Source organism: Malaclemys terrapin, chromosome 4 (genome assembly GCF_027887155.1).
Source record: "Malaclemys terrapin pileata isolate rMalTer1 chromosome 4, rMalTer1.hap1, whole genome shotgun sequence".
Lineage (NCBI taxonomy): Eukaryota > Metazoa > Chordata > Testudines > Emydidae > Malaclemys > Malaclemys terrapin.
In genome coordinates, this window is record NC_071508.1 from 38,501,296 (window position 1) to 38,617,128 (window position 115,833).

Sequence of the window (115,833 nt, forward strand, 5' to 3'; positions counted from 1 at the left end):
GCTTTTCCAGTGGGGGGGGAGGGAACCCAGAGGGCCAAAGGGTTCCCACCTATGCAAAAGATATATAAAGGGGTGGAAGAGAACAAGGAGAGAGAAGAGCCATCATGAAAAATCCAATAGGTACCACCTAAGCTGGAACAAGAGCTGTACCAGGGGAAAGAATTGTGCCCAGGCCTGGAAGGTGTCCAGTCTGAGGAAAAAACTTACTGAAGCATCTCTAAGGGTGAGATTATCTGTATTTAGTTTGATTAGACATAGATTTGCACATTTTATTTTATTTTGCTTGGTGACTTACTTTGTTCTGTCTGTTACTACTTGGAACCACTTAAATCTTACTTTCTATATTTAATAAAATCACTTTTTACTTAATACATACTCTGAGTTAATTAATAATACCTGGGGGAGCAAACAGCTGTGCATATCTCTCTATCAGTGTTATAGAGGGCTAACAATTTATGAGTTTACTCTGCATAAGCTTTATGCAGGGTAAAACGGATTTATTTATTGGGAGTTGGGCATCTGAGTGCTAAAGACAAGCACACTTCTGTGAGCTGTTTTCAGGTAAACCTGCAGCTTTGGGGCAAGTAATTCAGACCCTGGGTTTGTGTTGGAGCAGATGGGAATGTCTGGCTTAGCAAGAGAGGGTGCTGGAGTCCTGAGCTGGCAGGGAAAACAGGGATAGAAGTAGTCTTGGCACATCGGTTGGCAGCTCTCAGGGGGAGTTCTGTGATCCAACCCATCACACTTTCCTTTTTGGGAATAGCACTAGATTCTGTTCCAGGTTAAAAGGAATAAATTACTATAATGAAGAGATACTGCAGAGTTTAATTAACAGTGAGGAAAAATGGTCTACGCAAGCCACGGTGAGACATTAGAACTTACATTTACCAAAGGAAGAGATGAGCAAATACAGAGGGCTTTGCAGAGAGCAGGTGTTATGTGTACCGTAGGAATATCATAAATGCTTACAAATTTGGGCAGTGCCGGCTAGAAAGGTTTACAAAGTGCTCCAGTTGGGCAGAACTACATGCAGCTCAGACATCGGGGATCTCAGGTTCTGGGAAAGGATTGTTAATATCCAATGCTGGCACCCGCAGCAAGTACTTGGTTTTATGGATCTCTGGAAAGTCTCTCTCTGTCATTCCTATTTCCCACTTGCGAAAATCCGGTGCGGCCTTCAGCCATAAGTCTTCCATGGGGCCTTTTGCAGTGAACCACCACTCCTAGGGAAAACAAAAGGGAAACGAGATGCCAGAATGAGACTGGATCTTCAGAGACAGCATTTCCAAGATGGTCAGGAAGGGGAGTAGTCTGACAAGAGCCCCCTATTCTTGCTATTGATTGCTATCTATCCCACACTGCCCCACCAGCAAGCCAGGGAACAAACGGATTACGAAAGTTGCAATTTAACCCTTGCTTCCCAGCTGGCTTTGGGGAAGGAAGTATTCTGCATCACGCCTAAACCAGGCACAGATCTCTTCCCCTTCCATGCTGGCTCAGCACTGCTGGCTGGTGTGTTGGATTCCCTGCTCCTATGTAGGAAGGGAAGTAGGACCCCATTGAAACTACTCAGCTCCCCATGTTGTGACCCACGATACAGATAGCCCACACAGGGATGTTGAGGCCCCTTAAGCCCCCTTACTTACGGCCTTTTAGGGTGTAAGGTGAATGGTTTTCATTTGATGATTTACTCCTGCTTCACGCTACAGAGGCGCTATACTGGAAGTGTAAATATTGTAGTGACTTATCTTTCTACAAAAGACTTTATTGCAATAAAGCAGGCCAGCTGCCTTTACAATGATGACACCAGAACAGAACCATCAAACCACAGAACTGTCCTCCAAGATAATAAAAATGCATCTTGCTAGGGGAATTGTTCTCTCAGTTTGCCACCAGGGTGGAATTTCACAGGCTAGGCTGGCAGAGCCTGTGGTTGGAAAGGCCGATTCCAAACTCAAGTCTTCCACATTTTGTATGGCAGAGTACTGTAAACAAGGAGCCGGAGAAGGATCTTACGCAGATGGTTAGAACTCTACCTGTGTCCATTTGGGTCTGGAAAAAGTTCTCAGACATCCATATTTCAAATCCCCTCTCTTCCTGGGGCATGTCCTTCTGATGAAAGTAGGTAGCCATGGTTTATATGCCATCCTAGCTGAAGATTTCCCATACTTTTTTTCCCCCTTCTCCTCCAACTGTGATTGGACCAAGCATATTTCTGGCCAATGTCTTTTTAAAAGGCCAATAGCAGGTGCTTCCTGGCCCCAAAGCTGTCAGCCTGTCTATTAGTATTATTATTTTTTATTTGTATTGCCTCATTGTGCTCGGTGCTGAACAAACAGAACAAAAAACCATCCCTGCCCCAAGGAGCTATCAATCTAAGACAAGAGTCAACAGTCCAGACGGGGAGCACAAGAAAACAGTGAGACAATATTGGTCAACATGGTCGACTGTGGTCTCAAAGCACTTGGCATCATGGCAAAGGAGAGTTTTAACTCCAGTGCCCACACTGGCCTTTGTTGTCTTGGTCCAAAACAGAACTGTGCACCTGGGGCCATGGTAGAAGGTCCTGTTAAGACAAGCCAAGTAGTTTTGAGTTTGTGTCCATAGTAAGCCATCACACCTTTCTTAGCCTAATACTGTACTTTCAAGGGATGAGACAAATGTAGCCATTTTGCTTAACTTCTAAATTCCAAACTATACACCCCAGCCATTTGCTCCAATCAGCTCCCTGGGCAAGAGAAGAAAATAGGCTCTGTCAAGAAACGCAATAGCTACATTAGAGCACTGACTTTGAGATATTTTCTGACATTACCTCACAAGAGTGGGCTAAAATTAGGTCAGAAACTAACACGGTCAATGGTAATTCTCTTCCAGTAAGAATGCTTGTCATTGTTATATGTCCATTGTTCCTGTGGTTGCCTTCACTTGTTCCATGTCCTGTCTATATGAGGAGTGTACCATGAAAACGCATATTACTGTGCACTGATTTTCATGCATTGCAGGCATGCTACCATCTGGCAGTGTGTTCCAATTATACCAGCCTCTTTGCAGGTGCTTCAGGGCACATGGCCCAGCAGATACGTTGTCATATAGGTGTCTTGGCCAGACTGCACTAGATCTTTAGTAATGCTCCTGTTTTTAAGTCTTTCTGCATTGCTGCTTGTGGGCATTTTACATTTTTCTCTGCTTGTCTGACATCTGACAACAGCCAGCTGTTGTTCATCAGGGACTGGGCGTTTCTGTCCCTACTGGGAACAGTAGGCCAGGCAACCAGAAGGTGTGGGGTCAAGAAAGGGAAATTGGGGTGGGGACTGGGTGTGCTGGGACCTACTGACCATGCAATGGAGGTGTAGGAAGGAAGGAGGGAAAGAGGGGAAGGGTGGCTTGTGCAGGGCTCTGACAAACACACACTCAGGAGAACCTGGGAATGCATTCCCTTCCCAATCCAAATCAGACCCCACTGGTACATTTTCACAACTAAAAAGTAGCTTACCAGATCTGAATGGCATTTCTCCTGCTCTCCAGGTTGAACCTGCAGCTGTCTCAGGAAGCACTTCATCGGATTCCTCTTCCCCCTGGCATTCAGAGGCCTTCTCCTCTATTGCTCTCATAATGCAGTCTCCAGTACAGGGAATGTCCATCTCTGCCAGATGCTGGGAAATGCTATCATACTATACACCTTCCCTGATTGCTGTGATCATATGGTACCACAGGCTCTGGCCCTGTCTGTAAGGCAGTGAGCATGCTGATGTCGGTGCTGGTCAGCTGGCAGCCCGGTCGGATGATCCAATGAGGCATTGTAGAGATCAGATCACAAATCAATCACCAGAAGAAGCCTGCCACTGTGGAAGCACTGTGCAGCTAGGGGCCACCCACGTGTGGTGCATTGTTTGTACAAGTAGGTGGGTCCTGGCGAGGCTGACTCCTGGACAGTGGAATGCAGACAAGTGTCCAGACAGGCCACCTCTGCCGTATGGGATTGCACTGGGAGGTCCATTTGCACTCTTTGGGCTAACACAACATTGCCCTCTGCTCACCATGACACTGACAATGACCGAGGCTCGACCTCAAAGCACAGGTGGGTCAGCACAGTCAATAGCATAATAGAAACCCAAGTGTGTGTGTAGATGTGGAGCATGTTACGGCCATAGAATCATAGAATCATAGAATATCAGAGTTGGAAGGGACCTCAAGAGGTCATCTAGTCCAACCCCCTGCTCAAAGCAGGACCAATTCCCAGCTAAATCATCCCAGCCAGGGCTTTGTCAAGCCGGGCCTTAAAAACCTCCAAGGAAGGAGACTCCACCACCTCCCTAGGTAACGCATTCCAGTGTTTCACCACCCTCCTAGTGAAATAGTTTTTCCTGATATCCAACCTGGACCTCCCCCACTGCAACTTGAGACCATTGCTCCTTGTTCTGTCATCTGCCACCACTGAGAACAGCCGAGCTCCATCCTCTTTGGAACCCCCCTTCAGGTAGTTGAAGGCTGCTATCAAATCCCCCCTCATTCTTCTCTTCTGGAGACTAAACAATCCCAGTTCTCTCAGCCTCTCCTCATAAGTCATGTGCTCCAGACCCCTAATCATTTTTGTTGCCCTCCGCTGGACTCTTTCCAATTTTTCCACATCTTTCTTGTAGTGTGGGGACCAAAACTGGACACAGTATTCCAGATGAGGCCTCACCAATGTCGAATAAAGGGGAACGATCACGTTCCTCGATCTGCTGGCAATGCCCCTACTTATACAGCCCAAAATGCCGTTAGCCTTCTTGGCAACAAGAGCACACTGTTGACTCATATCCAGCTTCTCGTCCACTGTGACCCCTAGGTCCTTTTCAGCAGAACTGCTACCTAGCCATTCGGTCCCTAGTCTGTAGCAGTGCATGGGATTCTTCCGTCCTAAGTGCAGGACTCTGCACTTGTCCTTGTTGAACCTCATCAGGTTTTTTTCTGCCCAATCCTCTAATTTGTCTAGGTCCCTCTGTATCCGATCCCTACCCTCTAGTGTATCTACCACGCCTCCTAGTTTAGTGTCATCTGCAAACTTGCTGAGAGTGCAGTCCACACCATCCTCCAGATCATTAATAAAGATATTAAACAAAACCGGCCCCAGGACCGACCCTTGGGGCACTCCACTTGAAACCGGCTGCCAACTAGACATGGAGCCATTGATCACTACCCGTTGAGCCCGACGATCTAGCCAGCTTTCTATCCACCTTACAGTCCATTCATCCAGCCCATACTTCTTTAACTTGGTGGCAAGAATACTGTGGGAGACAGTATCAAAAGCTTTGCTAAAGTCAAGAAATAACACATCCACTGCTTTCCCCTCATCCACAGAGCCAGTTATCTCATCATAGAAGGCAATTAGGTTAGTCAGGCACGACTTCCCCTTCGTGAATCCATGCTGACTGTTCCTGATCACTTTCCTCTCCTCTAAATGTTTCATAATTGATTCCTTGAGGACCTGCTCCATGATTTTTCCAGGGACTGAGGTGAGGCTGACTGGCCTGTAGTTCCCCGGATCCTCCTTCTTCCCTTTTTTAAAGATGGGCACTACATTAGCCTTTTTCCAGTCATCTGGGACCTCCCCCGATCGCCATGAGTTTTCAAAAATAATGGCTAATGGCTCTGCAATCTCACCCGCCAACTCCTTTAGCACCCTCGGATGCAGCGCATCCGGCCCCATGGACTTGTGCACGTCCAGTTTTTCTAAATAGTCCTGAACCACTTCTTTCTCCACAGAGGGTTGGCCACCTTCTCCCCATGCTGTACTGCCCAGTGCAGCAATCTGGGAGCTGACCTTGTGCGTGAAGACAGAGGCAAAAAAATCATTGAGTACAATAGCTTTTTCCACATCCTCGGTCACTAGGTTGCCTCCCTCATTCAGTAAGGGGCCCACACTTTCCTTGATTTTCTTCTTGTTGCTAACATACCTGAAGAAACCCTTCTTGTTACTCTTAACATCTCTTGCTAACTGCAACTCCAAGTGTGATTTGGCCTTCCTGATTTCACTCCTGCACGCCTGAGCAATATTTTTATACTCCTCCCTGGTCATTTGTCCAATCTTCCACTCCTTATAAGCCTCTTTTTTGCGTTTAAGATCAGCAAGGATTTCACTGTTTAGCCAAGCTGGTCGCCTGCCATATTTACTATTCTTTCTACACATCGGGATGGTTTGTTCCTGCAACCTCAATAAGGATTCTTTAAAATACAGCCAGCTCTCCTGGACCCCTTTGCCCTTCATGTTATTCTCCCAGGGGATCCTGCCCATCTGTTCCCTGAGGGAGTCAAAGTCTGCTTTTCTGAAGTCCAGGGTCCGTATTCTGCTGCTCTCCTTTCTTCCTTGTGTCAGGATCCTGAACTCGACCATCTCATGGTCACTGCCTCCCAGGTTCCCATCCACTTTTGCTTCCCCTACTAGTTCTTCCCTGTTTGTGAGCAGCAGGTCAAGAAAAGCTTTGCCCCTAGTTGGTTCCTCCAGCACTTGCACCAGGAAATTGTCCCCTACACTTTCCAAAAATTTCCTGGATTGCCTGTGCACCGCTGTATTGCTCTCCCAGCAGATATCAGGGTGATTAAAGTCTCCCATGAGAACCAGGGCCTGTGATCTAGCAACTTCTGCTAGTTGCCAGAAGAAAGCCTCGTCCACCTCGTCCCCCTGGTCTGGCGGTCTATAGCAGACTCCAACCACGACATCACCCTTGTTGCTCACACTCAACTTTATCCAGAGACTCTCAGGTTTTTCTGCAGTATCATACCGGAGCTCTGAGCAGTCATACTCCTCTCTTACATACAACGCAACTCCCCCACCTTTTCTGCCCTGCCTGTCCTTCCTGAACAGTTTATATCCATCCATGACAGTACTCCAGTCATGTGAGTTATCCCACCAAGTCTCTGTTATTCCAATCACATCATAGTTCCCTGACTGTGCCAGGACTTCCAGTTCTCCCTGCTTGTTTCCCAGGCTTCTTGCATTTGTGTATAGGCACTTAAGATAACTCAACGATCGTCCCTCTTTCTCAGCATGAGACAGGAGTCCTCCCCTGTTGCGCTCTCCTGCTTGTGCTTCCTCCCAGGATCCCATTTCCCCACTTACCTCAGGGCTTTGGTCTCCTTCCCCCGGTGAACCTAGTTTAAAGCCCTCCTCACTAGGTTAGCCAGCCTGCTGGCGAAGATGCTCTTCCCTCTCTTCGTTAGGTGGAGCCCGTCTCTGCCTAGCACTCCTTCTTCTTGGAACACCATCCCATGGTCGAAGAATCCAAAGCCTTCTCTCCGACACCACCTGCGTAGCCATTCGTTGACTTCCACGATTCGACGGTCTCTACCCCGGCCTTTTCCTTGCACAGGGAGGATGGACGAGAACACCACTTGCGCCTCAAACTCCTTTATCCTTCTTCCCAGAGCCACGTAGTCTGCAGTGATCCGCTCAAGGTCATTCTTGGCAGTATCATTGGTGCCCACGTGGAGAAGCAGGAAGGGGTAGCGATCCGAGGGCTTGATGAGTCTCGGCAGTCTCTCCGTCACATCGTGTATCCTAGCTCCTGGCAAGCAGCAGACCTCTCGGTTTTCCCGGTCAGGGCGGCAGATAGATGACTCAGTCCCCCTGAGGAGGGAGTCCCCGACCACCACCACCCTCCTCCTCCTCTTGGGAGTGGTGGTCGTGGAACCCCCATCCCTAGGACAGTGCATCTTTTGCCTTCCAATCGGTGGAGTCTCCTTCTGCTCCCTTCCCTCAGATGGGCCATCTAGTCCACTCTCCGCATTAGCACCTGTAGAGAGAACATGGAAACGATTCCTCACCTGTATCTCCATTGCTGGTGCATGGACGCTCCTCTTTCTTCTTCTGGAGGTCACATGCTGCCAAACCTCCTCACAATCCTTCTGTCCCTGCTGCGCCTGCTCTGAATCTTCAGAACATTGTGGCCGTAGAAGCATCTCCTGACGTCTGTCCAGGAAATCTTCATTTTCCCTTATGCAACGCAGAGTTGATACTTGTTTCTCCAGCCCTCGAACCTTCTCCTCCAATATGGAGACCAGCTTGCACTTTGTACAGACAAAGTCGCTTCTGTCCTGCGGAAGAAAGACAAACATGGCACAACCTGTGCAGGTTACAACAGCTGATCGCTCACCTTCCATATCTCCGTCCTCTTAAGAACTTCCTCAACTGTTGCAGGAACTACTCGGAGAAACCTGCAGATGAAAGCCTCAGTGCGCTCTCCCTAGGCGAACTCCCAGGCAAACTCCCGCTGTTAGCCTCTGCTGTTCGCCGCTGACTGCCCTTATATACCAGTCAGGCCCACTCAAGGCCCAGCAACACAGCCCCCCTAATGCAGCACTTAGCGTACCTCCTCTCGGACAGCTCCCAGGCAAACTCCCGCTGTTAGCCTCTGCTGTTCGCCGCTCAGCTGGTTCGCTGCTGACTGCCCTTATATACCAGTCAGGCCCACTCAAGGCCCAGCTGGAACAAAGCACTCCCAATTCACACTTTTCAAACAAACAAGCAAGCAATCAAGCACACGGTCAAACTGACCAACTGTCCCAGCAGCAGACACTCAGATACTCACCAACACAGCCCCCCTAATGCAGCACTTAGCGTACCTCCTCTCGGACAGCTCCCAGGCAAACTCCCGCTGTTAGCCTCTGCTGTTCGCCGCTCAGCTGGTTCGCTGCTGACTGCCCTTATATACCAGTCAGGCCCACTCAAGGCCCAGCTGGAACAAAGCACTCCCAATTCACACTTTTCAAACAAACAAGCAAGCAATCAAGCACACGGTCAAACTGACCAACTGTCCCAGCAGCAGACACTCAGATACTCACCAACACAGCCCCCCTAATGCAGCACTTAACGTACCTCCTCTCGGACAGCTCCCAGGCAAACTCCCGCTGTTAGCCTCTGCTGTTCGCCGCTCAGCTGGTTCGCTGCTGACTGCTCTTATATACCAGTCAGGCCCACTCAAGGCCCAGCTGGAACAAAGCACTCCCAATTCACACTTTTCAAACAAACAAGCAAGCAATCAAGCACACGGTCAAACTGACCAACTGCCCCAGCAGCAGACACTCAGATACTCACCAACACAGCCCCCCTAATGCAGCACTTAGCGTACCTCCTCTCGGACAGCTCCCAGGCAAACTCCCGCTGTTAGCCTCTGCTGTTCGCCGCTCAGCTGGTTCGCTGCTGACTGCCCTTATATACCAGTCAGGCCCACTCAAGGCCCAGCTGGAACAAAGCACTCCCAATTCACACTTTTCAAACAAACAAGCAAGCAATCAAGCACACGGTCAAACTGACCAACTGTCCCAGCAGCAGACACTCAGATACTCACCAACACATGCTGTTCGCATGCTAGGGAGAAGATGCTATGTTAACCATGACAAGTTGGACCAAGCCATGATAGGCAGGCAGGTGTAGACAGACGCATGGACAACATGAAAAGGAGATTTAATTTTGCAAATATAAAGTTTGCGCTAGAGAGAAAACCACTGGCCCCTAAAAATGATGCTCCTCTAGATCTTCCATCAAAATGTTCTCCAAAGCACAAGTTCCAGGAGGCGCAGAGCAGGAAGCAATGTTATTTTGGAATGGTTGGTCGTGTACTAGAAATGGTCCCAAACCTGTTAAATGTTTTGAATGGGATTTTATGCTTCTTAAACCATAGCCCTGAGAACCGTCCAGTGACGTCAAGATAAGTGCTGTTCACACAATACTGAGTGAGACACTTGGGTTGAAATCTCAGGCTGCATCTCACTCCCCAGCTTGGCAGATGTGGGCTTGTCTACATTTACCGGGGGATCGACGCACGGCGATCGATGCATCAGTGATCAATTTCGCAGGTCAAGACCTGCTAAATCGACCACAGATTGCTTTCCCGTTGACTCCTATATGCCACCAGATCAAGTAAGGGGAGTCGATGGGAGAGCATCTCCTGTCGACATTGCGTAGTATGGACTTTGTGGTAAATAGATCTAAGCTACATCGACTTGAGTTACGCTATTCACGTAACTTAAATTGCGTAACTTAGATTGACTTTTCCCTGTAGCGTAGACAAGGAGTACTGCAGAGTAACTCTGGCAAGAGCTGGGAGCCTATTTGTTGGGTTTTGTAAATAGTCACCACTGCAGGGTGAGCAGTAGCACAGTTAATGGAGTCCTTGAGAGATTCTGTTCCATTCTGTTGGAGGAGAGTTCTGATGATGGGGGTGGGTGTGGACGTACACAACAGGGTGAAGGATCAGGTGCTGCACATGCTCCTCCCCAAGCCTTGTCCCCAAATGTCATGCCAGCCCCAGGCTGTCTGAGAATATACCACAAATGTTAGTGGAAGTTAGAAGTTAGGTGGGCTTGGGGTGTATGTCACAGTGGTGTGGCAGTTCCCCGCCCCTGTCAGGAAGGAGTTAAAGAGCTCCTCCAGCACAACCAGGCTCAAGCCAGTGCAGCTGTAAGCCTTGTCCAGCCTAGGTATGGGGCGGGGGGGGCTTAAAAAGGAGGATCCCAGCTCAGTTTGGGGCAGCACTCTGAAGGAGCAGGACTGCAGTGCCGCGGTCCCTGACTCCCAGAAGCAGGGGTTGCTGACTGGAGGAACAGCTAGAGAGCCTTGCCCACCCAGGCCCTTGCAGAAAGGAGAAGGGCTGATACTTTTGTTCTTTTTTGCTCTCTTTTTCTTTGACTTCCCAAACTGTTTGTTTGGGCTACTTTAATTCCCCCTACCCCTGGGCAAGGGGGCAGAGGCTATGAACAGCACTGGACTCTGCCACAGGAACAGGTCCCATCCTTTCCCCCAGGGGTGCTAGGGAGGTACAGCCTACTGCAGGTACCCACCCGCTCCATCCAGGATTTCGATCATTTGCCCTCACAACACCGCCCCCCCCCCCGCCCCTTGACTTTATCTATATTGCAGCCATTGACCTGCAGCCAGCTCCACTTTCTTCTAGGGAATCCTAAATCCCTTCCCAGAGACCAGCTCATCTGGTGCTCAAAGGAAAGAGCTTTCAGATTACCAGCTCTCGGGACTTACGTTGCTGATCTCCAGCCAGGATTTCTCCAGGAGGTTTCCATATACGTCACAGAGTTGGAATGCTTGGGATAGGTAGATTTGGCTCTGTTCTTCATTGCCCAACACCAGGAGGATATAGGCTTTCAGGTGGTAATCCCGAGGGTAACAGATAGGGCTTGTGGAGCATCGAGAGAGAACCTGGTCCAAGTCCTAACAAGAGAACAATTGAGATTCATGTCAGGATGACATCCCAGAGCTTTGAGATCCCTTTGCAGGAATACAGTATGCCTGAGGAGAAGAGCCAGCTAGAAAGAAAAAGGAAACCTGCAGAGAGATAGAAAGTAGCAGGGGTGAGATAAAAACCAGGAAGATTCAGACTGTATGAACTCATCTTGAACATGCACTTAGGCAGCACTCACTAATTTGGCTTTGCAATAGTCTCTTATCCGACCTATAGGACAAATCCTCTTTGGGAATTGTGCACTGTATGTGGCTGATTTCTCTTCTACCTCCTGTCCAGAGGCCACTCTGAGAGGATCCTAAAGATATGTTTCTTGCAAAGTGAGTGGGATGGGGACAAGGGGACATCTGTCACAGCCTTAATAGCATCTTTTTCTGCATCCTCACAATGTCCGAATAATCTGTCATGGTTCTCTCACCCCACAAATGTGCATCAATTACTGGCCCTGGAAACATATCGTTGAAGGGCTATGATAATGAAATACTGCTGTTTGATCAAGGGTTGCCCCCACTTTCTGAATCCTTCCACTAGCTTCCTGCCTCTTATTGCATCAAATTCAAGTTTCTCTGTCTCCCCTACAAACTCTATAATGTAGAAATAAACCTAGCTGCACAATGCAAAAATGTCAATGCCTTCTCCCCTCCTCCCTTGCACAGCTGGACACATACAAATATAGAACATCACTTTTGACCAGTTTCCATGTTCCATGCCAAAAATAGAAGTGTCTCTGTATGCTTTGGGGGCACTTCATTTTGTCTGGGGATTTCCCCTCCTCTCCATTGTAGTGTATTATGGGGAAAAAAGAGGTTTTGCAATTCTTGCCATCAATTTTGGGATGAATCAACTGGAAAGAAGCAAAATGATGATCAACCTTCCCCTCCACTTGTAATAGCTTTGCATTGGTTATTGCTCATGCGGAGTGTAGTGCAGCACTGAAGGGATTTCAAAACCAACCCACCACCTGAACAGCCATTAAAACAATCCCAGGGGCCCGAACAGGGAACTAGGTAATTCAAGGGAGGAGACTGAGGCTAGCAGAGCTGAGTAGATACACAGGGCTGAAGAGCTGCAGGTGTCAGGACCCTGGTATTGAATCCAAGTCCATTGGGTCCCTAAAAGGGATCCCCAGTGTCCGCGCCATGGCAGCATGCTGAACCACTACCCCTGACTGACGGCCTTGGTGCTAAAGACCTACAGCCCCACAACCCCTGATTGGCTGGACTGACAGCATTCTCACTAGGCACCTGGACTATATAAAGACCCCAACAGGAAGAGGAAGCTGTCTGAGCAGTAGGCCATTACTGCCTGGACCACCTTGCTGCCCTGCTGTTTCGCCTGACCTTGCCTTGCTGCTGTACTGTCTCACCTGACTCTGCCTTGCCTGACTGCACCTACCTATCTTGCCAACCCAAACCCTTCGATTGTATCTCCTGGCGACAGACCCCCCCTGCGAGAACTGTAACCATTGCCCCGGACTGCCTGGAATACCAATTGTCCTCCCAGTTACCAGACCACCCACACACCACTAGATGACGACTCTGGACTCCCCTAGTCTGCCCATCCTGACCTATCATAATGCCCAGTGTCTGAAAGAGAGGCGTGCAGGGAAACGTGATAGATGGCTGCTCCCAGTGGGCCTGATTCAAAGCCCATTGAAAGACTCCCATTGACATCATGGGCTTTGGATCAGGCCCTCCATGTCTAGCAGCCATCAGGAGATATCCAGCCGCCATTTGCAGATGTATTGCATTTTACAGTCTTTCCACATAATGTGGACATCTCCTTCTCCCTCTCACCTTTAGCGTCTTAGTACGAGTCTCCCGGACCAATTCAGGCCTTTCCTCAAGGTGTTTCCGTAGCATAAGGATCTCACACTCCAAGAATCTACAGAATCCACTGGTAGCAAAGAATGAGGCGCTAGTTCTCCTCAGCAACCTTCTGGCCTTTTCAAAAGGCTCCTTGAAGTTGCCCCACTGCTGAAGTCTGGCAAACCTAGATCACCAAGAGAGAGATCCACATAAGATTTGCTGTAGGGGATTGGACTATTGGACCAGCCAGTGGCACCGACCTATATATGGAAAACTCACGCTGCATCTAGCTACCTGCACAGTGCTATACAATGGGCAGAGGAATTCTTCCTAATGCACGCAGCAAAGCATGAGATAGGATTACCACCAACTTAGATTGTACTTTGGGGGCAGTGACTGTCTCGTTATTCTGTGTTCGTACAGCGCCGAGCACAGCAGGGTACTGGTTCATGACTAGGACTCCTAGGCACAATGATGTTGATTATAATAATTTAATGCAAAATAAAGATGTTTTCACTAGACCTAAAATTATCCATCCGAGGTATGTGCCATGATGACAAAAACTTTTCAGCCACCCCCCCAGCTAGGGTGGCCTTAAGGCTCATGAATACCCCATTCAGTCCTCTAGTAGAACTGGCCCAGTTCTGCCACCCTTACTCATATTGAGAAGTACCTGATCCGCCAAGTAGTCACACTGATTTCAACAGGACTCATGGACTAAGGAGCTATTCAACGTGAGTACGGACGGCAGAATCCGGCCCAAAGTTTCTGAATTCCGACCCACCATATGGCAAAATAAAGATTAAACCAGTAACACAGCAAAGCAATTTTGAGGAGACTTTGTATATTACCAAATGGCCACGGATGAATACAGCCCCAACATGATGCTGTTCTGAGACATAAGGATGCAGTTTTTTTCATTGCGTTGTATGAATTCCAGGCACTCTTTAAATGACTTAAATGAAAATCCTGTAAAAGAAATTTGCATTAGAGAAGCTGTTTCCCCTTCTGGTGGGGGTGTATTTCCCTATTCTAAAACTACCATAAGTACAAAGATCATCAAGAGGGATCTTGGAAGTAGCTGAATCACCTGGCATAAAAAATCCTTAGATCTCAATGAAAGTCTAAAAGAAATGTTGCAAGATTTGAGTTTTAACTGAGCTCCTTGGGGCTGTCACAGGCTCTGTATCAGTGGTCTCTAGTGCAAGGGGAGAAACCCCATACTGGGCAGAAAAAATGAAAGCCTCATCACCCAAGCATGCAGTTCACTTTAAACTGCCCGTGTTTCTGTAACACCGACAGACTCCAATTGTCAGCAGCTGGGATCGAATCTGAGACCTCAGCAGCTTAGTGCATGAGCCTCTACTGAATGAGCTAAAAGCCAACTGCCTGTTAGCTAAGGTTGTAGAGCAGACTCATACTCTCGCTCTAAGCGGTCTCAGTGCCACTAGATGGGACAGAACCCCACACTCAGCAGCATAGGAGTGCGCATGGGGTGTGCCAGGTGTGCCCAGGCACACCCTAATATAGGGGTGGGCAAATGGCCCCTCTCTCCCAGCGCGGCAAGCCACAGGGTCTGCGCTCCCGGGCCCCCTCCCCTGGAGCCATGCCGCTGCGCACGCAGCGCTTTGGGGGCCGGGGTTGTGCACTCCCGCAGGGCAGTGTTTGGCTCTGCAGGGAAGCTAGGAGCCTCATCTCATGTTAAGGGGTCTGGGGCCAGGAGGGTTGGATAAGGGGTGGGGGCAGTCAGGGGACAGGGTGGGTTGGATAGGGGGTGGGATCCTGGGGGGTGGCTAGGGGTTGGGGGAGGTCTCTGGAGGGGGCAGTCAGGGAGCAGGGGGGGTTGGATGGGGCATGGGAGTCCCGGGGTCTGTCAGGGGGCGGATAGGGGTCAGGGCAGTCAGGGGACAGGGAGTAAGGAGGGTCCTGGGGGGCAGTTAGGGTGGGGGGGTCTATGGAGGGGGTTGTCAGGGGACAAGCAGCTGTGGGGGATTGGATGAGTCGGGAGTTCTGGGGGGGGCTGTCAGGAGGCAGGGGTGTGGAGAGGGGTTGGGGGAGGCAGGGAGCACGGTGGTTGCATGGGTCGGGATTTCTGGGGGTCCTGTCTGGGGGCGGGGAGCGGTTGGATAGGCATGGGAGTCCTGGGGGGTCTGTCTGGGGACGGGGGTGTGGCTAAGGGTCGGGGCAGTCAGGGGACAGGTAGGGGGTATGGTCCTGGGGGGCAGTCAGGGGACAAGGAGCAGGGAGGCTTAGATAGGTGGTGAGGTACTGGGGGGCAGTTAGGGGCAGGGGTCCCAGGAGGGGGTAGTCAGGGGACAAGGAAAAGGGGGGGTTGGAGGTTCTGAGGGGGGAAGTCAGGGGGCGGGAAGTAGGAGGGAGTGGATGGGGGCAGGGTGGGGGTGGGGCTAGGACGGGGCTCACTGGGTCCACACCCTAATGAAATGGGCTGTGCATGCCTATGCTCAGGACGTGTGTGAGTTACATTTGTTCTCCACAATGGATGCAATGCAGGGATGGGCAAAGCAATTCCTATGTTGTGGAGCAGCAGCAGTCCTTCCATAAGGAAGGTTGCCACTTGGGTCCCATTATCCATCCCTCTCTTTCTAAAAGGTGTTTTTGAAAGAGGACCTCCTTAAACTATAGAGCAAAAAGAGAGTTTCAAATTCTTCCAACTTTTTTGCCACTTTTGTAGGGGAAAAAAACAGATAACCACAACCAAAAACCCAAAGAGAATTGGCTTCAGCAGATCACTGCCTTTGAGCACGATTGTGAGAGTAACCTACAATACATTATTAAACATGTTTAACAGATACTCCAAGGAACAGACATTCCTACACTGGCTAGCTTGGTGTTGCATGTAAAAGGATTGCTGGAGCCCTAGACTTTCACTGCAAGGAAAGTCTCTAGCCCTTTCCCACGCAGAAGCGGAGCTCACAGCATAGTCAGATCAGTAGAGAGGCTAGACTTGTCAAAGAAAAAGGTTTCCCACCGCCAATCAAAGGTTCACAAGGGAGTTCTCCCCTCTTGCAGACCTCCGGAAACCCACTGTAAGGTGGTGTGAAGTGACCACCTAATCTCCCAGCCAAGCCCCCTGTTCTCACCCAGTCCCCTCACTTTGTGGGCTTTCTGAAGTCTGTATGAAGGGAGCTGTGGTCCTGGAGACCTTAGGCCAGGTCTACAATTCAATGTTTTACCGGCCTAGTTAAGTCAGTTCGGGGAGTGATTTTTTTTAATGAGATAGCTGTGCCAGCCAAAGCCCTAGCACGTAGCAGCTATACTGGGTGGGGAAAGGGCTTTTGCCAGTACAGTTTATGTCATTCACAAAACTGGTATAAGCTGTACCAACAAAATAATTTTTTTGCTGGTATAACAGCATCTCCATTAGCAGGGTTTTGCCAATTCAGCCATACTGATATAGTTATACTTGCAAAGGTTTTAAGTGTACACAAGGCTTTAGATGTGCGGAGTGCCAGGGGGCTAAAAGGAGCAGGGTGATTGGGGTAGAGATGAGGGGAATTCCTCCATGCCGGCTGAGTGAAGTCTGCAGAACCCCAGTTAGCCTTGTTGGCCAACTTTACAACCTCCCACCTCCCAGTATAAGGCTCCAGATTTGTATGAGAATATCCCAAAAGCGTCAACGTTCACACAGATATCAACATCCCTTCATCGGAGCTACAACCAGGGCCGGCTCTGGCTTTTTTGCCGCCCCAGGCAAAAAAGCCGCCGGCCGCCCCCCCCTCCCCCCGCGGGGGGGGAGGGGGGGAGGGCGGCCAGAGCCCCGGCGGGGGCTCCGCTCTCCCCCCGGCGGCCAGAGCGCAGGGAGCAGGGCGGCGAGCCCCAGCCAGGGCGGCCGGGGGGGAGGGCACCAGGGGGAGGTCCGCGAGCCCAGCCGTGGCACGAGCTTGGTGGGCTGGTGCCTGGAGCCGGCCCTGGCTACAACCCCTTTTCTGTTAAATCTTTTAGCTCTCTTCTTTAAAAGCATATCAATTGCAGTTTAACCATAAACGAGATGCCAGAATGGCGCCACCGTTTTCTGGCAGTGTTGACATGGCAACCGTCCCTGTCCAGGAGTGTCTTTGCAAAGCACGCCTTTATCTGTTGTCCTCATTACCCAGTACTTACCAGCATAAAGCAAGAGTTCTAAACAGTAAGAAAAGAAACAAGCCATCCCAATGATTGTCTCCTCCACAACAGCCAACTGCTCCAGCCAGCTCAGTACTTGCACACAATCTTGGTACCTAGACATCATGGAGAATTATTGCACGACTCATTTTATTCTGAGGTGTTTCTCCCCTATCCCTTTATTTCCTTTCCTCTTTCCATGTCTCATTCTCTATCCTCCCATCCATCATTCCACTCCTATTTTTCTCTCCAAGGATCTTTGGTCAACGAGCTTATGGAGAAGGGCTTTAAGGATGCCTGACAAGACACTGAGTGGATAGAGACGTTCCACTGTGGTCCTTCCCAGGTACGCAAAGTATCCCTATGTGCATATAAGTGTCTGCAAGGTCCACTGTGGATAGCTAATTGCCTTTCCAGCTGGTCATTGACAAGGAAAAGCACCAGGAGCAGTGCATATAGAAGCCAGGTGGCCAACCTACTACTACAGACAAACATGCCCCAGCAGAAGGAACAGTTGTGAGAACAAGTGTGTTCAGGAAGCCACTGTGGCTCAGAGAGAGTTCTTATAGACTGATGTCTAATAAGAGACAGACCAGTCTTTTAATCTGCCAGGGGTGGGAGGAAATAAGGCTGCCACATGACTCCAGTTGACACTTCTGAGCCATGTGACAGAGGTACCTGCATCCCAAGTATGGGGATCCAAACTGCCTCCTCATGAGGAAGAAATTCACTTCAGAAGAAAAGTACCAGCCAACCAAAGCAAAAAGCCAAACTTAGCCTGTCCATACTTCCTCACTTCCTGGCTCTATAGACCAGGGAGGTCCTTGGTCGCCCTCATAATGTGCCTCCCACCTCTTTCTGACAAGGGCACATTGTTATCATCGATAGTAATTCACATTAAGAGCTGTTAGGTATGGCTCAGTATTATCCCTCCATCTCCTCCTTGGTCAGCCATGAGGTCAGACACCATAAATAGGGCCCTGTGTAAATCACATTTTTGTGGAGGACATGGAAATCGAGAAAATGCCCCCAAACCGTGATCTTTTACATATTTTTCCTTACAATTGACTAAATGTACTTATCAAATTCATTCCTTGCAAACTGTCGGGAATTTTCTTAAAAAAAAAAAAATTTGATTTATACAGGGCCTTAAACATGATGTCCTTCCTAGAGACACTTCCTAGAGACACTGGTCTGTCTTCTGTCATTGTAACCACATGCCTTGCCCACTGAAGTCATTGGGATTTCTTTATATTTACTATACTTGTGTCTCCATCGACCTCCCACAGTTCCCTGTTAGATTTCTTCTCCATACACCATTCTCCTTAGCCCATCCATATGGGAACATAAATTTGCATCATACCTGGTGCTCAGAAAGAGAGCTTTGAAGAGCATGCAGAGAACCAGATAGTCCAGCTTCGGTTTCTTCAGACGCACACACATTTCATGGGCTCGATAGCCTGTGGAGAAAACAAATGTATTAAGTGTCTCTCCCTTAATACTGACACCTTCTCTTCACAGTATACGATGAAAGCAGACTTACCTAATTGAATAGATAAGGGCAGGTTACCCAAGCAGAGCTTCATAGAGGCCAATGACTGTGCTAATTTAACTGTTGTTAATAGCCCTCCTCCGATAACCCGGAGGTGAGAGCTACGCTGGATGGCCATCAGCTCATATTTCATCCATTTATCTTCGTTACCCATCATCTGGCAGCAGAGTGAGAATTCCGAATAGGATGAAATGATCTAAAATGTTCAAAACAAGAGCCTGAAACTGTTGACTGAATCGTTATCTGGTATAGGCTCAAAAGGGACACACGGATGAACCAGAAACCCCCACATTTCTTTGTTCCTTTTTCTCTTACAACACTGACCATTAAAAAAAATTAGGATTATTAATATTAATGTTTATTATGCTCATGTCTAAAGGCTCCAGTCAGGATTCCCCCCCTGTGCTAGGTGTTGTACAGACACAGAATATAAACTAGTGTACATGAAATTAGCAATAGCTTAAAAATCAGAACCAACCTAAACTGTTACAATAAAACAAATGAAACTGAACCTCAGATCAACTCTTTTGGGAGGCTTAAAAAGCTCAGTGAACTTTGTTTGTCATTTCACCACATCTCTGCCTCCCTAGTTCTTACCGGAGGCAGAAGTGCTGCACCATGACAAGGAAGACCATGGGCATGTTTTACCAGCCAAGACAGAAAGAAGCAAGGCATGCTGGAAATCTGACAAGAAAGCTGGTTTTCCATGAGATTTCCAGCCCCAGAGGCTTAGACAGTGTGAATGAGGTTCAGAAAAACATCAGAACATTGGGATGATTATCCAAAGCCAGCTTTTACAGGTCAACCCATTGTTTGTTGAAATCGGACATCTGCTCCATAACAGTCAGGACTCTTCAATCCCCTTTGGGCAGGGTGTGTCCTGTCACCACAGTTATTTCCAGTGCTGCTAGTTACTTCCTCTTCTTTGGGGGCAGGAGGAGAGGGTTCCCAGTGGCGAAGGTGGACCCACCTGGCTCTCATCCTCTGATTCCTCTGCTGAGTTCACCTTCATGAGTGCTGCCAGGTGACAGAACTTCTTGCTGTTTGTAGCAGTGTCCAGGCTGAAAAGTTGCCACAATAAGGAAAGGCAGTGGCCCTGCTGGTACAGGAAAGCTAATTTCTTCTCCCTGTCACACAAGAGACACATCTTTAGCCAGAGCAGATCACAGCAGCACAAAGATCTCACTATTACTACTAATTAAACAGAGAGCAGCAGTGGGAGGAGGAGGGATCCTGAACTGGACATTTCTTCCTCCTCCTAGGAGAGGAGGCATGGAGGATTCCAGGGGCAGGAAAGGGGAAAGGAAGAAGTAGCAATCGGATGATGGGGTACCAGTTGGGGGAGGGTCAGTCAATGGAGGGGTGGCATTGTGGGGGAGGTGGATGTAGCAGCAGGGAGGTTGAGGGTACCTGTGGGCATTGGGAAGGACGGGAGACATCTGCTCCCCCACTTTGGCTGGCTGCAGAAGGGAGCAGCACAGAAGAACCTGAGGCTGCTTTATGCAGCAATGCTGAGAACCCTCCCCCTTCCCTGGCCACTACAGATCAGCTTTTAGGCTCCAGCCGGGGGGATTAGCAATTGTAGCCCTGTGCCAGCAGGGGTTGCTCTGTCAGCAGAGGGGAGCAGGAGGGGCTTGGCCAGGGCATGAGGGAGCACCATTGGCTGGGTCAGACGCTTCTCCCCCACTATCCCGCAAGCATGGGGGGGCACAGTTATGGGGAGCATCACAGGGGATAGCTGTGAGGGGGATATGGGGAAAGCCATGCTGTCAACTCTCGTGATAGATGGCATTTTTCCTAAAGCCCCAGCTCCTGGAGTCATGGGATCACAGGAGAACCTTGGCTGCCATTTATTATTTCAAAAGAACAAGGTTCATGTTGTGAAGAAAAGCTTGAGAGACTGGTGATCTTCGGGGAAGGAAAGAGAAGCCGGAAGGGCTGGGAGAGAGGAAAGAGACTGGGGTGGGAGGCTGTTTGGGGCAGAGAGAACAAGAGGGCTATTGGGGAGTCTGGACGGATTTCACATGGAGAGAAGCCTGGAGCGGGAAGGAGGGTGAAAACTCAGCTCACCATCTGGAGATTGCTGCAGGGTAGGCTGGGAGCCTGCCACTGGGGACACTGTAGGGGGAGGCCAAAGTAGATGTTGGTGTTTTATTGAGGGGTATCGGATGAAAGGCAGTTGTGCTAGGACATTTTGGTGATCCGGGAAGGAGGGTTGCTTCGTGGCAGAGAATTACTCTGTCCATCTCCCCCACCAGTGGCTGTAAGAGTGAATGTAATGGGGGGAAGAGGGGAGTTGCGGCAGCAGGAAGGGGGTTCCAGCGGAGATGGGGAAGAAGGTGAGCAGAGGAGGAGGGTGGCAGCAGCAGGGGAATATGATGAGGTACATTGGGGATTCCTGGGGGAGAGGTGAGACAGCCTGACTCCCCCCTGGTGCCTCAACCCAAACTCCGTCATCCCACCCCTCAGGGCCTCACCTACCCCTCCTGGAATCCAGCCTTTTCCTGCTCACTTTTTTCCCCACTCCTGAGATCCCCCTGCTGGACTGTCCATCACTTCTACCTATCCTCACTACCTCACCTTCACCCCCAAGCACCCCATCTTCAGGCTCCCCTTCTCCCCTCCTACCTTAACCCTTCACCTCTGCACTTTCTCCTTTCCACTGCCTTAACCCTCACCGCCTGGTACCCCGGGCTGCCTCACTGACCTCAGCCACCAACCCCTCCCCTGCTGTTCCACCACTGCCTCCCTCCACCGGGGCTCCCTCATCTCCCCCAGCTTCCTCCTCCACAGCACCTCCCCCATTATGCACCCCACTCTGATATCTCCCCTTCCTGGGTACCTCCAGCCCCTCATGCTGATACCCCCACCGCCTCATCTCTCTCTCTGCTTGAATCCCCAGCAACACTATCCTGCACGGCCCAAAGGGTCTCTCCATAACACCAGATGCTTTTCCTTGCTCCCTCTGCCCCCGTTGGCCCCAAAGCCCATGGCTCCCAAAAGAGCTTCTCCTAATCTCAGGTGCCCCTTCACCTAGGACATCCCTGAACCACTAAGATGATGACTTCTTGCTCCACAACCTAAAAGAATGCTCGTAAACACATTACGCAGCCATGCAGTAGCATACATTCTGTTAAAGCATTGGCACTGTTCAAGTAGATTGTTTATAGTGCAAATAAAAACCTTAAAACTTGTTTAGATATGTTGCACCCATTTTTATCACAAACGGGTAAATTGAAGCACTGTTCCCAGACTGAAATATGAGCATTCCCATGACGAGGCTGGTTAGCAAGGACAGGCCAACATTTGGAAATAATGCCTTCAGCAGTAGCAGGGAGTATAAAAATATTCTCAAAAGCAAATGCATTTCTTTGCAATCGATTCCTGTTTTCCAAAATAAATGCCTTGCTTTAAAGTACTGTACCATTGGGAATGCACATATCTGTAATTCCCTCTTCCCTACAGTGTGTAAACACCATTTTTTAAAACCCCCACTCTTCACATGCTTAATTTGAAGCATGCAAGTTACATGCTTCATATTAAGCATGTGCTTAAGTGTTTGCAGGATCGAGGTCTAAATGACAACCAGAGACTAAAGTAAAATCCACCCAACTTGGTTTTACTCCAGTTCTACTTCCTACCCTTTACTGCGACTATACAAGAATTGCTGCTTCTTCTGGTGAGACGTGTGCTTTGACTCTTCCATCAGCGTCTTAAAAAAGACTTCAATCAAGGTAAATGGGAATCTTCTGTTTAATAAAATCAAAGCCTTCCTGATGAATTTCTTTGCCAAATTCATTTGGCCCATGTTATAACAGACCTGCAGAGGGGAAGCGAGAGTGAGACAAAGACCGTTGGTTATCAGTCAACTGCATGTTCCGAAATGGTGGGGCTCTCAGCTGCCATTTTCTAGCATGACATCAATGCTGGAGCCAAGGGCGGAGGTGGGGAGTAGAGAGTGGGTTGGGTTAAACCTCATTGAAACTGTTGTGTCCTCCACTCCTCATTTAAGATAGCTGTGAGAGACAACTCAGTGGCCCCACCTAAGGCAAAGGGGGCATGCGAGCCCATCCAGTAGTTTGGACTTTTAGTTTCGGATGAGGTTGTACGGACATAGGAGGGAGACACAGGAAACCTGCAATCATCTTCCATAGATGGCCCCAACCAGATACATAAAGAGGTTCCTCAATGTCTTGCTGTCTCCTTACCTCACCCTTCAGTCTGTAGAAGGTAGCTTCCTCAAACTGGTTAATTACAGTCGCTCTGAAGTCCACCGATTTGATCAGATTCTCTGCTGTATTCAAATTGCAAAAGGCCTTAAGCAAAACAAACCACAGAGAAGGGTAGGTGACCATCTGTGCCGCACACTTTCTCCAACCCCACCACCAGCTGAAGAGAAACGGCTGGATTCTCTGGTCTGCTACGGCCACTGCAAGCAGCAGGAGATGGCCAGTGGAAGAATCCCCTCTGCACAGGTGGAGACAGCAATGTGTCTCCTGCCCCCCTCCTCCCACACCCTGTGGCAGAGGAAGGAGGGAGTGTTCTGAGGGCAAGGTGTGAGCAGAATGGGGTCATAGCAAAGCTTTATGCCTGATCTTCCACTGCTGGAAGCCTAAGCTAGGGTTGCCCTCATGCAGCTATCGCACGCCAGGGCAACATGGCACTGAATCACGGAGCTGCGGCTGTGCATCCCGTCTCTTCGCCACACTAGCTGTGCTCACACAGGAGTGAATCAAGCCACAAAGCAAAGGGAGCTCTCTTCACTCTGTCTAGGACAGCAACATTGCTTTCTTTCCCCTTGGAGTAACCCAGGAGCTGCCTGCAGAGCTGGGACATAATGCCCATGGGTTTCTTTGGCTGAATGTATGGAGGAAATGTAGTACTCAAGGACTGATGGCACTGAGTCCCAGTCACCCTTCAACCCCCCCTCACCCCCCACACAGCCCTGCCAATGACCTTATTCCTGACCTGCGTACCGCCTCCTCCAGGCTATTCCAGTTGTGGGCACCTTCCACAGCTCGGTAACATACTCTAATTCTGACTAGAAGCACCCTATCTCTCCCATGAGCTCTCCATGGTAGAGATTGCTAATTCATATGATGATTTTTGTCATATGACTAAATGTCACCGAGAGACTATGATGGGCCTCCCAAAATCATGTCCCTAATGATCTCCTTATCTTCCCCACCCCCTGTGCCCCAGCCTCTAGAGGACTGGGGCTAGTGCCCTAAACCACCATGCCTTTAAACATTCCTCACTCCCCTCCCACTACTATATTCACTATACTGAGGGGTTGGGTGAAACCGCCTTGAGGCTGGTGCATGTGATAGCTGGCCTTCACTCCGGACAAATGTGTGAGGCACTCACCTCTTTTCTGGAACAGACAGCCAAAGCGATAGGAACCTCCCCCCAAAACACAGGCCACGGGCAAAGCTGGAGCAGGAGTTGATCCATGTGACCTAAGCAGTTTCCTGGGAGTCTGATAACAAACATAGGGCTTGGGATTGACTGGACTGCACAGGCGTGTATGGGTGAGAAACACCACAGAAAGACCCAGAGAAGGCAGAAGAAAGCCAGGAGAGCCACAGAAGGACTTGTAGCATGACCCTGAGAAAAAGGTGCAAGAGCGAGAGCGTTGGGGCAGAGTGCTGTCTCGAAAGAAACTTGGATCTGTGAGCAATTAACTGTCTCCAGCTGTTTGAGTCCTACAGTGTTCAGGGAAACAGAACTTTATGTACATTCCTTGTAAATCAAGAGGATTGCATCAATGAAATGGCTGACTTAGTTTTTCCTTCTAACAGAAACAACCCACAGGATCCCAAATTTTGACTTAAAGCTCAGGTCAAAAGGGGTAATAATATTAAACTGTATGTATGCTTGTAATCGCTCATGTGCTATGTCTGTGACATTAAAATCCTGCACCACAGCTCAGGGTCTCTAGCAAAGTAGGAAGGAGAGGCAAGGAAAATGTAGGGCCTAACACTACAGTCTGAAAGAACCAAAGAACGTGTGTTCCTAGATGAAATCTGGGGTAGCCTGCTAATATGGCGAGAAGTAAAAGGGAGACCAACGGAAAGGACGTGAACTTGCATGGGATCAAGGAAGCAAAGCAGCTCACCATGTAGTTGTTTGACAGATGTAAGTAAGCCGCTGCACACTCCAACAAGTAATACAAGCCTCTGGTGTATTCTCCCATCGCCATGCAGTGCCGGGCCAGGGGCACAAAGACAGACTCCACGATGTCTTCACATTCGCAGGATCCCAAGCGCTTGATCTTCTCCCAATCCCTGTCAGACTGATGAATGATCTCGTCCAGCCTTTCCAGAAACTCCTTCTCTATCTCTTCAGCTCTGCCGGAGACAAGATGGCAGAGAAGGGGCAGGATTCCCATGTCACAAGGCTTTCTTGTATATCTGTGTTTGGCAGAATTCACAGTTCTAATTCCCTGGTGCTGTTTTTATGTTGTTCTTGTGACCCAGGGGATGGTGCTCTCTGTCCCTAAACTCCTAGCCCCTCCTGTGCCTTTATGGCACTGTACTGGAGGAAGACTATGGTATTCCTTTATGCAGGGCAAGGTTAAGGCAATCTGCGACTCTTGGCACACCCCACATGGGGTCTTGTGGCCACTAGAGGATGGACATGTGGCAATGCTCCCCCACCCCCACCTCCACCAGACATGGCAGAGCCCCCCTTCTCCCTTGGCCCTGCCCTGTCTGCTGTGGTGTGGGCTCAGGCAGCATCCTCCCTAGCTACAGTGGCTGCTGTTCCCCTGCAGACTCAGGCAGACGTCACATCCCTGCATCAGTTACTCTCCCTTCTGTTTTTTCAAGTTCTTTTTCTTTGCAAGATCTGGAAACAGATTTCTTAAAAATGAAAGCTGAGATGCAGACGTCATTGCAGGATTTCTGGAGGGAACCCAGGCCCACGGCACAAGCCTGTGACATTAGCCAGCCTTGGCACCCTGTGCTTTTGGCCAGGATGCAGGCAGCCCTTTCCCTGCCTTGCTTGAGAAGACAGAACTCCATCGCCTCTGACAGCACCAGCACCTAATCCCTCCTAAACAGAATAACCGAAACCATTTCAGCTTGGAGAGCTTCCTGTCTCTTAACACGCCAGAGAGAAAGCGGAGCACAAAAGTTGGCTAAAATGTACCTGACTGAACAGCGGCTCTACAAGATAACTTTGTAAGCAGGCCTGAGTACCTTCCTTTGGATAGAAAAGAAATGTGACCTAATTGATTAATCTGTATCTCCTGCCCTTGGCTCATCTGCAGCAGGACTGTGAACCATAGCTGGCCCAGACAGCATGCAGCTTTCATGACTGTCTGTCTTTCCCGAGCAGGACCTTGAAAATGTGAATTGAATGTAAACAGATGGAGAGATGCCTGCCTGAGTCTGCAGAGAGCCTGAAACCATCATTCTGAGAGTGTGTTCTGCCGCATCCATCTCAACCAGGGCTCCATCAACTCTGATCTTCCATGGCTGCACAAGTTGCCATTTTTCCAGGATGCCACAGAAACCACCATTTCTGCCATGGAATTCACTGTTTTGCTGCATTCAGGCACTCACCGTTTTATCTTCCTGACCTGCCAGGACCTCTTGCTCTGCAGATTTCCTCACAACAGAGAGTTATTTCAGTGCATGCTCCCTGCATGGTTCCATAGAGCCAGGGAGTAGGGAAAGCACCAACTCCATGGAACAACACAGGTTGGTGAGCTAACCAGGCTGAAGAATGGTACAACAGCCAAGGTCTGAAAAGATGAGCCACTAAGCCAGCTCCCAGCTTCCCACTTCCCTGGCATCCATTGGGGAAGAGGGCTCTGGGCCAGGCTGGGGCAGGAGCTAAGGTTTGGGGTGTGGAGCCAGGCCACCCAGAGGGTGTAATGAAAAATCCATTCTTGGACTGTTGAAAATAAACAAATTCTACTGCAAGAATGTTTAGCTATGAGCCACGGGGGCGTGGGAGGGAGAGTGAGTGGGAATGAAGGGCATTTCCCAGAGAGAGAGAGAGAGAGAGAGTAAATCAGGGTCAACAACTTTTCAGAAGTGGTGTGCCGAGTCTTCATTTTTTCACTCTGATTTAAGGTTTCGCGTGCCAGTAATACATTTTAACATTTTCAGAAGGTCTCTTTCTATAAGTCTATAATATATAACTAAACTATTGTTATATGTAAAGTAAATAAGGTTTTTAAAATGTTTAAGAAGCTTCATTTAAAATTAAATTAAAATGCAGAGCCCCCCCGGACTGGTGGCCAGGACCCGGGCAGTGTGAGTGCCACTGAAAATCAGCTTGCATGCCGCCTTCGGCACACGTGCCATAGGTTGCCGACCCCTGGAGTAAATTAATGCTGCTGTAGAATGTAGGAGTCCCATTGTGCCATGGAATGCATGGGGCCCTGACAGTAGGGATGTTCCATTCTGAGAGAGTCCTTCACACCCTCCAAACTCCCAGTCTCCATGGGTATCTTGCCCCCCATCAGGTAATGTCTTCCCCCACAGGTAGCAGCCAAATGCATATATTCCACTCACAACCTCTGGAGCCCCTAGGAATCTATTTCATTGTAAAGTGGTCTGGTGAATGAAGACCTTGTTCCCATACTTAAGATTTTCCTCTGGCAACATCTTGTGTTTCTTTAGTGCCTCTGGCAACATCTTGTGTTTCTTTAGTGCCTTTTCAGTCTCTGGAAAGAAAATCAACCACTGGGTTCAATGCAACATCATATGTCCTGGACTAAGAGCCGCTTTTTACCATTCTCTAGCACTAAGATAATGAGATGAAATTCCATAACATAGGAAATGTCTTCACTGCAGACTTAGTGTGTGACATACGAGGCCAGGAAACTCCAAAGGCCACAGTTAATGGGAAGATAGGGTTATCATATTTAAAAAATAAAAAAAGAGGACACTCCACAGGGCCCTGGCCCCGCCCTTTCCCACCCCGGCCCCGCCCCAACTCCGCCCCTACTCCGCCCATTCCCCAAAGTCCCCGCCCTAACTCCCCCTCCTCCCTCCCAGCCACGCGAAAAGGGCTGCCCAAGCGCTACTGGCTTCACGGTTTGCTGGGCAGCCTCCAGACCCTGCACCCCCAGCCGGCACTTCCCCAGCACAGCTGGAGCCCAGGAGGGGAAGCGCCCAGCCGGGGGCGCAGGGTCTGGAGGCTGCCCGGCAAACTCGTGAAGTCGGTAGCGCTCGGGCTTTGGGCAGCCCCTATGCCTCCGGACCCTGCGCCCCCGGCCGGGCACTTTCCCTCCCGGGCTCCAGCTGCTCTGCTCCTCCCCTGACTCTTCGGCTCTGTTTAAGAGCCAAGCTGCCCGAGCCAGTGCTACCGGCTTCGGGCGGCCCCCTTGCCTCCAGACCCTGCGCCGCCGGAGCAGAGCAGCTGGAGCCCGGGAAGGGAAGTGCCCGGCCGGCGGCTCGGGGTCCGGAGGCACGGGGGCTGCCCGAAGCCGGTAGAGCTGGCTCGGGCAGCTTGGCTCTTAAACAGAGCCGAAGTCTGAGTCAGGGGAGGAGCAGAGCAGCCGCAGGAGAGGAAGTGCCCGGCCGGTATTTTTTCTGGACATGTTCGGTTTTTTGGCAATTCCCCGCGGACGGGGGTTTGATTGCCGAAAAGCCGGACATGTCCGGGAAAGACCGGACGTATGGTAACCCTACGTGACAGGTGCCCGGGGCCGGGGGCGCAGCTCCAGCCCCGGGGGGGACGCAAATCCGGACAGTGCCGGCTCCCCGCAACGCGCTGGCATCCACAACCCCCCCGGGGGCGCCCCCCAGCCCTGCGATGGCTGCCGAGCGGCGCCCAGAGACACCCCCCACCCAAAGGACAGGGGCCCGCGCCCCCCTCCCCCGATGGCTTGCTGCCTCACAGGGGCAGGTTGGTCGCGTCGCAGGGGCCGCTGGGAATTGTTATTCTAGGCCGCTCCCCTCTGCCAGCTCTCCCTGGAGCGTGAGGCCCGGCGGGACTACAGCTCCCAGCATGCCCTGGGCAGGAGCCGAGTGTAGCACCGAGATGATGTCACAGCGGGCAACCCACACACATAAATTCGGAGTTCCTAGCCTCCCTATTTCCCCGGACATGTCCGGCTTTTTGGCAATTCCCCCCGGACGGGGATTTGGGGACCAAAAAGCCGGAGATGTCCGGGGAAATCCGGACGTTTTGTAAACCCTATGGGAAGAATCCCACCCACCCAGAAATCCTCCAAATGCCAATAGCTTAAAGAGAAGAAACACCCACTACTCTCAAAAATGTTCTTTATGGTCCAGATCTTTAGCTGGTGTAAATCAGCATAGCTCCATTGATGTCAGCACAGCTATACCCACTTACACCAGTATATGATCTAACCCAGTGGTTTTCAACCTATTTACCATTGTGAACTGCATATGTAGCCCACAATGTGTTATGTGGGCTACATCCAATACTACCTCTGCGGCCCTGAGGATGTCACATGGGCCGCAGCTCTGTGCGGACTGGGCCACAAGCAGCCCACGGGCCGCAGGTTGAGAACCACTGGGTGGGTTTTTTGCCCAAACCTGTTAGTCCATAATGCACTTCATCAAACTGTTAAAGGTTCTTTTCAGTGCAGCATTTTAGGTTTTGGCTACACTAGCACTTTTGTTGGCAAAACTTTTGTTGGTCGAGGTGTGTGTGAAAAACCACGCCCCGACTGACATAAGTTTCACCATCAAAAGCGTCGGTGTGGACAGGGCTATGTTGGTGGGACAGCATCTCCTGCCGACATAGCTACCATTGCTTGTTGGGGGTGGTTTAATTATGCAGATGGCAGAGCTCTCTCCCCCCAGCATAGAGCGGCTACATGGGAGACCTTACAGCAGTGCAGCTGCAGCGGTACAGATGTGCCGCTGTAAGGTCCCTAGTGTAGACATAGCCTTAGTTAGTCAGAGGGAAGGGGGAGAAATTCAGTTCCCTCTAGTCACCTATTTTTGTTTGTTGCTTTCTTTTAAACAGTGTTTTTCACTCCTGAATTTTTCAGGCTAATATATGATACTGAGGAGGCAAATTTTGCTCTCCGTTACAAAGATGCAACCCCCATTGAAATCAGTGGAAGTCCTATATCTAATAAAGCTGTGATTTGAGCTAGACAAGCACATTTCTGTTTGGGTTAGAAGCTGTTATAGTCAAGCATGAATTTGGTCTTTAATTTCTCACTGCTGCACTGACTGAGTCTAAAAAAGAACCCATGGCTCGTCTGTTACATTCCAGGAAGATAAGCTTGAATTTACCTTTCTCAATGTCTTGTGGAAGTAATAACTCTAACTTCTTGGAGAAAGTAGAGGTAGTGATGTCTGAAATTCAGAGAACAAGGGAGAAGGCATATCTAAGAGTGCTTGCTGCACACATCCTTTGTTAAAGACAAATGGTTCTCATAAATGCTGCCTACATAGAGAATAATCTTTACTGGCATTGGGGATCATGAAAATTTCAGGAGATGGTTGCCTGGACACAGAGATCCTAGTCAAGGGTGCACCCGCTCAACATGAAAAAGAATCAAAGAATAAAGTTCCTCTGAAAAGCAACCTTAGAGTCATCACCTGCCTTTGCTTATTGGAAAGAGAGTGTGATGAACTTTCATCGTGACCCCACCTGCAGTCTGCAGCTGAGAAAGAGAGTGCTGCCTCCATGAAAGTGGCTACCATCCCAATAGACTTGCCATTGGACATTAGGCATTTTCTGTTGTACTCTTTTGTACATGACGACTTGAACGCTCCCTTCCTTTCTTTCTGTAAAAGGACCACAACCAACATAGCATGACTGTCTTTTGTATGACATATTAAACTCAGGTACTGACCATTCATGGTCATGAAAGATTTCATAGCACTTTTCTCAAAAGTTAGAGGTGGCAACCGTGATGTCCTGACCTAATTTCTTTGTGGAAATGTACATTCGGCTTCATAAACACTTTTTGGAGTGTCATTTGAAATGGTTATTCCTTCCCTCCTACTCCTTAAAACACCCTGTTGGGTAATGTTGCTGACACAGAGTAGTTGCAGTACTCCACCCCAGAGATGGCTGCATTTCTTGGTGGGTGAGTAATCCATGTTTAAATAAACTGTAAAACATGACGCCATTGAAAGACACTGTATAAATACTGTAGGAAGTTTTACTGTATTTTCAGTGCCCTGTTTGGCCCTATTTTATTACCACAATAAGCGTAATGCCCCTACTCCATTTGTTACATTCTTAGATCTGGTGCGATGAACAGCTCAGTGGTGTAGGGGAGAATATATAGAGAGAGGTTTAATTATTATCACAAAACACCACCACAGACGGTAGCTTTAATCCACCTAACTCCTCTTTTCATTAAGAACTAAATGTCCAGTTCTTTCGCAGAATCTGTGCAAAGCTGTACGTTCTCATAAATTAACATACTAGGTCAAATTCACTTTAGTCCAACTCCACTGAAGTAAGCTTACTCTTCTCTTAAATTATTTGCAATAGGTTTGGTACATATTGCACATATTTTCCTACTCGTACTGTGACCAGCAGCATTCTTTCGAGAGAGCCAATGTTTCAACATTCAGCCTGAACTGAAGCAGGCTGAAAGAAATGACCCAAACTGGAACTTGATCAGAACACCTGGGCTTGGATCCTTCTTCTTGCCTCACTTACCGTAGGATCTTACAGAGCTCAAGGTTACATTTCATCTGAACAATGGGAAGTCTCCAGCCGGGCAGCAATCCCTAGCACCATGGTAGGGCACTGGTTCAGTACTGACTCAGGGGACTAGGCCTCAACGGTATTTAGGCACCGAGCTTCCATTGAAATCAATGGGAGTTAGATGCCTAAATACCTTTGAGGGGCTGGGCCACAGTCAATTGCTCCCTGCAGGGCCGGCTCCAGGCACCAGCCGAGTAAGCTCGTGCTTGGGGCGGCAGATTGTACGAGGCGGCAATCCGCCCAATCCTAGAGCGGCACGGCCGCTTTTTGTTGTTGTTGTTGTTCCGCTCCGGCCGCCCCCTCCCCCCTGGGGCACATCTGCAGTGCTGGGAGTCCCCCTGCACCCTGGCTCCGGCCACGCCGCAGGTTTTTTTTTTTTTTTTTTTTTTGCTTTGCCGGTTTTTGCTGCCCCGTTTGTTTTCTTTTGTTTGTTTGTTTTTGTTTTGTTTTTTTGCTTGGGGCAGCAAAAAAGCCTGTGAGGGGGCTTTCTCCCCATCACCTGCAAGGCAAGGGAAAGAACCCCAATTAGTCATACTCCACACTTGGGAGTGATTAACTAATTGCCGCCTGGCCAGAGGAAGCAGAGCAAGACATTTTAAGTAGACTGAGGGTGCTCAGGTGGGGACAGACTACAGTGGACACCGGTTTCTGATGGAGCAAAGCCCTAGCAGCAGGGTTAACAGACAGGAAGCACCAGAGGAAGAACTCTACAGGAGTGGGTTAGGCCTCTGCAGGAGAAGTCCTGAGGCAGGGCCAGCAAGGGAACTACAGTGGACCCTGAGGCTGCAGAAGAGGTATTAGTTTGAAGATCTGATTGGCCTTTCATTTGGACTTCTTCATGTTATCCCTGAAAGGGGTTTAAATTTCCATGTGCCTTGGTCAGATGGCCATGCCACAGCGTACCCAGAAGGGGCGAAGAGGAAGCCTGAGAAAGGCCATTGAAGGGCAGGGAGTGAGCCCAGTAGGTGAGGCCAGAGACAAGGACCCCGTGCAAGGCAGCATGAGGGGTGCCCACTAGGTGAGTATGTGCTACTAGTACTACACTGCCCTTGAATCCTTCTCCACTCTCCATACCAATACTTTACCTGCCTCTTTCATTTTCTTTTTTGTGCTCTGTCTCATACCTTCACCCATACTATTTCACTCAATCTCTCCCCCTCTCAGCCACTTCCTTTTTCACCCCTCTTTCTCTCCGCAGCTCCCTGGGTTTGAGTGTGGTGGTCTTGCCTCGTTCCCTCCAGGTTACTGTGAGTTCTGTATCTGATGGGACATTTACCTTCACTTGTCATCTGGACACTTTCAGGGGAGCACGTGCTGCTTAGGGAAGCCTCGGCTGTCACAGCTTTTCTCTCCATCCCTGCCAAATCGGAGAGAGAAACACATATTAATAAAGAGCTGTAGAACAACTTCTCATCACTATCCGCATGGCAGTGGCCAGCGGAAGCTAGTGAGCCATTGTGCTAGGTGCTATACTGACACAGACTACAAAGATGTTCCCTCTCCAAAAGCACTTAAAATCTAAACATTTAAAAGACAAAACTCTAAAGGTTAAGTTCTTACTGGCCGTGAAAAACGCATCACGGGCCGTGAAATCCCTTCTTCCCCATGAAATCTGGTCTTCTGTATAGTATAGGGTAAAAGTACACCAATTTTACAGGGGAGACCAACGTTTCTCAAACTAGAGGTCCCAACCCAAAAGAGGATTGTGGGGGGGGGTCACAGTATTGCCACCCTTACTTCTGCCCTGCCTTCAGAGCTGAGTGGTCGAAGAGCAGCAGCAGCTGGCCAGGTACCCAGCTCTGAAGGCATCACCCCATCAGAAGCAGCGCAGAAGTAAGGTTGGCAATACCAAAACCCCCCTACAATAACCTTGTGACCCCTCCACTCCCCCTTTTGGGTCAGGACACTTGCAGTTACCACACCATGAAATTTCAGATTTAAATATCTGAAATCATGAAATTTATGATTTTTAAAATCCCATGATCATGAAATTGACCAAAATGGGACCGTGAATTTGGTAGGGCCCTACCTGTGGGGGTTACACAGCCAGTGCCCGTTGTGCTCTGTGGAACAACTATTATTTGCATTACCATAGTGTCCAGGAGACCCAGCCACAGATCAGGACCCCCCTGTGCTAGGGGCTGTACAAGCACAGAACAAAAGGTCCCTGCCTCAAAGAGCTTGCAGTGGACCAAATTCTGCAGCAGAACTCCCAAATTCCACCAACAGGGTGAATTCCTTGGAAAATTCTATGGCTGCTGAAACAGTCCACAGGGTCCTGATTGAGATGAATGGGACAGATCACACCTCTCTCAGCCATTTTTCCTCAAAGCCATTGTTTCAGGCTCTCTGCAGACTCAGGTAGGTGACACTGCATCTGTTTCCATTTTCTCCATCATCAGAAAGCCTATAAACATATCTGTTCCAACAGGAAAATTCAGATTATGAAGAACAGTTCTGGGGCAAGGACTCAGTTCCCCAGCAAACCCCACAGCCTGGAATTGTGGAATACCCTAGACCCTGTGTCTAGCTGTAGCTGAAGGCAGAATTTGGGCCAGCCCAGGTTCCGCCTTCACATATTACCAGCCCAGCTAACATAGCCTCCTTCCCTGCACACAGTCCTTCCACTCCACACCTCTGCCTGCTTCTCACGACTCCTTCACAGCCCCACGCTGCCCCCACCACAGTCCTTGACATTCCCCTACCCTTCAGCTCCTGACACCAGACCTAAAGGATGAGCAGAAATGTGAGGGGGCATGGAAAGGTTACAGCATATGTGGGGGTTGAGGGGTAGAGAGTGGGATATAGGAAAAACTAAGGGGATTGGGAGAGCCTGGAAAGGGGGCCAGGATGCCTCTCCAGATAGATTTCCCCTAGGGTGGGAGAGGATACAAAGCAGACAGGGCTACTGGAAGTGAAGGAGAAGAGAGCAAGGGACTTGGCAAAGGTGTCTGGTGCATCCAACCAGCTGAGAGCAGAAGATGCCCAGAGGTACACTTGGTCACACCCACTAGGCCCCATGTCTCAGAGAACGCGGAAGCGCAATACACTCCCGTGCAGTATTGGGATGCAGAGCTGCGTTGAGGACTGTGCAGTCAGTGCATTGCCTGCATAGCCCCAGTCTCTGCAGCAGCGAGCAAAGGCCTGTGTGTAAGATTCTGCCCCCTCCCGACAGCATGGTCCCTTGGGGAGCCCAGTCCTGGGAGTGCTGTGGAAACAAGGGCTTCCATTTACCTTCAAATGAAGGACCCTCAAGCCTTTTCAGGGTTGTGCAAATGATCAGTGAGGCTGCTTCGCTGAATGGGTATTCCTGGTGCTGCTCAGAAATGTTTTCCTGAGACTCGATGCTCTCCAGCATCATTTCCACGGCGTGGCGGTGAAATGAAATGAAGTCCCCTTCTCCGCAGCATCTGCATTTGTGAGCCTGCCCTTCTAGATAGCTCGCACACTTCAGATGTAAGGCTTTCTTCTGGCTCTTCAGCCAGCACTCGTAGGCCGCTTCCTGCCGCATTGGCATGCAAAACGCCATGACGCCGCATTGTATCACCAGCTGCTCTTGCTTGATTCGGTTATAAGCAGAAGAGCGGATATCTGAAAGATAACGTGGATTTATCCATCTCCTCTCAGCAAGGCCAGCATTTGAGCACACAAGGCTCTGTTTCTGCTGCAGCCACTGATGCAACTGTCCACACTAAAGGTGTAACACGGCCCTGGGGGGTGGGTCATTGGTGGTCGGGATCAAACCTAGGACCACCAGATCTGAAAGCATGAGACATTACTGCCTGAGCTAAAAAATTCAGTCCTTAGCCATGGATATAGCAGGCTCCTCAACCACCAGATTTGGGCCAGAGTTCCACACTGTATGAATTATCACCACTTGGCTATACACCAGCAGACGACAAAATAACCTCATCCACTTTAATTCACGCCTGTTGCTATTGTTGGTGCCAGACTTGCACCGAAATAACAAAAGATGTGAAATAACAAAAGATGTGTGGTGATTTCTGTGCCAATCTGTGTGTAGACAAGCTCTTAGACACTGTAGGGAGAGTTTGGTGGAATCTAGGTGAGGTAGAAGGAGAATAGAACAAAATAAAAAATTCAGGTAAGACATATTAGCTCATACCAGCCCGTTTTGACCTCTGTTCGTCCTCACAGTACGTTAGGGGTTTTTGAATGACTATATTTTAGTGCTTTAATGTATATGCTGCCACATCATGGTTATTATTGTTTGTCTTAAAGTAATTCAACAGAGATCTCAACTGAAATGAGGGTTACATTATCCTGGGACTGCATAAATGCGTAATAAAAGAAAATCCCTGCCCCAATGAGTTTATAATCTACATCTGAGTCAGAAAAGTGGGGGACGGGAAACTGAAACACAGAGAGCTGAAGTGACTTGCAGGTCAGTGGCAGAGCCAGAAGTAGAGCTTAGGTTTCCTGTATGTGTCAGGCCAGTTCCCTATCCTCTGTCTCTCTCTAGATACCGCAGGAGTGACTTGAATGCATTTACAATAGCATTCCTAATGCTGCAACATTATTGTACAGAATTTTCCTTTATTTTTTTAAAGAAAAAAGGCATTGATGATTACCCTGAAACAGATGCTTCTCAGGAGTTTATTTCAAAGTGTGATGCGAGAGTCCATTGTGTAGGCTGTGACTGTCAATAGATACATTTAAGATGTAAGAAAGTACTAAAAACTACAGGCAAAAAAAATCTAATGACCTGTACAGTTCCTTCCTACTAGAGACAGCCCCTGCACTTTATGCATGTTAACAAGAAGGATTCACAGAGCACTCTGGAAAGATCACCAAGAACACAGACAAGGAGCAGTGGGATTTCAGCACACTCTGATGCCCCCAGTCTCTGGCCAGCTCCACGTACCTGACACTTGTCCAATTGGTCTCACCATCCCGGGGCAAACAAGTAACTCTGTGGAGGGCATTTCCTGTGACTGTGCTTTCTGGGAGTCCTTTCTTTTATGAAAACACTTGAAGATGTGGGAATCCACCAAGGCTGCAAGCGTCTGATTCATCTTCCTCTTGGTCCATTCGGGAAGGATGTGGAGCAGCAACTCAGTCGTGAAAGTCAGCCCGATGATAGCCGCACATTTCACTACCATCTGCTCCGAAGAGTTCATGTTGTCTAACTCAGCCAGTGCGATGCCTACCGAAAACAAGTCATTCAGTAAATCATCACTTCTCCATGCTGGGTGCTCCCGAGAGACCAAGACAGTAAGATTACAGTGGTTAGCTTTAGCATTGGGAGTGAGAGGAGGATGGATGTCCTGTCTGGATCCTGTCCTTTTTACCCTACAAATGAACTGACCTGAGGAAGCTAACACGTCAATTATCTCTTCTGAAAGCTGCCTTCACCAGCAACTACTGATAATGGGCAGTTACAGGGAATTCACACACTGGATTTTTGTACTGACCATGAGTTGATCCAGGAGCCACCATAACTGCTCAGTACCTTGATTTGACTGTAGAATTTATTAGGAGGGCTGTGTTTATATTAATTCTTAATAGTTTGTCATTTAAATGAGACTTAAAGCGGCTTCCCACAACAGCATCAGAACTCTGCTGCACCGAGCTAGAGTGCCAACTACTGAACTCGAGGCCTGGCATGACTCCAAGAGCAGACCAGCGTATTCAGGGATTAGATTGGGGCAAAAAGAGGGGAGAACCTTTTACAGTACAAATGCCAGAAGAATGCCTGTTAAGCAGACTGTAGTGAGACTGAGTGGCCTCCCTCAAAGCTGGAGAGCAAGGGACCACTACACTCCCCCTAGTGGGCAGGGCTAAATCTGCCACTCCCCCCTCACCAGAAGTCCTGGGGCGGGACAGAAAGTATAAAAGGAGAATCCCAGAGCTCAGTTGGGGCTGGAACACTGGAGGGAGCAGCAGATGTATTTTAAAGAATCCTTATTGAGGTTGCAGGAAAAAAGATCCCGATGTGTAGAAAGAATAGTAAATACGGCAGGAGACCAGCTTGGCTTAACAGTGAAATCCTTGCTGATCTTAAACACAAAAAAGAAGCATATAAGTAGTGGAAGATTGGACAAACGACCAGGGAGAAGTATAAAAATATTGGCATGCAGGAGTGAAATCAGGAAGGCCAAATCACACTTGCAGTTGCAGCTAGCAAGAGATGTTAAGAGTAACAAGAAGGGTGTCTTCAGGTATGTTAGCAACAAGAAGAAAGTCAAGGAAAGTGTGGGCCCCTTACTGAATGAGGGAGGCAACCTAGTGACAGAGGATGTGGAAAAAGCTAATGTACTCAATGCTTTTTTTGCCTCTGTCTTCACAAACAAGGTCAGCTCCCAGACTGCTGCACTGGGCAGCACAGTATGGGGAGGAGGTGACCAGTCTCAGTGGAGAAAGAAGTGGTTTGGTTCAGGACTATTTAGAAAAACTGGACGAGCACAAGTCCACAGGGCCGGATGCACGGCATCCAACGGTGCTAAAGGAGTTGGCGGATGTGATTGCAGAGCCATTGGCCATTATCTTTAAAAATCCATGGTGATCGGAGGAGGTCCCAGATGACTGGAAAAAGGCTAATGTAGTGCCCATCTTTAAAAAAGGGAAAAAGGAGGATCCGGGAAACTGCAGGCCAGTCAGCCTCACCTCAGTCCCTGGAAAAATCATGGAGCAGGTCCTCAAGGAATCAATTCTGAAGCTCTTAGAGGAGAGGAAAGTGATCAGCAACAATCAGCATGGATTCACCAAGGGCAAGTCATGCCTCAGTAACCTAATTGCCTTCTATGAGGAGATAACTGGCTCTGTGGATGAGGGGAAAGCAGTGGATGTATATTCCTTGACTTTAGCAAAGCTTTTGATACGGTCTCCCACAGTATTCTTGCCGGCAAGTTAAAGAAGTATGGGCTAGATGAATGGACTATAAGGTGGATAGAAAGCTGGCTAGATCATCGGGTTCAATGGGTAGTGATCAATGGCTCCATGTCTAGTTGGCAGCTGGTTTCAAGCAGAGTGACCCAAGGTTGGTCCTGGGGCCGGTTTTGTTCAATATCTTCATTAATGATCTGGAGGATGGCGTAGACTGCACTCTCAGCAAGTTTGCAGATGACACTAAACTGGGAGGAGTGGTAGATACGCTGGAGGGTAGGGATAGGATATAAGAGGGACCTAGACAAATTAGAGGATTGGGCCAAAACAAACCTGATGAGGTTCAACAAGAACAAGTGCAGAGTCCTGCACTTAGGATGGAAGAATCCCATTCACTGTTTCAGACTATGGACTGAATGGCTAGGAAGCAGTTCTGCAGAAAAGGACCTAGGGGTTACAGTGGACGAGAAGCTGGATATGAGTCAACAGTGTGCCCTTGTGGCCAAGAAGGCTAACGGCATTTTGGGCTGTATAAGTAGGGGCATTGCCAGCAGATCGAGGGACGTGATCATTCCTCTCTATTCGACATTGGTGAGGCCTCATCTGGAGTACTGTGTCCAGTTTTGGGCCCCACACTACAAGAAGGATGTGAAAAAATTGGAAAAAGTCCAGCGGAAGGCAACAAAAATTATTAGGGGGCTGGAGCACATGACTTATGAGGAAAGGCTGAGGGAACTGGGATTGTTTAGTCTTCAGAAGAGAAGAATGAGGGGGGATTTGATAGCTGCTTTCAACTACCAACCTGAAAGGGGGTTCCAAAGAGGATGGATCTAGACTGTTCTCAGTGGTGTCAGATGAGAGAACAAGGAGTAATGGTCTCAAGTTGCAGTGGGGGAGGTTTAGGTTGGATATTAGGAAAAACTTTTTCACTAGGAGGGTGGTGAAGCGCTGGAATGGGTTACCTAGGGAAGTGGTGGAATCTCCTTCCTTAGAGGTTTTTAAGGTCAGGCTGGGATGATTTAGTTGGAAATTGGTCCTGCTTTGAGCAGGGGGTTGGATGACCTACTGAGGTCCCTTCCAACCCTGATATTCTATGATTCTATTTCTCTTCTAGGGAGCTGGAATCTCAACATGATCCCAGACTAGCAGGGCCGTCCTTAGGCATAGGAGGCTACTTAGGGCACCTGAAAATTTAGGGCACCACTGGGTCTTAGTGTCCCCCTCCTGCCTCTTCCTATCCCTGTTCTGACCCTTCCTGCAGGCTCCCATAGCTGGCTGCTGAAGCCTGGTGACTCTTACTCCGGAAGGGATCTAGTAACTTAAAAGTGAAAATGTCTTCCACCCTACCAGACCTATTAGCACAACACTGAAACTGTTAAAGAGCCATTCAAGTGGTAATGAACTCATTTAACAGGCATTTGGCAACCCCTACATATATATTGTCAGTTTCTGAATTTGCTGACAAAACCAGTTGTGCATTACTGTAATATTTACTCAGAAAATGTTAGTCTACAGGACCTTAGTTTAAAATTTGCTTTAAAAATATTTCATTAGTGAGTTGGTGAAGATTCATAGATTCTAGGACCTGAAGGGACCTCGAGAGGTCATCGAGTCCAGTCCCCTGCCCTCATGGCAGGACCAAATACTGTCTAGACCATCCCTGATAGACATTTATCTAACCTACTCTTAAATATCTCCAGAGATGGAGATTCCACAACCTCCCTAGGCAATTTATTCCAGTGTTTAACCACCTTGACAGTTAGGAACTTTTTCCTAATGTCCAACCTAACTTCAGGGCATATCAAAAAACCTGTGACTGACATTTTTTTATTTCCAAGTTTAGTGCTTTTAATTAGGTACCTTCTGCATGTCCAGTCTTCACCATCTGGCATGCAGTGGAAAACATGCCCCATTTTCTTTAGAAAGAAATTGCAGAAGAGTGTTTTTTTCAAATATCATTTGCTTCATTTGGGTTCAGGGATTTGACTGGAAGGGGGTGAGCACGATGGGGGAGGGAAGAGAGGAGGGAGACAATGGGGAGAGGGTAGGGCCTGGGTGGAGTGGGGCGGGGCCTGGAGCAGAGCAGGAGTGGAGTATGGGTGAGGCCACAGGCAGAAGAGGTGGGCTGGGGAGCTAGCCTCCCCAAGGGGCAGCTTCACCCACTGCCCATGACAGGAGGTAAGAGCGGGTTGGCTCCTGCACACCCAGTGCGCACTGCAGTCTCCTTAGGCAGGGGCTGTATTCACAGAGCCAAATGTGCCAGCACCACGCATTCTGTGTGAGGGAGAGGGTAAGGGGGTCTCTGCGGGGAACTGTGACTCTCCACCACTGTGAGGCAGGCCGGTGGGGCAGGTATCTTTTGCTGCCTCGTCCCTAACCTCCCCCTCACCCCCGGGCTGCCGTCGGGCATAGGGGCACCAGTTTAATAATACTGCATAGGGCCCCTTAAATCCTAAGGACGACCCTGCAGACTAGGCCCTGAGTGGAGCTGCGCCCTGTGGTCGGAGGAGACAGACGAGAATCCCCAAGGATTCCCCGACACCAGGGCCAGCTTTAGGCCAATTCCCCGGAATCGGGCCCCGCGGGTAAGAGGGCCCCGCACCCGCGCCTAAGAGGGCCCCGCGCTTTAGGCTCACACGGTGGTGGTCCGCTCCGGCGGCATTTCGGCGGCGGGGGGTCCTTCAGTGCCGCAGAAGATGTGGAGCGGACTCCTCCGCCACCGAAGACCCGGACTGCGGAATCGGGCCCCGCAGGTCCTAAAGCCGGCCCTTACTGCCACCGTTAGGGCCCTGGGCTGGGACCCAGTGGAGTAGGGTGGGCCTGGATCTCCCTATCTACTGCTGCCAACCCAACCCCTGGTAGGGTGACCAGACAGCAAGTGTAAAAAACCGGGACAGGGGGTGGGGAGTAATAGGAGCCTATATAAGAAAAAGCCTCAAAAATCAGGACTGTCCCTATAAAATTGGGACATCTGGTCATCCTAACCCCTGGGGAGGCAGTCTACCCACCTTAGCAGTGGCGGCTCCAGACAGCAGCGCACCACGCACGTGCCTGGGGCGGCAAGCCACGGGGGGCGCCCTGCCGGTCCCTGCGAGGGCGGCAGTCAGGCCGCCTTCGGTGGCTTGCCTGCGGGAGGGCCGCCGGTCCCGTGGATTCGGCGACAATTCGGCGGCGGGTATGCCAAAGCCGCGGGACCGGTGGACCTCCCGCAGGCAAGCCGCCGAAGGCAGCCTGTCTGCCGTGCTTGGGGCGGCAAAAAAGCTAGAGCCGCCCCTGCACCTTAGGCCGGATGGTCTGCGCTTGCCTGCTTTTGCTCTGCCCCAGCCAGGAGGTTGTGGGCCATAGACTGTTAATTGCTGTCTGCTCCAGTCAGGAGGTTGTGGGCCATAGACTGCCTGTGCTCTACCTTCCCCCTCTCCCTCTCCCGCGCCAGAACTTCCCCATAGACTATTGATTACTACCTGCCTGTAGTGAGGCCGGGTGGCCTCCATCCCCACTTGAGAGTGAGGAACCACTACACATACTTCTTGCCTAATTGGGAGGTCTGGCCTATTCTGCAGAGCTCAGACTCGTGCTACTCCGCTTTGCTCCAAAGTTCAGACCTGCGCTGTCTGCCGCATTCAAGCTCCCAGGCCCTCTTTAACTGCTGCCCTTAAGGAACAGAAACATTGTGTCCCCACTGGCGGGAGACATCAGGATCAGACCCTCACCTTTTAAGGTAGGGGGCAGCATAATATTTTGCAACTTGACATTCTGGCGAATGGTGCAAATGTACAATTCGTTGTCTGAGCTGGAAGGCGATTCCGTTTTGGAGGGGATGGCATTGGCTGCACGGAGAGAAAGAGGAGAAAAAACAATTACAAGAACTCCCATTTTAATTTGTTTGCTTTTTAAATCTATCCAAAGCAAAACAATACTTGTCAAGATCTAATGGGAACAGCCATTATAACCATTTGGGTGTGAGAATAAACTCTATCACCCAGAATGCAAAACAGGTTCCATTGCATTTCTACTTAATCACAACATTCCGAGGCTGGCTCTTCTGGGGGCCAACTCTTTGGTGTCGCCTAGATTTCCCAGACTAAATCAGATCAATGGCCTATCTTAGGAGGAAACCGTAACTCTTCTTCCCTTATGGAAATTTGGCACTAATATATGGGGAAGTACTAGCCTAATCCCAGGAAGTAAATGGCTGGTTTATGGCCTGCAGGAGCTGGGCTGCTCTTTTTCTCTTCCCCCTTATTTATTTAGGAAGTTTTAAAAGGCTTACAGAATCATTGCCATGGAATTATTATCATTTTGTTTTTGATATTTACAACAGCTTTTATTTAAAGAAACATTATACAATATAATCATCAAATCTCTCTGTTTAACAGGGTGTTACCTTTGCACTATGCAAGACGTTTTGTTTCTGGTGATTGTATTATTCTGATTACCCATTTATCAAGCCAGGCATGTCCATCAAATGTTAATAATCAAAAACATGGACAGATGTGCTGGGTTTGTTTTTGTTTTCAGGCAAATGTATTTTGTCTGCATATTGAACAACATATCTAAGAATCTATCCGCTACATTTCTCATATCTTAGCTAGTATAACTGCAAGTGATACCATTCCCATAAATATCAAAATCTTTTGGTTGGAAGATATTTGTCACCATAATATCTTGTATCAATTAGTCCACAGATTAACTGTGTGGTGAGTAGGAAAGTGTTTCCTTTAATGTTTTAAATATGTTGCTTTTTCATTTCACTGGGTGGCAGCATATTCTATTATGGAAAACTATAACTGTTCACTATTAGAGGGGTAGCACATAGAGGAAACCTGTTAAGGTTGCTAACAAATTGCATTATAACCTTTTTTCAGTGACTTATACCTTTGTTAGGCATTAAGCTTTGGGACTGAAATTTTCCATGCTTGGTCTCTGCCTCAGATTTGGTTTTTTGAAAAGCTAAGACTTAAAATGGTTCAGCAGTTTTGTCAATGTTAAAAAAATGCGTATTTTCCACCTGCCCTCTTTTTGAGCAGCTTTAGTGTCCCAAAGATTTGGAGCAGGAATAGAAATTTCTCAGGGACAAATAGCATCCAAGAGTTCTAACTCAGTCCCATGCTTTAATCACTCAACCTCACTCCCCTCCCAGAGACAGGAATGGAACCCTGCAACCCAGCATTCTACTGCTGAACGTCCACCACTTACCCTCTCTGCTGCCTCCCCTGGCCCCAGTCTTGCCTCCTTTCCTAGCCGGTTCAGCTACTCTTTCCATTCCCCTCAGCACATCTCCTCTTTGCCCCTTGCACTCTCCTTCCTTCCCTGAATTCCAGCAGCCAGTGCCAGGCCGACAAACATTCCCAGAAAGATGAGAACAGCCTGGGAGGGTGAGTTACTATACACTATACAGTGGGCTGTGGCATTTAAGAACATAAGAACCTGTCTTGCAACAGTGGCCAATGCCAGGTGCTTCAGAGGGAATGAACAGACCAGGTTACCAAGTGATGATGAGTTAATGACAAGTAGCTTACTGAAAAGGCCTTTCCACTCATCATCTACTTCCTCCTCCTCCTCCCAAAGATGGAAGATGAGCATGTTCTTTAAATGGAGGTTCCGCAGCAACTCCTCACAGTAAAATGGGATTCCATGGCTTCTCTGGATCAAGAACCTAAAGAGAGACAAAACTATCACTGACCATTAAAATAAGGGACTGTTATTCTCCTTGGGCGATGTTGGGGATGGTAGCTACATAGATACCATGGTGACAGGTGCCTTAACAACATCTAAGGTTGCAGTTGAAATGGACGAGGCTGCATCAAGTGTCCTGTATGCCTCCTACGTGGTAGATTGCAGGGCTGTACTGAAGATACAGAGTGTGTCGTGGGGTGAATGAGCAGCAGGGCAGGGGATCAGGTTCATATTCAAATGACAGTCAGGTGTAAATCAGCACTTAACGTAGCTACGGTCGTTTACAACAGCTGAGGATCTGGCCCCATGTTTGTTTTTAAATGTTACTAATAGCAACTAGGTTACTAAAACTGGACCCATGTCAAGCCTAAATATTCTCTGCTAACTCATCACATAGGTGTCACCACCTTCCTGCAGAGTTCCAACCTGTCACAGCCAGCCTCTTCCTTAAACACCTTCCTCCTTTCTCCCATAAAGCCCTATCAGTCGCAGAAAAGCTCTCTGGCAAAGTCCATCTAGTCCCCACCTTTTCCTTCTTCAAATCCCTCCTTAAAAGTCACCTCTGCCTGTATGCCTGCAAGACACTGTCAGTTGACATTGGCAAGGCAGATGGCAAGCCATAAGCACTGTTCATTGTGCTAAAATGTACTTGTTTGACTAAGGGTAGGTCTACACTTACCTCCGGACCCGGAGGTAAGCAATCGATCTTCTGGGATCGATTTATCACATCTTGTCTAGACGCGATAAATCGATCCCGGATCGAACCCGGAAGTGCTCCCTGTCGACGCCGGTACTCCAGCTCGGCGAGAGGAATACGCGGCATCGACGGGGGAACCTGCCTGCCACGTCTGGACCCGCGGTAAGTTCGAACTAAGGTACTTCGACTTCAGCTACGTTATTAACGTAGCTGAATTTGCGTACCTTAGTTCGAAGTGGGGGGTTAGTGTGGACCAGGCCCAACACTCACCCTCCCATTCCCACCACCACCACCACCACCACCCTCTTTGGCTACCTGTTGTAACCTACAGTCTCAGTGTTTTTAGGGCAGTGACACTGGAGCCCGCATCCTGACTGGCACCCTTAGGTGTTATGCATCCGAAGAAGTGGGCTGTAGTCCACGAAAGTTTATGCTCTAATAAATTTGTTAGTCTCTAAGGTGCCACAAGTACTCCTGTTCTTTTTGCGGATACAGACTAACACGGCTGCTACTCTGAAACCTATAATATAAATAAATGCCAAGATTTTCAAAAATGGGAGCCTAAAGTAAGACTCTTAAATCCATATTTGGGCACTTAAATAAATTGCCTGATTATTTCAAAAGTGCTGAGCACCCAGCAGCTCCCATTGACATCACCCATACAACTTTAACTGTGCATACACACTATGATTCAATCTTTAATTAATTACTGTCCTCCTCTCCCCCACGGGACTTCTTGCTTCAGTCAATGCACACAATGGAATCTAGGATCCTATGGTTACACCAGTGTGGGGGTCACATAGGAGTCCTTGGAGTTATTTTAAGGGTCCCTTCTACAGTTCTTATACAAAACCAGGAGGAGGGTAAGGAGATTCGCTTAGGCACATACAGCAGTTAGGCATCTAACTTCCGGTTGCTCTTTTGAAAATCTCTCCATTTTATACCAGGCTTTTGATTTGCAATGTTTAAAACAGGCTCGGCCAATCTCTGTTGACCAGTTGCTATGACATTTGCGGCCTCTCAGCCACTTGAATTGCAAAGACTCAAAATGTCAGTAAAGCTTCCTTTGGCAAAATATCTCCCAAGTCCGCTCATTACCTGATGTTTCATTGATTCACAGATTCTAAGGCCAGAAGAAACCACTGTGATCAGCTAGTCTCACCGCCAGTATAATACAGCCCATAGAATTTCCCTGAAATAATTCCTGTTGAAACTAGAGCATATCTTTTAGAAAAAACATCCAGTGTTTTCGTACCATGCTTAGCTTTAGTATCTTAGCAAATATGGAAACAGTACTGGCATGGCCATCTGCATTACAGTAGTAAAATGGAAAAACCAATAAGGATAACATTTTAAAATGCACTGTGCAGGGTTTTTTTTAGTTGATTGCTTTTAGCTGAAAGCAGGTATCAAATAAGGTTTAATGAATTTTTAGCCTTGCAATTTGAATGGGTGAAAGGGCAACCTGGAGCTAGACGTTCGCTAAGTCTGTTTATAAAACTGGAGATGGAAGCCTGGTACAGACTGGGTTTTACCTAAGCAAAAAGGGAACTGCTGATACAACGCTGAGGACTCTCAGCAGGTCACAAATGGATATAGAAATAGGTATAAAGAGTCTAGAACTGGAAGGAGTTGCCCAAATTTGAGGTACTGGCAGCTGTGTTCAGCTGGCTGGAATAATGAAGATAGATGGGTGGGTAAGTCACCACCTGCCCCCTGTGGGACATGTTGAGAAGAGGTGTAGGAGCCACTGGCACTTGATGGCTGGGGGGGTTACTCCAGAAAGCTTATGCTTTACTTTGATGATTTTACCTTTGTTTGTGGGCTCTGGGAATTACTCTGAGGACATCCAGGCTTCACCCAGACTTTGGGCCCCATCACTGGACCAACTGGATCCCAGACTGCCCAGGGATGGGAGACTGAAGATTTCGGTTGGTTTCTTCTCCCTCACCTGTCCCCGCTCCCTGATTCTATGCTCCTCCTCAGCTTCCATCCAACCAACTCTGAGGCTGATGGAACCACATTGCACCATCATGACAGGCCGAGACACCCTCTCAAGCTCTGCAAGCCAGACATGCCACCACTGAACCTGTCTGGAGCTGCCCTGCCTGCATTGATTCCTGGGACAACCCCAGACAGAAAACCGCATTTCCCCAACCTTTGCTGCCTCACCTTCCCTCCCCCTCCTGTGCCAACCCCTTTGCCTAAAGAGCTGGAATAATCTCTGACCATGTTGACCTGAAACCCAGCAGCAAACCTAGCCTTTCTTTCCTTTCCCCAAAGGGGTAGGCCCTTTAATATCAGCAAAGAATTCTGACCACCTTCCCTCTAAAGGACTCTGATAAACACTCCAGTCAGACTAGTTCCAAGGCAGAGCCACTTCCCCGTCAGAACTCAAACAGCTCAGACTGTATTTTCCCTCTTTGCGTTGAGTGAGTAGTGGAAGGAATTTGGACAGGGCTGTTGCTGGACTAAGGTGCACTCACACCTGACTGCTGAATGGTGGGGCAGGAAACAAAGGTCAAGTTAACATCTTAGCCTTCTGCGCTCACCACTCTTCACCACAACAGAAGGGATGAATGGTACCACCTTAGCTCTCTGCCTAGGAGCAAACTGATTGAGAGATCCCCCAAGCAACTACCCTGGGATGTATTTGCAAACCAGAACATTAGAAGGCAGTGACAAGCCAAGAGCGATATGTTAATAACAATAATATCTGGACTTTCTATAGTGCTTTTCATCAGTGTTTTTTCAGAGGCAGTATAATCAGCTTCATTATACAGATGGGGAAACTGAGGGACAGAGAAACAACGTGATCTGCCCAAGGTCACCCAGTAAGACAGTGATAGAGCCAGGAATAACCCTCAGTCCCAATCCAGTGCTCTATCCACTAGGCTACAGTGAATCTTTGCCAAGCCCTAGATGGAATAGCATACAGTTAGGACCAACCAGGTTTTACTAGGTGCTAGGCTATTGGGCTGTTTTGACCCTGCTTTCATGGACCCTACAGAGTCAGTCACTTGACCATGAGCCATTTGGTTCCTCCTTTATGGACCTGCTCCCCTCTGTTTTGCGGAGAAAGGTTGGTTTGCAGCTAAGAGCACAGATCAGGTGCCTATCACTTACATTTCTAGCTCCCGGGAGACGCTGACCACCCCAAGGTCCTCGCAGGCTTTTTGCAGGATCACAGAGGGTTTTAGCTCCCGCAGCTGAACATAGGTGGTCTTTGTGCTGTTAATGATGTTCGCAGCAGAGACACAAGTAGGCCATGCTTGGCGGCCGGGAGGAGATAGAGACATGACCATAAACACAGGGATGCTGGAGAGCAAGTCGTCCAGAAATTCCCATGATGCAGGATCAATGAAGTGGGCTTCATCAATAACAAAAATGAGAATGTTTTTCTCCACTACCTAAAAAAGGGCAAAAAATCGCCTGAATAAGGTGTTGCTTCAGTTACGTATATCTTGCCTTCAGGCCAGGGCCAGGGGTGTCATACCCCCACCCCCGTGACTGCTACTCCAACCTATGGGGTGGAAGAGCAGCTGCAGCTCCTTTGTGTTGGTTAGATAGGATATGGGGATCTGCACAGTAGCATAGCTTGGGGGGTGCAGGGGAAGCAGCCGCTTCCCCTCAGCACATTTTTCAAAAGTGGCGCCTGCCGGGCCGGCGCTGGGCTCCTGCAGGCAAGAGGGGGCAGCATGGCCGGAGGAGCCATTGGGGGGGCGGGCGCGGCCGGAGGAGCGAAGGGGCCGGCTCCTCGGCCATTGCGCCCCATGCTCAGCGCGGCCCCAACATCGCCGCAGCCGCCTCCTGCGGCGGCTCAGGGCTCAGCGGCCGAGCGCACCCCGCCCCTGGATGCGGCAGCAGCAGCATCTCCTAGCAGCGGCTCGCAGCCCATTATACAGTGCAAAGAGAGGCAGGGATGGGAGAGGGGACGAGAAGCCCCAACACGTCTAATGTCCCAAGCGCCTCCCGGAAGCGATTGGGGGACAAATATCAGGAAGCAGCAACAGGCTTCTTCTCCGGGTCCAGTGCTGGGCTGCCAAGCACACCCGCCCGGGCCAAGGGAAACAGGAAGCTGCCGGAGAGAGGTGGGGATCTGCCCGCCTGCCAGCTGCTGCCCACCCCACTGCTCCGCTCCCCCACAGCCCCCCCGGAGAAGCAAGCAGCGCCCGGCACCCCTTCCCCGCGCCCGCAGCCTCCAGCCCGGCCTCAGGGCAGGGGGGCAGCCCGCACCGCCTGGAGTTTCCCGCGAGTCTCTTCCCTCCCCCTCCCGCGGCGGCCGCCCAGCGTGGTGTCATGTTTTCCTCCGAGTCCGAGGTCGCTCGGCAGCTGGTGAGTCCCACCTGGGGGCACGTGAAACTTTCTCACCTCTTCTCCCCCACTTCTCCGACCGCACCCTAAAAACTTCCTCGGCCGGGCCAGGCAGTGCCATGCCCAGCCCCCTCCCCCCGGACTGAGCCCCTCCGAGGGGGGGCGCAGCATGGCCACAGAGTGGCCGGAGGAGCCAAGGTGGGGGAGACGCGGTACGGCTGGAGGAGCCAGCTAAGGGGGGGGGGGGCGCGGAGCGGCCAGAGGAGGAGCCAATGGGGGGGCGCCTTTTTTATGTTTGCTCCCCCTGCACTTAGAACCTGGCTACGCCACTGGGTCTGCATACACATGGATCCATGGCCCCGCCCATGGCCTGACCCCCCGACCACCTCTAACGTGATCTTCTGTGCTGACTAGGGAGGAGACAAGGTCCAGAGCTTTCCTCCCAGGCAGCTTATCCCACTTCATTCATGCACGTGTAAGAGGGCTGTGTCCCTGCACACCGTGGGCAATGTCACCCAAGATGATTACACTCTTTTGGAAAGAGGGGTTATTTATGTTTTTCCACTCTGGGGGTATAGTCCCTGCATTTTGGGAGGAGATCCAAGCTTTGGGACAAAGCGTGAGCCAGTTTCATGGAGAACCCATCCCATAATCTGAATCTGAGAAGGGCCAGAAAGTGCACTCGGTGGTACAGAAAGACATAGTTCCTGCCCTCTAACTTTAGACATCACACAGTGAGTGCAGGTAACAGGAATTAGGATTGAGGAGGGATATAGAGGATAAGGCCATAAGGAAAATGACCGGAGTACACCGTATTCCCAGCCTGCTAACCAGCTGCTCATTAGCAGAATCTGCAAGTCCAGTGCAGTCTGGGGAATCATTTCTCTCCGTTTCACAATAAAGAGAGTGGTTCACCTTCTGCAGTATTTTCACAAGAATTAGTTCCATCTCCTCTGTCCTTGTTTCATGATCCATTTCGGAAACCTCGGGAGAGGTGGGAAACTAGTCAGAAAAAAATGAGAACAGTAAGCAGAAGAGGCAGCGTTCCTGTTCATGATATACACATTCATGGGAAAAGCCCTGATTGAAATGTCCAGCCTAGTGAGATGCACATGTTCATCTCAGTGTCTATCCTTTCCATACAGGGTTTGCATCATCTAGGGCATGTGTACATGAATATACCAAGGCCTCTGCTTCTAGATCCTCCGTCTAAGTCCAGCTGAACAATTAAACTACCATCTGACAGCTCTTTGGTGACCTATGTGAAATAAACTGTTGGTCTTAGTCCTGCTCTTGGTAGGACGGTGCTGACAGCAGAGGAACTATGGGTGAAATCCTGGCCCCACTGAAGTCAATGGGCATTGACTTCCCTTGTGATTCCGTTGACTCTGGTTGACTGACAGTGGACAGGCTGGATACTGGAGGGGCTGTGATAGCTGAACTGCCTTCTCACCCAGAGAGGTGGTACTTTCAGAGCAGAGGTGGGAAGTTGTGTGTGTACAGCAGGCTCACTCCGCCATTATGGGAATTCTGTGGATAAGGAGAAGGGTTTCGTTCTCCAGGGCTGCCGAGCCTGCACATTTCACCCAGCTTCCATTTTTGAAGCCTCACCCTCCATGACACCTTTTTCCCCTTAGGCCTCTTTCGAAATTTGATGTTTCCATGCTGTGCAGTGACAGGCAGCAAAAGCAAATCTTTGAAGTGTGGAGAACAAGAAATGAACTCCCCCATTTACTTTTATGGCAACCAATGCAGCTACCAGGGCAAATCTTTCCCTCCACATTCAACTTTTCTCCACTCCTGTTCCCCTTGAAAAGTCAAATGCAACTTCTCATTGGAGGGGGTCCTCTTACCATCACTGATTAGTATCCACCCATTCTCTTAACTGCTCTCTAAGTGCCCTGAGCCCCCATCTGAACCTCCAACTCCCCAAGCGCTGCCTTCGAAGTCTTTCCTGGGATGACTAAGGGCTATTTCTTGCAATCTCACAAGTCTGTGAGGAATTGCTTCCCTTCCTTCTGTGTAGCTGCAGATGGCCGACATTCTGTGAATATCCTTTCGAATGTATAGGAACAAAGTCCAGGGTGTGTGCACAGACTAGGATTCAGGCTCACCAAACAGGTCAGCATCATGACCGCAAGAAGGCCACTCCCAGAATAAGAGTGAGGAAGTGGGACAGGTGAAGTGGATGGCATCCGATCGACAGCATCATGCCAATAATTCTTCCATGCAGATCTAGGAGCAAACATTTCTGCAACCATACCCAGCACCCTGTATATCCCAATTATAATGACGGTGTTGAATTTCATGAGCATTCACACCTTTGAGCCAGTGTGCAATTTCAGGGTAAGAATAAAAAATGCTGAGATGCTGAATTGGTGTGAAGCCAGGTAAATAACAGAACCCAATTCCACAGACATGCTTTTCCCCCAGAGAGTGAGGGCTTTCTCCATTACCTTGACAAGAAAGATGTTATTCAGGAGGCAATAGTAGGACTCTTCTACCACACTTCGGAGTTTGTCTTGGAGGATTTTCTGTCTTTCAGCATCAGATTTACAGGCCTCAATCCCCAGAAACATGGCCATGAGTGTCTGGATGACAAAAAAATTCTGCTGCACATTTATCTTCGTCAGCTCCATAGCAATAACCCTGCATGGTGAAAATGAAGAGAAATTATAAGGAAGTTCTAATGGGGAGTCAAGAAGAGCCAGGACATTCTGAGAAAGAATTACAGAAACACAAACCTACCACTTACCACATGGACATCTAGACACATAGAAAAAGCTTCTAAATGAAGGAGAAATAATGGAACCAGGGTTTTTCAGCACTTTCTGATCGACCTCCAAGTCAACTACAAGACATTTCAGCACCTGATTTTCTTTATGGATAAATGGCTGAGGATCAGCAAAGGATTTGAGCAATGTCTCCTGGTCTCTGTTTCCTCCATGGCTGGTACAAAACAACCTAACCCCAGAGCTCAGCCTCTCCATTTTTCGCTTTTGTTTGTGGGACACAAAAGATTAACAGCCTTGAACTGCTCTCCAACCACCTTTTCTAACCACACCCCTTTGGGTTACTGTCAGAGTCCAGACTGATCAGTCTGTTTATTGTCTTCTGGAGAACACACCCTTGTCAAAAGCACCTGGCTGCTTTCAGTTCAGTTCCATGCATTCCCCTGGACTCTAAAGTCATCCTGCATTGAAAGACATGCAACCAGACATACCCGTGAGCATCCATCCCATTAGAACTGCTCTCATTGCCCTATCGCATGCATCCAAAAATGCCTTTTCTTAGTGATGGACCATCTCCCAGCCCTTCACTAATGACCTTTTTAAAGTTTGTCCATTTCTCTTGGGGAAAAAAACCCCGCACACTTATGAGCTTTCATCCACAGTTCAAAAGTTGCATTAGCCCACGAAAAGCTGAACAAAACCTTTTGAAATTTCAACATTTTTAATGTTGAAATTTGAAAGGTAAAAAAGGACTTTTTTTTGTTAATATTGTCAATTTTCATGGAAATCTTTCCCCAGCTTTCAACCAAGTATTGAGCTGATCAAAATATTTCAAATTTTGAATTTTCAAATTAAATGGGGGGAAAATGAGGGGAGACTTAATAAAACAAATTTGCAAAATGCCCCCAATTTATTTTTTAGCAGCTCTCCCATCTACACTGTCTTGCTAGACATGTTTCCTCTTTAGCATCTCAGTCGAATAGCACTGAAACATGAATCTGACTTGATCTGGGTCAAGGAATCTCTCATAGGATGGATGGGAGAGCCATCTCTTTTTGATGCGTTTTCATGCCCTGCTAGTTTTGAGGTTCCCAGAAATCACACTTCCCATATGTTGTCAGAAAACAGATGGACGGCTATTCCTCCGGATTCATGGGAGGTGGATAGCTCAACAAATCAACTGGACAAGAAGCCACAGTTAATCAAAGAGCAGGTGAGGTTAATCCTTTGAATCACGGAAGGACCCATCCAACCGTAAGTGAATCTTTCAGATTGCCTCATTTATTAAATGACGAATCAGAGCAGCAGGCTGGCATTGATAGGGATGATTGCACCACTGGTTGTTTCATCGCTCCTGTGACTGTGCTGGCTATTTCTGTACGTGAAATAATAGTTGTACTAAAGGAGGAAGTTACTAAAAGCTCCTCTCCCCCAGGCAGGGCTCATTTAAGCCATTAGAGGTCAGCTTTCAGCCAATTAGCCAGGCATTTGGCCATCTCAATCTGTGCCAGCCTCACACAGCCTCCATACCATTTGGCATTACTGCAATCTCTGGAGGAATGTTACAGCGCAGGATCACGATGCAAGGGCAGAGGTGTGTGGGGCACAGGGGGTCAGGGGTATCAAAGTGAAGTTAAAGACACTTACTTGTGGCCAGCCTCCTGGCCTAAGTAGGCAATTTCAGCAAGTAACTTGCTCTTTCCATAGCCCATAAGGCCTTCATATATTATGACGCGGCCTACTGTAGACCCCACAAATCCTTTCAACGAAGAGTTATAGATTTCAAGCTCTTTTTCCCGACCTAAGAAACATGGAGTGACTTTAAGAAAGCAAAGACCAATGCACGTCCCTTTCCCTCTTTGCTTAGCAGTGGCAGCATGTCTCCACCCATATCGGAAATGCATACATAAGTGTCTGGTTCATTTCCACCTCTGCTGCAATCCTTATCTATCCCTTTCTCCCCACTCATTTTGATAATTGCAGCTCCCCTCTCTAGCATATTCCCAAACCCGACTGTCCAGATTCCAGCACACCGCTGCTACCCTCCCCACCACACACACAAAGAAGTGTGACCACATTATTCCTATCATCACACAACCACTTGTTCATTCCAAAACCTGGTGTCACTCTTCAGATTTGTATCCAGTCTCCTTTACAGACCCTGAGCTACATTCACTGGAGCTGGCACAGGGAAGTATAATTTACATCTCTCCTTATCAGCCTGCCAACCAGGAGATTCATCAGCTCCTACAGGGCAACAGGATTCAAATTTAGAGATGCGGTGGGGCTCACCTGGTATTTATCTCATAGAAATGGAAGGGACCTTGAAGGTCATCAAGTCCAGTCCCCTGCCTTCACTAGCAGGACAAAGTACTGTCCCTGACAGGTAGGTGTTTTTTGTTTTTGGTTTTTTTTGGTTGTTTTTTCCCCAGATCCCTAAATGGCCCCCTCAAGGATTGAGCTCACAACCCTGGGTTTAGCAAGCCAATGCTCAAACCACTGAGCTATCCCTCCCCCCATTGGAGGTATTGGGGTGCTGGAATCTAGCATTTTGTTTCAACCCCATTTGTCAGTAAAGTGAAAAGATGCTAATCAAAGACACAAAGGGAGTGAATATGAGGGGTAAGAATGCGCATGTATTCCTTCGAGACAAGGTGGTGAGTATGAGGAATATCTTTATTGGATCAACTTTGGCTAGTGGAAGAGACAAGCTTTCAAGTCTCACAGAGCTACTCGTCAGGTCTGGGGAAGGTAACCAGAGTGTCACAGCTACACACAGATGGTTAAGCGTAAGGAGATCACACATGTTGCCTGAGACCACTTAAAATGAAGTGGGCAGTTAACACCTCTGCTGGAAACTTTGTTTCTTCCACCAACAGGAACTAGTCCAATAAAAGCTATTCTCTCACCCACCTTGTCTCTCTCCTCTCCTGGGAGCAATACGGCTACAACAACACGGCAAACATGTATTCCACATTCTTGTCTGACCATGGATAGATCCTGTGGTCCATAGCACCATATAAGACCTGCAGGATCAGGCACCACAATGTCAGTGTAAAGGCCCTGTATCTTTAAGAGCATCCCGAGCACATCTCAGAGCTTTACATTTCTGAATGATCCCAAGGGTCAGTCACTTAATATCCTCAAGTAGTGGGTCCCCCTGAGACATTTCCCCCCACATCCATCGCTTCCTTGGGCATCCTCTTCCCAGCAGCAACAACTGCTCCACAGGTTCCGAATGACAAACCAACTGGAGTTCCGAAGAGCTCTGTCCACCTACCCAGTAAGTGGTAATACTCAGACCTCTCCTTGGTGAGCTGCGCTTGGCCAATCATTCTGCAAGGAGGAAGAGAAAGGAAAGCTGCAGTTAAAGAGTGAAAATACTCCTGGTCAAACTGAGTGGGGGCGCAGCTGGGCTGCCCACTCTCTCTGAATCCAAGCACTGCTTCCAAGAACGGTTTCATTATTCTTAGCCTCCTGCCCCCAGACGCTCAAGTTGAGCTGGAGTGAAGTAGTGTCATGGGGTTTCCCTTCAGAAGAGCGCTAAAGGAACATCAATAAGTAAGGAGTCTAATGTGCCGGGTGTAATGGGAGGGTGTATTAATATCCATCGGTGAGAACTGGAGAGCTAAGAAGGAAATGAGGCACAGCAGTCTATGATTTCTCTAGTAAAGAACAACGCAATGCAATGCCTATTAGCCTGGCTTCCTGAAGCTGCTCAAGGATCTGAAGGTACCAAACAATTCTGTATTGCAAATGGGTGAGAGATGAGAGACACGTAGGAATAGACAGATTCAATAAAGCTTGCAGAGGAAAAGATAAGGAAAGCAAAAAAAGCAGAATGAGTTCATACTAGGCAAAGGCTGTAAGGGGAATAAGAGTTTCTATAAACATGTCATGGGAAAAAGAAAGTAAAGCCATTAATAAGTAAGAAGGTGAATGAAATCGATGATTACTCTGAGCTCCTGCGCTGCTTTTTAAAATCTCTCTTTAGCAAGCTATACATTAACAATGGCCCAACTCCTGCAAATTGCTCCCCACATACAGACTCCCATTGACTTTAATGGGGCTCCCTCCACATAGAAGAACTTGTAGGACTGGAGCCTTCGATTTGGACAATGAGAGCAAGGCAGATATTGTATAAACAGTTGTTGATGAAGGAGGTATCAGGATATATGAAAAAACAGAACACATGCAAACTTGGTCTCTGAACTCAATACTAGCTAGCTACACCACAATTGCTATGAATTTGGGGGCGGGGGGGGATTGTACTGCACCTTTACATTTCTGACAGCACAGCTGATGCAGCATGTTCCAAAGAAGGGACCCAAACTGCTCCCTCATGGAGACTTTACTTTTGTTCTTTCTTAGTTTGCTGTGCCCCTTAATCTGAACTGAAAGTCATTTGGACTGAGTCTAGAGGGCTGTCTAGGTGTATGGAGAAATATTGAATGCTTCTACATTTCCATGGTGCAGTTCCCAGTCTCCTAGTAGCTGGAGCTGATGTGGAAGTGGGAGAGAGATGCAAATGAGACACTATAGTTACCCATTCTCTCAAACATGAGGATTAATTAAAGATATGCCAGTTGAAGGTATTTTTACACTGAGCTATTTGCTGTCCAAGCAGCTGTTTGTCTCCTTGACTAAGTTGCCTTGAGTTGATCTTGTGTGGGGAAGTACAGGACTTTGGAGATGAAATTCCCTAGGCCAGCTGTGAGATGATGCTCTGGATTCAGGCAAGGTTGATGCACATTGTGGCTTTGAACAGACAGGACAGCACACACCCCTTTTGTGCTGATCAAAGGAAATTTGCCCTTTCATCACCCTTCCTCCTCCCCCATTGTAAAATGGGGGTGTGACTCTTGGAGCCCCTCAGTGCCAACTAGCAGAGGGCCCCCCCTACTGTAACTCACATCAGGTCTGACACACTCATTGTCCCAACACACTGTTGTCATGATATATATCTCAAAGGTGTCATGAAAGATATCGTATGTAAACTGGTGCCATGCTGGTCCCAAAAATCATTGTGTGATCTATGTACAGATTGGGTACAAAGAGTTATAGATGTGTGCTGGAAATATATTCATGAAAAGTGTTTGAGAAGTAGAGCATAAAATCCAGCCTGCCCTAGGCAAAGGCATGTGTATTTACCTGTCTGACCAGCTGGGCTACCAGCAGAGGACAATGGAAGTATATTTACATATAAGGAAAACAAAGACATCAAGCTAAACAAACGGGGGAGAAGACTCTGGACTTTGAGTAATAGAAGGGGAACAAAAAGACCTTGTAGTTCTCTGTCACTGCAGGGAGAGTAGAGTACAGCACCTTTGGAGCCTATGAAAGAGCTGCTGGAAACATGATGTAAGTGAGAAACTGCTTAGGCAAAGATTGCAACTTGCTAAGATTCAATTTTCGTCATTAGAAAGTGTGTTTTGTTTTGTTTTGTTTGTGGCCTTGCCTGTCTCTTTTCCCCTTGCTTAGCATCACTTAAACCCAAGGGCTTTGTGAATAACCTTTGTCTTATTTTATTACAAACCCATCTCAGTGCTGTGTATTAAAGTGAAGTGTGAGGCTTCAGCTAACCTAACAGGCGGGTGTGTGCTCTGTCTCTTTGGAGGCCGTGAGCGTAAAGTGAGAGGGACTGGATGCTGCAGGGAGACGTTTCTGGGGAACTTGGCAGCTGGGACTCACTGATTGTTACTGGCAAGCCCACATTTAGACTGGCAGAGTCTTGAGGAGTTTGCTGGCAGGGCAGACAGACTGGTGTGTCAGGGACTGGCCACACAGCTTAGCAGCCCCAAAGCTCTTGCTCTTGCTAAGGCAGCGTGGTAACCGTGGCTCACGGTTCTGAGGGTTCTGAGCATGACGTCCCAGGGGACACTTACGGTTTCTCACTGATGCCAAGATAATGATAGACCACGCCGGGATTCACAACTCCTTTCATCTCAGCCTGGGGGAGCTCTTCAAAGAAGCAATGAGGCAGCCTGGAGTTGGCATAGGTCACTGCATCACAGGACACTAACCCCGGATAATACATCATCATCCGGGCAGCGAGATTCACCTTCTGGCCAATGACTGTGTGGTGGAGAGAGCAAGAAAATGGGCACTGAAAAGTTAACTGAACTCCCGCTTATCCTCCTGTGAACAGCTCCATATGTATCCATGCATACATACCCCTCCACCAGCAAAAATACGCAGCCTATACACACACTCTGTGGGTACCCAGGGGATACCAAACATGCACAGGACCAGAGAAACAGACTGTACCTGTGTATTCGTGCCTTGCATGATGGCCAACTATTCCGCAGAACACTGACCCGCTGGTAACCCCGATGGAAACTATCCTAGCAAGCAATGAGAGCAACATGGAGTCAGCAATCCAAAATGTCCAGTCCCTCTTGCCACATCTGCTCATGCACCCTCTCCCCACCCCCACTCCTGTAGTGCTAATTTGTATTGACTATCCCCACATCAGCCAGCTAGGTCTCCCAACAGCCTGTGTGCAGCTCTGTGCGTGTGCAAAAGGGATGGAGAAGAGGGCAAGGAGCTTCCCTCACGCACGTCCCCATGTAATGACAGTTCTTGTGCTTCCCAGAGTGCAGAATGCCATGAGCTGGCATTGCTGTTGGAACTAGCCTCCCCAGAGAGATGGGCCACAGCCCCACCTGCTCTCCACCCCAGCTAGCCGAGCTGACTCCAGGCCAAAGGGAGCCCATGTCCATCCTTTGCAAGTGTGCCACAGAGGCCGCATTCCTTAGGCAACTCCACAGGCACAATGTCTCTTTGACCTCCCCATGGGTGGTGAGTCCCTGTTCTCCCTGTAATGCAAAGCCACAACTGAACCCTCATTTCCTGGTGTGGAACTGGAGGTGAAGCCCTGGCTGAAAGTTCAGGGAAGTATTCACATTTTCTGAACACATTCATCTGCCCACAGTAGAAATCCTGCATGCTTAAAATGCTTCCATGGGTGGGGGAGTGGTGAGATGGGTGTAGAGTTTCAGCCCTCCCACCTTGCATCATCCAGCTGTCCAGTCTGTTATACCACACCCACTGCTATGGTATGCGTATGCCTCCCGTATTTATAATGGGTGCACACAGCAAAAAACTGCTTAACTGTAATTGTCCCTGGACACTGATCTCGCAGGGTACTCACACCTGGAATTTAATTCTCTCACGTGTGACTGGTTGAATTTCCCTGGCTCTTCATGGTTTGCATGCCCCTTAAAAGGAGTGGCTACTGGGCAAAGCACAAGACACACACACCCCTTACTGGCTATCACGCACTATTCCCGGCTGAATATAAATGCTGCCCTCTGAGTGTGCCAGTCTGAATTCTCCTTGCTGAGAGTCAGGAGCTGGAGGAACGTCCCAGCAGAAAAAGGGAGTCAGGTTACACAAAAACTTAACAAGGTAAGTGCCAGTGGTGTAAAAAGGGAGTGGAGTTTGGATTGGTTTTGACATTTATAGACACAAAAGGGGACAAAGGCTCTGGTCCCACAAACATGCAGGAGTTTTATTTGAAGCCTCGGTGAAGTCAGCAGTGCCTGCGTGCCAAGCCACAGGCCTCAAAAATTCAGCAACCGGACCAGAGCATGCTGGAAGATAGCAGAGGGTGAAGGGCTCTCTCCAAGCACTGCTGGAGTCCTGCTAGCTGACAGGCCTCGGGGTCCCCTTCAGCAGGGAGCTCCTCCACCGACTGCAGTCAAGAAGGACTTGATGGGTCCTTCAGAGGCCAGTGGGATGGGGGGTGACAGTCAATAGGGGTTTGGCTCATGCTCTTTGTCCTGTTACCAATGCTCTCAAGGGGAAAAATGCCTTTAGAGATCAAAGAATTGGCCATTCTCACGCAAATGGAGCTGAGAATCCTGCCCAGCTGGCGTCGTTAGTCTTTTACTCTCTCTTTTCTGCAGGGACTGGACTTGTGGGTTGGAGTTTCTTGGGCTGTTGTGGGAGAGGTCAGTGAAGGTGGTTGGCTTTGCATTTTGCTCTGAATGATGCTGAGGTTCACGGTCATCCTGAGCAGGTTCCAGATTCATGGCCAGTCACCACAAAAGCGCCATCAGCCGCACCCACCAGTATCACCTCTGAGGCTGAGGTTCTACTGCTCCAGTGGCACATAGCTGTCTTAGGAGGTCTGGGTCATGTAGAGTGAGGGGGAGCCCAGGGAAACTGGACTAATCCCAAATTTTGTCTCCCAGCTGTCATGTCACTGCCTCCTGCCCACTAAGGGGGCCCTCCTGTTGGGACGAGGGAGTTTCGATGACAAACAAGCCCATTAGCACTCCTGTAGGCAACATGGAGAACTACACCTTCCTGCTTACTTTATTTTCATGGACATCTTAGAACAGAAATTGAAGATTTTAAATGCGCTGTCCAAGGCGTGGGCGCTCTCGTCAGCCTGCTTATCCCCAGGGAGCCCGAACACACACAGGAATGTGCAGCCCTGCCAGGGAGGGGAAAGAAAACACCAGAGGGGTGAGGGTTTTTTCCAAAGAGCAAATCAGTATCAATGTCTGTGGCAAACAGTTCCACTGTGCTCCAGCTCTCCCACCCACCCTGTTAGAGTAGTGCTGTCATACAGTACCCCCAAAATGCTCTGGGAGACCCCACCACCGCCTCAGACTCAGTCTCTTCAGCACCAAGCTTTTTATCATTCCTCCTGATCCCTGCCCTCCTCCTCCCTTCTCTATCCCTAATGACAGTGCCACTGTCCCTCCTGCCTCCTACTAGTCCCGGAGTCTCAGGGGAATGTTTGCCAGCTCCAGCTGCCCAACTGGAATGGCCTTGAAGCTCTGACCCACTTTGTCAAACATAAAGACTTTGTTGATTTTGCCGCTGAAGACGTGGATGATGTTTGAGATCTTCACACTGACATCGTGGATGACCTTGCACAGATCCAAGGTTCTGACGCTTTTGTCAAACTGCAGGTTCACAAAGACAATTGTGACCGGCCGAAGCTCAGATAAATATTCTAGAGGCTGGTTGTCGTCGATCTGAAAGAGAAGAGCCAGATGTACTCAACAGTCCGTACTGCTGGTGAGCGGGAAGCATTCACTAGTTCATACACCCCTCCTCCAGCTGGGCTGACTCTGCTCTCAGCTACAGGTGCTAACTCCACGAGGGCAAAGATGTTTGATCAGCTATTGCCATAGGAAGGAGGGGGCCCCCATCAATGGGAAGCACTCTCCAGTCTCAGGACGATGATCCTTTCAGGAGGACACAGGAACTCAAAGGGGTACAGGGCAGGGGCCCCCATGTGCAGTCCATTCACCCTCTCACATTTACACTGACGGAAAACAAAGGAATTCCAGCCTGCCGTCTCCCTGGGGTCAACACAGTAGAAGGAAGAGGCACTCACTGTTATTTTCACCCGTGGGGTAGTGCTGTAGGTATTCGGTACATTTCCAGAAGAACTCGTCGAACTCAGTCTCAGAGATGTTCTTTATGTATCTAGCCTAAAGGCACACAGAATTAAAGGCGTCTGTCAGCTTCCACAAGCCTAGTGCAGAATTATTCAATAAAACGCACTCCCATCCTTCACTGTCACCTCCATCATCAACCTCCCTGTCAACTGGATGGAGGACACAGCAGTAATCAGAAAAGATTTTTTGGCTGGAGCAAAACAAGTGACGACCCTCCCAACGAATGCAACAAAAAGATTCTGCAGCCTCCAAAGCTGCGGTGAAAAGCCTTCCAATTCCACAATCTTTCTCCTGCTGGGTATCTGTGCAAGCCCCCAGTCCTGCAAATGCTTACATACGTGCTTAACTTGAAGCACCTGATTGGCCCCACTGATTTCAATGGGCTTACTCAGATGCAGGTGCAGAACTGAAGCCCAGCTTCTTCTCATGACACCTGTCACTGAACTATCTCAGTGCCTCCAGAAAGATACTAACTAAAATCACAATAGGCCCACGGTCTGATTCTCCTCCCCATTCTCACAGCTGCTCTCCAAGAACTGATGCAAGGTGTAAGAGGGGGGTGCTCAAAATACCTGGTGGGCTGCAGGTAGCAATGCTCCCACTTCCACTCCCTGGCAGGTTGGTCGTATTTTCAGAGTTTAAAGCGGGGACACCAGGATTGGCGAGGGGGATGGATCAGGGAATTGGGTATTATCCTGTCAGGATGAGTACTTGGGGCCTTTTACAGGAAAAGGCAGGGCAAGTGAGAACAGTATTTACCCTTCTGTGACCCCTTTCTTGTTCTCTCCTAGCCCTAATATCTCCCATTCCAATCTAGCTGTACCCTACCACCCCCCGACCACCCCCTCCACAGTCACTGATTCACCCACACCCTCAACCGACTCCATCAACCTTCCCACTCAACTCTTCCCTCAGCTCCCCACCTGCTGAGAAACACGCCCGACAAACATACCCTTTCCCCCAGGCTGAGATCCTCCCTCTTCCTAACAGACCTCCACAGCTCAGGCCCACACCCTCAGCTCTGAGCCCTGGCCACCAGACAGCCGCAGGCTCAGAATGCCCCCACACATCCCTCCAGGTCTAGCAAATCCATCCCCAGGCTCCAAAATCTTCCCCCTCCTACCTGACACCCATCACCACCAATCTCAGATGCCCCACAGGTCGGAACCCTGCCCCCTGCTCAGAAAGCTCTGGTATTCGCTGCTCTGCACCTCCTCCCTCTGCCACTTGCATCCCTTCTCTTGCAGAGACTCTTGCAGGGGCTGGAGGCTGCAGGAAGCATGGGTAAAGAGCCCCATACTCTGGCTCTGTGGCTCTGTCCCCTGCACTACAGCAACTACACTACCCAGTTCTGAGATCACTGGTGGGGCTTACCCCCCTTATTCCCTAACGACCAGCCACTCCTGGCAAGAGGAAGCCAAAGTTAAGTCCACATTCTTCTATGCCTTCTTACTTCATCACCACTTTCAACTTTCGCATCACCATCCCTCTCAGCCCCCTCTGCCCAGCTGGTCCATTGGATACAGGCCCAATAACAGATATTCACACAAGCATACGTGTGAGGTTGCATCCAGCAGAAGACAATGGGGCACGTAAACACACCCCAGCCTAGATAACAAAGCAATACACACGCCACTGGTTATGAACAATTGTTGCACACTCCACATTGCCCACCTTAACAGATCTTTGATCTTTAATTGTTTCTATTTCTATCATGTTCCTGTTACAGAGTTCCCAGCAGTTCGGCGATAGAATAACCTCGCTTGCTTTTGCTAGGTTTTGGGCCAACCGAACTTCATCCACTGCTCGGCCAAGTACCAGAAAATATTGGTGCTTATTGTCTCCAACAACAACTTTGGAGATGTGACCTGCAGATAGCCCTGACAAGAGAAACAAGATTGTTATGGAGGGCATTTTTACTTTACCATTTGTAATATATGTATCTCAATGATCTTAGAAGCGGATTTTGGAGGCCAACCTATTTTTTGGGGGGTGGGAGGTTTGGATCAGTTCTTGACAATATGTGATATTTATTCCAGGAATCTGAGGATTTCTAGAACAACACTCTCCAATGAATTAAACAGCATGTCGGTTAATAAATAATAATAATGCACACATAATTATAAGGGTCACACGGTAGCATCTGTTATATAAGGTTACAAATTGGTTTCCATTATAACAATCTGTTTATATCTGAAGAAGAAAGCAGTGTGCTGTAATCTTGGGCTCCCATTCAGACAATATCTGGATCTATGAGATTTGTAACAAGCTGTGTTACTCTCTGTGACGTTGCAGTCTATATGGTTTTATAAAAATATGTTAATGAGTGAATATAATGTAATTGGAATATGCTTTATGCAAAAGGTCTCTTGTAAGGTATCATTACAAAGCTTATAATCTACTGAGTGTGATCATCCTATTTGTATAAATGTACCACTCTTGTATCTGAAACTAGAAATATGAAATATAACTCTGAGGGCCTATTGTAATTATGTAAAGTGTGGGCCATTAATGGTGGTTTGGAATCTTGATGACTCCCATTAACCAGGACAATTGACTGCAGATGGCTGTGTTTTACCTGTAAGTCTTATTGTATACGTGTGTGCTGGCAAGTGGGCAATGAAGTCTTGCAGTGACATGTGATCATGTCACCTGAACTGGAATCCATCTTTAACCTGGTGTCTTTCCATTGAGAAGGAGGGGGTGGGAACCCGGAGAGGGACAAAGGATTCCCGCCTTATGCAAAAGATATATAAAAGGGTGGAACAGAACAAAGTGGAGGAGCCATCATGAAGAATCCCTTAGCTACCACCTGAGCTGAAACAAGAGCTGTACCAGGGAAAGAATTGTGCCCAGGCCTGGAAAGTGTCCAGTCTGAGGAAAAAACTTACTGAAGCATCTCTAAGGGTGAGATTATCTGTATTCAGTTTGATTAGACATAGATTTGCACATTTTATTTTATTTTGCTTGGTGACTTTGTTCTGTCTGTTACTACTTGGAGCCACTTAAATCCTACTTTTTGTATTTAATAAAATCACTTTTTACTTATGAATTAACTCAGAGTATGTATTAATACCTGAGGGAGCAAACGACTGTGCATATCTCTCTATCAGTGTTATAGAGGGCGAACAATTTATGAGTTTACCCTGCTTAAGCTTTATACAGGGTAAAACGGATTTATTTGGGTTTAGACCCCATTGGGAGTTGGGCATCTGAGTGCTAAAGACAGGAACACTTCTGTTAGCTGCCTTCAGGTAAACCTGCAGCTTTGGGGCAAGTAATTCAGATCCTGGGTCTTTGCTGGAGCAGACGGGAGTGTCTGGCTCAGCAAGACAGGGTGCTGGGATCCCGAGTTGGCAGGGAAAGCAGGGGTAGAGGTAGTCTTGGCACATCGGGTGGCAGCTCCCAAGGGGGTTTCTGTGATCCAACCCTTCACACTCTCAAATTGGGCTTGTCAGCCATAGGTGGATTCATCAGGCACTGACTAGACCACTTACGCGTACACCATGATCCAGTGGATCAACAATTGCCTATTATTATACCTGATCATAAGTTTCCACCAAGTTCACCTCTTTGCCAATGAGTAATTTATTTCAAATATGGAGCATAATGTTTACACTCTTCTCATTTAAAATAATTGTCCCCATGCTTTTTTCTTCACAGACAGATCAATCAAAAACAACTGGAGCTTGGTACTTGGCATGTAGCAAGTGCCCACATCATGAACAAGTTTGAGAAACATTGGCTGGATAGCAATAAAGTGATATGCAATTCAATAATCCCTTCTGAACCGGCTCAGTGCAGCATCTACTAAGACTTTGAGTTGAACTCAGTAAAAGCACTCTCTCATTTGGGACATCACTGTACATTCTGTCTGTGTGGTCTAACCAGGGGGCCAGCAAGCAGAAGGATTTTGCTCTCAGTCTGCTGCTGCTGGGAGTTTGCGTGAAGGGAGCTTGTAAATGTCTGCTTGAAAACACACACAGAAAAAACATCCAGATGTAATCTAAAACTCCCCAGCTTAATATAAGGAAATGGCAAAAGAGCAAGTTGCTGAAGATCCCAAACTTAGGTGGCTTTACATTCCTTTGCCAAACAGAAAGGAACAGAGGTACCGTGAAGGCACTTCCCACAACCCTAATGGCTAGCAACTTCCTGTTGCTTTCCATGGATGTGAAATACTCAGAAGTAGAGCTGGTAAATAAAGGGGGTACTCTTTCCACTGACCATTTCAATTCAAACAAAAAAGAAATAATTTTCATCTAAATTTTCCATTAAAAATGTTGATTTTCAGCAGAAATTCAAATGCTGAAATACTTTGGCTGAAAACAAAACAAAAAGATGGATTTGGAAATACTGCCACTTTATTTATGGGAGTTGTCATTCTGATGCCTCAAGCTCCCATTATTCTCTATAGGTTGGGCTCTCTAGTTCGACTACTAGTACCAGAGGGGTGGCCGTGTTAGTCTGGATCTGTAAAAAGCAACAGAGGGTCCGGTGGCACTTTTAAGACTAACAGATGTGTCGGAGCATAAGCTTTCATGGGTGAATGCCCACTTTGTCAGACGCAAGATCTGACGAAGTAGGTATTCACCCACGAAAGCTTATGGTTCAATACATCCGTTAGTCTTAAAGGTGCCACAGGACTCTCTGTTAGTTTGACTTCATCACCCATGATGCTTCTTAATGTCCTCTCTTAGTGAGGGGAAGTGGTTAATAATCGGAGGAGTCTTTGTTCATTGTGTACAATGGGAGATGTAGTCCAGCTAGGGAGGACATTAGATGACCAAAATACAATTCCCATGAGGCACTGTGGCAGGATTTCTAAATCGAAATATTTCAGTTTTCAGCTGTTTGGGTTTTTTTGATGGAAAATTGAAATTTTCCATGGAAAACAGACACTCTTTGTAACAAAAATTGCTTAGTAGAAAACCCAATTTTCCGTTGAAAAACAGTTTTGATGGAATTTTGTCCATGAGTCCTAGTCAGAAGCTATTCAGAGACAGTCATAGCTCTGTAAAAATAAACTAGGTACAGTCAGCACCGATGAAAGGTGCCAGACTGGCACCAATAAATTTTAGTTGTTTATTCACATAATAGATACAGAATGGCCAGCTCTAGGACCAACTGCCCCAAACTGCCTCCCTAAGGTACTTCAGTAGTTTGATCCCCAAGGCCCATTCAGTCCTTGGCTTCTCCGATGAGACTGTTGTTTCTAAATGTAAGGATGGTTTACGTGTCACAGATATATGTCTGCTATGAACTAAAACAAGACCTGCAATGCATTTCACATGAGCCAGCAAGCAATCAGATAGGAACGAGTCTTGGTCACCACTTCCACAGGCTCAATTTGAACCAGCAACTTTATTCCAGTCCCCAAAATTCTCTCCTCTCTGACCAGAAATACATTTTCCCTACCACAGAAGCGGCTTTTCCCATGCAGCTGCCGAAAAGGATGCAACTGATCAGATCACTGAGCAATTAACATCTTTTACAGACTCCTGGCACACTAGAAATTGAACGAGATTTGGGCAGGGTGTTTCTCAGCGGCATATCTTGGGAGCAAGGGGAGTGGGGGCTCATGTGACTGTCCACTCAGGAAGCAGAATTGCTTACTGGTTAGGGCAAGGAACTGGCAGTGAGGAGTCCTGAATGCTCATCCCATCTCCACCACCAACTCACTGTGTGACCTGGGGCAAGATATTTCATCTCCATTTGCCTCTGCTTCCCCCCCTGCACAATGGGGCGAATGCTTCCTATTCACTTTTGTAAAGTGCTTTGGGAATGTGCTCTCTAGTGACTGCAAAGTATTGTTATTCCATTAGTAGCCATAGTACCTATCTTCACTTAGAGCTTCAGACCCACTTCAGTTTCACGAACCCCATACTCTTTCTGGATCCTCAGGCTACATTTCAGCGCCAATGTAATGATATCGCTCATCTGGCTTCGTTGCACTCTCCACAGTGCTAGCAGTGCATCCCCTGGGGAAGGCAGAGTGACAGAGACTTATGGGATACATGCTCTTCTTGTTTCTAAAGTGCTGACAAAGCCACTTGGCTTTTCAGCAAGCCACAGCAGATCTACCTGTACCTGCCCAGCACTCTGACCCACAGAGAGATTGCTCACTAACCACCCCAAACTCCTTAGCACCTCCTGGCTGTGAACAGACCAACCCCTCTATGCTTCTAGCAGCTGTCGGTTGTGACTACCTCTTCCCACTCAGGGTATGTCTACACTACGAAATTAGGTCGAATTTATAGACGCTGGTTTTATAGAAATCGGTTGTATACAGCTGATTGTGTGTGTCCCCACATAAAATGCTCTAAGTGCATTAAGTCGGCAGACTGCGTCCACAGTACCGAGGCTAGCGTCGTCTTCCGGAGTGTTGCACTATGGGTAGCTATCCCACAGTTCCCGCAGTCTCCACCGCCCATTGGAATTCTGGGTTGAGATCCCAATGCCTGAATGACGCAAAACAGTTTCGCGGGGGGGGTTCTGGGTACATGTCATCAGGCCCCTCCCCCTCCGTCAGAGCAACAGCAGACAATCGATTCGTGCCTTTTTACCTGGGTTACCTGTGCAGACAACATACCACGCCAAGCATGGAGCCCGCTCAGCTCAGCTCACCGCCACCATATGTCCTCTGGGTGCCGGCAGACATGGTACTGCATTGCTACACAGCAGCAGCTAATTGCCTTTTGGCAGTAGATGGTGCAGTATGACTGGTAGGCTTCATCGGCCATCTGGGTGCTGGCAGACGTGGGGCTGGCAGACGTGGGGCTGCATTGCTACACAGCAGCAGCCCCTTGCCTTTTGGCAGTAGATGGTGTATTATGACTGGTATCCGTCGTCGTCATACTGCAGTTCGATCAGATGATGTCTGAAACTCCAAATGTCCCCCAGTCATATTCTGCTGCCTTCCCAATGATGATGGCGGCTATCAGTCGTAGTATGCTATTTTCTGCCAAGCACCCAGAAGATGCCGATGGCTATCAGTCATGCTGCACCGTCGGCTGCCAGCTTAAGATGTAAAAAATGGATTTGTTCTGTATTCATTTGCTTCCCCTCCCTCTGTGAAATCAACGGCCTGCTAAACCCAGGGTTTTGAGTTCAATCTTCGGGGGGGGCCATTCTGTGTGATAGTTGTTTGTGTTTCACCCTGATGCACAGCCACCTTTGTTGATTTTAATTCCCTGTACCTGTACGCCATGTCGTCACTCGCCCCTCCCTCCGTCAGACAATAGTTTCGCGCTTTTTTTTAGACCAGAGGCCATAGCACTGGGATCATGGAGCCCGCTCAGATCACCACAGCAATTATGAGCACTATGAACACCACGCGCATTGTCCTGGAGTATATGCAGAGCCAGGACATGCCAAAGCAAAACCAGGACCAGCCGAGGAGGCGATTGCAGCGTGGCGACGAGAGTGATGAGGAAATTGACATGGACATAGACCTCTCACAAAGTACAGGCCCCAGCAATGTGCAAATCATATCATAGAATCATATCATAGATTATAGGACTGGAAGGGACCTCGAGAGGTCATCGAGTCCAGTCCCCTGCCCGCATGGCAGGACCAAATACTGTCTAGACCATCCCTGATAGACATTTATCTAACCTACTCTTAAATATCTCCAGAGAAGGAGATTCCACAACCTCCCTAGGCAATTTGTTCCAGTGTTTAACCACCCTGACAGTTAGGAACTTTTTCCTAATGTCCAACCTAGACCTCCCTTGCTGCAGTTTAAACCCATTGTTTCTGGTTCTATCCTTAGAGGCTAAGGTGAACAAGTTCTCTCCCTCCTCCTCATGACACCCTTTTAGATACCTGAAAACTGCTATCATGTCCCCTCTCAGTCTTCTCTTTTCCAAACTAAACAAACCCAATTCTTTCAGCCTTCCTTCATAGGTCATGTTCTCAAGACCTTTAATCATTCTTGTGGCTCTTCTTTGGACCCTTTCCAATTTCTCCACATCTTTTTTAAAATGCGGCGCCCAGAACTGGACACAATACTCCAGCTGAGGCCTAACCAGAGCAGAGTAGAGCGGAAGAATGACTTCTCGTGTCTTGCTCACAACACACCTGTTAATGCATCCCAGAATCATGTTTGCTTTTTTTGCAACAGCATCACACTGTTGACTCATATTTAGCTTGTGGTCCACTATAACCCCTAGATCCCTTTCTGCCGTACTCCTTCCTAGACAGTCTTTTCCCATTCTGTATGTGTGAAACTGATTTTTTCTTCCTAAGTGGAGCACTTTGCATTTGTCTTTGTTAAACTTCATCCTGTTTAACTCAGACCATTTCTCCAATTTGTCCAGATCATTTTGAATTATGACCCTGTCCTCCAAAGTAGTTGCAATCCCTCCCAGTTTGGTATCATCCGCAAACTTAATAAGTGTACTTTCTATGCCAATATCTAAGGCGTTGATGAAGACATTGAACAAAGCCGGTCCCAAAACAGACCCCTGCGGTACCCCACTCGTTACGCCATTCCAGCAGGATTGGGAACCATTAATAACCACTCTCTGAGTACGGTTATCCAGCCAGTTATGCACCCACCTTATAGTAGCCCCATCTAAATTGTATTTGCCTAGTTTATCGATAAGAATATCATGAGAGACCGTATCAAATGCCTTACTAAAGTCTAGGTATACCACATCCACCGCTTCACCCTTATCCACAAGGCTCGTTATCCTATCAAAGAAAGCTATCAGATTGGTTTGACATGATTTGTTCTTCACAAATCCATGCTGGCTGTTCCCTATCACCTTACCACCTTCCAAGTGTTTGCAGATGATTTCCTTAATTACTTGCTCCATTATCTTCCCTGGCACAGAAGTTAAACTAACTGGTCTGTAGTTTCCTGGGTTGTTTTTATTTCCCTTTTTGTAGATGGGCACTATATTTGCCCTTTTCCAGTCTTCTGGAATCTCTCCCGTCTCCCATGACTTTCCAAAGATAATAGCTAGAGGCTCAGATACCTCCTCTATTAGCTCCTTGAGTATTCTAGGATGCATTTCATCAGGCCCGGGTGACTTGCAGGCATCTAACTTTTCTAAGTGATTTTTAACTTGTTCTTTTTTTATTTTATCCGCTAAACCTACCCCCTTCCCATTAGCATTCACTATGTTAGGCATTGCTTCAGACTTCTCGGTGAAGACCGAAACAAAGAAGTCATTAAGCATCTCTGCCATTTCCAAGTTTCCTGTTACTGTTTCTCCCTCTTCACTAAGCAGTGGGCCTACCCTGTCTTTGGTCTTCCTCTTGCTTCTAATGTATTGATAAAAAGTCTTCTTGTTTCCTTTTATTCCCGTAGCTAGTTTGAGCTCATTTTGTGCCTTTGCCTTTCTAATCTTGCCCCTGCATTCCTGTGTTGTTTGCCTATATTCATCCTTTGTAATCTGTCCTAGTTTCCATTTTTTATATGACTCCTTTTTATTTTTTAGATCGTGCAAGATCTCGTGGTTAAGCCAAGGTGGTCTTTTGCCACATTTTCTATCTTTCCTAACCAGCGGAATAGCTTGCTTTTGGGCCCTTAATAGTGTCCCTTTGAAAAACTGCCAACTCTCCTCAGTTGTTTTTCCCCTCAGTCTTGATTCCCATGGGACCTTACCTATCAGCTCTCTGAGCTTCCCAAAATCTGCCTTCCTGAAATCCATTGTCTCTATTTTGCTGTTCTCCCTTCCACCCTTCGTTAGAATTGCAAACTCTATGATTTCATGATCACTTTCACCCAGGCTGCCTTCTACTTTCACATTCTCAACGAGTTCCTCCCTATTTGTTAAAATCAAGTCTAGAACAGCTTTCCCCCCTAGTAGCTTTTTCAACCTTCTGAAATAAAAAGTTGTCTCCAATGCAGTCCAAGAATTTGTTGGATAGTCTGTGCCCCGCTGTGTTATTTTCCCAACATATATCCGGATAGTTGAAGTCCCCCATCACCACCAAATCTTGGGCTTTGGATGATTTTGTTAGTTGCTTGAAAAAAGCCTCATCCACCTCTTCCACCTGGTTAGGTGGCCTGTAGTAGACTCCTAGCATGACATCTCCCTTGTTTTTTGCCCCTTTAAGCCTAACCCAGAGACTCTCAACACTTCCGTCTCCTATGTCCATCTCTACCTCAGTCCAAGTGTGTACATTTTTAATATATAAGGCAACACCTCCTCCCTTTTTCCCCTGTCTATCCTTCCTGAGCAAGCTGTACCCATCCACACCAACATTCCAATCGTGTATTATCCCACCAAGTTTCAGTGATGCCAACAATGTCATAGTTGTATTTATTTATTAGCACTTCCAGTTCTTCCTGCTTATTCCCCATACTTCTCGCATTTGTATATAGGCATCTAAGATACTGGTTTGATCTTTCCTCCCAGTTTTGTCCTGACTCTCCTTTCTCTCTGCCAGTATAGCCCACACTCCCTCTTGTTTCCGACCCATCTCCCGGGTCTCCATGTTCCCCACTTACCTGTGGGCTTTGCTCACCTGTCCCCGTCGAACCTAGTTTAAAGCCCTCCTCACTAGGTTAGCCAGTCTGTGTCCGAATAGGGTCTTTCCTCTCCTCGAAAGGTGAACGCCATCTCTGCCTAGCAGTCCTTCCTCAAATAGCATCCCGTGGTCTAGGAAGCCAAAGCCCTCCTGGCGACACCATCTTCGCAGCCAGGCATTCACCTCCATGATGCATCTGTCTCTGCCCGGGCCCCTACCTTTGACAGGAAGAATTGAAGAGAATACCACCTGCGCTCCAAACTCCTTCACCCGTACTCCCAGAGCCCTGTAGTCACTCTTGATCCGCTCAGTGTCACACCGCGCAGTATCATTTGTGCCCACATGGATGAGTAGCATGGGGTAGTAGTCAGAGGGCCGGATAATCCTCGACAATGCCTCCGTAACATCTCGGATACGGGCCCCCGGCAGGCAGCATACCTCCCGAGATGAAATGTCAGGGCGACAGATGGGCGCCTCCGTCCCCCTCAGCAGAGAGTCTCCGACCACCACTACCCTACGTTTCCTATTCGCAGTGGTGGCAGCAGACTCTCCAGCCTTAGGGGTACGAGGCTTCTCCTCCTTTACTGTAGGGAGTGATTCCTTCTTTCCTGTATCGAGAAGAGCATAACGGTTACCTATAACCACGGCAGGAGGGTTCGGAGCAAGGGTGGAGCACTGCCTGCTGCCAGAAGTAACCAGCTGCCAGTGTCCACCCTGAGCCATCTCCTCCTCCACCAGTGGTGTATCAGCAGTCCTGTGTACTGGGACAGCTACCTCAGCTGTCTCCACATGGACACTGTCGAGGAATTGCTCGTGGATACGGATGCTCCTCAACCTAGCCACCTCCTCCTGTAGCTCTCCCACCTGCTGCCTGAGAGATTCCACCAGCAGGCACCTCTCACATTGGATGGTCCCCCCAGCCTGGATATCAGTAAGTGGAAATTGCAAGTTACAGTCTTTGCAAAACCACACCAGGATCTGGGTAGAGGCATCCATGCTTAGGCACTCTGTCTGGCTACAGGCACAGGTGGAGGAGACAGCAGCAGTGCTGGCACAGGTGTTGCGGGTCTTCCTAACCATCGTAAGCCTCCCTCTGTCAAACTCCCGTCTGCAGCCCCCTGTCAGCTGAAAGGGTTGTTTAAGCAAAAGGTTATGAATGTAGTTGCTTTATAGGTATTAAGGGGAATCAAGAGAAAACAGATGGAACTGGCAAGGGACCCTCGCCCCCTTCCTGCTCCCCTTCCAAACTCCCTTGTGAAACTCCCTGTTAGCAGCCCCTGGTCGCTTGTGCGCTGCTTTATAAAGCCCTGGCCTGTATGAATGCCCCGCCCACTGATGAAGGCTCAGCCACTTACCAGAGGCTTCTAGCTTTCAAACCTTCCAACTGCCAGCCACAGCACACGGTCCTTCAAACAACCAAAACAAACAAACAGACTGACAAACACAAGCTCAGCACACAGCAAGTAACCCTCAAACACAAACAAACACACACTACAGACAGTCACTTACCCCAAAAGGGTGCTGTATTGCTCCTCCTTCACCTGGAGAACTCCCTTGTGAAACTCCCTGTTAGCAGCCCCTGTTCGCAAAAGCGAAATGGTGTTACTGGGGCAGGTTCATGCCGTGGAACGCCGATTCCATGTGTAATATTTACAAAGGTACACTCACCAGAGGTCCCCTGTGTGCCCTCAGGGTCTGGGAGCACGCCTTGGGTGAGTTCAGGGGTTACTGGTTCCAGGTCTAGGGTGATAAACATATCCTGGCTGTTGGGGAAACCGGTTTCTCCGCTTCCTTGCTGCTGTGAGCTATCTATATTATCTTCATCCTCATCTTCCTCGTACCCCGAACCCGCTTCCCTGTTGCGTGTTTCTCCATTGACGGAGTCATAGCACACGGTTGGGGTAGTGGTGGCTGCACCCCCTAACATGGCATGCAGCTCCGCGTAGAAGCGGCATGTTTGCGGCTCTGTCCCGGACCTTCCGTTTGCCTCTCTGGCTTTGTGGTAGGCTTGCCTTAGCTTCTTAATTTTCATGCGGCACTGCTGTGCGTCCCTGTTATGGCCTCTGTCCTTCATGGCCTTTGAGACCTTTTCTAATATTTTGCCATTTCGTTTACTGCTACGGAGTTCAGCTAGCACTGATTCATCTCCCCATATGGTGAGCAGATCCCATACCTCCCGTTCAGTCCATGATGGACCTCTTTTGCGATCCTGGGACTCCATCATGGTTACCTGTGCTGATGAGCTCTGCGTGGTCATCTGTGCTCTCCTCGCTGGGCAAACAGGAAATGAAATTCAAAAGTTCGCGGGGCTTTTTCTGTCTACCTGGCCAGTGCATCTGAGTTGAGAGTGCTGTCCAGAGCGGTCACAATGAAGCACTGTGGGATAGCTCCCGGAGGCCAATAACGTCGAATTCCGTCCACACTACCCCAATTCCGACCCGCAAAGGCCGATTTTAGCGCTAATCCCCTCATTGGAGGTGGAGTAAAGAAACTGGTTTAAAGGGCCCTTTAAGTCGAAAAAAAGGGCTTCGTCGTGTGAACGTGTCCAGGCTTAATTCGAATTAACGCTGCTAAATTCGACCTAAACTCATAGTGTAGACCAGGCCTCAGTAATGCCCTGCAGCTGCTTTTTACAAGTAAACCTTCCTTCCCGGTGATCCCTTATAGCCACTGACTGCAAGTGTCCCTTCCCCGTCAGTGACCCCTGGCAGTGGCTTGCTGCATGTTCCCCTCCTCTCTCCCACACACACAAACCTGTGTCCACTGGCTAAGATACATCTAAGGCTTTGCACCTCCTATCGCCCTTGGGCAACTGCTAGCACAGTCGTTCAGGCCGAGATCCCCAAAGGTATTTAGTATCAGGGGGGTAGTCTGTTAGTCTGTATCCACAAAAACAACAAGGAGTCCGATGGCACCTTAAAGACTAACAGATTTATTTGGGCATAAGATTTCGTGGGTAAAAAACGCACATCTTTAGATGCATGGAGTGAAGAAGTGTATCCATGCATCTGAAGAAGTGGGGGGTTTTACCCATGAAAGCTTATGCACAAATAAAGGTATTTAGGTGCCTAACTTCCATCTGAGCTCAGTTCTAAAGGAAGCACCAGCCAGGATTTTTCAATCAGACACAGAGGAAGGGGAATCGGGGTTGTTTCTAACTGAAAGATATAGTGTAAATTCTTGCTTCTTCCAAATCATAGATCAGCTCTGTGGGAATAGAAGCCAGAGGGACGGGTACAATAGAACAAGAAAAGGGAGTTGGCTAGTTTGAATGCCGCCACTGTCCAGAGCCTAACAAGTCAAATGACAACGGGAGAGTAGGCCGCTCTACCCCACCCCAGATATCACAAGCTAATAAATACCTGCAAATTTCAAGATATCGCCTCCATAAATCAGCACCTCTGCAGCAAGAGAAAAGGCGAGAGAAGTTACACACAGCTCTTGTCAAAGAAAATCATGGAACAAATTGTTCTGTCGATCGGGGGATGGGCACGTGTGTGTGTGTGTGTTTGTGCATGCACACATTGAGGGGGCATATATTGCAGAGTAGGTATGACTGAGTGAGCAAGATGGTGTATGCTTGAGCATGTCATCACAACAAAGCTCCCAGCTGCTGAGGGCTCAGAGCAAAAATCAGGGAGTTAAACTCCATCTCAAAAGCCACCATAAGGAGGCAGAGCACAGTGTTTCTATGGCAACTAGAAATATCCCTTCCCAGACCGACCTTTTCTCCCAACCCTTCAAATCCCCTACTGCTCAGTTCTCAAAATGTCGCATCCAACAGGGAGGGCCCAGGGACAACCTGAGAAGCACTGCTCCATGGGAAGTTTTGAAGCAAGTTCTCAAAAGCAATGTGACAGCAGGAGATAAGGAAGGATGATCCAGTGGTTAGGGAGCTAAGCCAGAGACTCTGGCGACTTGGATTTGGTTCCCTGCTCCATCACAGACTACAGGTGTGACGTTGGGCAAATCACCTTGCCTCTCCATGCCTGGGTTCCTTATCCATAACATAAATAATAGCACTCCCCTACCTCACTTCCTCACAGGGGTGTTGGAGGCCATATAAAAGCCTAAGATAGACAAGGAAGGGCCACATTGTGCTCTGAGGGTGTTGGGATGCTTTCTAGATCCTGAGAGGGAATTGGTAACTTTTGTCAGAGCTCAGATCCCCAAATCATTAGTGTGCTGATGTCACAGGGTCACCCTACTCCTTGGCCACATAAACAACAAGACGTTGCTCTTCCAGTGAAATGGGGTGGAGACGAGTGTTCCCTCTAATTTTTCCCACCCATGTGCGGAATGAATTTTGTTATGTGCACCAATATGGAGGTGATATGTGACTCATAAAAAAATTCATGTGGTGAGGGTGTGGCCGGGGCCGAGAGGTTAGGAGTGTGGTCAGGGCTGGGGCAGAGGGCTGGGGAGCAGGGGGTGAGGGCGCCAGCTGGGGGTGCGGGCTCTGGGGTGGTGCCAGGGATGAGGGGCTCAGGGCTGGGGCAGAGGGCTGGAGAGCAGGGGGTGAGGGCTCCAGCTGGGAGTGCGGGCTCTGGGGTGGATCCGGGATGAAGGGTTTGGAGTGTGGGAGGGGGCTACAGCGGGAAGAGAGGACTCCCCTCAGCTCTTTCTCCCCGCATCAGCACCTGGGCTGCGGGGGAGAGGCGCCTCTCCTCGCCGCAGCAGCTTTGGGGATGGGGCCGCAGGATAAGCGCCCATCCCCCGGCTGTGGCGGATTCCCTGAGCACCTGCATGGCACTGAGAAGGCTGCCATGTGGCCGTGCAGATTACAGGGAACTTAGGTGGAGGCATACACCAGGGTAGAGCCAAAGGAACAATGGACTCTTCAAAGCAGGACACATTGTGCCAGTGGGGAGCAGCAAAGACTGGTTCCCAAAGCAGCTCCATCCAGCCCTCCTAATCTTGGGAGATTTTCAAGGCTCCCTAAGTGACAGAGAAGATCCCAACCTCCAAGAAGGGCCCAGGCTGCTTAACAGAACACCTTTCTGATGGGCATTTCTTCAGTTCCCCAGACCTGAGCCAAGGAAGTGCTCTCAGCGAGGGATCATGCTGCTCGTTACTTACTTTCCACAATATCCCCTACATAATGATTGAGGGTCTGCGTTAGCTGCTCAGCGCCACAGTCCAGACTGGTGTCCGTGCTAAACTTCTCCGTCAGTGCAGTAAAACCTGTAACACAAACAGCAGTCAGGCAGCCACTGGAGGAGGCAAGAAATGGCAGATGATCTCAGCGACTGCAGTCAGACATGCTTTGTGTTACCTAAAATGTGCTGGATACATAAGAAAAAAAGTTTAACAAAACTTATTTTCCATTTAAAACTGATTTATTAAGCAAAGGAAGTATTATCTGTAGTTAGTGAATTCACCTGGAGTTTCTAGGTCACCACGTCCTTCAAGATTTTAGAACAAGTCGATCGCATCCTCTTTCACCTTGTTTTTGTTTGCAATTGGAAGAGGAAAACAAGCATTCCCTCTTTTTCAACTTCCAACTGGCTTCTTAATTTTGAATGAACTAGTCTTTGAACTGAACTAGCTGAATAAACAGAATATTTTCTTTATTTCATTCTGCACCGCACAAGAGGCTACTGCCGCCAAAAACTGGTTTAGCACATCAGCTAACTCTGGTTCCAGGTGCTTAGCCAGTGACTTCCACCAGCTCATTTGAAATGAAATTTGACTTTCATTAAAACTTGGCAACAAATGTGTACCGCTATGTATTATTTTTGTATGTAATTTAAATGATTTTAATAGGCTATAAGTTTAGGCCTTAACATAAGTTGCTAATTTCAAGTTTCATTTTAAATCGGGTTGTCTTTTCTTAAAATAAATCTATATTTAAATAAAAATAATCCTATTTAAATAAAAAAAATCCTTTTATATTTTTGAATTAATTTTTATCCACCCTGCATGCAACAGTCCCTGATTTTCAAGTCCCTAGTTCTTTCAGTTCACTTTGTTCCTATGTTGGAACTGTCCCTGTTTTCTAGTTCTGATCCTTCCCCCACTCCATTTGACCCTGTTTGCCATGAGATCATGCTGACTCTTCTGAGAGAGGTGGCAGAGATCCAGGGGAACATGCTAAAAAGCATTAAGTCCTTTCTAGGTAGTGATGGGAAATTGCTTGTCTCCCATCAGACCTTTCACTTGCAGAGTGCCACAAGGATCAGTTCTCTCTCCAGTCCTATTCAATACCTACAAACTGGTCAGACAACAGGGACACAAGTGCCAGCAATATGCAGATGACACACAGCTCTGCTTCTCCTTCCGCATATACATATGATTATACCCCTACCACCAAGATGGCCCAGTGCTTGGAGGAGATCAGTTCATGGATGGAGAACACCTGATTAAAGCAGAACCTGAGCAAGACAGAGGAGATGCCAGTGGGTAGAGGCGTTTGCAATCACAGTGCAGTCTCCTTTGGTTGAAGGTACACATCCATCGTTGGTCAATTCAATCTGTAGTTTAGAAATGTTCGCTGATGATACAATCTCACACAGTAGCATCCTCAAGTAACTTTCTCTACAACATCCAGTTGTCTAGGAGAGACTCATCCTAGAGAATGATGACCTGGTCTCTGTTATATATGCTTTCCTCACCTCCCAGCTGGGCTACAGAAATGCAAAATACCTGGGCATAAAGCCTTCACGCCTCAGAAAACTGAGAATGTGGCAGCACATCTCCACAGCAACACAAACTATCACAACCACATCAAACCTATCTTCCCACATAATACAAAGTCAAGTTCAAGGTCCCAGTCCTTATCTTCCAGGTACTCTTTGGCCTGGGCCCATCATATCTAAAAAATTGCATAAAGTTCCAGCATGGGGACGGCAGTTGACAACTCTGCCCTGAGCAGCTGCTGCACCATCCTCTGCTACTCCTGTCCCAAACTCTTTTCAGCCTAAAGACGCCAATTCTGCAAAACGGTCAACGTAATAAAGACGAAAGTTCCTAAGCCATTTCAGCTGTGACTTCAGCTAGATTTGGGCCCAAGTCTCCCATTACCGCAGACAATATCTCTTTTAAACCTTCCATGTACTAAGGGTGGGCTTTTCAGAAAGGCCTAATAAGGGAGTTAGGACTTGTCTACACGGTGAGTTACTGCACAATAAGCCAGGGTGTGACTCTACAGCATACCAGCTTGCCATCCATTCACCCATCGTATGGACACTGCTAAGTCACGGATATAGCTTAGCATGCTGCTGGTTGAGAGCAAGGTACATCAAGCCACACTCTGGAACTTTTCACTCTGGTGTAGCATTGTCCACACACCGAGTTAGTGCGTGGCAACTGGCAACCTATTGATTCACACCCTGGCTTGCTACACAGTAATTTGCCATGTAGACAAGCCTTTAGGCACACAAATCCCATTGATTTTAAATGGAAGTTGGGCACCTAACTTCCTTGGGCCCTTTTGAAAATCCCACCCTTAATAATCTCTCTACCCACCTGAAATGTCTGCAAAAAGCAATACTCCATCAAAACTCTCAATGAAAGGCAGCTCCTGGGAGAAATCACCATATACGATGAGATCGGGGACATGAGCTGCTACTTTCCCAATTGTAGTGCTGTCACTTGGCTTTCTTTGCTCCATTTTGGCAATGAATGCAATCTGCTGCCCAGGGTCCTGCAACACTGATGGATAATTCAATATATGATCCTCCCATTCAGGGAAGGAGGTGACTCCCACTAGCCTGCGTAACCGTGATCACTCTTGTGATGTCAGACAGCAGCCCCATCAAGGACAGGTCACAATTCACTGACAGACGGGTCTCAGCCAGTAACATTCTCTGTATATCACAGTCTATGTAGCTACAGTTGCTGGGTGAGACAAGCTTCCTTCATTAATGTATTTTAAACCCATTTACACAGAAATGGTGTGATGGGGTATAGAAACCCCACACGAGTCTGGGCTGTTGTGACTCTTGGATCTACAAGAGGCTCTCCTCTTGTAAACTCAAATGTAAAAAGTACGTAAAAGGTCTTAAGATGTTACAATAACCATGAAAAATAGATCAAATTGTTTATTCATAGATTCATAGATTATAGGACTGGAAGGGACCTCGAGAGGTCATTGAGTCCAGTCCCCTGCCCGCATGGCAGGACCAAATACTCTCTAGACCATCACTGATAGACATTTATCTAACCTACTCTTAAATATCTCCAGAGACGGAGATTCCACAACCTCCGTAGGCAATTTGTTCCAGTGTTTAACCACCCTGACAGTTAGGAACTTTTTCCTAATGTCCAACCTAGACCTCCCTTGCTGCAGTTTAAACCCATTGTTTCTGGTTCTATCCTTAGAGGCTAAGGTGAACAAGTTCTCTCCCTCCTCCTTATGACACCCTTTTAGATACCTGAAAACTGCTATCATGTCCCCTCTCAGTCTTCTCTTTTCCAAACTAAACAAACCCAATTCTTTTAGCCTTCCTTCATAGGTCATGTTCTCAAGACCTTTAATCATTCTTGTGGCTCTTCTTTGGACCCTTTCCAATTTCTCCACATCTTTTTTAAAATGCGGCGCCCAGAACTGGACACAATACTGCAGCTGAGGCCTAACCAGAGCAGAGTAGAGCGGAAGAATGACTTCTCGTGTCTTGCTCACAACACACCTGTTAATGCATCCCAGAATCATGTTTGCTTTTTTTGCAACAGCATCACACTGTTGACTCATATTTAGCTTGTGGTCCACTATAACCCCTAGATCCCTTTCTGCCGTACTCCTTCCTAGACAGTCTTTTCCCATTCTGTATGTGTGAAACTGATTTTTTCTTCCTAAGTGGAGCACTTTGCATTTGTCTTTGTTAAACTTCATCCTGTTTAACTCAGACCATTTCTCCAATTTGTCCAGATCATTTTGAATTATGACCCTGTCCTCCAAAGTAGTTGCAATCCCTCCCAGTTTGGTATCATCCGCAAACTTAATAAGTGTACTTTCTATGCCAATATCTAAGGCGTTGATGAAGATATTGAACAAAGCCGGTCCCAAAACAGACCCCTGCGGTACCCCACTCGTTACGCCATTCCAGCAGGATTGGGAACCATTAATAACCACTCTCTGAGTACGGTTATCCAGCCAGTTATGCACCCACCTTATAGTAGCCCCATCTAAATTGTATTTGCCTAGTTTATCGATAAGAATATCATGCGAGACCGTATCAAATGCCTTACTAAAGTCTAGGTATACCACATCCACCGCTTCACCCTTATCCACAAGGCTCGTTATCCTATCAAAGAAAGCTATCAGATTGGTTTGACATGATTTGTTCTTCACAAATCCATGCTGGCTGTTTCCTATCACCTTACCACCTTCCAAGTGTTTGCAGATGATTTCCTTAATTACTTGCTCCATTATCTTCCCTGGCACAGAAGTTAAACTAACTGGTCTGTAGTTTCCTGGGTTGTTTTTATTTCCCTTTTTGTAGATGGGCACTATATTTGCCCTTTTCCAGTCTTCTGGAATCTCTCCCGTCTCCCATGACTTTCCAAAGATAATAGCTAGAGGCTCAGATACCTCCTCTATTAGCTCCTTGAGTATTCTAGGATGCATTTCATCAGGCCCGGGTGACTTGCAGGCATCTAACTTTTCTAAGTGATTTTTAACTTGTTCTTTTTTTATTTTATCCGCTAAACCTACCCCCTTCCCATTAGTTTACGACCCTGGATGTTGTAACAAGTCCAAAAGAACCAGACAAAGAAGTTGGATTAGTTTAAACTAAAAAGGTCATGTTGACATAATCCAAGAACTGTTGTAATTATGATTAATAAAAACACAAGATGTGGAACCAGAAGTTAATTGTCCAAAACTGGTGTGATGGATATGAGGCCTAACTGGTGAGAGGGATGAACTATGACTCCCATTTTTCCTCTTTTTGGGTTCCTTAAAAAGAAACAGTGAAAAAAAAGACACGATCAGTTCTGTTCAGATCAATTCAGTTCAGCTCTCCCTCTCATCTCACCACCTTGCATACCAGCTCATCCCCCGATCTGCCAGCACTGCAACTCATCCCAGCTCACCTTGACTCATCGAAAGGACTTTCTTCCTGAGAGGAAGGCCGGCTGGCCTTAATCTTGTTCGAGGTACTTTGTTTTCACCTGTGAGTGCTGAAAGTCATCACATGATCATGACATCCAATCCTCAGCCCATCAGTGGGGATATCCGATTGCCAGTACTGCAGAGGCATGTGTAAGAGCTTGTATTGTTTTCCCTTCCCCTGTTGTGTTATTTTCTAGCCTTCCCCCCCCCCCTTTCGATCTCTCATTCTCTTGACTGTTTATCAAATTCTGAAGTCAGCTATGGTGTATTCATCCAAGCCTGATTGTCTAAGAAGAAAAGATCCAATCAGATGAGGTCCCTGACCAAATCGTAAACCAGGATACAAGCAGCAGGTGTCATGGTTGACTTGCCAACCAAAAGCACCCACTCATTACTAACCAGCAGCCCAGTGTTTCAAAACCATCAACAAAAGCCATATTTCACCCATCTTTTCTATCCTCTCTCTTCTCTACCTTGTGTCTGTTAGTTAAGAACAGGATAAGTAAATGCACTCTACACATCAAAACTGAGAGTAAAATTAACCCTTTCCATCAAAGAACAGTTGTTCTGAAAATATGAGTCTGCTATTTTGTCTCCAAAAGGAGAAGGGCTTTCAAGGTTTTGCCTAAGTTTGTTTTGCATAATCATTCAACCACAGTTTGACTATAAATGCCTGTTTTGATTTCTTGTTCTTTCTTGTTTTTAATCAATAAACTTTTAATTTAAATAATGCTTTTGGGTGTTTGCCAAGTTACTGAGTAAAATCAAGCCCTCTGTTTAAAATAACCCCAAGCCTATCTATCCCTGTTTGAAGTTGGACAGTGAAAGAGTTTATAAACACCTTTAACTCTTTGGGCTTTTGAGATCAATATCCATACAACAAGGCCCAGTCCATCCCACCCTGTAACACCTCAACCAAGTGTCAAGCTTCAAGGGAGGAGGGAGAACCCAACCCAGGAGGAGATGAAAAACTGTCTGCCCAGAAGAGGGGAGACGTGTCTTCTTCAAGCTCTCTGCTGTTAAATCGTCCCTGGGGGTGAGTCTGCTACAGGCTTCGTAGATACACATAGCCAGCATCCCAGGGCCCTGCCTGGGCCATGACTGAACGGACTCCGCAAGGGTCTCTACAGCACTGGGAGAGGGGACTTCCCAAACATAGAAGGGGCTGGTGTCTAGGTGCGGCAGAGAGATGAGCATGGGGGAGCCTGGCTGAGGTATTCATATCTGACTTATGGGAAGGGCACAGTCTTCAAAGGTTGGGGGCTTTGGGGTTCCTTTTGAGACCCTTCAGCCCAGATCCACAAAGGTACTTAGTGCCTGAGGACCAGTGTTAGGCACCCCTGCACTACAAAACCCTGCCTGGCAGCTACTGAACCCCATAGGCACCTAAGCTCACTCCAAGCCTAGCTCATGTCTCCACCCCGGTGCCATCTGCAAACCCAGGGAAGGCAGGTGGAGGAGCACTAGCATAGGGGGCTGTGAGGACAAATCCACTAAGAGTGGGGTGCTTAGATCCTCTGCTGCTAGGGGCCTGAGAAGGACCAGAGCTCGTTGCCTGAGAGCTGCTGAAGATCAATAGCATAGAACTGAACCAACATGTTCAAACAAAATTTGTCAAAAAAAAAAAAGGGGGGGGGGCTTTCAAACCCCTGAATACGTTTCCATTTAGAAAATGTATTTGGATAAAATAGGAAAAAACAGAGCAGCTTTTTCAGTTGATTGGATTCCCCCCCATTTCATTGGTAAAATGCAATTGGTGGTGGGAGGAAAAAAACAAGTGGGGGGTGGGGCAAAGGAAGTGTCCAAAAATGTGCAGGGGAGAAGGGCACATCTATGAAGAGTTTCCTCTGAAAACTGGAGAGTGGCACTAACCGTTTGCTTCCCACTGTGCTAGCCGTGCTGGGTACAGTCACCCTGCGAGGAGTGCTAGCCTGGCCCCAGCCCTAGGACCAAGGTCTGGAACCTCAGCGCTCTGCACTTCTCTTCCTTGTTGCAGATTGGCCCTCACGATTAGCTGTCTCCTTTCTACACCATCTCCGGTCTGGCAGAAGCATCCGAGGGACAGCAGGTCTCCTAGCATCAGGCCTACTGCTCTTCTAGGATTCTTCTCAGTCTCTTCCCCTGCCTCTCGTTCCCAGTGCAGACATCCCCTGTAGCCATGTGTCACCCAACTGTCATGGACTGTTTTTGTTCAGTTTGTACAGCACCTAGCACAACGGGGGTCCTGGTCCGTGACAGGCAGTTCGGTTCTCCTGCACTACAAATAATGCTTATTTATTCTTAAAGATACGTATGCTCCAGCTAAACATGGACTTCAGCATTCTGCTCAAAGGCAGATAAATTTAGCTCCCCAAAAGGCTTTGTCCAACTCTCCCAGTTGTACAGCACCAGTTCTGGGGTTACATGTATTGTTAAACTCAAAGATACACCCCCTCGAATGCCTGGCTTTCTTTCCCTACTATTATGCCTGTGCAGAGCTGGGTAAGTCTTATTGCATCTAAAAGAAAATCTTTCTGCTTAAGATCAAGCCTCCAGGACCAAGATCTCCCAAAATGGTTGTCTAGTTTTCCACAGGTTTTTCTAGCCAGGAGCAATTTAAGACTACGCACCATTAAACAAACTTCACCTCATAATGGCTACAGAAAGTTCTTGATTCAATCACTTTATTTGTAGAGGCAACTGCTCTTTCCTAGCCCCTTCTAGGAGCGGACTTTGGAAGAGTATTAGGAATAGGGGACAGCCTCTTCCCCCCTCCTCCAGAGGGGCTAGGAGCTCGTCCCCTGATACCAGGGATGGGGAAATGGTTTTAATGAAGTAGAGATTAAGATGAAGAAAGGTGTGTGGGGTGGGGGGGGTCAAGTTGTTTGGCACCCACCAAGCTGAACATTTCAGTTTGCGGGAAATTCCCAGCCTAGTGGCAGACACTGAGCTAGGCCACTAAAGAACGGGGTTATGAACTGCACAGGACCAGAAGTCCTCCTAGCACTCAAGCCTTGGGTAGCTTACACACTACCTTGCATGTGAAGCACTGTGTATTGGATGAGTGTCACCTCCCTCCCCATTGGCTGTGTGTATGGTAGCCAGAAGACCCAGTCAGTGACTGGTGGACAGCAGCATCTTTTAAAAGGGCATTTGTCTGTGCAACCTTAAGCCATGCAGCTACTTAGAGCCTTGGTGCAAAACAAGGCCATGCCCAATGCACTAACACTGGTTGCTTGTTAAGCCAGCTGCATGATTCTAGAAAATTAGGCTGAAGCCATGTAAACAGGCCATGTGATGGTTCCTAGACAGGGTAGAGAAATTAAAAAAAAAACAACAATTGGTTTAAAAATCAGCTTTTTTTGATAAAATGCTTTTTGGGGAAAAAAACCAATCAAGATAGTTTTAACTAAGATACGTTATAGCTCAAATATCTCATCATGGAATAGGGATTATAAATTCTAATTCTTTAGTAGGAGATAATATATTCATGTAATGATTAAGAAAAGTTTTGTAAATGAGTTCCAATAGTTCATGGATTAGGGACCCAGTTTTATGGGGTTCCAGGGGCTTCTGTATAGAAAGATTAACCTAAATGATTTATCTACCCCCTGGGACTCAGTGCTCAGTCTAGAAGATACCATCAGAGATGCTAAGTTTTGCACTTCTCAAACTGAGAATGTGGGTTTCCAGAGTTAACATGCTTATAACAGCAAAAATGTTGTTTTTAAATAAATAGAGAGGTAAGAAATAACAGACCTCAACCCTATTGTCCCTCTGCAAATTTGCATACACACTCAATCCCTTACCTTTCTCTAAAAGCGCAAAGTTTCAAAAAGTTAAATGAATAGAAGATTGTTGGGGGCGGAATAGATCTGGACAAGGAGAACAAGTCTGGAGATAAATGTGAAGCCAGGGACATGCTTTTTTGTTAAAATATTATGTTTTAACAAGCTCGGGGCCAGCAGGATCTGCCAGTATCCCTTCGCCAGGTCCAGGGTAGTGATACAGCGTGCTTCGCCCAAACAGTCGAGGAGTTTGTCTACCCGGGGCACTGGGTAGGCATCAAATTTAGAAATGGTATTAATTCTGCAGAAATCAATTCAGAATCACCGGGTCCTGTCTGGCTTAGGGACAAGCACAATGGGGCTGCGCCACTCGCTTTGCGACCGTTCTATGACCCCTAGCTCCAGCATCGCCTGCACCTCTTCTTTCACCATGTCCCGCAGGTGGCGTGGGCATGGTCGGGTGGTTTCACGAACTACCTCCCTAGGAGGATCCAGATGACATGCTGGGCCAGCAGGTTCTGCCCCAATATTACCATGAATGTCCAGGGGAAGGCCTCCAACAGACACCCTAGCTCTGGGTCAGGGAGATATAGGGTTATTAGCAGACTCTGCTGCTCACACCAGGCCTTCAAGAGGTTTACATGATAGACCTGGTGTTTCTTCCATCGCTCTGGCTGGTGGGCCTCATAATTAACGGGGTCCACTTGGCGGATGACTTCGTAGGGGCCTTGCCACCGGGCTAGCAGTTTGGACTCCTCAGAGGGGAGCAACACAAGGACCCAGTCCCCCAGTTCAAAGGTCCATGCTTGGGCTCCCCAGTTGTAGGTTCAGGCTTGGGCCCTCTGGACAGCCTGCCGGTTTTCCTTCGCTAGGTCCTTGTCTCATGTCAGGTTCTCTTGCAGTCGCATGATGTATTGAAGGAGTCCCTGGGTCGGGGATGAGGTCTGCTCCCAGGTCTCCTGCATCAGGTCTAGCATCCCCCATGGCTGGCGCCCGTAAAGCAGCTCAAATGGACAGAACTGGGTGGAGGCTTGCGGTATCTCCTGAATGGCAATCAGGAAAGGCGGGAGGAGTCAGTCCCAATGGCGCAATCCCTCCAGGGGGAATTTGCGTAGCATCCCCTTGAGGGACCGATTGAACTGCTTGACAAGGCTGTCTGAAGGTGGTAAACTGAGGTTTGCAATTTCTGGATCCCTAGAAGGCTGCATGGAGTAGCTGGGAGGTGAAATTGGTCCCCTGGTCAGTTAGGATCTCGTTCCGTAAGCCTACCCAAGCAAAGATTTTTAGAAGCTCGGCAGCAATGCTCCGTGCAGAGCCGGACCACAAGGGGACGGCCTTGGGGAAGCGTGTAGCTTAGTCCATGACTACCAGGATGCAGTGATAGCCCACCATGCTCTTCGCGAGGGGTCAGCATTGAAAAGTACCCCTTGCGGTTTATGTACTCGGTGGCTTGGTGCTCTGGTGACAAGATAGGGATATGGGTTCCATCTATCGCCCCACCACAGTTAGGGAATCCCATTGCAGCAAAGCCATCCACTATTACCTGCACGTTTCCCAGAGTCACTACCCTTGATATCAGCAGGTCTTTGATTGCGTTGGCTACTTGGATCACAGCAGCCCCCACAGTAGATTTGCCCACTCCAAATTGATTCCCGACTGACTGGTAGCTGTCTGGCGTTGAAAGCTTCCACAGGGCTATCGCCACTCGCTTCTCAACTGTGAGGGCTGCTCTCATCCTGGTATTCTGGCGCTTCAGGGCAGGGGAAAGCAAGTCACAAAGTTCCATGGAAGTGCCCTTATGCATGCGAAAGTTTCGCAGACCTGCAACACGATGCGGTCCCACCAGTCTGTGCTTGTTTCCCGGGCCCAGAATTGGTGTTCCATGGCATGAACCTTCCCCAGTAACACCATGATTTGCACATTGCTGGTGCCCGTACCTTGTGAGAGGTCTATGTCCATGTCAATTTCTTCATCACTCATCGCCGCGCTGCAATTGCCTCCTTGCTGGTTTTGCTTTGGCATGTCCTGGCTCTACATATACTCCAGGACAATGCGCGTGGTGTTCATAGTGCTCATAATTGCTGTGGTGATCTGAGCGGGCTCCATGATCCCAGTGCTATGGCCTCTGGGCTGAAAAAAGGCGCGAAACTATTGTCTGCCGTTGCTTTCACAGAGGGGTGGGGGGGCCTGACGACATCTACCCAGAATCCCCCGCGACACTGTTTTTGCCCCATCAGGCATTGGGATCTCAACCCAGAATTCCAATGGGCGGCGGAGACTGCGGGAACTGTGGGATAGCTACGCACAGTGCAATGCTCCGGAAGTCGACGCTAGCCTCGGTACTGTGGATGCAGTCCGCCGACTTAATGCACTTAAAGCATTTTGTGTGGGGACACACACATTCGACCTTATAAAAACGATTTCTAAACAACAAACTTCTACAAATTCGACCAAATTTCATAGTGTAGACATAGCCTAAGGGTGAGATTTACCTGTATTCAGTTTCTTAATGTACTAGGCTTAGACTTGCATGTTTTGTTTTATTTTGCTTGGTAACTTATTTTGTTCTGTCTATTATTACTTGGAACCACTTAAATCCTACTTTTTATATTTAATACAATCACTTTTGTTTATTAATTAACCCAGAGTAAGTGATTAATACCTGGGGGAGAAAACAGCTGTGCATCTCTCTCTATCAGTGTCATAGAGGGCGGACAATTTACGAGTTTACCCTGTATACGCTTTATACACAGTAAAACAGATTTATTTGGGGTTTGGAGCCTATTGGAAGCTTGGTGTCTGGATGGTGGAAACTGGTTACCTGCTGAGTGGTTTTAAGTTAAAGCCTGCAGCTTTGAGGGTGTGGTTCAGACCCTGGGTCTGTGTTGCAGCAGGCTTGCGTGTCCGGCTCAAAAAGACAGGGTTTTGGAGTCCCAAGCCATCAGGGAAAACGGGCTCAGAGGTAGTTTCAGAACATCAGGTGACAGTCCCAAGGGGGTCTCTGTGACCGAACCCGTCACAGGAGGGACAGGCAGCAGAAAGAAAAGTGAAACTGTTTGAGCAGCATATTCCAGAAGTCTTGAGGTCTTTCTGAGTGTAGCCTTCATTAATTTAAGATCTACCATACCATTCTCTCACTATAAGGGAAAACCTATAATAGCAGCAGGTTGGGGGGCGGGTAGCTCAGTGGTTTGAGCATTGGCCTACTAAACCCAGGGTTGTGAGTTCAATCCTTGAGGGGGCCACTTGGGGATCTGGGGCAAAATCAGTACTTGGTCCTGCTAGTGAAGGCAGGGGGCTGGACTGGATGACCTTTCAAAGTCCCTTCCAGTTCTAGGAGATGGGATATCTCAGTTAATTATTATATATTATGTCATAAGAGACCCAGTTTGGGAATAAGAACCATACAAGAAATATATGTTTGCTGATGACATTTTAAAGAACGTCACATTGGTGGAATTAGTGGAAGTCACTTAAACACTTGGATTCAGAGACTGTTGAAGTGATAATCTCACTTTTAACAGCAGTAGCTTCTTCTGCCAGAGTAGAAAGAATATTTTCTTCCTTTAGAATAATTAATTCCAAATTGAGAAATCGTTTGGGACCTGAAAAAGCAGGAAAGCTTGTTTTTCTTTTCCAGATTATGAACAAACAAGAAAATGAAGGTGAAGACGACTAAGTTAGCCGCAGAAGCCAATATTTTAAGTTTCTCATGTTGACCTGGCTGATATAATTGATGAAATATTTTTTAAAAATATTTCATTTAACTATTTTAGTTAAAAACAATTTTAACAAAAACAAACCTGATTTTAAAAAAACTTGAATGTTTAACTCAATTCAAAAATTCATATGCTTGTTTTGTAAAAATATTGTATGTTTGCTGTTGAAGAAAAAAATGCAGAATACATAACGTTGTTGCTTTAGTTAAATAAAACAATTGAAATGTCTGTCTGGTGATGTTCTCCTCCTCATACAGCGTGGCAAGAAAATCCTCCAAATATTAATGATTAACCTGTTGAATTGGAGATAGTTCACCTCCCAGTGACTTCATAAATATCTGCTTCAATTACCTTTGGTAAATGAAATAACCAATCATTCATTTTCTGATATGGCTATAAAACTAATCTGAAAAGATTTCAAAATAAATCACTTAATGTATAGTGTGTAACCTTCTAAAAATGAAATCTACATCTATCTCTTAGTTGTGAAGAATATGTATTAAGGTTATAACAACCAACAAGAATGCACTTTTAATCATGGATTTCTACATAAATCGATTCTTCCCGACTAGTGATTTAAATCAATTTGATTTAAATCAAATCCACCCTGGTTAGATAGACCTTTGTAACACATTAAGAACATAGTTTTTCTTCATCACATTTGTATTTAAAAAGATGGCATGAGCAGTTCCTGCGTTGTCTTTCAATCACATGTACCAGGCTGTCCCGCCCTCAGCCCAATCCATGCTGAGACAGGACTGCAAATCCCACCTCTAGATGTCACCCAAGAGTCACCCGTTGGCTGGAACTGAGGTAGGTGTGTGAGGTGGTTCCTGGCTGGGTCCCATCTAGAGGGGTGTGAGGGTGTCCCGGCTGCATCCCAGCCAGATGCGTGAGTGTGGGATAGAAAGCAAAAGGCCTGGCTGGATCCCACCTACAGGGGGTGGAGGTGGCAGTGGGGGTGCTCCCAAATGGAGTAGGCTGTGACCATCTGCTCTAAATTCCCCCAGCTGTTTGCTCTTCCGCACATTACTCAGCCAAGTCCCCTTCCCTGCCTCACACAGTCTCTCTGCAGGCATCATGGGCACAGGACCACTCCCTGGTCCACACGTGCTGGTGCTGTGCCAGGCCCACTGGCTGCCAGAAGCTCCTTAGGCCCTGGCCTTGGCAGAGGGGCACTGCTGTACGTGATTTGGTGCTGGATGAGGTTGGCCAACCTAGCAAAGTGCTTGCCACAGTCAGCACAGTGGTGCGGCCCCTCCACGGTGTGTGTGCACTGATGGACTCTCAGGTGTGAAATCTGTACAAAGCCCTTGCCGCAGTCAGCACAGCGATGTGGCCGCTCCCCGGTGTGCGTGCGCTGGTGTCTTCTCAGGATTGAGCCCTGTCCAAAGCACTTGCCGCAGTCGGCACAGCGGTGCGGCCGCTCTCCGGTGTGCGTGCGCTGGTGTCTGCTGAGGCTTGAGCTCTGTACAAAGCCCTTGCCACAGTCAGCACAGCAGTGCGGCCGCTCCCCGGTGTGTGTGTGCTGATGGACTCTCAGGTGTGCAATCTGTACAAAGCCCTTGCCACAGTCAGAGCAGTGATGCGGCCGCCCCCCGGTGTGCGTGTGCTGGTGTTTGCTGAGGCTTGAGCTGTGTGCAAAGCCCTTGCCACAGTCAGCACAGCAGTGCGTCCGCTCCCCGGTGTGTGTGCGCTGATGTCTACTGAGGCTTGAGCTCTGTGCAAAGCCCTTGCCGCAGTCTACACGGTGGTGCGGCCGCTCCCTGGTGTGCGTAAGCTGGTGAATTCTCAGGACTGAGGACTGTCTGAAGCTCCTCCCACAGGCAGCACAGTGGTACGGCCTCTCCCCAATATGCATGCGCCGGTGCTGGGTCAGCGTGGAGGCGTTGCTGAATCTCTTGCCGCAGTCGATGCAGTGATGGGGACGCCGGCCAATGGGGAGTCTCTGGTGTGTAGCCAGATCCGGTCTCTGGCTGAGTTTACCCCGGGGAGGGACTGCGTCCTGTTCATGGATCCCTCTGTGGGATGTGGGATCCGGCTTTCCTGCCGTGCTCTCCCCACATTCAACCTGTGCACTCGTTCCTCCAGGGATCTGGAGCCCTGCTGGAAAGAGCAGAGGCAACCCCGATGTTAGCACACAGTAAAGGCTACAGGTTTGTCAAGGACAGGAAAATGTCACGGATGAAGCGATTTCACCCTGCAATGGCGGCTCCTGGCCCACAGGGTTGGACCCAACAACTCACTCTGGGCATTGAGACCTGGCCTGCGGGGTTACAGCGCCACTCAGATTTACCCCCGCCCCCAGTGATAACCGTGGGGGAAGCGGGCCCAGCTTCAGTGAATGGCATTGCCACCCATATCCACTCTGCCCCAGACTGGGGTTAGGGCTGCAGCGCTGGGGGAAGGTGCTTCTTTGGGTGGGTAGTGTCCCCTGGGCAGGGCGAGGAGGAGGGCAGGTTTTGTTAAAAATCACGGAGCCGTCACAGTAAATTTAGCGATCTGTGACTTTTACTACATTTACTGTAACTGCTCTGTAATTACTGATACGAAATGCCGACACAAATCTGCAGCCTGACTCAGGGTGATTCTACCCTATGGTGTTTGTGCAACGGCCACCGCCTGCTCCCACGTGTGCCATGCACCTCTTGGGTCTCATTTTATGCTTAAAATGTAGCTTGCCCAGGATACACCCAGTGCCTGGCACAACGGGGCCCTCATCCAGAACTAGGGCCTCAAAGTGCTAACCAACCGGGTCCGGGGTTTGTTTTCACACTGATTTTGGTTTTATTTCAATCACAGGTTTTTATTTACACGTCGGTGGTTCTGCACTGGCTTCTGTTTTATAGCACAAGGCCTGTTCCCCCGTGTTTGCGCTGGTTAAACGATATTGGTTTGAAACCAGCTGAGGGGCTACAATCCTCTCATGGGGATCCAGTGAGACCGGTAGAAAGCTGCTTAGAACAACACAGCTTATTCCTGCGGGGGAGTGAGTCCTTTTCAAGGAATTCCTTCTAAAGAAGTCACTCACCCTCGGCCTGATGTTTCACTCTTTGTGCAAAGCTAAAACTAAATTAGAATCCTGAAGAGGGTGGAGGTTTGAGGGGTGGGTGGGAAGGGGGTTGAGGGGATGACAAGTCACTCAGGGTTTGTGTGATGTAACCTGAAAAACATGTTTGTTTTGTTTTACAACCCAATCAGTGACACTGCTAAACTGGAAGGGGATAATGGTTGCCACCCAGCGGGCCTTTGATCTACAGACAGTCACAGACGCGTTAATGCTGAGGGCTGTCCTAAGCATTGACACTGAAGCAATGTAAGTGACAAAGATTTTGTGCCACTGAGAGAGCAGGAGGAGAGGGGATGTGACAAAGGCCATTCCACCCCCTCTCCCTCACACCCAACCCATACACCAAGGTACTCCAAGTCGTGCTCCGCAGTACGATTTCATCTGGCCCCAAAACCTGTCCTCTCCCCCAGCCACAACTGCCTGGAACGCGGGGTAGGTTGAGAGCATTAAAGTGAAACGCTGCAAGTGCCTGAGACCTGCTCTACAAAATGGCGTCCTCTGCATGGCGTGACCTGCGTTCTTCATACGTGACTGATCTGCCCTGCCCTGAGTCATTCCCAGCTTTCTCCTTGTTCGCCAGGGACAGGTTGCTCCAGTCTGAGAGGTCACGTGCGAAGTGAAGTGGCAGAGACGGGGTGGGATGGGAACGTTGAGAGGACAGCGCTTTCTCTGCCAAGGGCCAGTGACTCGGGGATGCTCTCCCAGGCTGCAAGCAGGTTTTTGCCCCTCTCTGAGCTATGTCTGGATCCAGGTGCCCAGGGCCACAGGACACCAGCACAACTTGAGTCAGGAGGGGCAGAGGCATGAAACGCATCTGAAAAATTTCAAGGGCACCCCTGGCTTGGTATGATTTTCTGAGGCGTGGGAAGCCTAGAAGAAGGTGATGTGGTTTATGGACTGGCAGGCGTGTCTTTCCAGCCAGATGTTCGTCTGACCCCCAGTGCCAGACCCACTGACACACACAGATGGATTTTATCCTCACAGTCCCAGTGCCCTCTCCATTACACAGCTGGGGAACCTGAGGCATGGTGGAGCTGTAGTGATTCGCTTCTAGAACTGAACCAAGATCTTTTGAATCCTACTGCACTGTCCTACCCACTGGGTAAATGCAGCCCCCATATGCTCTCTCCTGCCCCACCATGGAGACCTCTCTCTTTCCCTCAGCATCCCCTGAAATCTTCCCCCTCCCCACATCCCATATCACTATCCCACCCCTCTTCCAAATTCATCACCTCCCCATCTCCAATCCATTTCTCTTTCACAGCTTTGAGGCCCCATAATGTTTAGGTCCAATTCTTGGTCAGAGATATCCAATGAGTAGGAAAGATAGGAAGTATGATAAGAGGACTCCCTGCCTTAACCAGGAGATCTTCAGTGACGTGAAACCCAAAAAAGAGTCATACAAGAAGGGGAAACTAGGGCAAATTACAAAGGATGAATATTAAAAAAAACCCACAAGCATGTAGTGACAACATTAGAAAAACAAAACAAAACTAAACTAACTAGGGATATAAAGGGTAACAAGAAAGCATTTTACAAATACATGGGAAGGAAAGGGAAGACCAAGGACAGGCTGGGCCCATTACTAAATGAGGAGGGAAAGACAATAAGAGAAAATGCAGCAATGGCCGAACAAATGCCTCTTTTGTTTCAATTTTCACCAAAAAAGTTAGCTGCGATCGGTCGACTAACATAGTGAAGATCAGTGTCAATGGGGTAGGATCTGAGCCTAAAATAGGGAAAGAAACAGATACTAATTACTTAGACAAGTTAGAGGTCTTCAAGTAGGCAGGGCCTGATGAAATACATCCTGGAATACTTAAGGAACTGGCTGAAATGATCTCTGAGCCATTCACATGTTCTTAGAGATAACCACTGAGGATGGTAAAGAGACCCGAGGACTGGAAAAGGGCAAATATAGTACCTAGCTATAGAAAGGGGAATAAGGACAACTCAGGGAATTATAGACCAGTCATCTTAACCAGGGCCGGCTCTAGGCACGAGCAAAGCAAGCAGGTGCTTGGGACAGCACATTTGCAGGGGCAGCAGGGATCCAGCCTGGGTGCTGAGAACCAACAGGGGGCCCTGGGAGGTGTAGTTCCTTGGTTAGCTCCCTGCCTATAGAGCCAGCCCTGGAGCAGGGAAAGAACTACATTTCCCAGCATTCCCTTGGCAGCTGTCAACAGGAAACGGAGTGGGAGGGAGTGAGGTAGCTGAAACCTCATGCTGCAGCTTGCTGTGAATGGAGAGCTCACTGCTAGAACGGGGTGGCACTGTGAATGGTAGGAATACCATATTTTAACATTAAAAAAAAGAGGACACTCCATGGGGGTAACCCCGCCCCATCCACCCCCTCCCACTACCCACCCCCCACAGAACCCCCAATCCTGGACCTTTTGAGAGTTTTACAAATTCCTCCCGGATGGCTATTTAAAACCCCAAAAGCTGGACATGTCCATGAAAATACAGACGTATGTTAGGTAACCCTAGAACGGGGAACAAGTATGCCCAAGGAGTAGGCGGCTTTGGTCCAGATATCCCCTTCAGAAGACATCCCCAGTCTGGATTAGGGATACTGGTGTGACCTCACCTTGCAGCCCCCAAAGAAAGAATTGGGTGGACTAAATGGACAGTGCCCCTCTCTATCTGAAGCCTAGCAAGGGAGGTATGTAGATCCCACTAGAATTTAAAATGTAAAGTACGGGAGGGGAGGCTCTACTAGAGGACCTGGGCAGCTTTAGATACACTACTAGGCACATAGGAGGATTTCCACTTCTGAGCCATGGAAGCAGAAATTGACTTTTCCTTTTCCAGATTTAGCTAATATTCAGAAAGGGAATGCAGCACCTGCCTTCCAGATTTGAACGCCCTCAAAATTCCGGAGTGCTCAAGCTCAATTGGGGCAGCTGTTACTTCATTTCCCCCAAATCAAATATACTGATCCACTGTAACTTGCTTTAGGAAAAAGTAGAATAAATTGAGCAAGAAATGCTTCCCGGTGGTTATTAGGACTGGAATTGCTATTTTCAACAGCTATTGCTTTTTATTATTATTATTTTATTTTTAAGTTTTAGTTTGATTTGTTTAAAAGGAAGACAGTGATATTGCATTGGCAAATTCCCCATAGAAACAAAGAATGGAACAAAAGAATAATAAAGGCACCTCAACTTTTCCTCATTTATGTAGGACAGTCTTATATCCATCCAGATAGCCTTCAATCACACAAGCTGAAAATTGTTCCACTTTACTGCAGTTCTGTAACCATATGGGAACCAATCCTGTCTGTGTTCTGTGCACATCCAAAATTCCTGCTGAATGACCCGCCCTGGGAGCGAGTTACCAGTGACCCAGGGCTGGGGCGGCAGGAGGGTGTGGGGCGGGGGCAGCCAAAATTTTTTTTGCTTGGGGCAGCAAAAAACCTTGAGCCGGCCCTGGCTAAAGGAGTCGGCTTCTGAACTGGAAACTGTGCCCTGTCACCAGTGATTAGTGGGAACGGGGCTAGCACTCTGGCTCTACGGTGCTAACAGCTAATCGGGAGTCTGAAAGGGGTGAGCCGTGGGGTGCTAGACTTAGTCAGCCCTGCCCCTGCAGCGCACATGGTAGCAGATGGGGCAGAGTGAGTCCCAGCTCCAGGAGGATACCACAGCCAGTGCTGCGAACGGAGCTGCACGGCCCGTACGGCTGGGAAAGGACAAGGGTGGTCGTGGGGGAGAAAAGAGCCTGGCAGAGACAAAGTAGCGCGAATTACGCAGAAACAGGGCTGCAGCAACTGAGCTCAATTGTCTCCAGTGTCCGTTAGGGCGGATTTCCCTGCGCCCAGCCACACAGGAGAGCTCTGCATGAGCAGGGGCTGCACAGACAGCAGGTGAGGGAACAGGGCCCCTGAGTGCCACGCTAGGAGGACATGCAGTGCCCACAGCTGTTCCAGGGAGGCAGCTCAGACTTGTAACTTACATCATCATCTCCCCACTGGTTAGTTTCACCCTCGTTCTGCAGGAGGCGCCATTGCTGCAAAAGCCCTGAAGGCTACCTGCACTGAACTGTCCCTCCCAATGAAGGCCAGGGCCTGGAGCCGCTCCCTGAATTCAACCCCCTTCTTGTGCAGTGGGTAGGTGAAGGCAGCCAATGGCCTGTCAAGTCTTGGATGGTTTCAGGGCCAGAAAGGGGGATGGAGAGAGAGGAGGTCGGGGAGAGGTTACATCCACCTTGGGCTCCTCTCTGCATTTCTCCCCGAGTTACTAAGCTACAGCCTCTCCCCGGCACTGGTGCCAATGCTGAGGAGACTCTTGGGAGTGAATTGGTCTCCTGTGCTCTCGCTATCCTGCCCTATTACCTGCTTCCCACAATAGACAGACACAGTTAAACTCTCCCAGTGTCACAGTTACTGTCACTCACTGCCCCTGCATGGAGGCATTTGTTCCCTGTCTTCCCAACTTACATGGTAACCTCACCCAAAAGAACCTCTTGATTTGTGCTGTCCTTTCGCCTGTGTTGCCCCCTGAAAGCACAATCACATGCAATCACTAGGAGGCAGATTTTGAAGACAAGAAACCAATATGACTCTACATTTCTTCTAAGAGGCTAACGCCCCCAGCTACAAACAATAGCAGGGGTACGCCAGATTCCCAATTATTCCCATGATTAAGCAGTATTGTGCTTTCAGCTGGGGCTGTTCCAGGATTTGCACTTTTGCATGAGGCACGTCGGTGGGGGGGGGTGGTCTGGATCGGGTACCTGGAATTCCAGTCTCCAGGGCTGGCGAGCTGCCCAGCACTACGGGTACAGGCCACGAGTCCTTGGGGGCTCGTGACATTTCTCAGACACTGGGTGGCCTATGCAGATGTGCTCAGCACTGGCCTCCTTCTGCTCCCACTCAGGCCAACAGAACGGTGCCTTCCCTCCCACCCGCCATGGAAGCAGAGTTAGGCTGACGCTGAGTGCTCTGGACTACCCCATCCAGAGCGTCCCCTCCTTGCCAGGCCTTTGGTGGGCAGCAAGCCCCTGTAGCTGGCACATACAGGAGAGCGGAAGTACAAAAGGCAGGCTGGAGAACTCAGCTGGGAGGCAGGCGCTGGAGGAACCAGACGCCTCCTGTGAGCTCCGAGCTTGGAGGCTGCTGCAGACCCCGAGGGAGCCGAGGACTGGCCAGGGCCATTTACAAACCCAAGCAGGGAGGAGCTGCAAGTGCTGACAGAGGCCTTCTTCCCCAATGACCAGGATGACCCTCTCCAGAGCCAGGTACACCCTGAGGGGGACCTGGGAAGTGGCCCAGGGGTAACCAACCCCTGTCTGGCTGCAACACTGCCAGCGAGTGAGTCAGCACGTGCGGTCAGGATCCCTGCTGACCCAGAGGCAGACTGCTCTGCCACTGCTAGGGCCCTGGGATGGGACACAATGGAGTGGGTGCACCTGCGTCCCCCCGCCACCCCAAGCCATGGGTGGCAGCCTCCCCCTCTCTTAGGCAAGATGCCTGCGCTTGTCGGCCCCCCACCAGAGCTAGGAGGCCCGACTGTTTGCTGCCTAGCCTGAGTGCAGGCCTGAGCCAGAGACTGTTTGCTGCCCCACCCTGACCAGGGGCTGGGGGTCCGTAACTGTTTGTTGTTCAGCCCTGATCACAGGCCGAGCTCACGTCTCCCGTCACCCCGCTTATTCCCCATGTCAGGCGGCCCCCGGAGACGTAGTGGGGCGGATTGGCCTCCCACAGACCCAGAGGGGGAGGAGCCACTCCCCCCAATGGACTGCAGCAAGATAACTCATGTAAGGTTGTCACGGAGTCCCCGAGCGATGCTCTGGAACTGCTCCCCACAAAGCCAGTCAGGACTTTGGGGAGCCTCCTCTCCCTTGGAGCAGACTGTCTTCAGGGCAAGAAGCTCACACAGCTTCACCATCCTGTGTCTGATCTTGGAGCATTCAGCATATGCCCCTCCGTGTGCGTCCCACAGCGAGTCCCCCCAGGTGGGGTCCTGGGGAAGCCAGAGGGTCCTGCACCCCCACTTTGCAGTCAGACGTGCCTCTTAGCCAGCCAGTAAAAAAGAGGTTTATTCGATGACAGGAACACGGTCTAAAACAGAGCTTGTAGGTACAGAGAACGGGACTCCTCAGCCTGGTCCATTCTGGGGCCCAGCGAGGCAGACAAACCCATCTGCACTCACTACTCATCCCCAGCCAGCCCCAAACTGAAACCTCCTCCAGCCCCTCCTTTCTGGCCTTTGTCTCTTTCCCCTTTGTTCACCTTTAGCTATTCCCTTGCAGGGGGGAAGGGTCCTGGCCATTTGTTGCCAGGATACAGAGTGTCGGCCAGCTATGCACACTGGAGACTTAAGAAATGCATAGGGGAAACTGAGGCACCCACACAGTATTCAGAGGAACCATTAAGAACAGTCCCACTTTGTCACAAAGGTTTCATTGGAAAGATTATGGTTTACTGAATATGGTTATCCTATTTGTATGCATGTAACAGCCTTGCACCTGAAGTTAAGAATATTAATTATTTATCTATATTTCAAACTTTGCTACCTTGGGTGACACCCTCTGCTAACACTTCAGGTATAACAATGGAGAAGCCAGCCAGTGCTGATGGCCCATCAACAAGGACAATAGCTGGTGAAAAGGTCTAGCCTTCCTGTGGACTTGCCTGGGCTCAGGGACTCTATGATGCTATAGGGTCAGGTGGTCTGGTCACCTGATACTGGACTCCATCTTGGAATACCAAACTTTTCCACTGGCAGGTGGGGGGAACCAAACAAAGAGTTCCCACTTTATGTCAACTCTATTTAAGGCGGGGAAGAAAAGCAATCAGGGTCTTCAGTTCTTCCTCCCCTGACTCCAGCACAAAGAGACACTGGAAAACACCTGATAACAAAAGACTGGACTGAGGGAGGAAACAGCTGCTGATCCTGGCTGGAAAGATGTTTCTGGCCTGTGAAAGAATCTGCCTGGAACAATATTTAGGGTGAGAAATATTAGTTGTAGCCAATTTCTGTAGTGTACTAAGGATAGCAAGCCTGTTTTGTTTATTTACTGAAGTGATTCTGCTTGTTACCACTTAAAATCTACCTTCTTTTAGTTAATATACTTTTCTTGTTTATGCTATAAGCCAGTTTGTGCAATTAATATCTGGGCAGGGGCAGGGAGCCGTGCACATCTCTCTCCACACTGAGGGAGGGGGCAACTTTCATAAAACCTTTGGGTCTGAGTTTTTTCTCTGTAAATTTTCTCTCCTGTGAGATGTAGTTAGTTGATGAAACGTTTCTTTTTTGATTAAATTCATTTTTTATTTAATCTAGTAGCTACTTGGTTACAAGATATTTGTGTATTGTTTAACTTTGAAAGATGCTTGGAGAACAGCTGGTCTCTGCAATTTGAAACCTACTAAGTGTTCACTAAAGGTGTTCATTCAGCTCTCTGTTAATTAACTTTCCTACCTGTCCTGGGACTCTCAAAAAGATTCTTTGAGGCTTGTGGACATGTTGGATCATAGCTTCATATGACATCACTAATAAAGTGCTTCAAGTAGCTTGTCTGGGACTTCCAACAAAGTGAGGATCTAATAGTCTTGATTTTTCAAATAAGAACCTCTTTCACCCCCTTGTTAATTATTTGAAATCATCTTTGTACAGTGAAAAGCGTAAACCAAATGTTGTTTTTGCTTTTTAGTTCCTCTTAAAAACTCTGATAATGGCCATCCAGGCAGAGGATGGTCGCTTAACAAAAAAACAAACCATTAATCCCAGGAAGAGCTGATATACAAATCTGTCATTGGGGGTGTGGGAGAGTAGAATCTGAAAGAGTCTTGCACTCAAATACCATGTTTGAAATGGATGCATGTTGATGATCAATATTTATGCAAACTAGTATCGCACTTTGAGTGTATACCCAAAGAAACTCTTACCCGGAACTGATGTATTTTATTTTATTATACCCATTTTAAACACACATTGTGTAGGTTCAGTGTCATGTAGAGAGTTTGGCCATAATCTAAGTCAAATGGTAAGGAGAGGGGCATATTGTGGCCAAGAATGGCCATGCAGTGTGCTTACAGGCTGAGACAAGGCAGATTTCAGCTGTGCTATAGGACCCAATATGCATTCAACTGAGGCAGTTTAATGTGGTAGCTCACCGGTCGTTTCCATAGGATGAAGTGGCATGTGTAGGGATCTAGAGTGGAAACCAGGCTGCTGATCATAGGCTAAGATTAGAGCCAGGCTGCAGTCCACCTTGTATGAGGTCTTACACAGGGACTTGTGGACTCATTGGGTGAAGCTGCCTGTTGTATTACAGTAGGCACTCAGACACTTTGCTGCTGAATGGACTATAAGTACCTACATAGACGAGCAATAAATGGTACATTAGAATAAATCTGTTGTAGTGATTTGAAGTAAGAATTTTGGAAATCTAGCTGCTTCTTGGCAGTACCCTCTGTGCCTTTCAGTCTTAATTGCATAGTCCCCAACACTGTAGTACCTGAGCACCTCGTGATCGTCAATGTATTTGTCCACACAACACCCCAGTGAGTGCTACTATCCCTGTTTTACAGATGGGGACCTGAGCCACAGAGAGACTAAGTGACTTGCCCCGGGTCACCCAGGAAGTCTGTGGTGGAGCTGTGAATTGAACCCTGGTCTCCCACATCAGTGCCTTAGCCCTGTGGTTCTCAACCTTTCCAGACTACTGTACGTACCCCCTGTCAGGAGTCTGATTTTTGTCTTGTGTGCCCCCAAGTTTCACCTCACTTAAAAATGACTTGCTTACAAAATCAGACATAAAAAGACAAAAGTGTCACAGCACACTGTTACTGAAAGATTGCTTACTTATTTTTACCATATATTTATAAAATAAATCATTTGGAATATAAATACACCTCTACCCTGATATAACACGACCCGATATAACACGAATTCGGATATAATGCAGTAAAGCTGCGCTCCGGGGAAGCGGGGCTGCGCACTCCGGTGGATCAAAGCAAGTTTGATATAGTGCAGTTTCACCTATAACGCGGTAAGGTTTTTTTTGGCTCCCGAGGACAGTGTTATATCGGGGTAGAGGTGTATTATACTTACATTTCAGTGTATAGTATATAGGGCACTATAAACAAGTCATTGTTTGCGTGAAATTTCAGTTTGTACTGACTTCGCTAATGTGTTTTCTGTAGCCTGTTGTAAAACTAGGCAAATATCTAGGTGAGTTGATGTACCCCCTAAAAGACTCCTGTGTACCCCCAGGGGTACATGTACCTCTGGTTGAGGACCACTGGCAGTAGACCATGCTTCTCATACTTTTACAGCAAAAGAGGAGAGGCAAGCAGCATTTTCGCAGGACGGATCTGTGCAGGAAGCCAACATAATATGCTGCATCCAAAAGTCCCTTTAGGTGCTGGGAGCTGTGCTCAGAGACTTCACTGTGGGATGCTTATCACATGTTAACCGGTTAACATGTGATAAGCATCCCACAGTGAAGTCTCTGAGCACAGCTCCCAGAAAAGCAGTTCCACGTGTGCATCTGTGTAGCTAGCACTAAAGAGTTATTTAGGGCAGTGTTTGCAACACTGTGTGTGTGTGTGTGTGTGTGTGTGTATGTGTGTGTGTGTGGAAGCCTGGCAGAGGAATGCACATGTACTGTGCAGGCAACTAGGCACAGAAATAGGTGCACATGACACACTTGAAACTTATGTAAATATACACACCATTACCTTCGCTATGCAAATATGGAGGGAGCTACATTCAGTTGCACCTTTGCATTATTTTCTGTTTAAAACCACATGAGCAGCCTCTATATTGGCTGGTCAGCAGCAGCTCTGACTGAGCATTGTTAAATTTAATTAAGATTTGCATGGTAGGCGTAAGCCTTGAAATTAAGGCAATGTAAGCGATCTGCATGAAAACCTTTGCCCATGCATGGCTGAATTAGAACAACTAACTGAGCAACAATTTAAAAGAGCTAAGTGTGTATAGCTTGATTTCATTTTTAAGAGTTAAGGTATAGATCTCTCATTAGAGAAGTTTCTAAATGAGAAATATTCAGTCAACTCCAGAATTTCTACTTTTACACTTTAAACTCTGTAGCTGATGTTCATTACAGCAGTGTTTCTATGTGGGGAATAACTGCATCTTCAACTTAAACGAAAAATCAAACTGTTTGCTTTATTGGTTTTGTAAAATACCACATGCTGCTTGTATCTGGTACACGTGGCTGCTTCACATCTTCCACTGTTTGCATGGTGTATATAAAGGGAATTCATTGTAATTAGTCTCAAATTAGGCTCTTGAGCTCAGATGAGTTTGAGGTCAGGCTTCAAGTTTGATTGAAATTGGTGGGAAAGGTGCTACCCCTTTAAGATTTAGGTGGGCATAGTCTGGCGTTGCAGGAGGATGCCCATGCAGTATCAGGGTGGTGATCTCTAGTACCATATGGTGTCCAAAGCTGCTGGTTGCTTGATAGATGGAGGCTGGAAGCAGTAATGCTTGGAGCTTGCACAATTCTGTGGGAGGGGATAGTCAAGAGAGTGAGTACAGAGATCCAGATACAGCCAATCTGGTGCTTCAGATCACTGCCTTGGGGAGGTGTGCCCCAGGGTTGAAGGGAGGGGAGGAGGAAGGCGGTGCACAGGCCTTGTTGGGGCATGGGAAAGGGATGGGGGCTCATCTCAGTTGTTGAGTAGCTCAGCCATTTTTTGGCTCCAGGAAGGTGAATAGAAGAGGGAAATGCGCATACAAATATACAGCATGTACAAAAAGCCAAGACTTAGACAAATGGGCTACAAACAGTTTTACTGGTGACAAATTGTCTGATGTTGCAGTTGTTAAGATGTGGGAAGGAACAGCTTTCTATTCCAACCTATTGGTGCCAAAGGATTTGTTGAGCAGTATTCCAGGTTTAATTCCCTTTCAGTCGGTTGTCATAATAAATAACATGGTGTGAACATCTAATCCTTGCGGCAGGGCACTTATTCTGTTGTGTGCTCTGCCCCAGCAGTTACCTAATAACGCAATGCAGACACTTGAAGTGCAGAGCTCCTGTAAATTGTCTGAAGCCTAGAAGAAATACCTAGCACTGAGGAGGAGGCTGTTATAGGTGGCTGAGTGTACATTGACCGAGAGCTAGAAGTGATGCCTTCTGTCACGGAGTATTGGGGGACTCAGGGCCCTGCACCCCCGGCTTCCTGCGATTCACCATGACTCTCAGCCAGCCAGTAAAGCAGAAGGTTTATTTGGATGACAGGAATACAGTCCAAGACAGGTCTTGCAGGCACAGACAACAGGGCCCCCCTCAGTTAGATCCAGCTTGGGGTCCCAGGGCATGCCAGCCCACCCCCCTTTGGGGGGTCAGAGCCATCTCTGCCTCCCAGCCATCTCTCCAGCCTGCTTCCAGCACTCTGCTTTCAGCGACCCCTCCCACAGCCTTTGTCCAGTTTCCCGGGCCCCGGAGTCACCTGACCTCCAACCCCCTCCTGGGTTCTCATGTTACAAGCTCAGGTATGTTCCCTCGGGCCGACTCCCATCCTCCGATGCAGACCATCCTAGTCACACTCCCCTGTCAGGATTCCCACACCCCAGCAAGAACAGTCCCAGTTCATCACATCTCTCCCCCCTTCGAGACCGAACTGAGCGGGGTCACTTTAGCCAGTGACCTGGGGAAGTTCGAACCTACCCCCGTTCCCATGGATGCCCCCGCATCCCTCCAGTTCCTTGGTGGGAATTACACCAGGCCCCTTCAGTTTCACGCCCCCCCTTAGGTCGGGGTGCTTGATGGCACTCGCAGTTCGCATGTGGGAAGGTTTATGCGGCCTGTGCCCTTTTCCCACCCCCATACCTCTGGGGTTCCAACTGGGCTGTGGTCTTCTCCCAGCGCTCCAGTCTGGAGGTCTGTGCTTTGGGCTCTCTTGGTTTAGAGCCGCCCTTTTAACCTTGGCCACCCTCTGGAAAGGATCCTTTATGCTGGGCAAGGGTCCTAAAGCTGTTTTCCCCTTGTCCCAGGCCTTCCTCCCCCTCTGACAGGGGTCACAGGATCCGCAGTACTGTCGGACAGTAACAAAGACCCCAGGCCAGTAAAAGCTCCGTAGCAGCCTCTGCTGGGTACGCCAGGTTCCCTGGTGCCCTGAGAGGGGAATGTCATGGGCCCGGCACAGCAGCTGGCGGCGATACTTCTGGGGTACCACCAGCTGCCTCCTGATCCCCCCTGACTCCATTTTCCCTGGGGGAGCCCATTCTCGGTACAGGAACCCCTTCTCCCACAGGAACCTTTTCCGGCCACCTCGTCCCATGATCTGTACCGCATTGAGGTCGGCCAGGTCCCTTATCTTCCGCAAGGAGGGATCTCTCTGCAACTCGGCCTGGAACTCAGCAGCTGGGACAGGGATGGCCACCTGCTCTTTCTCGCCCGCTGGGTCTGAAGCTGCAGCCTCCCTGAGCCGTGTCCCTGGGCGTTCCCTCCCCACCAGGTTAGGGTCCTGCACCTCAGGCAAGGCACCCCCCCCCAAGGCCAGGGCGCAGGGCCCCTCGCCGGCTCTGACTGCGGGTCACAACCAGTGCCTTTTGGGGGTTGCTTGGCCAGTTCTCCAGGTCCCCCCCCATCAATACCTCAGTGGGTAAATACGGGTGTACCCCCACATCCTTGGGGCCCTCCTTGGCCCCCCACTTCAGGTGTACCCTTGCCACGGGCACTTTGACTGGTGTTCCGCCCACCCCCGTCAGGGTCAGGTAGGAGTTGGGCACCACCTGATCTGGGGCCACCACCTCGGGCCGGGCCAGCGTCACCTCTGCGCCCGTATCCCAGTATCCATTGACCTTCCTCCCATCCATCTCCAGGGGAACAAGGTACTCTCTCCGGAGGGACAGCCCCGCGCCCACCGTATAAACCAAAAACCCTGAGTCTGGGGCATCCAGCCCCCTAGAGGAGCTGGCCTGGGGCCCTTCTCTCTCTTGAGCAGTTGATAAGCTGCCAGCCCCTCTTGCGTGAGAAGCCTGCCCCTCGTCCGTCTGGGCCTCTACCAAGTTAACCCTATGCGGGTTCGGTCTGCTCAGTCTGTCCTTGAGCTTGGGGCACTGGGCCCGAACGTGGCCTCTTCGGCCGCAGTAATAGCAGCTCATGTCCTGTGGGTCCCCTTGAGCCGGTCGGTTGTCCCTGACGCTGGGCATTCCCCGTGGGAGGGGATTCCCCATATTCCCCCTTTGGGAGGTCCCAGGGTGACTCTCTCTCTGCATCGCGGCGGGCCTGTTCCTTTGGGGCTCCTCCCTGCCACCCCCTGACCGGCTCTTTACAAACTCATCAGCCAGCTGCCCGGCGTGTCGCGGGTTCTCTGGCTTTCTGTCCACCAACCACAGCCTCAGGTCGGATGGGCACCGCTCATACAGTTGCTCCAGTACCAGCAGTTTAATCAGGTCCTCCTTCGTCTGGGCCCCACCAGCCCACTTGCTGGCGTATCTTTCCATGCGGACGGCTAGTTGCAGATATGAGATCTCAGGGGTTTTATCTTGACTCCGGAACCTTCCCCGGTACATCTCAGGAGTCAGCCCAAACTCACGTAGCAGGGCCTTTTTGAATAGTTCGTAGTCCCCTTTCTCTGCCTCTCCCAGTTGGTGGTACAATGCCACGGCTTTGGGGTCCAGTAAGGGGGTAAGGACCCGGAGTCTGTCCGCGGGATCAACCCAGTGCAGCTCGCAGGCCGTCTCAAAGGCCTCCAGGAAGTCATCCATGTCCTCCCCCTCCTTGTATGGGGCCATGATGCACTTATCAAAGCTCCGTGCAGTCCTGGGTCCCCCCTCACTCACCCCAGCCGGGGGTTCGCTGCCCTTCAATCTCGCCAGTTCCAGGTCATGCTGTCTCTGTCTCTCATTCTCCTCCCGTTCATGCTGTCTCTGTCTCTCTTTCTCCTCCCGTTCATGCTGTCTCTGTTGTTCACGATCCTCCAGCTCTCTCAGTTTTAGCTCTTTCTCCCATTCCAGCCAATTCCGCTCCACGGATGCCGAACGTCGCCGGGAGGATCCTCTGCTGGCCGGCAGGCTTCGCCGGGGGGATCCCCTGCTGGCCGGGGGGGTCACGGCGCCTTCGGTATTTGCTGGGCTCCTCCCCACCCTTCCCCTAGGCATAGGAAGGAGGGGTCTCGGGAAGCCCTCAGCAGCCGGCTGACCACTCCCAGCTGGGACAGACACTGGTGCCTGCGCTGCATTTGCCAGGCTGCTTCCCTGAGACACAGGGATCAGTTCATTCGCGCGATCTTCCGCCTCCAGCTGGGCAATGAGCTGTTCTTTGGTGAGCCTCCCAATGCGCAGCCGCCTCTGCTTGCACAGCTCCACCAGGTCGCTCTTAAGCCGCTTGGCATACATCTTCCTGCTGGCCACTCACCGGCCTGTGTGCTCACAGCTCCCCACAGTTCCCAGGGGGACCCCTAGTGTGCCAGCCCTTCTCGAGGTCACCGCCTCTCTGCCAGGGTCGAGCTGCAGACTCCTCCGCCCCTGGGACCACTCGCTGCGATCCCCCTGGGGGACCCTGTTACTGCAAAAGTCCTTCTCGCTGGTCACACACTCCCAGGGGTAATAACCGTCTCTCTCCCACTCTTCAGCACGCCTGGTCCCCGTCAATCCCCCTTCGTTTTACTGCTCCCCAGTCACTTACTGCAGGAAGCGCCGTCCACGGGGTGCAGTAGATCCCACCGCTGCCACCAGTTGTCACGGAGTATTGGGGGACTCAGGGCCCTGCACCCCCGGCTTCCTGCGATTCACCATGACTCTCAGCCAGCCAGTAAAGCAGAAGGTTTATTTGGATGACAGGAATACAGTCCAAGACAGGTCTTGCAGGCACAGACAACAGGGCCCCCCTCAGTTAGGTCCAGCTTGGGGTCCCAGGGCATGCCAGCCCACCCCCCTTTGGGGGGTCAGAGCCATCTCTGCCTCCCAGCCATCTCTCCAGCCTGCTTCCAGCACTCTGCTTTCAGCGACCCCTCCCACAGCCTTTGTCCAGTTTCCCGGGCCCCGGAGTCACCTGACCTCCAACCCCCTCCTGGGTTCTCATGTTACAAGCTCAGGTATGTTCCCTCGGGCCGACTCCCATCCTCTGATGCAGACCATCCTAGTCACACTCCCCTGTCAGGATTCCCACACCCCAGCAAGAACAGTCCCAGTTCGTCACACCTTCTATGACACATACCTCAGTTAGTTCCTCCACAGTTTCATATAGAACTTAATTTTTTCAGTGAAGATCTTTTCATTTATTATTAGAGACATCTGCCTGTGAGATCTTCCCTCTAAATACAGTGTACCATTTCATGTCTGCCACACTACTACAGCCCCCTGGAGCTGAGCCAGTGGGCCGGAGGCAGGGACACAGAATCCATCTGCCATTCCAAGGGCATACAGGGCCTGCCTAGAGGTTGCCAGCTGTCTGGTTTTCAACTAGAAAGTCCGATAGAAAAGGAGACCTGACAGTGTCCGGTCCCCTGAGTAACTGTCCACAATCTGTTCCACCGCTGGGCACTGTTCCCTCTAGTTTTTCCCATACATGTGCAGAATGAACTTTGAGAACAACAATATAGAGGTGATGTGTGACACATCACCTCCATATTGGTGCACATAACAAAATTCATGTGGTGGGGGTAGGGCCGAGGGGCTCAGGGCTGGGGCAGAGGATTGGGGGGGGGGGGGTGAGGGCTCTGGGGGGCATGGGGATGAGTGGCTGAGGGTTGGGGTGCAGGGGGGGTGGGTTCTGGGGTGGGGTTGGGAATGAGGGGTTTGGGGTGCAGGCTGCCTGGGGGCTACGCTGGGGAGAGAAGACTCCCTTCCCACCTCCCCACCCCCCCAGCTGTCTCCCCTGCAGCAGCACCTGGTCTGGGGGGGAGGGAGAGGCGCCTCTCCCCCGGCCGTGGCAGGTCTGTGCTGGGGCTGGCGGGGAGATGTGCCCCGCCCTGCTGTGGCCCTGAGTCCCTTCCCTCCCCATCGCGCCCCTGAGCCTCTGCATGGGGCTTAATAGGCAGCTGCGTGGCCGTGCAGCATCGAGGGAACTTAACCGCTGGGAGGGCAGGAAGAACAGCTGCTGCTGGAGCCGGAGAAGCACTTTAGGGCCCTACCAAATTCACCATCCACTTTGGTCAATTTCACAATCATAGGATTTTAAAAATAGTAAATTTCATGATTTAGCTATTTAAATCTGAAATTTCATGGTGTTGTAATTGTAAGGATCCTGACCCAAAGAGGAATTGTGGGGGGGTTGCAACGTAGGGGGGGTGTTGCAGTACTGCTACCCTTACTTCTGTGCTGGTGGCGGCGGCGCTGCCTTTAGAACTGGGTGGCTGCTGGCCAGGAGCCCAGTTCAGAAGGCAGAGCTGCCTCTAGTAGCAGCGCAGAAGTAAGGATGGCATGGTGTGGTATTGCCGCCCTGACATCTGCGCTTCTGCCTGCAGAGCTGGACCCTCAGGCAGCAGCCGCCACGCTCTGGCCGCCTAGCTCTGAAGGCGGCGCAAAAGTAAGAGTGGCAATACCACAACCTCCCCCCAAAATTACCTTGCAATCCCCATGCAACTCCCTTTTGGGTCGGGATCCCCAATTTGGGAAACGCTGGCCTCCCCCATGAAATCTGTATAGTGTAGGATAAAAGCACATAAAAGACTAGATTTCAGGGGGGGGAGACCAGATTTGATGGCTGTGAATTTTGGTAGGGCCCTACCCATAGCACACTGCTGTGGAGATACTGGGCTGCTCTAGAGTAGCTCAGTGAGACTGGTGCAAATTACAGAAGCCCCAAGGGTACTGTAATTTATGAGAAGGGCCATTTGGGCCCATGGAACAGCCCAGGAGCCAGAGGGTGTCTAAAGGTGTCATAAAGTGCAGAAACTCTACCTACATTAGCATTTTTGCTAGAAGCTTCTCTCTCAGATCCTAGCAAATACCAGTTCCTGGTCATCTACTAGGACTGCCCTGTGCTCTAGATCTCCGGGGTGTGTTAAGCTTCTGGCGCCTGAATGGAGTCCAGTCGCTCTCGGGGTCCCTCCATGCACACTCAGAGCTCAGATCTTCTATGAGTGTTGGAATTCACTGTCCAACCTTCTAGCCCCACTGGGCGCAGCACTGACCCTTCAGACTCCCCAGTACTTGAATCCACCCTTCTCCCAGAGAGGGTGTGAAGCTTCTGGTTTAGTTTAATTCTCTCAGGGGCACGTGGCAGTTGTGAAGCAGTCCACACCCTCCCACACACTTTGTACAGTCTGTTATGTTCTTTATATTTAATTGTGTGAAGCACAGGAGAGTGCAAATCACACTGTTAACCCATAGGATAAATACACACCAGTATTATGAGGGTGAGGAAGTTAGATTTGGACATACTAACTAGCTCGGTGGGCTACACACACACAAAACAATAAATGTCCCTAAATGCAATGTCCCTCATTCGCTTACCCTTCCCTTGGGAGATCAGCTGTGTTTAGGCAGGCAGGGTCTTTCACCCCATTACCTATCCTCATCTTCCTCTAGTGCAAGACGGCTCTCACTCCCAGTCTCTCCCCTGCACCTCAGTTCTTTAGAGACTCCTGCTGGGGTCACCAACTTCTCTTTTTTTTTTTTTTTCTTTTTTCCCCCTCCTCTTAAGCCAGGTCTACACTACAAATTTACATTGGTGCAGCTATGCCAATGTAGCACCTCTGGTGAAGATGCTCTGAGCTGACCGGAGAGAGCTCTTCCATTGGTTAACTCCATTTCCGTGAGCAGTGGTAGCTATGTCGGCAGGAAAAGCTCTCCCACTAACGTAGTGCTGTCTACACAGGGGATTAAGGTCAGTTCAGTATAACAACAATGCTCAAGAATGTGGATTTTTCACATTCCTGTGTGATATAATTATACTGAAGTAAGTACGTACTGCTGTAGACCAGTGGTTCTCAAACTAGGGCTTTCACTTGTTCAGGGAAAGCCCCTGGCGGGCTGGGCCGGCTTGTTTACCTGCCGCATCCGCAGGTTCGGCCAATCGCGGCTCCCACTGGCCGCGGTTCATCGCTCCAGGCCAATGGGGGCTGCAGGATGCGGCGCGGGCCGAGAGACATGCTGGCCGCTCTTCCTGCAGCCCCCATTGGCCTGGAGCGGAGAACCGCGGCCAGTGGGAGCCGCGATTGGCTGAACCTGCAGACACGGCAGGTAAACAAGCCGGCCCGTGAGGGGCTTTTCCTGAACAAGCGGCGGCCTTGGTTTGAGAACCACTGCTGTACACCAAGCCCTGGCAATATCCCATTACTTCCAAACCTCCCTTCAGGAAAGAGGAGAAAGTATCTTCTCCCAACTAAAGCAAACCCACTGTCCCAAGGTATTTTACTTCCAATAGACAATCATTGCATGCTGATCACTCATCTTTGTCTCTGGTCTGGCAGAGACTTGAGACAAACTGGCTAATTCAGGGTGGAGCCACACACATATAGGCTTTCTGTTACATAATGTCCTGATAAAATTTCATAAAATCATCGACAATTCAGAAATGGCACAGAGAGAACCCCCAATTTTGTCACAGCTTCAAGTTCGCATTAGATTTTAAATGCATGAAAAATACAATCCTATCGCAACACCCAAGTGTCTTTAACAGTTAATACGTTTTCAGTAATTGACTAGATGTATAAAAACAACAGGGTAAAATGATGATTGATAAAACTTACTGTTGGAATTTATGTGAAACTGCAAATGAATACTTCTCTAAAAGGCTTGGTTTTACTACAATCGTAAGAAAATGAGAAGACGGAAGGTCCTAGCCAGAGGCAAAGATTTTTAGCAAGACTACAAGAATAATTAGGTGAGGCCTGCTGACCTACATTCAGTCTTCCCCTGTGGTAAGAAATGCACTCAGTTTGAACAGTAATGATCAGATGTCAGATTTTGTAGGACTTTGAGTCATCCTTTCCCAGGGTCTACTCTAAATATAGAGCTGGCAGTGTTGCCAACTCTCATGATTTTGTCATGAGTCTCATGGTAATTATTGTTTTCCTTAAAGCCCCAGGTCCTGGAGTCAAGCGGATATGTAATGATATCCACTCCATTCTTAAAGAAAAAATAAGTTTCTAGTAGGGCTCTCAAGCAATTAAAAAAATAATCGCAATTAATCACATGATTAAATAGAATACATTTATTTAATATTTTTGGATGTTTTCTACATTTTCAAATACATTGATTTCAATTACAACACAGAATACAATGTGTACAGTGCTCACTATATTTTTGATTACAAATATTTGCACTGTAAAAAACAAAAGAAATAATATTTTTCAGTTCCCCCCATACAAGTACTGTATTGCAATCTCTTTATTGTGAAAGTGTAACTTAACAAATGTTGATGGTGTTTGTTACATAACTGCACTCAAAAACAAAATAATGTAAAATTTTAGCACCTGCAAGTCCACTCAGTCCTACTTCAGCCAATCACTCAGACAAACAAGTTTGATTACAATTTGCAGGAGATAATGCTACCCACTTCTTGTTTACAATGTCACCTGAAAGTGAGAGCAGGCATTCACATGGCATGGTTGTAGCCAGCGTCACAAGATATTTACGTACCAGATGCGCTAAAGATTCATATGTTCCCTCATGCTTCAATCACCATTCCATAGGACATACGTCCATGCTGATGACAGATTCTGCTCGATAACGATTCAAAGCAGTGCAGACCGACACATGTTCATTTTCATCATCTGAGTCAGATGCCACCAGCAGAAGGTTGATTTTCTTTTCTGGTGATTTGGGTTCTGTAATTTTCTCATCAGAGTGTTGCTCTTTTAAGACTTCTAAAAGCATGCTCCACACCTCGTCCTTCTCAGATTTTTGGATGGCACTTTAGATTCTTAAACCTTGGGTCAACAGCTATAGCTATTTTTAGAAATCTCACATTGGTACCTTCTTTGCGTTTTTTGTCAAATCTGGTGTGAGTGTGTTCTTAAAATGACCATGTGCTGGGTCATCATCCGAGACTGCTAAAACATGAAATACATGGCAGAATACAGGTAAAACAGAGCACGGAACATACAGTTCTCCCCCAAGGAGTTCAGTCACATATTTGATTAACGCATTATTTTTTTAACGAGCATCATCAGCATGGAAGTATGTCCTTTGGAATGGAGGCTGAAGCATGAAGGGGCATACGAATGTTTAGTGCATCTGGCACGTAAATATTTTGCAAAACCAGCTACAAAAGTGCCATGCGAATGCCTGTGCTCACTTTCAGGTGACATTGTAAATAAGAAGCAGGCAGCAGTGTCCCCCGTAAATGTAAACAGACTTTTTTGTCTTAGCGATTGGCTGAACAAGAAGTAGGACTGAGTGAACTTGTAGGCTCTAAAGTTTTACATTGTTTTGTTTTTTAATACGGTTTCTTTTGTTTATTTGCACTGTAAAAATGATAAAGTGAGCGTGTACACTTTGTATTCTGTTATAATATAAATCAATATATTTGAAAATGTAGAAAAACATCCAAAAATATTTAATAAATTTCAATTGTTATTCTATTGTTTAACAGTGCAATTAATTACGATTAATTTTTTGAGTTAATTGCGTGAGTTAACTGCAGTTAATCAACAGCCATAGTTTCTAGTCCTTGTGGGTGTGGAGAGCTTCAAAATGTAACCCCAGTGCATCCTATAGCCTCAAAAAGCAGAAGGCAAATTAAAAAGAACACCAAATCCATTATTTTTACATAATCTCATGATTTTGTTGAGGTTCTCTGGTCATGCATAGATCGAAAAACAATTTTTGCATGGTTTGCCAACTCCTGGACAAAGCACCTCTTTCAAATGTAACTACTATGCTCCCAGCACAGACTGACCACTTGCCAGTGCTGGGCATAGTGTTGACCTTGGGATACAAGTATAAACCCCAGATAACAGTAAGGAACCACTTGCACTCTGGATGAGAGAGAGCTGGAAAGGCTGAAACTTATTACCCAGGAGCCAGGGGAGATGAGGTTTTAAAAGGGTACAATAGGTCTCTGGTTTTGTTTAAATGAATTTAAAACTGCTCAGTTGACATCCCTGAAGATTGAAGTCCTCTAGTTCAGTGGTTTTCGATCTTTTTTTCATTTGCGGACCCCTAAAAATTTCAAATGGAGGTGTGGACCCCATTGGAAATCTTAGGCATGCTCTGCCAACCACAGGTTGAAAACCACAGCTCTAGTTATTAAAGGCTTCCGTGAGTAAAAACCTCACTTTAGTGCTTATGCCCAAATAAATCTGTTAGTGTTTAAGGTGCCACCAGACTCCTTGTTGTGTTTTTTGTAGATACAGACTAACACGGCTACCCCCTGATACTAGTTATTAAAGAGCACCTACAAAATTTTGGTATCAGCAGTGCAAGCTTCCTCCATTGCTGTCCTGCTAGTGTGCCTTGCTTTCCACCTGTCTTTAAGGCTCAGAGAACTATCTTTCTATCCCCATTCACTCCTTGGCCTTTCACTGTGACTGCTGATACAGATCTTGCACAGTACAAATTGTGAAGCGGTCTACTGGCATCTGGAGTAGGAATACTACAGTATTCCATGTCCAATGGCTTTTGATGGCCTACAAGGACTTCTGGTCTCTCTCAAGCTGGGCCAGGCTTGAGCTGGTGACCTAGAATGGGAAAGAAGGTTACCAATCACCTAAGACAAACAGTCTCCTAAAATATCTCTCTGGAGTTTCCTTTGACAAACTTGCTTGGAGATTTTTAATTATTTTCTTGAGGAAGACTTTTGTGAGGCAAAGAGATTTCATAGCTACTGAATATCTTCCTCACGTGATGCTATCCTAAAAGGACTATGGTGGTGGCTTTTGGTTTTCAGTAGTCAACTATGGGGTGGGAAGAGACCTCGCAGTATGTTTGTTCTCTGATAGTGAATAAGTGTTGCAGTGTGTGGGACTCTGTTTATGATTCTCCGAGCTGCATGTTAGGCTTTTCCCCATAAAGCAGGTGTAGAAATGTTGCTACCGAATATGTGGGATTTCATCACTGCCTGGCTGCGTTTAACCTTCCTAGCCCTTTTCTATTTCCATGTGTGCAGACATTACAGCTGCAGCCTGGATGCTGGGTAGTAGGTGATGTCTGCCACACTGGAAGCGCACAGGATGCATGAATGCAAACTATGCCTCTTTTTCTAATTATCCCTAGTTTCCCTTCAGCTAGACCCATTCCAGCTGTCATGTTCCTGCTTCTCTGCAACATGCTGTTATGGCCCTGAAGGGCGAAATGTACGGTGACCTTTTCAAAACAGCACGACATCTCTGAATAGGCATAGCTGAAGAAATTAAAGCACCGTTCTCTGTTTTAAGACAGACATTTCTTTATAATGGGTACTACTTTCAGTAAGGTTTTCCATTGGTTCGTTCTTGTAATTGTTGTTCCTGTGGAGTTTTTGTTATCCTTGCATAGACTGTGGCAGCGTAGCTAGGCTGGCATAGCTCCCTAATGTAGATGCAGTGTACGCCAACAGGAGTTTTTCTGCCAGTGGAGGAATGCCACCTCCCCAATAACATTAATTAAGTACTCTTCTCTCAGGAGAGCTGTGTCTACTCTGGTTTTTTTGTTGGCATGGCTACGTTGCTAGGGGGTGTGGCTTTTTTGCATGTCTGGTTGATATAGCTATGTCTGTACAAATTTTAACTGTGTAGACCATGCCAAAATGAAATCCCAAAGGATTGTTGTTGTCCCAGAGAGTGAGTCTGTGCTGTTGCTCATCTCTACTCCAAGCTCAAAACTGAGGCTGGACCTGCCTCATTGGTCTTGTGTGTGTCTTACCGACATCATCATGAATCTGATGCTTGGCGATTTTCATCTTGACGCTCTGCACTGGCTGCCAAACTCTGCCCTCGTGCAGCTCCCTGCAGAAGACCAATAGCTTTGCTTCATCTACTGCCCAGACAGCAACCTAAAGTGAGACAGTGGGGCTGGAGCAGAGGAAGGGTTCCAGATCATTTTGCATAATACACTTTGGTTTGGTATGGTGAGAAAGGGAAAGAGAGTCTATCTGAAATATTCCATAGAAGGGGGTTTTATACTATGCACATCACTGTCGTATCTGAGCACCTTCTGCATAAAATCATTAGCAAGGGCCAGCTCCTTAGTAGAGGTCATTGTGTTTGACACTTTTGGGGTCTACTGAGGGTAGGAGTTCTGGTTTAATTTGGAAGGGGGCAGTAGGGATTGAAGTGTGTGTGTGTGTGTGTGTGTGTGTTCTTAAGACAAAATCTTTCAGTATGACTGAAAAGAAAATACCCATGGGGGAGAGCAGGGGGGAGTGCTAAAATCTTGACACAAATCATGGTGAATTTCCATTTTCAATCATTTTTTCAGCCCTTGTTGTTGCAAAGACAGGTGTGAAAATGTAAACAGACTTGCTAGGTTGAAAGCTTGTCCCTAATCTTTTCATAAAGATCACAGGTTATTTAAGGTCACTTCCCTGCACTCACCCTCCCTTCCACCCCAGATCTTGCCGTTGGGTCTATGTAGCTCATGTCTGGAGATCTCTAGATTCTTGAGTGGGCTCAAAGCTGTTACAACTGGAAATAGCATTCCACCATATTACTGCCCATCTTCAGACCCCAAATTACTTGTGCGATTGTCCAAATAAAGTTTATATGTACAGACCCAAGCACAAGTATCTGGCATCCCCACTACCTGTAGCAGGAGGAGGTATGCAAATAGATATAGGTATATTTAAATAACACGCCTACTGTGTGTGTGTGTGTG

The 115,833-nt window shown here is 48.5% G+C and overlaps 1 pseudogene; it reads right to left on the minus strand.

The window, feature by feature from the left end:
* Nucleotides 1-935: 935 nt before the first annotated feature.
* On the minus strand, nucleotides 936-79,169 carry LOC128836110 (adenylate cyclase type 10-like; annotated as a pseudogene).
* Between the last annotated feature and the right edge of the window lie 36,664 nt (nucleotides 79,170-115,833).